The sequence below is a fragment of the Acinonyx jubatus genome, chromosome D1 (genome assembly GCF_027475565.1).
Source record: "Acinonyx jubatus isolate Ajub_Pintada_27869175 chromosome D1, VMU_Ajub_asm_v1.0, whole genome shotgun sequence".
NCBI classification, from domain to species: Eukaryota; Metazoa; Chordata; class Mammalia; order Carnivora; family Felidae; genus Acinonyx; species Acinonyx jubatus.
In genome coordinates, this window is record NC_069390.1 from 4,164,379 (window position 1) to 4,303,197 (window position 138,819).

Here is a 138,819-nt window from a genome sequence, read left to right on the forward strand (position 1 = left end):
CGCGTAAAAGCATCTACGCACACGACTTCCAGACAGAAGCTTCTTTTATTTTTCTAATTGTTTTTTTAACGTTTATTTATTTTTGAGAGACAGACGGCGTGAGCAGGGGAGGGGCAGAGAGAGAGGGAGACACAGAGTCTGAAGGAGGCTCCAGGCTCTGAGCCGTCAGCACAGAGCCCGAGCCGGGGCTCGAACTCACGAACCGTGAGATCATGACCTGAGCCGAAGCCGGACGCTCAGCCGACTGAGCCCCCCCCCCAGGTGCCCCCAGATGTTTTCTTGCAAACAAGAGATCATTTCTCCTTGAACAGGCAGGATCCGGAGAGGGGACCTCCCCTCCCAGCGACCCAGCTCTGCAAACCCACCCTCCCCGCCCCCCACCTACTCAGCCCTGCTCCCCTTGGAAGGCACCCCTCCCACCCCACCGCCCACCACAAACGCCCTCTGCAACCTTCAAGGCTGAGCTCAGATGTCACCAGGCCAGAATTCCCCACCCCTCCCGTGTCCCTCCAGGACTCCAGCACTGTGCTGTGGCATCTTCCCACTCTGCCTCACGGCGCCCAGAGGACAGCAGGCCTGGGGGGGAGGGGCTCAGCGCCCCTGCGACCGCCTGTGACCACCACCCAGATGCCCCCCCTTGCTAGCTGGGATGATAACAAGTGCCCGCCCATAGAAGGTTTGTGAAGAGTAGAGTTAAGGATGCGTGGAAAGTTCTTAGAAAGGTGACCAATCCGTACGGGTCATTGAATAAGGCTTGGCTCTGCTGTAAAGGCCGTGCCCGCATCCGGATCTCACGATGCCTCGTGAGCCCCCGAGGGCAGTGCCCACAGCCTCCTGACCAGTGAGTGGCCGGGAGCCTGGCACTTGACATACTGCACGTAGGACAGACCTGAGAGCTTGACCAGCCACCAGGGAGCCGTGACGAGGCCATGTGTGCTGATGGAAACCGCACGGCCAGCTGGATTAGAGGCAGGATGTCCTGCGACCTCGGGACTGTCCCCGCCATCAGCCCAGCCTTGCCGAGAGCCCAGCCAGAAACTCAGGCCCGGGGGACGGCGGAAGGAAGCAGGGACCCGTAGCCAGAGAAGACTCAGGAGAAGGGTCAGCCCCCCCAGAAATGGGGGTGAAGCACCCACTAACCGCCAGGTGCCGTTCTCAAGTGAACAGGGTAAGGAACTCCCTGCCCTCCTGGACTTGACGTCCAGACAAGCCAACACATAAAAACTAGAACCAACCCAGCCAATAATTAAGCACACAAAGCAACATCAGCGGGTCCTGAGTTCTAGCATGAAAACTGAAGGCCCGTACGCGGGGATGAGGTGCTGAGCCGGGCCGGGCGGGTGGGGGCGAGGGGCCGTTTCGGTGTCCGGGCACGTTTTCCTCAGCACGTGACTTCACGGCGGACGCACGAGTGGGGCGAGCAAGCCACCCTGTGGGTGTCTGATGCTTTATTCTCAGGTCCACTGCCGACCTCGGATCACGTACGACGTACCCCAGCACACATTCCACATGCCTTTGGTTGTGTCTGGGGGGCCTACCCGGTCAGTCGGGGACTGCGCTTGCTGTGAAGACGGGACACGGCACCAACCATCTCTGCGATGGTTCATTTTAGGAGTCGACGTGGCTGGGCCACCGGGTGCCCAAGTAGTTGGTCACACATTACCCTGGATGTTCCTACGAGGGTGTGTTTAGGTGGGGTTAACATTGGAATGGGTAGACTGAGTAAAGCAGACTGCTCTCCCGCTGTGGTGGGCCTCGTCCAATCCGTTGAAGGCCTGGGTAGAACAAACAAACAAACAAACAAACGAAAAACAACTCCCCCGCAGGCTGCCCCCGGACTTCTCTGCGACATTAGCTCTCCCTCGTTCTACAGCAGACCGCTTTCCAACTTGAACTGGAAAATCGACTCCCTTGGGTCTCAGCCTGCCAGCCCAGCCCAGCCCAGAAATTTGGGACCCCCCAACCTCCGTGACTGTGCGAGCCAATTCCTGTAATAAACCTCTTTCTATATAAACACACATCATCATATCGGTTGTGTTTTTCTGGAGACCGCTGGCTGATACGATACTATATCGCCCAATAATTTGGAGGCGAAGCCCCTGGGAGCAATTTATTTTACAAGTTAAGGGCTAAGGACTCATTTACGGTCCCTGGGGAGCAGTGTGTTTTCCCCAAGGACCATATGAACTCGAAACCTTTCCTTCTTTCCCTGCTCCCTTTGGCCGCCAGGAATTCGCGGTGCCATCCCAACAACCCTGGAGGACGTCGTGGGCAGCAGAGGTTTTTCTAGTCCCACCTTGTCCACAGTTTCTCCTTCCCTATTTAATGTGTGCTTTCCCTTGACCCTGACTTCTTATTTTCGGGTATCTGTTACTTCTGCAGAGTGCTGGGAGCCGAGGATGGACGGCCGGGCCAGGGTTTTGTCTGGAGGGTTTTCTTCCCCTTCCCACTGGCCCCCGGACGATCCGCTGGGAAGGAGCGGGCTGACAATACGCACTCGGGGGCTGGCCAGACCACAATCGGACGGCCGTCCACACCGCCGTGGTGAGAACTCACCAGATAGTTTGGGAGGCCTGAAGGCCAGCCTGGAAGGACGGCTTCCGCAGGCATCGTGAGCAACCTGCCGTTGGCTTTGGTTAAGGTCATCTGCCTAAGCTGCCCATCGCCAGGACCACCCGAGCCGCGGAAGGCCACGCACTCAGGCCCGAGACCTGGGGGAACCAAGGAAACGTGTCGACCGTCCCAGCCCACCCCGGCGGTGAGCGCTCCTGCGAGCAAAAGGCTCTTACCGAAGGCAGATCCCAGAACACTCCACCACCCGACAGGATGCCCCCCACACACGTCAAGTAGCAGCCATTCCTGCACGCGTCCCCGCTGAGCCCACCCCTACCCGTCCTGCTATTGCTGGTGATGAGAGAGTGGATGGGACAGGGCGGTCATTTCTCACTGATTCTCCTGCTGCTTGATTTCCCTCTGAGGACACGACGAGGCCAGCTGAAGGCCAGAGGGTTTGTTCTCTTGACAGGCAGCAAATGCTCCGTCAGAGGCACGGGGTGAGGCCACGGTCTGGCCTCAGAGGGCTTACGGGGAGGCGGGGAGGGGGGCAGGCATTTAGGGAAAGGGGCAGCCCGGAGGCACACCGAGGGCGTCTGCGCGTTCTGGCACTTCCCGGCTCTGCGCTGTAGGCGGGGCGGTCGGGGTCTCTTTCACAAATGAGAAGGTTGAATGTGACGGGTCCGTTGAAAGGGTGCACCGGGTAGGATACGGACAAAGCTGTGTAACAAAGAGCCCCCAGACACGACGGCGGGCGCAAGATGAATGGTCACCTCTCCCTTTCGCGACAGCCTGCAGTTTGAGGGCGGTGCGGGGTGGGCCAGGGGCTCCCGACCGCAGGACTGCCCAAGGAGCCGGACTCTTCCCACCACGTTGCTCCCCCGTGCCCAAGGGCACCAGTGTCCTCTCCATCGTCTCCGCCAGCTTGCGGTCTAGCCCGACAGGGAGAAGCAGAGAGGGCCTCCTTCCCCAGGGCGCGGCTGCCCGCTGCGCGCCTCCCTTCCTCCCACATCCCGGGGCCCGCAACTCAATCCCACGGCCACACCTGCCACAGGAGCGCTGAGGAAATGGCCTCTGGCTGGGTGGCCCTGCGCTCAGCTAAGCAGTTCGGGGTTCCGGCACTAGGGGGCCCGAGGGGGCAATGACTTGACCCTGTGGGAAGATCGGGAGCCTCTGCCAAGGTTACCCATACCCGAGGGGGCCGGCAGGTGGCCTCACGGCCCTGTTCTTCATTCCAGCCCCCAGCCCCCTGAGCTCACAGGGGAGAAGCAGGCACCAATCACCACGCCCATGCACGACCACCAGGTCCAGGGAATCACAGCCAGGCTCCCAAGTCCTCTCCCGCCCACCGCGTTCTGGGCCCACAGACGCCCCGCGGACCCCTCCGGACCCCGGGCTGGCCAGAGGAGAATCATCTGCACTGCCGTGGCTGTCCCCTACGTGGGGACCCTCAGGCGCCCCTCCCCTTTCCCAGTCCCACTCAGGCTGGAGGTGGATGATGGCGAGACAGGAGGGGACCCTTCTGCTCGTCCAGCCCGACAGGACCGGGAGGGTCACACCCCTTCACGACACACAGCCCCATCCCCTCTCCTCCTCAGTTTTGTGGCTTCGGCCACACTCTTGGGAGGACCAGAAAAGTCCCATCCGACACGCTGATTCACGTGCCCCCCCCCCCCCCAGGGAAGCTTCAGGGCCTTCCTGCAACCCGGCTCTCTGTGCACGGGTTCTGCTCTTCGGGGCTTCGTGCGACGGCCATGCGGCCCCCGTCTTGCAGATGGGCGCCTGGGCCCCAGGGAGGTGGAAACGTGTGCCCGGGTCAGCGGGGAGGAGGAGAGGCTGTGGCAAACCCGGCCGGACGGCTGGCCCAGAACGCACACCCGGAACGGCCCCCTCAGCGGGGCGGGGTTCCCTCCCGCTCCCCCCAGGCACCTCCCGCACCCCGGCTGCTTCCTCCAGGATTTCCTCAAATGCCCCTCGGTCCGCCCAGCCTCAGTCTTTGCGCACGACCACTGGGGATCTCCAGAAACACTCCGCCCATGGCTTCTGCAGCCCCACACCTGCCCTCCTCCTCTCTTCTTCCCCTTCCTCCTCTTCCTTCTCCCTCCTCCCCGTCTCCCTCCTCCCCATCCTCCTTCTTTTCCTTCTCCCTCCTCCCCATCCCCTTCCTCCTCCTTCTCCTTCCTCCCTCCGCGGATCCTAAACTTGCCATGAGCTTTCCAGCCGTGGGACCCTTGCTGTTCCTCCTGCCTGGAATGCCACTCCTCCCCTGTCTGCCGCTCAGAGCCCCCCCTAGTCCTACCTCTGGCGACACCTCCTCCGGGAAGCCTTCCCCAGACCCCGAGAGACGATTAATGCGCCTTCCCCTATGTGTATCCCTGGGGCGCTCTGCCCCCCTTAGAGCCCTGAGGACCATCTGCCCGGTCGGGTATTATTTACACACGGCTCGTCTTCCCCACTCAACCGGGAGCTGCCGGAGGCAGGGACCACGTCCTCGTCCATCTTGCCCTGTGCGGAGCCTGTGCAGGTGCAAATATCAGTGCGGGGGTGGAGGGGTGCGAATGGGGGGCAGGGGGTGGGGAACGGAGCCCCCAGCGACCCGTGCGGCGGAGGCTCCAGACCTCGTTGAGGCTCCTGGCCCTCCCCACAGCGCCAAACTGCTGGGGGTCCCTCGGCGGCCACATCTGGCTTAAAAAGGAAATACGCTGCTTCGGGACTTAACTCTTTTTATTTTTAGACCCGGTGACTCATCTCCATCACGGGGGCCCTGCAGGCCGCTCTCGAGGGAGATGGCGGAGGCTGGGCGCCTGTTCCCCGGCCAAGCGGGGTTGGGGGGAGAGGGGCAGGGGCCCGGCTGTCCTGCCGCACCGGGGGGCCGATGTCCAGCTGAGAGGTGAGCGGTCACTCGCCTTCCACCTGCTCCTCCAAAACATCTAGTCTCAGGAGGCCGGGGACACCGGAGGGGGCGGCTGGGCAGAGGTAACGTGTGTCACGTCCCATCCGGGGAATGAAGTCAGGGCCGGTGAGCTGTCTGGGGGGGGTCTCCCCTCTGTATCCTGTTCTCACACGGACTGGCCACGGAGGCTCCCCGGGGGTCAGGGCACCCGCCCGGCCGTGACCTCCTCAGTGACCCTCCTCCAGGGGAAAGAGCTGGGCACCAATCCCCGGGGCGCGAAGAGTGAGCCAATTCCCACGCTGCAAGGCCTGGTGGGACGGGAGGCGGGACGGCAGAGCATCTCTGGTGACGGGATTAGCACACAGACCGCCTCCCCTGCGCTCCAGGCGACCCTTCCTTCCCTACTCACCCCTGCCCCTACACACACAAAGACGGACCGTCCCCAAGTCTCTCCCCGGCCCCTCCCCTCACGGATTCTCACTCGATGCCCTTTTCCAACTTGTATAACCTAATTGTTTCTTTAGTTCTTTCTTAAAAAAAAAAAAAAATACGTGCACCTCAGGGCACCTGGGGGGCTCCGTCGGTTAAGCATCCGGCTTTGGCTCAGGTCAGGATCTCACAGTTTGTGGGTTCGAGCCCCGCGTCGGGCTCTGTGCTGACAGCTCAGAGCCTGGGGCCTGCTTCGGATTCTGTGTCTCCCTCTCTCTCTGCCCCTCCCCCACTCATTCTCTCTCTCTCTCTCTCTCTCTTAAAAATAAATAAAATATTAAAAAAATTTTTTAAATACACGCACTTTACAGAAAAAATAGAAAACCCACAAAAGCTGATGTGGAGCTAGAGAACAAGACAAGGAACGTGGGAGGGGAGATGGGAGAAGGTGTTTGTGTTTTCTCGCAAGTACGCGGACGGGCTCCAGAGAAGACACAAGAAAGCAGCACCACGGCCGCACTTGCTGGCGGGGGGGGGGGGGGGGAGGGGGGTACGTGGCTGGGGGAGGTGGGGAGCAGGCTGGCTTTGAGGGGGATGCCCTTCTGTGGTTGTCGGGGGGAAGGCGGCAGGCAGGGAAGGAAGGGGCAGGCATCAGGAACATCCCCAAGGCCACCCTCACTGCTGACCCCAACTGCACGTTCAGGGGTCCCCAGGCCACCCCGAGGCGCATCACTCCTTAGAAGGACTCCTTACCCCCCGGGGGATCCATGCTCAGTGTGGTGGTTTATTACAGCCAAAGGGCACAGCTCAAAATCAGCCAAGGACAGAGGTGCGTGGGGCAGAGCCCGGGGAAGCTCTGTGCAGAGAGCTCCTGTGTCCTCTCCTGGTGGGACCATGGACAGTGCCAGCCCCACCCGCAAGGATGTGTGACACACACAGCCAACCAGGAAGCTCCCCCCTAAAGCGAGCTTGGTGTGCAGTTTTTGTCAGACTCGACCCCCTAGATACGGCTGACCCCCCCCACCCGTCCAGCCTTCAGTCTCCCCGCCCCCTTCTGGAGATGGGGAGGAAACTGCGTGGCCAAAGCCCCTGTAAGAGGTCACCTTGTTAGACTGACTGTCCCACGTGGCCCAAGGTCCCAGGCTGACAAGGACACTCAGAGCATTGCCAGGGCCTAAAGATCCCCTCCCTGGGAAGAGACCAGAACTCCCTGTGGGTACTTTATTCATTACTACCCAGCAAGTCACGTAAAGGAGATGACTAACCATGCCCACGACGCTCCTGATCGTGACACAGCCAACCCCGTGGCACAGGGAACCCCTGATCCCAAGTAGATCCTGTCCCCCGTGACGATTAGCCACTCGACATGTGAGCAGCCTCCGTGCTCCCCACAAAGGCGGTGGCTGCGTTCTGTGCGTCTGGGCTAAGCTGTGGTGACATCTGCCAGAGCGCGTGGCCCAGAAGCTTGCTCCGGAGGGGGCCTCGGTGTCAGCCGTCTGAAGGTCCGAGCAGAGCGCCAGGACCTCCCACAGGGCGTGGGGCATCGCAGCGGGAAGCAGGAGGGACAGACGTGGTCAGGTCTGCCCTCGGGGGTCCGGGTTGACCCTCATCTGCCCCTGCCACGTTCCCTCCCCACGGCCGGCCTTGCGTGGGCGTCCCCACCGGCCCCTTCCCTCCCTCCCAGGGTCTCCCGTCCCCAGTCAGTCTCACCTGCGGCATCCAAAGTGCGCCCCGAAACCGACAGAAGGGAGCAGAAGGGAAGGGAAGCTTCCGAGCGGCTGACACAGGTGTTCTGTTCGCTGCTCTTATAAATGGGGTTTTTCATGCCAACATGTGCCCGTGCGGTCGGTGGCTTAGAAACAAAGCCATCCATCCCACTGCCAGTGCCCCGAGCATGTCCTTCTCCTCCCCAGGGCTCCTACCCCTCTTGTACCTGCCACCTCTCTCCCAGTCCCTCAGGCGACGCCCCACCCCGGAACCACGTCCAGCCCCCGAGAACGTCTCCCCCCCGACTCCAGGGCTGGGTGATGACGCTGCTGGTACTTCCCTACCCATCAGGATAGAGAACAGCTCCCTGTTAAGAGAGAACTTCCTTTTCGGGTTAAAAACGTATCAATCTATTATCTACTTCTGTTTTTGATGAGTTTTGAGGTTGGATGCGCCTTTTACCCCAAGACCTTTGGAAATACCCCGAAGGAAACTATCAGGTTATGTCTCTCTTCGGAGCTATTACTGTGGTAAGTTGTATTAACTGACTTTCTGGTATTCAACCCTCCCTGCGTTTCTGGAACCCACCCTACTCGGTCATGATGTTTTATCCCTCTGATGTGATACTTAATTCAGCGATTCGTACTTTTGCACCAATATTTCTAAGTGACATCGACAGGCATTTCCTCTTTCCGTGTGTCTTCGGGAGACTTGGGTCCCAGTGAGATGCTTACTCCACGGAACTGAGAGCACTCCTTCTTTTGTGAGCTAGAGCACTTTAGCGTTGAGTATGGGTAGTGGTAGGGGTCCTCCGTTGAAACATCCTGGGCCTTCATGCCTTGTTTTAAAGGAGATGTTGCGCGTGGTCTCAGCCTGCCAGTAACCAAGGCTGTGGTTAGACCCGCCCCCGGCTTCCTATTGGGATTGTAAGATGCTCTTCAGCAGCAACGTCAGGAGACTTTGAAGAAATGAAGGCTTGGAGCCACAAATTACATGGCACACCTGGGGCCACACAGCAAGGTCGCAGCGGGAGAGACAGAGAGCGTATGACCTTTCGTTCAGGTCAACGGTGGGAGGCTAGGGTTTCAAGAGTTCACTCTTTAGTGATGAATTTAAAACATAGGAATGGGATCGATTGTTAGGGGTTTTTTTCCCCTCTAAAATGCCACTGAAATACACACCTAAAAATGATTAAGATGGGGACACCCGGGTGGCTCAGTCGTTTAAGCCTCCAACTCTTGATTTCGGCTCAGGTCATGATCTCGAGGTTCGTGGAATCGAGCCCGGCATCGGGCTCTGCGCTGACAATGCAGAGCCTGCTTGGGATTCTCTCTCTCTCCCTCTCCGCCCCTTCCCCTCTCTCTCTCAAAATAAATAAATAAACATTTTTTTAAGGGTTAAAATGGTAAATTTTACCTTGTGTGTATTTCAACACAATATTTAAAGAGAAAAAGGAGAAGGAAATACATAAGAAATGTTATTTTTAAAAAATCCAGGACTTGGGGACATTTGTTAATTCTATCACTTTGTTATTACGCTAATTTCCTCTCTTCATTTCTGTCTTCCGTTTCTCTTTGCTTTGTTCTATTGTTCTTTTTTCAATTTATTGAGTCATATACTTAATTCATTGATTTTCATTCTCTCTCATTTGTATAGTATTTATGGCAATGACTTTTCCTGTAAGAACAGCTTTGGCTGCATCTCATAAGCTCTGCTGTGTAGTACTGATGTTATAACCTCAAACCATCCTTCAGAAAGCTCCCTTTCCGATGACACATGCGTTCCTATAACACACAGCACACCTGCCCACCAGGGCTCATTCTCTCTATTATGAAGTTCTGGCACAATGCTGTGCAATATAAAAATAATGTGGGCTGCACATGCGCTTTAAGATTTTCTAGTAGCAACATTAAAACGCATTAAAAGAAACAGGTGAAATGAATTTTAGTATTTTATTGAACCCAGTCGTGTCCAAAATATTATTATCATTTCGGTAATGTATCATTTCAATATCTCTTCATTGGCACTGACCACCCTTCCAGTACTTAATAGCCACGTATGCCTAGCGCAGATCCAGCATCCGTGACCAGGGTCCTGGTCTCTCTGCCCACTTCTCAGCTCCCAGCCTGCAAGCCGCTGTGTTTTCTACGTTGCATCCACGGTGCTTTCACATTGTGAGGGCTGAACAATGCTTGCCGGGTTGAGCACAACATCTCCCCCTCCATTTATCCGTCTGCTGGCCCTCGTTATCATTCATTTACCCATCAGCATTTCGTGTCCCAAATGAGGACAATTGCAACGAAGGGCAAAGGGTCAGTGGCAGAGACGGCCAGTTGCCCGTCTAATATCCACGTAGTCTTCCTTTATTTAATTTTTTTAATGTTTTATTTATTTTTGAGACAGAGAGAGACAGAGCATGAGCAGGGGAGGGACAGAGAGAGAGGGAGACACAGAATCTGAAGCAGGCTCCGGGCTCTGGGCTGACAGCTCAGAGCCCGACGCGGGGCTCAAAGTCACGAACCGTGAGATCATGACCTGAGCCGAAATCGGAGGCTTAACCGACTGAGCCACCCAGAAGCCCCTATGTAGCCTTCCTTTATAATAGAATCCTCACATGATCTAGGGTGGCAATGAGCCCCGCTAACAAACTCCACTTCTCAGCCGCCCCTGCATGTAGGGGTGTCATGTGACATGACTCTGGTTTATGAGATATAAACCTAAGGGTTTTAGGTGTCAGAGAATTGCCTCTCCCTCTCTATCACCCTTTTTTCTCTTCCTGCCTGGAATGTCACTCAGGATGCCTGGAGTAGCAGCAGCCTTTTTGTGACCATGAAGACCGAAGCTGCACGTGAGAGCAGAAATATGGAAGGATCTGAGCCGGTGATAATATCATGGGGCTGCCATACCCCGGTCCGGGAATCCCAAGTGCCAGACCTCTTGCTACACGAGAAAATAAACATGAAAGGGGAACAAAAGGCTTCTCTTGTTTAAGTCACTGTTTACTCGTCTGTCACTTGCAGCTAGGTGTGGTTGCTGCCTGATATCAGGCCAGGGCACATCCTGTCATTCACTCAGACGCCGCGCGGCTCGAGTGCCTGTTCTGAGCCGGGCAGGCGTCATAAGGCTGTAGATGGCCGGCCTGGTGCATCGCTGCAGAGACCCGCGCCCAGGAGAACGTATCCGTTGTGAATCAAGACACAACGCAAACTGGCTTCGGCGGCGGGGGGAAGAAAGGTACCGACCAGTGTAACTCCAAAGGGGCTCAAACAGCCCTGGCAGAATCTGGTTTTCTTGCACGGTCCCACGTTGGCAGGAGCCTCCGGCTTCTGTCCCCTCTGCCAGACCACCCCAACAGCAGGGGCGGCGGTGAGAGCCCCAGCATCCTGGCTCACTGGACCAAACGGCGCACCTCGAGTATGGGCCGAAGCGCCATCACACGCACCCGTGTGCACACGCAGGCTGCACGCAGATTACACGCAAGTCTGCAACTGGTCCCATTAACACGCTGTGTGCAGGGACTTTTCCTCCCTCGGGTGGGGGCGGGGCCTGCTATGCGCGAGGTAGAGGGGTCTCCCGGGACGGGGAACGTCCCGTTTTAAACCTGGGTCCGTCCCAGGCGAACCGGAATGAATGGCCACCCGCCCTCCTTTGATACCCGATCCTGAGAACACACGTGGTTCTTCTTAAAGAGACCGCTAAGATCACGCGTGATTTTAAAAGGGCATTGAACGCCATTTTCTTTCAGGGCAACGAGAACACCTCCTCCCCTGACCCCTACCATCAGGTTCTGGACGCGGTGGGGGCGTGAGTTCTGTTGCTCCCACAACCCCCCAGGACAGCCGCCCTCCAGCCCCTGATGAATCAACGCACACCAAGCCCCTCCCACCACCACCACCACCACGACCGCGCAGACTCTCTGGACCGTCATCCAGAAGAAAAGAGGCTCATCGGCCATCCGCCCCCAGACACCCCCCCATCAAAATCTCTCGAGTGGGTCAGCCCCGCCCCCAGAAGGTCCCCGCTTCCGCCAACTGGCTCCCCCGGCCCTGAGGTTGCCTGGAGCACGGCAGGTCCTTCGGGGGGCAAATCAAGATCTCCTCGGCGCCGGTGAGTTCGTCAGGTCCCGCCGCTCCCCCGGCTCGGGCCTGCGGTCCCTCTGCCGGGACGCCGCAAGGCAAGACGGGTGGCACCGGGCCGGGCCTTCCCGAGTCTGCTCGCCCAGGTCCGCAACACCAGCTCCCTAAGACTCTGCTCTGACAGGTGTCCCCGGTCCTGTGCAACCAGGCGCCAGCCTCCCAAGGACATCTTGTCCCTGCCCCTGCTTCTCCGTCTGGGGAGCCCGGCCATCGTGTTTGCTAAAATCCGCAGGGTGCTTAGAAGGAGCCACCAGGTCGAGAACCTCAGAGCCACCGGGTGCCGCTCCGAGGCGGGGTGTGACGGGCAGGCGCCGGCTCCTGGGGCCCGAGTCAACCCTCCCGCCTGCCCGCCTTCTGAGGCGCGTCTCAGCCACACGCTTCCAAGCACCGAGGAAGAGAGGCACTCACTGGGTCCCTGGTTTCTCTCCTGCACTGTCCTCCACGAGTCCAGCAGGGTGCAGGCTGGGGGGGCTGCCGCCCCGCCCCTCGTCCAACCCTCCTCGTACCCTTCTGAGGAGGGAGGGATTATTGCGCCCATTTTAGAGACAGAGATTTCCTTCCCCGCGGCCAACCAGAGCCGGACTCGCACTCAGGTGTCGAGCCTGTCCTGAGACCCTCTGGGGGGTCTGCTCTGGGGAAACCAAGGCAGCCGTCTGAACTTACTATTATCCCTCCGGGGAGCAGGAGGAAGCCGAGGGGCAAGGCAGCGTTGGGTGGCAGGGCTGGCTCGTGACGTGGCCACGTCTGTCCCCTCGGCGCCCACCCCAGCCCCTGTGGCTCATCCCCACCTCCTCCCGCAAACATACTTACAAAGACGTGGAGGCAGAGCGGACCGCGCCCCCCACGATTGCTCCCTCTAGCTGTGGACCCCAGACCCTGACGGAAGGACAGACAGGCCGTGGTGGCCCCTGTCCCGACATGGGATGGGCTGGTGACCAGGACAGCTCAGGGCCAGTGGGTGGGGCGCCACGGTCCATCTCTGCCCTGCGGGTAGGAGCCGGGGGTCGGTGGCCTGGCCCTCCCCGCACGCCCTCGGCTCAGGAGAGGACGCCTCTGGGGCAGCGCCCTCCTGGAGGGGCTGGCGGGGAGGGTGACGCTCAGAGTCCCCGGCCGGCAGAGGCCCTAGTCCTCCTTGGGCTTCTGGGGGTGCCGCCGGGCCAACTTATAGTCTATGTAGGTCCCAAGGCAGGACCAGAGAATGAAACGGGCTAACAGGACAATGACCAGCAGGACCAGGAGCGGGTCAGGGCCCGTGCTTCCCTCCCACCAGGAGGCCATGCCGAGGGTGGGGGCCCCCACTGGGGTGCGGGCTGTGCCGGGGGGGGGGGGGGGGGGGGGGGGGGGGAGGGGGAGAGGGGCCTGCTCCCCTGCTCCCCCCGATCGGAGCTCGGGCCTCCCCGGCGGCGAGTGACAGGCCAGAGCGCGAGGCTCGCGGCCTCCCCGGTCAAGAGGCCCGGCCGCATTCACGGGCCCACAATGGTCGCATTGTGGCGAGGCCGCGAGCGCCCCCCTCTCCGCCGGGCTCCCCGCTCGCCAGCGCTGACGTCACCCCCGGGCGGCTCCGGCGGCAGCTCGGCAGCTGCCGGGCGAGGCCGGCCACCTTCTCGGCGCTTCCAGCCGCCCACGCCCGCGCTTCCGGCGCGCAGACAATCGGGCCCTTTCTCTGCCCAATTAGCTATCGCTCGGCGGCAGGGGGGGGCGTGGCGCGGGGAAGGGGACGCGGGGAAGGGGAGGGGACGCGAGAGGACCCCCCCTTCCCCCCCTCCGCCCGCGAGGGGGTCCGTGGGGGTCGGCGCACCCGCGCGCTGCCACCTGCGTGCGGCGGGACAGACCTGCTCGCTCCCCGCTCCCCCTGCGGAGGCCCTGGCCGAGCTGCCCCTCCCCCTCCCACCTCCACCCCGCGGGTCCCTTCTCACCCTCACCGTGACCCTCGGCCTTGATCCAGCGGGCTCGCGGCTGACCTGGAGCCTCAGCCTGTCTGGGCACCGACCCCTGGAGGGAAAGTGAGGCAGGTGGCTGGGGCCTGACCCGAAGGGAGCGGTGAGTGCGGGTCAGGGGACCAGCACGCTGCTGGGTGCCCGGGCTCCAGATCCCCGACGGCCCTCCCGCCGCCAGAGAGGATGCCCCGAGAAATGTCCCCACACCATCACCGAAGGGACAGCCTCCACCTGCCGTTATCTGCCTGCCACACACACACACAAGCCCAGATGTGCACGCTCCCAGGCACCCACAGCCCCGCACCCCTGCACACCCTGCCCACCCCCCCCCTCGGACCTTCCCCAGCCAGGCTCTGCCTGGGGGAAGAGACAGTGTGGGCACCTCCTCAGACCCTGTGGTCTCATAAGGCAACGGGGCCCCACCTGGAGCTCAGAGGGCCGGGCGGCAGGAGCCGAGGTCGCTGAGAGCGCGTCCTGGGGGGCCCAGCACGTACTCACCCCGGAAAGCGTGCAGTCCCCCCGCAGGTTCCTGGTCAGGGAGAAGGCTCGGGGGCCTCCGGGACTGCCGGCCACCTGACGCCCCTTCCTGAATTTCTTCTTTATCTGCAAAATAAGAATGTGCTCCTTCCAGCCCTCCCAGAAGGTTCTAAGGAGTAAATGCAAAGGCTTTGACAAGGAGCGCAGCCTAAGATGGGCAGTGGGGTAGGGAGGCAGCCCTCACCTGTGGTTTTCCTCAATGAGAAGCCAAGCGAACGTGTGTCCCGTGCTCACCACGGGCCAGTCCCAGGATGAGCCCCACCGGCGCCCTCGCTCAGCGCTCACCCCCCACTGGCTCAGGTATCAGCCCCAGTGAAAGGGCACCGTGCCCTACTTTGCTCTCTGGGTGGCAAATGACTTTCTCTGCCTCTGTCCACAGAGCGAGCGGCCACCAGCGGACCTGGCCAGGTGACCCAGCACATTTGCTGACCCCGACTGTCGCAGAGGTACGGACGTGGCTTCAAACCTACGTGAGAACTTAGCAGGAGCCCAGCGTGGAGGCAGGAAGCACACAGGGCATTCTGGAAGACGTGGCCACCTGGCAAGGGCTTCCAGAATGTTGCAGAAAGTCCTCAGGGGTGTTCAGGAGCCACCTGCCTGGACACACCCGTCTGCATCTGGAGCGAGGTCCCAGGGGGAAGCAGCCATGAACGCGGGGAGGGAGAAGGGACCGGTTCCTGAGCAGGCATTTTGCTCACCTGAGCGGTCAGCGTCTCCAGGTGGGTGTTCTGGGCGAACCCAAGGCACCGAGCGCACGCCAGCTCCCGACCTGGCAGGTGGGGACAGGGTGGCCTTGGGTAAATCCCTCTGTTTGCCAAGCACACCATGGGACCCGCAGAGTCAACAGCGTCCCGGTCACGTGGCATCCACACACCCAGAAGCTCTGGGATCACGGAGGCCTCCCAGATCCTGCTCAGATGCCCCCGGGCCCCAGAGTCAGCGAGGCCAAGGTCAGCACGCCCTTCGGGAGAGGAAGTGAATGTCCCCAGCCCCCGGACAGTGTCACGGCTGTGCCCCCCGCTGACTTCTCCCGAGAAGGGTGTACGTGACACACAGCAGGTGCAGCAGACCCTAGATGGATAAGGTGGCCGTCGCCCAGAAGGAGAAAATAGTTCGGCGATGAGAAAGTGCATCAGACAGGCCAGCTCTGATGTCCCGCAGTTCCCACCGTGTCCTGTGGGGTGGGCACCGCGTGCTCCCCACTCTACTCATCTTACAACTAGCAGAGGTGATGGGCTTGGGACACGGTCAGGGCTGCACCCTGGTCTCTGGGACCTTTTACCCACCTCTGTGCCCCCGACCCCTAGCTTCAGTAGCTCTTTACTCCTCCAGGGAACATGCTGTGGGGGCCGCACAGCACTGCGACCCAGGACCAGCTGGGGGCAGGGGGGAACGAACGCCCAGCTCCCCTGCAGATCAGGACAAACCCGAAGGTCAAAACAGGCCCCAGAATTCTGCTCCAGATCACCGTGAACTTGGGACATCTTCCCGGCTTCCCCCTTCCCTCCTGCCCTCCCCCTGAACACAACCCGTGACAAAGATGACGAGTGTCCCCCTTAAAGGGAGTCAGAGTTTCCCACGACGCACAGAGCTGAGCAGGGGCGACCCCAGCCCGGGGGGGTCTGGGATGGAGGTGTGTCCCAGTCCGCCCCCCCCCCCCCACCCAGACCAGCTTGCACTGCAGGTGACAGCACTGGAATCAGCCCCGGGGGCCCCATTTCAGTTGGCGGCTCTCATCGGGGCGTCCTGCAATGCCCCGGGCCTCGGCTGCCTACTCCATAAAAGGGGGCAACAGCGCCTTCCCCGTGTCTGCGGGTAAGGCCAGGGGTAAGCCTGCTTTGCAGGGGAAGTACATCACTGCTCAAAGGCGGCAGGCGGCCAGCAGACTTCAGGGACTCCAGGGGAGGAGCTGGTCAGTGACGCTGGCCCCTCTCCCCCCGGGGTCCATCCGGCATATCACCCTGGTTTCGGTCGGTCGGTTGATTCTGTTTTCCGCTTTGACCACGGCGCTGACGTCCTCTGAAATCTCTGACGTGCGTCTAGCCCGCGAGCTCCCACCAGATCCCCCCCGTCCTGGCACCTAGTAGGCGCTCAGCAGGAAGGTGTCCCGTGTACCGGGGCCAAGAGCCCACAGGGAAGGAGGCCCCTGTGTCCATGAGACCGGCTTCCGCCCAAAGTATAAAACCAGCAGCCACAACTGTGCCGAGAGCGAGGCACTCGGAGGTGTTGGCGGCTGACCGATCAAGATCATCATTTTTCCTTTGTATCCAAGCAAGACACGCTTGCGCTCACCAAAAGGAAACGTGCGAACCCCACGGAAATACGTGAGTTAGGAGAGAATGAGCGTCCACCACTTCTGCACGACAGACACGAGGCGGGGGAGACGGCGAGGACCGGTGCGCAGCGGGCGCGAGCACCCTGGGACGGATTGAGGCCGGTTTACCTCTCCCCCCCCCCCCCGCCCCGCCCCCGGAAGACTGCGTCTCAAACCCCTCAAGCCAACAGAACACGCATTTCAAAACCGGGTTTCCCCTGAAACGCACCGTTCCGAACTCACAGACGGGCGGAAATTAATTTTCTTTCTTCCTGCACCACAAAAGCAGATTCAAATCCCAAACAGAGGGACGAGTGGGAGGAGGGGGCAAGTGGCCAAAGCCGCCTCCTCCCTGGAGGGGCGCGGGGGGGGGGGGGGGGGCGGGGGACCCCCGCGCCGGCCGCCTTGTCTCCCGAACCAGGGATGGCCCCGGCCGTTTGAAACATCCCGGCTGCAGGCAGGAAGCCGGGCCGGGGGAGAACGCACTTGAGCTGAGTTATACCCCACCGCCCTTCCAACATCTGAAAGCTGGCGTGTAACTTTGCTCGAGGTGATCAAACAGCTAGTCAAGGACGCTGTCAGGAACAGAATGAAATTCCAAATAAATTAGCCATGTCCGAGAAGCCAATACAACACCGGATTAAGGCTCACAAAGGAAACGCAATTTATTCAGCCTACCTTGTCAGAATCCTTAATAACCCTGCCCCCTCTTTCTCACCTCGGGCCGAGCTCTCGGACGGGAAGGGGCAAAGCGGACCCCGCTCGGGACGCGGGGGGCCACGCGTCTGGGTGTGCGTGCCGCCCAGGTGAGGGTTACGTGGTCACAAAATCGTGCTTTTACGAAGGGCTCGGCGGAGACCCCGCGTGCCGTGCGAGGGGGCGAGATGTCGCCGAGGCCGGCCAGGAAGCATATGCGGCTGGCTCACGTCTGAATGCGAGTTCATACATTAGAATACGGAACGCGGGGGCCCAAGGGAGGAATATTAACCATTTCTGCTTAACTCTTTGGGGTGTGGGAGGGAGAGGCATCCTGCCCGCCTCTTCGGCAAGGCCCATTCCGGCAGGGGGCCTCTGGTCCCCCCCCCCCCACATCACTCCATTTTTCGAAGCCTCGAGTAGGTCGCAGGGACCCAGAGCCCCTTGCAAATACTTGGTATCGTCTGATGGCATTTGTTAATACCGACGACAGCGCTAAAAACAATACCTTTTTTTTTAATCAACGAACCCAGACATCTTTCACAGGCCCCGGCCAACGCTCTTGGAAAGAGTTAACCGTTTGGCAGCTTTGGGGAGGCACCTTTGAAGGCTCTGTGGGGATGTATCTGCTTTGCCTAAAGACCTCAGTCAGCCCTTTCTTCTTCCCAGGGAGGCAGGGGAAGAGGCCGGGGAGGGGGGTGGGGGGTGCTTGGCCGCCCCGAGGCCTTTGCAATAGAAAAACAGTGGGAATTCTGACGGGAAACTGGAAGGAAGGGATCCTCCGTGCGTCTGAGGCAGGGAATATCAAGATGCTTGAGAAATACACAAAATAAAGATTTTCCCAGAAATGAAAAAAGAAAAAAAAAAAGAGAGAGAGATGACCCAAGTAATATTATTATTATTTTTTAAACATAAAGGAGGGGCGCCTGGGTGGCTCAGTCGGTGAAGCGGCCGACTTCGGCTCAGGTCACGATCTCGCGGTCCGTGAGTTCGAGCCCCGCGTCGGGCTCTGTGCTGACAGCTCAGAGCCTGGAGCCTGCTTCCGATTCTGTGTCTCCCTCTCTCTGACCCTCCCCCGTTCATGCTCTGTCTCTCTGTGTCTCAAAAATAAATAAACGTTAAAAAAAAATTTTTTTTCTTTAAATAAAATAAAATAAACATAAAGGAAGTGTAGTGAGTAGGGCGGGGAGAAAGATGGCAGCCGTTTCCCAAGCGCCCCTGGGCCTCGGTTCCCTTGCTCTTACCTATTTGCAAATTTAAAAGGGAAGCAGAGGATGGGGACCGGGGACGGGGAGACGCTTGGGAGGCCCTCGGCACGGGCCAGAGAGCCACAGGCGAGAGGACACCGTGGGCTCCCAGAGTTGGACTGAGCCACGGAAGGTGCCACCAAATGAGGGTCACGGGACAACCGCCCACAGCCACCCCACGGGCTCGTGTCCTCGTGCCTCCTGGAGTCTCCGTGCTCACCAGCGGGTGCCGGTGATCGGATCCCAGGGGCAGGATGGCTCAGGCTAGCCTGGGCCGGCCCCCGGCCCGCTCCGGAGACTCGTGCTGGCACCCGTGGGCAAACGCGGTTCAAGTTCTTCTAACCCCCAGCTTCCCCCTGCCCCCTGGCTTCCTCTGCTGCTCCGGGTCGGCCCCGTGACGCGCGACTCACGGCCACAGCGGTCCAGTCACGGGGACAGAATAGGGCAAAGGCCAGAATGTGAGGGGAGAGGGGCCCAGCGGTCTTGACAACTTATGAAACACATCGGTGCACAGACCCAGACATCCCGGAGTCCAAGGTCACACAAGTGGCCTAAAATGTACCTGGATTTTGCTTTAATCAGGTACATCCCGCCTTGAAAGAAGAACCTATTAGCAAGTTGCCTCGCAGGGCCACACGGAGAGGCCCCCGGGGCTGGGCAGCGCAGCAGGAGCGAGGGCGGGAGTGGCCGTCACCGCCGTGACCAGAGGTCACCTAGTGGGTTGTCCCCTACGCCGCGAAAGGCAAGACAGGCGCTGGGGTTTGCGGAGGTTTGTCGGGCGACGCCCCAAGTCCAGGACGACTGGGAGCGGCTTCGGCCGTTAGCGTGGCTCGTGCTTGCCAGGATCCAGATCTGCAATTACGGAACGTCAAGAAGGACTGTCACAGAAGAGAGGGTCTTAGAAGCAGCCGGAGAGGCGAGGCGGAGCTGAGGTCCGGGGCACAGGGGGACCCTCCACCGGCCTCTCAACAGCAACGGGGAAGCAGAAAGCACACATCCACATGTTCTGGGTGTTGGAGTAAATCAGCCACCTAAAAGTATACATTGAGGGGCGCCTGGGGGGCTCCCGTCGGTTGAGCGTCCGACTTCGGCTCGGGTCATGATCTCGCAGTTTGTGGGTTCGAGCCCCGCGTGGGGCTCTGTGCTGACGGCTGGGAGCCTGGGTCCCGCTTCGGATTCTGGGTCTCCCTCTCTCTCTGCCCCTCCCCGCCCCCACTCACACTCTGTCTCTCTCTCCAAAAATAAATAAACATTAACAAAAAAATTTTTTTAAACTACAGGCAAAATACATGGGGGAAACTGGGGGAAATATAAACAAGAACACTGTAGAAAACAAGGAAAATCAGGTCCAACTTGGGGAGGTTAAAATGAGAAGTCAAACGTATGACAGACGGCTTATCAGTCGGAGAAGAGGGGACACGTTCTAGGGCCTCACATCCTTGGAAGGAACGTAAAACACCGCTTGACTTAGGCATGTAAAAATTTACGACGCCCGGTCACAGCCTCTGGGGTCCCCACTCGAAGAACAGAGACTGAACCTCTGAGGTGCAAAGCGGTAGAGGAGAGAATCAAATGAGAAAAAAATAAACATGGTGAAAGACGCCGTGCTGACCTTTATACAGCGTTCCGGGGCTGTCTCCGCCTTGACTTTCAGGTTTCGGCTTTAATTCCGCCTTCTGAGAGAGGCCCCCCGAGGACCGCCCCATCCAGGGCTCCGTCTTCAAGGCTGAGGCACAGTCCACGCTCGTTATTCGTGGACCCCTTGTTTGCAAAGTCACCTGCTCCCTGAACTGTCCTCCTCCAAAATCAGTCCCTGTGGCACCTTAGTGATCTCTGGCAGACGCACAGCACCAAGGCGCTTTCCCGGCCCAGGGCAGACAAAGCTCGAGGCTCAGCAGATGGCCTTGCACTTACCCCCGGGGGCCGGGAGGTCTTTGTAACACACGAGAGCGCAGAGAAGTGAATCTGAACCCACGAGCGGGGTCTCCAAGCTCTGCCACTGGTTCCCGCTCCGCCAGCTTGTCCGAAGATGATGTTCACGTTGCCTCAAGTCTCCCCCCGAATCCGTCTCCACCAATGCCCCTTCTGCCCCTACGTGACCTTGACGGGGCCTGACCCAGCTTCCCAGCTCCTCCAGCACCACTGGCCCGAGAGCATCTATGCCAACTGAGCGGAGTCACCGCCCTGGGAGCAAACCCCTCTCTGCGTCCCCCAGCCCGTGGGCTTGGACACCAGCCAGTCACGGTCCTGGGTGCGGAGAAGACATCGCAGACCTCGAGGGCCGGCCCCTTTCCCAGAATGCACGTGGGAGCGTGGTGACGCCGCGGGAAGGCCGCGCTTAAGTGCGGGTGCGCACAAAACCCTTCGTGAGACGAAAGTCGCCACAGTGGATGGGAAATCCGGCCATCACTGCGGAGGACACCTGCCGAGAGGACTTTCGCTCTCCCCCGGCCCCGACCGAGCCCCCACCTCATTTCTGACATTCCTCACCCAGATCATCTGAAATGACACATGGGTTAGGCTAAGCCCGGATGATGGGTTTAACGTTTCAAGTGAATCGGTGCTTCTCTGTGGCCGCGGGTGGGGGACGATGGGGGCGCCCCGGCTAAGCCTCGATACCTAAGGCCCAAAGGACGGCCTCCCCTCCATCAGGAAAGGAACCCCTTCGGTCACATGGGAGAGGTTACGAGGCCAGCGATGCTTCCCGCTCCTAAAACCTCTTTGTTTTCTGTTTTTTAGTATTTATTCTGAGCTTTGTTTCAGGAGCAGAAGGGGCCCTAGGAAGAGAAGCAAAGGAAAGTGGGGATTAAGATAACCCTGGCAAGGGGAGCCGTCTCTCCCGTGACCCTTCCTGTTGAGCAAACATCTGGGGTCCCACACGGGCCTGGGCCGCTCTCCCCGAACGCGGGTCGGCCCCAGAGCCCCCGAAGTCCCCAGTCCGTCGGGGCACCGGAACCAGGGAAGGCATCGGAAGGCCACGGGGGCTGCGGGCGTCTGGGCACCGCTGCACCCCCAAAGGCAGCGGGAAGACGGGGGCATCAGCTACAGGCGGGCAGTGGGGAGGCCCAGCCACCTACTGGGAGGACATACTGGACAGGGGCCAGCAGAGGAGGCCGCGGGGCCGGAAGGAGCACTTCCCCATCCACTCGGCACCTGCCAGACCACAGCGAGACCGCTGGCTGGGCTGGGCCCCGGCCCCCAGGCCCTCGATGGGCCGGTCCAGAGGCGCCACACCCGGCCCAGAGCAGCCCGTACTGCCTCCGCTTTTGGAACAACCACCAAGTACATCCCGTCCTTCTTCCTTCACACAACCCTTGCAACCCTGACATTCTGCAGGAGAGAAAACTGAGGGTCAGAGACACGAAGCCACCCCCACCCCACCGAGACACCACAGCTAGCTGCCGGTGGTGCCGTGTCCACAGTCGGTGAGGCCTGAGGGGGGCGAGGTCTGCGGGCCACTCTGTCCCACGGGACAGAGCACAAACCCCTGCGCAGCCGTCCAGGTCCCCCCGCCGTCTGGCCGTTCTGTGCCTCACCCCTCCTAGGCAATGTCACCCGCACGAACCGGGCTGCTCTCCCCTCTCCCAGGCACACCCCCCCTCGCTCAGCCGCCCCCCCACCTGGGTGCCTCCCCCTGCTTGGTGCAGCCAGTTCCCCGGACAGCCCCCGACAGCCCTCGGCTCCTGTGCTCTCGGGCGCCCTGTGCGGCCCCCTCCCACTCTAAACAGGACCGCCCTGGAAACTCCCAGGGGACTGTGGAAACGCTGGCGTGGGATTTCCGAGCTGGGGTCGCTCACCGACAGGAGGCCGGCCACCCACGGCCACGGGGAGGGGTCAGTGCGGTGGGGAACTGAGTTCCTCTCACCGCCAGCCCTCCAAATGTGGGGAGCTGCTTGGGAGCACAGCCTCCGGCCGGCCCCAGCTGCAGCCTCCGGAGAGACCCCTGGCCACCAGCGAAGCCGCTCCCGATTCCTGGTCCACAGACACTGCCAGTGTTGGCTGCTGCTGTAAGCCCTCGATTCTTCTGGAAACTTGTGGTGCAACGAGAGACACCTGACCACTCCCCTCGTTCTTCTGGGCCCTTCCCTTCCCTGCAGGCCAGGGTCAAGCTCACCCTCCTGCCCCTTCCCGAGGGGCCTGCCCTCGCACTCTGGGTGTGGATTTCACGCTCCCCGGGGCCCGCTCGGGAAACCCTGAGGGGGTCGCCAGTCTCTCTTGGGCCTCCGTTCCCTCCTCCCTACAGTGGGGGTGATCTCGCCCATCGAGGGGCACCCGGTGACGTCTGCACACGTTCTTGGCTGTCACGTTGCGTCGGGGGTTGGTAACTGGCTTCCAGCAGGTAGAGGCGTCGGGTGCTGCTCACACCCTCGCAGACACGGGACCTGATCCACCCAAACCACCGGCGGTGCCACAGCCCAGGAACCTCGAACTCGAGGATTTAGCGAGACGCCCACGACAGAGAGCCCGACGCACGGACAGCCCGTGACAAGGGTGGGTCCCCTTCTCTTCTCCTTTGCGGGGCTCCTGTGCCACCAGGGGTCCCCCAAGCCCTCCAGGCCCCCAGCGGTTGGCCCGGCCGATGGCACAGCCTCCTGCCTGTCCCCCAGGTGCCAGGGAAGGGACACATGGCCGCTGGGCCCAAAGCAAGATCCCAGAGCAGGAATAAAGCAGCCTGAGCCTCTCTTACCTATCTGCTGGCCCGAAGTTCACGGGGAAACCAACAGGACCCCGGCCTCTCCTCCGCCAGGTCGGGGCGCCCTCCCCCACCACGGCCACCGGAGCCTTCCTGGCCTCCCAGCTAAGGAGCATGGTCTCTCCCCCCTCGGGAGCTGGGTGGCCGCACTTCCCCACCAGAACACCTCTGGCTTTAGCACCTGCCGGTCACGGAAAGCGTTCGGGTCGGAGAGGGAAGGGTCAAGAACGTGCACGAGGAATGTCCCAGCCCAAATCCAGAAGCCCCGACTCTGGTGCTTCGCGGGATCCTGACCCTGGAAAACAAAACAGGCCGATAAACTGGCTGTTTCTGCGAAGAGCTCGCTGGGAGCTCCAGACCCAAGGTCTCAGCAGGACCGCCTGCCGCTGAGGGACGCCAAGAGCCTCCCTTGTGCTCCTGCCCCACCCGCCCCTGTCCCCCAGACGGAAGAGTCTGCACACGGGCTGCCTGGCGTCCCCTTGTCGCCCCCGAGAGCCGGCAACAGAGTATCGGGCCACACCAGGCCCTGTACTAGGGCCGTCCTATCTTCATTCACAATGAAACCCTCTCAGTTACAGGCAGCATTGGCAAGGGCCCTGGGACAGCCAGCCCCCGCTCGTCCTGGACCCCAAATGACCCCTGGGTGATTTTCCCTGCAGCACGAGCTTGGTCGCCTGACCGGGCATTTTGTGAGCAGCCCCAACGGCCTCTCTTCATCTCCCCTCGAGATCCCGACCCAAGATCCTGGGGGACCCAAAAAATCACGTCATTCAACTCTCAAATGGCCCCACTCAGCCTCAACCCTGCTTTCCATGGTCCCCTGGGTTTTGTTATTTTTTTAATGTTTATTTTTATTTTTGAGAGAGAGAGACAGAGCATGAGCATGAGCATGAGCAGGGGAGGGGCAGAGAGAGAGGGAGACGCAGAATCCGAAGCAGGCTCCAGGCTCTGAGATGTTCAGCAAAGAGCCCAACGCGGGGCTCGAACCCACGAACCGTGAGATGGTGACCTGAGCCGAAGTCGGACGCTCAACCGACTGAGCCCCCCCGGGCACCCGCATCGGGTTTTGTTGTAATTGGTGACACCCACTAGGTGGATGCCTCTGAGGTCATTCATTCACACTGCAAACATTTATTGAGTGCCTATTGTGTGCCAAAGACCATACACGGGGTCGCTATGACTCCCAAATCCATCAGGGGCCTGGGGAGTCTACCCATCACCTTAAGGAGCATTGTGGGGAGTCGAGGCCGCGTTTAAAAGACTCGCGTACAGGCTCGTTCTCACGCGCAGCTGACACCGCGAAAGTCCGTGGGCGTGCACAACCACGCTATTGTGGGGAGAAAACACAAAACGAGAGAAATCCTTGACCAGGAGGAGCTTACACGCCAGAGGGCAGGCAGCGCCCTCACTCTGAAATAACCACGCACCAGCCATCATCCCAGGTCCCTGCGGGACTGCGATTTGAAACGGCCCGACGCGGAGAGAGCAGACCTGGGAAAGCAACACGGTGCCGGGGGAAATTGGGAAGGCTTGGTTCCGTGCTCAGCTCTGCCGCTCATTACGACACATAACTTATCCCTCTAGAGCTCGGGTTCCCCACCTGAGAAATGAAGCCATAGACGGAAACGTGAAACCTACAGTTATGGAATGTCAACAAGAAGGCAGAGGAGAGGGGCGCCTGGGTGGCTCAGGTAAGCATCTGACTTCGGCTCAGGTCATGATCTCACGGCTTGTGAGTTCAAGCCCCGCATCAGGCTCTGTGCTGGTAGCTCAGGGACTGGAGCCTGCTTCAGATTCTCTCTCTCTCTCTCTCTCTCTCTCTCTCTCTCTCTCTCTCTGTGTGTGTGTGTCTCTGCCCCTCCCCTGCTCACTCTCTGTCTCTCAAAAATAAATAAAAAATTTTAAAAAAAGAAAGACGGCAGAGGAGAAACTCTCTGTGACTTTGAATGGAACAAAGAGCTCCCAGAGGGGCCTAAGCTCCTAAAAGGGTCCTGAGACACGGACCTAAAAGAACACATCGCACATTCGACCTCATCAAAATGAAAGACTTCCACTCCCCAAACAACGCCATTAACAAAATGAGAAGACAAGCCAGCGGCTGGGAGAAATATTTGAAAAAAATACACATCAGATCAATATCTTAGGTCCAACATATACAAAGAGTTCTCACGACTCAATAAGACAAAACAACCCAGTTTTCTAAGGGAGTGTCACCGAAGAAGGAAACTGGGCGTCACATACGCAAGTGAGCGATGCGGGAAGCATCGTTCGATCGCAGGAGATACTTAGGAAGGTGGCTAAAGTTTGAAGTGGACGACATCAGGTGCTGACAAGATGTGGGGGGAGTGGGGCTCTCGGACGTTGCTGGCGGGAATGAAATGCGGTGGCCGCGTCAGCAGAGTTTGGCAGTGTCTTATCAAGTTGAACATTCACTCGGTGTGAACCCAGCAATCCCGCCTTCTAGCGCGTACCGGAGAGAAAGGCGCCCACGTCCGCTAAGACCTGGATCCCGATGTTCGTAGCTGCCTTATTCATATTAGCCACAACTGGAAACGACTCAAGTGTCCAAAAGCAAATTACCGTGTGTTCATACGACTCAGCATCCAGGCAACATTCAGGAATGTTCAGGAATGTTCAGGAACGTTCAGGAATGTTCAGGAACATTCAGCAGTAAGAGGAACTAAGCACAGACATGAGGACTCAGATGCATTATGCTAAGTGACAGGAGCCAGAAAGCAAAGGCTGTGAACTTACACCTGCATGAAATTCTGGAAAAGGCAAAAACACAGACACAGAAAACAGCCCTGTGCTCTTCAGGGGCTGGGTGGGGAGAGGCCTCGCCTGGACCTTTGGGGGCAAGGGTCCGGTCCGATCCCCTGATTGTAGTGGTGTATACCTTTATCGAAAGTCATCGGGGGCGCCTGGGGGGCTCAGTCGGTTGAGCGTCTGACGACGGCTCAGGTCGTGATCTCGCCCCGCGTGGCTTCGAGCCCCGCGTCGGGCTCTGGGCTGACGGCTCAGAGCCTGGAGCCTGCTTCTGATTCTGTATCTCCCTCTCTCTCCGCTCCTCCCCTGCTCTTGGTCTCTCTTTCTCTCTCTCAAAAATAAACATTTCAGGGGCGCCTGGGTGGCTCAGTCGGTTGAGCGTCTGACTTCAGCTCAGGTCACGATCTCACGGTCCGTGAGGTCGAGCCCCGCATTGGGCTCTGGGCTGATGGCTCAGAGCCTGGAGCCTGCTTCTGATTCTGTGTCTCCTTCTCTCTCTGCCCCTCCCCCATTCATGCTCTGTCTCTCTCTGTCTCAAAAATAAATAAAAATGTTAAAAAAAATAAAAAATAAAAAATAAAACGTCCGACTTCGACTCAGGTCACGATCTCGCAGTTCATGGGTTCGAGCCCCACGTCAGGCTCTGTGCTGACAGCTCAGAGCCTGGAGTCTGCTTCCGATTCTGTGTCTCCCTCTCTCTGCCCCTTCCCCGCTCATCCTCTGTCTCTCTCTGTCTCAAAAATAAATAAATGTTAAAAAAACAATTTTTTTTAAATAAACATTTCAATAAACTTTTAAAAAGACATCAAGCCATCAAAAGGGTGACTTTTCCCCTATGCGAAGTACATACAGCTGAGAACTCCCCCCCCCCGCCAAAATTCATCGCCCTCTTCACTGGAAGTCATAAAGTCGCTGTCAGCTTCGCCCACTTTCCAGACGCAGGGAGGAGGCCTCGGGGGAACTGGCTGCCCAGACTCACAGGGAGAGAGGGAGCCGGGTCTCAGCCGGGTCAGCAAACACTCTTCCCCCCACAACAACCTTGAGGATGGAAAAGACCCGAGACTTGGCAGGAGTGAGGCCTGGGGAGAGCCAGGCTCTGCCCTCAGGAAGCTCACGGCTCCCTCTGGCCCAAGGTCACATCCTAGACCAGGGCGTGTGGCTGCCCAGACCACTTCCACGGGGGCCCAGTGGAACGGAGGCCGGCGGGGAGAGAGGGGGGTTCGTGGCCACAGCTCAGGCCTGGGGGAGGGGGGGGGGGCGGGGGTTGGAAGAGGACAGGGGTGTTGCCTCCACCCTGCACCCCGCGGCGTGGCCGAGGGGTCTGCAGGAACAGGCTAACAGCCCCCAGCAGTTCTGGAAGCCCGGCCGCTCGGTGAATGCCCGGCTCGGGGTTCAAAGCTGCACGTGCAGAACGCCCCATCTAGAGGCAGGAATGCGCCGCGTCCCCGTGGCTTGGGGGGGGGGGGGGCGTCCCTGGGGGACAAGACCCTGTCCTCCCCAGTTGCCTCAGAACGGCCTCCTCGGGACTCGCGCCCCGGCTGCGCCCCCCACGGGCCAGCCAGCAGCCGCTCTGCGCCTCGGGTCCCTCCCCTGCAAGGTGCGAACTGAAATCCTGTCTGCACCCCCGTGTGTCCGAGCGGCGTCAGGGCGACCGAATGTGCACGGCGCGGTGACGGAGGCCGGGCGCACCTGTAGCCCCAGCTCCACCCCGTGAAGGCCGAACAGCGTGCCAGGAGGCCGAGGTGGCCCAGCCCGGAACCACTCCGAGCGGCCGCGGGCGGCCGGACGGCACTTTGCCCCCCTGCTGGCACGTTCCAGGCCGCACACGAGGCCATCTCGGTGGGAGACGCAAGGGACGGCCTCCTGGGTCTCCACACAGGGCCAGCGCAGCGCTGAGCTGACCGCGAGGAGGACCTACAGGGATGGGGACCCCAAGCCGGTCAGGAGGCGGGAGGACGTCCGTTCAGACCCGCACAGGTGGAAGGCGGGCGGCTGTCTCCCAACGGGGATGGAAAACGCCACCGGGCCTCCCGTTCCGGCCTCCGACTCCCCCCAGCCTCAACCCCGCCCGGATATCGGGGTCCATTCGCTCAGGAAGCCCCCGGCGTGGGCCCCCCCACGGCCCCCAGGCCGGGAGCTGAGTTCCTAGAAGAAGGACGGGGCCGGTCGCCTTGAATTAAGACTCGTGGGCCTTTGGGGCCTTTGCTCTCAAGGGTTCCTTCTCCCATCAAATGCTAACGCTGCTAATAATTTATATTTACAAGTGCATTGCCATGAAGACAAATTAATCCACTTTGCATTCCATTCCCAGGGGCTGACATAACACGACACAGAGACCAGAAATTCATTCCCTCCCGGCTCTGGAGACCAGAAGTTGGAAATCAAGACGTGGGCAGGGCCGCGCCCTTCAAGCTTCTGGGGCTCCAGGCGCTCCTGGGCGGTGGCCGTGCCCCTCGGTCTCTGCCTCCGAGTCTCTGCTGGGCCTTCTTAGAAGGACACCAGTCATTGGAGCAGGGCCCAACCCTCGTCCCCCATGACCTCATCGTAGCGAGTTACTCCTGCAAAAGGCCCTGTTTCCAAGTAACAGCACAGCCTGGGGGCCCCAGTGGACGTGAGTTTTAGGGGGACACTGTTCAACCCAGTACATCCATTAAAACGTTTGCCGCGACCCAAAAGTTAGCTTTCAAAATTCTGACTTGAAAAGAAATTAGGAAGTTTTCACGGGCCCTCTGGAGACGCCACCTGGGTACCTGGCCACCCCCAGCAGCTGGCACGGTCCCGGTGGGCGTGCGGTTAGACGGGCACTGGCCCCGGGCCCCGGGCCGCGTGGGCTCGGCCGCCGCTGAGGGAGGGGTCAGGCCCGGCCCGCGTTCTCCGTTCTCGGTTAGTCCCTTCGGCCTCCTCCCGGGTGCTGGGTGGATTGCTGTGGTCTGTTCCGTCCCCGGGCGCCTTCCACTGGCCGCCCTGCCCGAACGGCTTCGCTCGGGCAGCCACCGGCCCGGCTCCAGGATCCCGATGTGAACGCGGAGGTTAGAGTTTCCTGACACGGCTTTAATTTTTCAAATAGCAATCCGGTTACCAAGCACATTGGCACCTGGGCCCAGTTCCCCCACGACTTGGCAGGGCCCGCGGGAGCTGCTGGCAGTGATGGATGCCGGGGGGCCCCGTCACCCACCCGCCCGGCCACCCGCGCCAGCCCGGGGACCGCGCTCGGCCAGCCCCCGGCAGCTGCGAGGCCTGAGTGCCAAGAGGCAGAACGGCTTCTCCCGGCGTCGGGATCCGGCTGGGCAGGCTGCCTGGCCTGGCCTCCGGGAACCGTGTGCAGGGAGGGCCTCTCCCCGCCCCCCGCGTCTCACGCTCCCTCAGCCCCCGTCACCGAAGTAAAATCACTTCGAAACCAGAAAACAGGAAGGGATTCAGAGACCCAGAAGTGGAGGGAATGTCACCGTTAGAGGGTCCGATCGTCTCAAAGTACCGGGCGGGGGGGACACCGAGGCCAGGGCCGGGACGGGACCCGGGGTTCTGGCCGTCAGTGGAGACGAGTACTCAGCCGTCCCCAGGAGGGTGGGAGCCAGCCTGGCTGGGGTCAGAGTCCACCTCTGCAACTCTGGGCGATTCTGGGCCTCGATCTTCCCACCTGCGAAATGGGGGCGGTGCAGCACCAGCTTCCCAGGGGCACCATCAGGATGATAGTGTTCAACGCGAGCCCAGACAGAGGCAAGCCCCGGGGACTGGCCCGCGTCGCCCACAGGGGGGACGCGCAAGCCCGGGACGGGGGAGGTCCCAGAGGAAGGTCGGTCAGACCCCTGTGGCAGGAAAAAGTAAAGGCAGTGCCAGGCAAGCCCATCTGGTGAGACCATCACCTTGCCCTGCCCATGCACCAAGCTTCGATTAAGTGCCATCTGTATGTAAGCCCCCGTCTTGGTGCCACCAGCCTCCCAGAGGCGGTCCCTGGCTAAATCGAAGACTTCGACTTCCTGGAGAGACCCCAGGGGGGACGCAGCCAGCTCCGGGACACAGACCCCACTGGGGCCCGTGCCCTTCTCGTCACACTCCAGCAGGGCGACGGGGCTCCAAAGGGCGACATATCCTCCCCCCTGCCCGCCTCCCACGAAGCCTGGAGACCACCCCTCAGATGCCTCCAAACCTCCATCCTGCAACAGGTGGGGCCACCCAGGCCAGACAGGAGGGGACTGGACAGGCAAAAGGAGGAGGTCCAGATGCTTCTAGACCCGGGGCGTCCCCTGGCCGCACGCGGCCGTTACGCTGGCATGGGAGACCCCCGAGGTGTGGGGGCTTTTAATGGATTTCACGTTGGTCAGTGTAAATTTAAAAACCGAAGCCGCGTAAAACGGTTTTCTGTTGACCGTAACTTTATGGCTTTGGCGTTTATTGATTTAGCATCTGAATGGAGATGTGTCGTCAGTATAAAAATAACACCTCGGACTTGGGAGAACTAAGTCCGTGCACAAGAATGGAAAATATCTTGTTAATAATTTTGATATGGGGGCGCCTGGGTGGCTCAGTCGGTTGAGTGTCCAACTCTTTTGTTTTTTTTAACGTTTATTTATTTTTGAGACAGAGAGAGACAGAGCATGACCGGGGGAAGGGCAGAGAGAGAGGGAGACACAGAAACCGAAACAGGCTCCGGGCTCCGAGCTGTCGGCACAGAGCCCGACGCGGGGCTCGAACTCACGGACCGCGAGATCGTGACCTTGACCGAGGCCCAACCTTGACCTTGCGCTGCAGCGGGGTGCAGCGGGTCCGCGTGGGGAGTGAGCTCGACGACTGCCCGCTGGAGGTGATTCAGGGGCCCCGGCAGCACGGGACCTCGAGAGCAGACTCCGCTCTCCGCCAGCCCCCAGCCCCCCAATTCAACCAGAGCATCCAGCTCAGCCGTCTGGACTGGGACCGCACAGAAGAGGCCAGCAGCAGCGGGGCTCTGGCCACCAGGGAAGCGGCTTGATTCGCCCTGGTCGGTAGCCAGCAGGAGCAGGTGGGGGGCGGGATCCAGGGGCTCCGGGGCCTCCTGTGCCCCACCCCACCGTGGGTCTGGATGAGAATGGAGGAGAAATTCCAGGGGAGGCCCAGAGGCACAGCCATCAGCATTTCTGAGGGCCCAGAAACGGGCGCACGCCGTCACCACGGAGGGGCATGTGGAGGATGATGGGTGTTTCTTGGGGGCCCCAAACGCATCCTCCTCGGGGCACGGGGCCCCGCCCTGTCATCCGCCAGCGCAGAGAGCCCTGCTGCGGGGTGAGGGTTCGGAGGGTTTACAGGACGCATAGCAGAGCCGTGAGTCAGCTGAAGCAGAGAGAAGGCGGCCTCGGCCGGGCTGGAGGGTGGGGGGCGGACGTGAGGTCAAACCCTCCACGCAGAGCCGGGGTAAACAGCAGCCTGGAGCCGGTCCTCTGGCATCGTCGCCCACAGCCCGGCCAGGCACGGTCTGAGCGGTGCCCAGAGGAGGAAGCACACGCCAGGAGGGGAAGGCACTCCCCGCACAGTGCTCTCCCTCCGCCACCTAGCGCCGCCCGGGCATGGCCGTCTTTGCCTGTAAACTGAACTTTGTACATTAAACAGCATTTTAGCCGCCCGGGGGGGTGGCCGGGCCGGCTGCTCAGAGGGAGTGTCATGCCACGGAACGTGGGGTCAGATAAACCTGTTCCAGGACCTGCCCGGCCTCGCGCCGGCTGCGTGACCTGGGGCAGATGCCCGCCACGTTGGAGACGCGTTCCCCGCTGCGGGGCTCGCCGAAGGCCCCGGGATCACCTTTCCGCCTGTCCCCTAAACCCAGCTTTACTCCTACTTACTTCCCAAAGCCTCAAAGCCACCTCCTCCCGGGAGCCTTCCCTGATCTCCCACCACCAAAGCCCAGACAGAATCGCTTGACTCCAAATTCTCCTGCCACGAGGAATCATTCTTTTCCTTGACAGCCCAGGGGCTGGTCCGGCTGCCGTGTGAGCGGGGACGCGGTCGAGATGGACGGGCGGGGGCTCACTTCCCGCCAGCTGCTTCTTGGCTCCTGCCATGGCCATGCCTCTCTCAGCTGACCTTGCCCCCTGCTGGACAAAAGTCACCAACAGCAAAGGGCAGAGGGCAGACACGAGGAGCTAAGGACACAGAGGGAAGCTGTGGGAACAGAGGGCTTGGCAAGACCAGGGCGTGGGGGCCCGAGACAAGAGTGTCCCTAAACGTCCCCACGGGGACGGAGATGCGACTGCGAGGTCCAGGCCAATGGAGACGGCGGGGGCCAAGCGCAGGTTCGTAGAGCGGCGAGGGCGAGAGGACCAGGGAGAGTTTGCTGATGGAGGAGGAGGGGACAACAGGTGTCTAGGGCAGGGAGGGCTCCGGGGACCGAGGTCACGGCCCAGTGCCGCGTGGGGAGACAGGCCAGGGCCACACGACTCGCCCGAGGACCCTTTCTGCTTGTTCCCTTCAAGGAAGATGAGGCCGCTGTCAGGGAGGAAGGCCACCACGCCCCTGGGGAGAAGCCCCAGGGGTGACGGTTCCTCGGCAGACCCACGGGGCACAACCGCGAAGGGCAGGGCAGAGGGGAAGGTCCCCACAGCCTCGGACCGGCCAACTCCACCTGTTCAGACCTTGGTCTCCCCTCCAGCGAGGCTGCGGGAATGACGCGGCCCTCCTGCAGCTGGAGTGTCCTTTTTTCATGTTATTTAAAACTGTTTCGCATTTATTTATTTTTGAGAGTCAGAGCGCAAGCAGGGGAGGGGCGGAGAGAGGGGGAGACACAGAATCGGAAGCCGGCTCCAGGGTCCGAGCCGTCAGCGCAGAGCCCGACGCGGGGCTCGAACTCACGGACCGCGAGATCGTGACCTGAGCCCAAGTCGGACGCTCCACCGACCGAGCCACCCAGGCGCCCAAGAGTGTCCTTCTTTTAATGTTTATGTATTTATTTTTGAGAGAGAGAGAGGGAGGGAGAGAGAGAACCCCAAGCAGCACAGGTCCCAATGCGGGGCTCGAACCCACCACCCCGGGATCGTGACCTGGGTCGAAAACAGGGGTTGGATGCTCAACCAGCTGGGCCACCCACCCAGGCGCCCCCAGAGTGTCCTTTCTAAGATAATAAACGTAACCTAACTCTGAGAGGGGCCGACCCCCACGACTCCGGCTAGGGTCCACTCACTGTCAGCCACCTGAGGACGGGCCACGTTCTCCGCCCGTGTAGGTCACCTCATCCCCCCCCCACCCCAGGAGGCTCCACTGTGACTCACTTGACAAAGAAACTGAGGCAAAGGGAGGGAAGTACCTGTCATTGGCACAGAGCCCGCGAGCAGCCGGCCAGGACTGGAGCCCGGCGTCTTGGCTCCTACGACCCCACCTGCACCAGCAGGCAGGTCCCACTCCGTGCTGCGCTCTGACTTCCGGGGTCTCGGGGCTCGTCCGGCGCAGGCAGGGACTCGGAGACTATCTGGTGGGGCAGCGAGCGAGGGGGGACAGGCAGGTGGCGGAGTCCCTCTGCTTCCCCGAGCACGTCCCACGTCCCCAGAGACGGCTCAAGGTCGCGCCCAGTGCCTACGGTCCCCGCACAAGCAGGTAGGGACCTTCCGGACCGTGTTTTGATAGCAAACATGTCCCTTTCCGCAGCCTGACACCAGCCCTCCCGGGAACATGTCACCGGCTGAATTGTGTCTCCCCAAAAATTCCTGTGTTGAAGTCCTAACCCCTTAGTGCCTCAGTCTTTAAAAAGGAAATTCAGGTAAAGTGAGGTCATGGGGGGGGGGGGGGACCTGATCCCACGTGACTCAGGTTCTTATGACAAGAGATCAGGACACAGACACGCACGGAGGGACGACCCCGTGAGGACACAGGGGGAGGACGGCCGTCCACAAACAGGGAGAGAGGCCTCGGGAGACCCCGGCCCCGCCCACGCCTGGACCTCGGGCTCCGGCCTCCAGGACGAGGGGACGGGCCGTCCCGTTGTGTGAGCCCCGGGGCTTTGGGAGTTCGTCACACTGGCCGAGCTACCACAGGGCACATGAGGCCAGCGCCCCTTGGAGCTGCTAATGTAGCCACATGAGGAATCCTGGCCGCAGCCCCGTGCAGGGCCCGCAAGTCACGGCCGAGGAACGGGTCACCGTGGGGGAGCGGCCCCAGCACGGTGGGGCACCCGTGTCCCCACTCCACAGGTGAGACCCAGGCCCCAAGAGCACAGCACATTTGCTCCACGTTCGTTACCCAGCATACAGGTCGCTCACGCGCACGCTGCCCCCGGGGAGACCCCCGGGCCTTCCCAGCAAGGCTGCCCTCGCCCAGTCCTGCCTCGGGGCCAGAGCCACATCCCCAAGGGGCCGAGGGTGCTCGTGAGGGCCAGCCCGTCTGCTCTGCTCACACCATCTCACCCCCTCGGCCCCAAGGAGCCCGGCCCCCTTCGAGCCGCCCTCTTCCCTGGCTTCGACCTCGTCCCCGGGACACCCAGGCAGCACTGAGAGTCAGCTCAAACCCTCACGCTCTGGGAGACGGGAGCCTCTGCCAAATGCGTCAGTTACGATGAAACGGGACCACACGTAACTCTCGTATCCTGTGAGACAAGCCCACGGACAGGCAGTCCAAGGCTCCGAGGAGTCGGCCAGATGCCAGCCTCCATTCAACTCGCCGATTCGTCACCCCGAGGGTGTGGCTCTCGTCCTCAGCCTACGATGGCTGCAGGAGCTCCAGCCCTCACATCCACATTCCAAGCAGCAGGATGGAGGAAGGGAGGAAAGGGGGAGCCCTTTAAGGACACTTCCCAGAAGTCCCGCTCTGCTTAGACCTGCTTGACCGGAACTGAGGCGCGCGTTCAGCGGTAGAATGCGGCTGTATGCATAGCAACTTGACCTTGTCACCTGTCCCGGGAAGGGGTGAAGTCTATCTCTCCAGCCCTGAATCTGGGCTTAGCCCTGTGACCTGCGTCGTCCTACCTACCCCCAGACAGGAAGAGGGATACAAGCAGAGGTTTGAGACATTCTTGTGCGTTCAGGCTTGCTCCGGGTGCTGGGACCCCTCTGGCAGCACGTGAACAAGCCCAGGCTTGTCTTCTGGGAGGTGAGAGCCTGGGGGGGTGGGGGGGGGAGCATCAGCCATCTCCAGCGTTCCTGCCATCCTAGCCGATGACCCTAAAATAGGCCATCCTGGATCACCCTGCCCCAACCAGGCGAGCTCACATCAGAAAAGCCCCCCAGCCAGCTCACAGAACCACAGGAAGTAATAAATCCTTGTTGGGTTAAGCCACACAGTCTACACAGTCCGGGGTGCTTTGTTACACAGCAAACACTAGCCGATACACTTCTCCAGCTGCGGGAGGCTGCTAACTGGGCCACAAAGTCCCACAAAGCGTTTCCGTGTCTAACAGGAAGGACAGAGTGAACATCAGGACGGGCCGGGTAGCAGCCCCTGTGGCTGGCAGAGTGGCCCGCTCCCCAGGGCCCAGAAGACAGGCACGGCCCCACCCGCCCACCTCCACCGCCTTGCTGACGGATTCGGTCCCTGTGCCACCAGGACGTGAGGCCACGGTTAGGAAGGAGGCTCTGAGCTGGCCGGGCCGTGGCCGCGCCACCCGCCTCCCTCTGAGTGTTCGGTGGGGCGGCCGCTCGCCCACAGGTACCCTGTCTGTCCACAAGGCACCGTCCATTCGGGGCTCAGAGCCCGCCCAGGTCCTGCCCACAGCTGTCCCCGACGGCCCCGGCCACTGCCCGGCCGGCCCCGCACGCCCGGCAAGCACCTAGAGCCCCGACCTCCGGGGCAGCACGCGGCAAGCAGCTCCCGGGGCCGCCCGAGCCCACGGCTCAGGGACGGCCGCGGAAACCCTTCCCACCTTGCGTCTCAGGGTCACGCACGCGACAGGGGCGCGCAAACAGAGGAAACTAGCAAATGAGCTCTGGGGGCTTCGAAGGACGCGCGGGACGCAGCTGAGGAGGGAGACGGAGCGTCGCGGACGTGTCTTTCTCCGGTTTCCAAAACGTGTCCACATTCTCTCACTCGGCCTCAGATCAACACCGCTGGGGAATGAGCGGCTGCGGGACCCCAAAGACACGGGCCCACGCTCGATCACCCTGCGGCGTTACCAGCCCAACAGCAGTTCGCCTTGGGGACGGGGAGCAGGGATCCTACCCACGGAGCCTGCGGTGACAGCGTGGCCCCGAGTGACCTCGGAACGTCCTCCCTGACTGACCTCTGGTCTCCAGGACTGGGAAACTCTGATTTCTGCTGTCCTGAGCCACCCCATTCGCGGTCCTTTGTTACGGCGGCCCCAGGACACTGACACATCTCCCGGACACACACGTGCCCTGGCTCATTTCTTTTATTATTACTACGGGAACCAACGTGCCCACATCGGCGGCCCCCTCGCCCTGGGGGCCCTGTCGGCGGGGCCGGGACTCCAGACCACGGTGCCCAGGGAACCGTGTGACCTTGGGGGTAACTCAGTCCCCAGAGCCTCACGCCGCCCTTTCCCTAACGTGGAGCTAGACCGTGGCCACGGCTCCTCTGTGGGGCAGCCACAGGGCCACTGGAGGGGACCCGGCCGCGGAAACGGTGAAGCACATCTCCCGGTAAATGGCGAGAGTTACAAAAAGGCATCCGGGTCCCTGCGCCTTGAGTGCGGCGAAGCCCCTGTGCCCGCCCCTCCCGCCGCCCCGCCCCCTCGACCAGAAACGGCAGGTGTGGGCACAGAGGCCAGGCCCGGAAGGGTCAGCAGACGCGGGCACCCCGCCGGCTGCACCAGCCTGCCCGGGGCGCAGCGGCCGTCACATGTCCAAGGTGCCAAGCTGGTGAAAGGCCGCCGCCCGCCCCCCGGCACCGCCGCCCTCCGCAAACGCCCGGCCCGAGTTGGTGCCGAGCAGCTTGCGGGGTCACGTGCCCAGGCTGCTGGCGGCAGGCCGGTCAAGGGGCCCTGCCCTCCCTCTCCCCCTTGGCGCACCTCTGATTCAAAGGAATGTGTGTGTGTGTGCTTCTGACTCCTTCAAGGGGAAAAAGCTCGCTCTCGGCAGAATTCCTCCTGGGACCCCGGCCGCTGGCCGCCGGTGAGGGATCCTGGGGGGCTGGGGCCAAGGCGGGGACCACGGCCCCTCAGCCCTCCCGCCAGCGCTCCCTGAAACCACAGGCGCCTTCGGAGGCATCCCCTCGCTCGGGAAGGTGTGCAGGTCGGGGTCACGGGCACGCTGGAAAGTCGGCCCCCGCCGGCTTCAGATCCCACCCGTGGGATTTGAAATCCTAGGAGCCAGCTGTTGACCTGGGGCAAGTCCTCCTCCCCCCGAGCCTCAGACTGCTCATCCACAGAATGGGAACGTTCCCCAGGGCTCTGCCAGGGGCTGCACACGGGGAAACCACCTCCTTCTCTTTCACTCTCCAGGGGGACAGCTGACGGTGACACCAGATGGCGGGTGTCACCGCGGCTTTCAGGCAGGCCCGGGGGGAGTGGCAGCCTCCACTTAGATAAGGTGGCTCTCGGCTCGGGTCGCCTGGGACAAACCCTTGATAAACTGGCACCGGGAGCTCCCGTTTTCTCCAAAGCTCGGCCGTGCGCCCGGCCGCCCCGCAGCCCCGTCAGAAGGGAGCGGGTCACAGCCCCCCCCAGCATTGCGTGGAGGCGCGCCCTGCCCAGAGCCGGGGTCCCACGAAGGAAGGACAGCTTCCTTAATTCGGTGTGGAGCAATCCCGCTTTCGGGCGCCCGTGACACAGCCTTTTTTTTCTGGCACTTTCCCTACGACCCAAAGTTTGGTGTCATCGACTCCTGTTGGGGCCACGTTCCCAGGTGGGGGGGGTGTCTGTGATCAGGCCATCGTTCCGGGGGGCCTGGAGGTTTTGCTGCGGTCACACAGTGGCCGAGGGACTGCCTGACCCGAGACCCTGGAAGGCCCCACCGTGTCCCCGACAGCAGCTCCCAGGGAGCCCCAAGAGCACAGACGTGGCTCCCTCCTGGAAAAGTGAAGACAGAGGCCTGAGGGGCCAGGCTCCGGCCCCTAGTCACCCAGCAAGAGAGGGGCAGCGAACAGGAAACCAGTGCCTGACACAGGTCCCCCCCCATCCTGTGTGAGGGCTCAGGGGAAACAAGACAGCACCTTCCCACAACAGCGCCCCCCCGGGACTGGGTCTGTCTTTACTCCCAGCCTGGGCCCCATCCCCCACCAGGACCCCCGGCCACCACATTTCCCTGAGCGCTCGCCAGCTGGGCACAGGTCAGCGACTTGTCAGTCCCTCTGGACGTGCTACTGTTTCCGCAAGTAAAAAGCCGGGTTCGGAGAGGTTAGGTGACTTGCCCGAGGTCACACAGCCCAGGCCTGGCTGCTCCCCTGCCCGCCTCTGCCCGTGCACGTTTGGCCCCCGGCGCCGGCCGCCTCTGGGTCCATCTCCCCTGGGAAGCGGCACGTGTGTTCCCGGCACCGTAAGCCCGAGGAGCATCTGCACGCCGCCATGCCCGCAACCACCCGTCCGTCCTCAGCAAAGGTGCTCAGAGCCGACTCTGGCCCCCAAACACACAGAAGAGGAGGGACGCCTGGGGGCGCGCAGGCGGCGGGGACGACGGGTCCCGGGGAAGACGCGTCGCCAGAACCCGCTTCCCGAAGAGGGGGTGTCCCGGCCAGGTGTGAGCAGCAGGGGCGCAGGCGCGGAGCAGGGTGGCGATGCCCTGCCCAGGGATGTCCTTGGAGCCACCTCGTGACAGGGGCGGGGAGAGAAGGAACGGGCTGTGTAGGACCTTTTAGGATCGAACCAGAGGCTGGAGGTTGAGACTCTTCCCCTTGAGGAGCCATAGGAAGTTCCAAGCCCCTGGTGAGTGACGGACGTGCCATCTGGAAGTGTCCCCTGGAGACCAAGGTGCCCCAGAAGGAGAAGAGGTGGGGGGCAGGGAGGCCCGGCAGGGAGCTGAGCCACGGGTGCTTGTCTTGAGGACAGAGAATTGGTAGAACGAGCCGGGAGTGGTCTCGGGGGCACATTTTTTTAATGCCTGGCAATGGCCTTTGGCTTCTGCAAGAAAAGGACATTTCTGGAAGCTTGGCAGAGAATTCGGTGAATGCAAAAAATGAGCATCTAATTACAAGTGGGCCCCCCCCCCAACTCCCACCTGGACCGATGGCCCCCACTCTGGTATTCAAGAAGCCATCGGGGAGACTTTCAACCCCACCAACGGCTGCACCGTGTCAGGAACCTTCTGTAGGAGAGAACGTCCACACGCGGCTGCATCCCTGGCCAGGCCTGGCGGCCAAGCCGTGGAGGGGAGGGCGCCCAGGCCCCGGAGCGAGCATGGCCATCGCCTTAGGAGGACGGCGGGGCGGGGGGGCTCGAGGGGTGGCGGGACCCCAAAAGGGCAGGGGAGCATTGGTGCCAGGGCCCGAGCCCTGGCTTCGGGGAATGCGCCCCACCCGCCTCCAGCCATGGCCCAATGGGTAGGCGGAATCAGCACGCTGGACTGAGCTATCTTGGGCCAGAATTTGGAATGCCACACGTAGCAAACAGTTAATGATCAACTGTCCAAAAGGCCTAGAACTAATAGCGCTATAAAATGCGTCAAATATCTGCCCCTGACCAGACTAGACATGACAGCCAGGGAGGGAGCGCCTCTGGGTTTCCCCTCCCCATAACCTTGCTCTGCGAGGCGGGCCTGTGGGGAAAGTTCCCCTCGGCAAGCCATCTATCTGGAAATCACTCCCACGTGCTCGGTCACACCTCCCCGCCTCACGGCCGAGACCCCTCTCCCCTTGTGGCCTTCGCTGAGGGGACACATGTTCCTTCCCGAGTTGCATAGCTTGGGAGAAAGCCTGGAGTTTTTCTCAACAGAGCGTGTCTGTGCCCCCTTGAGGGAGAACAGGGGTGGGACGGCGGGTTTGTCCTCGTGGAGTCCCCCACCCCCACCCCCGCCATCGGGCCCTGATGCCCAGGGAAAGCACCTTCTCCAGAGCTGCTGACTTTTGACAATTTATATGCTAATTCCCAAAATGATTCTTCCTACATTAAATAAAAGCTGAGGAATGTTCCAAAGGTCTGAACAGATTGTACCATTAACAGACAGAGGAAGGCAACGCAAATCTGCCCACAGGAGTTGTGAGCGTGTGAACTCGCTCTCAGCACACACACACTTGCCTAATTTTAGGCCCACGTGCTCCTTCAGCTGACTCGGCCCAAGTAAAACTGCTTCGGCATCCAAAGCCTCCAAGTGCCCATCTTGACCTTGACGTCCCCTTCCCGAGCAACCTTTTGAGAAAGCAGAGAGAGTGCAGAAGAAGGCGGAGGTCCCACATTGAGCCCGCGCCCCCCAGAGCGATCGTCTGCATTGGATCGCGTCAGCGCCGTCCAGGACCGAGGCCCCCCGCCTCCTGGCCAGCCTCCTCGCGGCGTCCCACTGCCCCCCAAACACACTGGTTCCCTAGACGCCCCTCCCGCCTCACCAAGACCTTCTTGCTTCAGAGGCTTTTGCACATTCTGTTCCCCCTGCCAGGGTGGCTCTTCCCCACTCCCTCGAGCAGGTTACCCCAACTCATCTCAGCTTAGAGCAGCCCACCCTGATCATCATATGAAGCGAGGCCCCAGCTATACACACAGCGGGCACATTTCCGTCCCTGGTGCTCCTGACAATTCTAGTGGGATTAGCTGTATAATACTTTGTTCAGGGTCTGTGGCCATCATTCAATGGTGGCCATCATTCAGGTCTATCCTATATCCCCAGTCTAGAAGAAGGCTTGCCATAGAATACAGGGAATGGGGGGCAGAGATGGAGGGAGAGAAGGAGACGGACGTTTGGATGGATGGACAGAAGGAAGGATGGAAGGAAGGGTGAATGGATGGATGGATGGATGGATGGATGGATGGATGGATGGACGGACAATGGATGGATGGATGGATGGATGGACGGATGGACGATGGATGGATGGATGGATGGACGGACGATGGATGGATGGATGGATGGACGGACGATGGATGGATGGATGGATGGATGGACAGACGATGGATGGATGGATGGATGGATGGACAGACGATGGATGGATGGATGGATGAATGGATGGGCATGTGGATGGATGGATGGATGGATGGATGAATGGATGGATGGGCATGTGGATGGATGGATGGATGGATGGATGGATGGATGGACGGACAATGGATGGATGGATGGATGGACGGACGGACGATGGATGGATGGATGGATGGATGGATGGGCGGGTGGGTGGAAGGCTGTTGGGTGGATGAATGGATGAATAACACAAGTTACCCTCCAGAAAGACGATTGTCGTGGTGGGCAGTTTGCATTTTCTGCAGCAAGCAGACCCCAGGAGGCCACGTCTCCCTGTCCCGGCCCCGGAGGCAGACGTTCCGAGCAGGCCGCCCTCTTGGCCTCGTTTTTCCGTTGCTGGGCACTGTTCCCATAGCTCCCCCCTGAGAATGTCTGTACCCCCACATCAAACCCCACCTGCAGCTCAAGGCCTCCTGTCCAGGGACCCTGGGCAACACCCGGAGCAACACCCGGGCAACACCTCCCCCCCAACACCCGGAGGCTGGGGTGCCCCCAGCCTATCTTCCTTTCCTGCCAGGACCGGTGCACCGAGGGGGGCGGAGTTGGGCACAGAGACACATGGTAGCTGTGCCCTTGAACACACGCAGGCCCAGCGCCAGGCTCGGCCGCTTCCCAGAGTCGGAACTTTCCTCCCAAATGGTAAGGATTGAGCCTGATAAAGCGTGCGGTACCTGGTGTGCACTCAACAAGTACTCGACAGGCACGTTAACTGACCGATTACTTGGCGCCTCTAAAGGAGCGGCCGTTCTCGGGGGAAACCAAGCCAGATTCCTTTCCAGCGGCAGAGCCCTGTGAACAGAGCCCCCTCCGTCCGCATGACCACATCTCCGCTCTTGGCTGGTGGCTCGGCCTTATCCCGCCTCTGAGTGGATGAGAAGGACCACCCCTCCAGGCTTTGTTTTCCGCATTTTATGGTGCCTCATCAAAGGGGGGGTTGCTCTGGTGTCTCCCCGAAATCCCTGCAAACTCTGAAACATTCTGGAGCCCAAGGCCAGGAGCGGTTCCCGTGAATGCTCGTTTCCAGACCGTCCGGCTCAAAGGCGACGGGTGCCACAGCCATCGGGGCAAGGCTTAACCACGGGCATCTCCTCTCATCCCTCCTCTGCTCGAGCCTGCAGGGGCCCAACTCCCTCACACACGAGCAAAGTCCTTACGCCGGTCTACAAGGCCCCCAGCGCCTGGCCACATACCTCCCTCCCCTGAGCGCCCTGATGCGGCCTCCCGAGCAAGCCTGAGCACCCAGGGCAGGCTCCCCTCAGGACCTTTGCACATGCCGCTCACTCTGCCCGCAAGGCTTTTCCCCCAGATCCCCACATGGCTTCCCCATCCCTTCCTTCCTACAGGTCTCTGTAGAAATGGCCCTTCATCCAAGAGGCTTTCCGTGACCCACTGCAAACGGCAGCTTCCCTGCCCCAACCTGAACCCCCACTGCCAGCGCCACCGCCATTCGGCACAGCCGTGACGCCTCTCCCGCTCAAGCTCTGTTCTCTTGTTCTTGGTCCCCAGTGGGCGCCCAATTAGTGGCGATTGAGTGGATGGAGGGATGGGGAGGCATTCATTCCCCTATCAATAATAATAATCAACGGTAATCATCATCATCGATAAGTGACTGTGCATGAATCAATACGGGATCAGTGAGTGCAAGGTCGTGCGTTGTAGCGGGGTTCCTACAGGGGCAGGAGCAGGCGCTCCGATGGGCGTCGGGGACCTCCTCTCTCAGGAAGCAAAAAGAAGTTGCCACCTGAAAGATGTGTGAGGGTAGGCAGCACCTCAGGCAGAAACAAAGTGTGCAAGGGTCCTGCGGCAGCGGTAACAGATGAGCACACAGAAATGCGTCCTCTCCCCGTCTGGGGGCCCGAAGCCAGAAGTCAAGGTGCTGGCAGGGCCGCGCTCCCTCTGCAGGCGCTGGGGGAGGCTCCCTCCTGCTCTCCCAGCTCCTGGGGCTCCAGCGTCCCTGGGCTCCGTGGCCACGTGGCCTCTCTGTATGTTCTCTCTTCTCCTAAGGACACTTGCCCTTGGATTTAGGGCCCACGTGTGTAATCAAAGATGGTCACATCTCGTGATCTCTTAACTCGATTACACCTGCAAAGACCCTCTTTCCTAAATAAGGTCACACTCACGGATGCTGGGGGTTGGGACTCGGACAGATCTTTCCGGAGCCACGACAAACATCCTGATGGGGTGCTGTCTAGGTGTGACCAGATGGGGAAGCTGGGCGTGAGCAGGTGTGACTGCCCCACCGCGCCGAGAAGTGGGGGCCGCAGGTGCCCTCACAGCCATGGGCTGACCCAGAGGAGGCTGAGTGGCCTACGTCCCCAGGCCAGCGGAGCGCTGGGCAGACCCCCGGTGCTCAGCAAACACATCGGCGTGAATCCCCCGGGCCCCGAGGTACGCTCTGTGAGGGACCCGAGGTGCCCCCCAAACGAGCCCAGGGTGCTCCTTGCCTCGATGGCTTCCCCAAGACAAGAGGGTCCAGCGTGAAGGTCTCCACAGGCCCTTCCTGGGAAAAGCTCTCCAAACACAGCGAGGGGCCTACCCGTCTGGTCATCCGCTCACTGGGCAGCAGGTGCCTCAGCCCATTACCACCTCTGCACGTCACCACCCCAGCCACACACACACACACACACACACACACACACACACACACCAAGGCCCCCTTCTTCCTCTCCTCCTGGACACACCCTTTGCAACATCCACGCTCCGGAACCCTTTCTTCCGCCCAGAGGCTGTGATCCCTGAAACCCCCAGAGCTGCCATTCGCTGTCCCCGCCTGTCTACGGCCAGGTCCCTGTGTCACCAGACACTGCTCCTGCCCGCACCCTGCCAGCTCAGCAGAGGGCTGGCCCAAGAGAGAGGCGGCCTCCAAGTGGCCCCCAGCGGGAAGACAGGGAGGAGGAGGCCGGTCCCCACTGCAGGCTCAGAGAATCACCCAGAGGCGCCTTCCCACAAACGCCTCCCTAGGCGGATGGGCCCGGGAGGCAGGGCCAGCAGGCCTCGGGGGAGATGGACAGTTGGTTTTGCTCCGTGGATCTGGACAAACTGGAAATGCAAAGGCCCGCGCCGGGCGTCCCTAGCCGGGCAGACTGGAGGTGCTTCAAAGAGCCGGGCACGGCCAGTTCACACGGCCGCGGCCAAGCCCAGCTCAGTCGCCCATGCCGCTCACCCCCGGGCCCGGGCGCCCGCCCCGCCGCCAGCCACAGCTCCCCAGACCCTGCACGCAGAGCGAGGCATCTGACCGCCAGCACCAAGGCCTCCTTCTACGTCAGATATTAATCAAACGCATCCTGACAATGATCAACGGAGGCGGCTTGGCAGCGTGGGCCTGGCGGGCCTCCAGGCCCACCTCCAGCTACAGGAAAGACGAGGCTGACAGAAGCGGTCCTTGGCAAGGGACGGCACATTGTCCCACAGCTGTGGGAACGTGCTCTGTGCGCAAACATTTCCTTAAAACGAGCTTACGAGGAAATGTTCGCGACGGCCTTAGTAGAGACCATCAGCCTGGCTGAGCGGGGCGAGAGTAACGTCAAGCCCCAGCCACGTCCCAGACTCCAAGGGCCATGCGAGCGGCCGGCGGGGGGATGGCTACACCGCGGCGGCGGCCGGGGAGGGCCCTGCGGCACTCTGAGCGGCTTTGTGGCTGGCACACGCTTCCAAGTTGGCGGGGGGGGGGGGGGAGGGAACCCGGGCCCCTCCCGCCTCCAGTGCACTGGAAACTCATGAGGACTCGGGGCTGGCAGAGCTGGGGAGTGGGCTGGGGCGGTGGGGGGCCTCGGGGCCGCCCTGCAGGAATGTCGGGGCCTGGCTCACTTTCTGAACCTGCCATATGGCCCCGCATCCTGGGACCCAGGCTGGGAGCCAAGGAGGAGCCCTGTGGCTGGGTCCACGGCCCTCCTGGCTGCTGCATGAAGCCATTTGTCAAAGGTGTTTCCCAGAAGCCCCTCTGGAAGGCGCTGCCCTTCGCGAAGCTGGCTTGGGCTCCAGCCAGGCGGAGACGTCTGGGGGCTCTTGGCCAAAGTGCCAGCCGTCCCGAGATCAAAAGTCCCTCTCCTGGTTATGCTTGGCTCTCGGCGGCAGGCGAGCTCGCCGCGGGGTCACCGACGGCTGGGCGAGGCCGGGGCCGCCTCTCCCAGACGACGGCGTGGCCGCGGGGGGCTGACCGCAGGCGTGCCCTGCTGATCCCCACATCGCAAAAGGTCCACGGCGGGGAGCTCCCCCCCGGACACCCAGGTTTGTTCAGGGATCATTAGCTGTTTGACAGACAGGCCCAGAGCAGGGATACGAGACGCCAGAGGGAGGACAGGCCCTGCCAGCTGACACGAACAGGGTCCACGCGGGCCCACAGCCGAGAAGTCAGCGCCCCTCCACGGAGCCTGCTTTCTGGGAAAGGAGCGCCTTCTAAACAAACGCACACTTCTCGCTGGGCAGTGGAGGCAGACTGTCTGTCCGCTTACGGCGGGAGGAGCTGGTGGAGGCTCCGTGGGCGTGGACGTGGACGCCCCGCGGCCCCAGCATCTGAGACGAAGACGCGGGACGTTGCTTTTGCCGTGAAGCCCTGCGTGTCCCAGTCCTGACTCACCCGCCGCCGACCGCGACAGCCGTGGCAGGACATCTCCAGATGCGGCTGATGACCATACCCGTTAACGGTTGCCCTCGATGGCAACTGCCGTTATCAAAGCCAAGAAGATGCCAGTTGGGACCGAAGCCGGGGGTGGGGGATGGGGCGTGTACAAAATCCGCAAGACTTCCCTTGACCACCAGAGCCACACGCCCCGCGGGGCTGAGCTGCACTGACGGCCGGCCCCGCACTCGCCTTCCGGCCGGCCTCCCACCCGCCCTCACTGCAAGCCGGCCGGGTGGGGACCACCCTGTTCTGCGGATCAGGCAGCCAAGGTGGAAAGAGTTTGTGCGGCCGGCGGGCAGCATGGGGACCCTCGGCCGTTCCCAAAGACTCAGCTCCGGGTCTCCCTAAGATGGTCTCTTGCTGGCCCCTCCATCCGCGTCAGAGAATCGGCAACTGACACCGGTGGGGTGCCGGAGAACAACAGACCCATTTTACAGACGCACATGCCAAGGCCCACGTGACTTCGGTAACTCGCCTGAGGCCAAACAACCACCAACTGGCAAGACCAGGACTGGAACCCGAATGGGACACCTGAGTCCCCCCCTGCCGCGGTCACGTCCCCCTAATGTCTAGCGACGGGGGCCCCGGAGACACGGCTGTGTTCAGGCGCCCACCGGAGAAGCCAAGAGAAGAGCCACCGTTGGCCAGTGCTTGTAGGAGAGAAAACCCCTCTGCTGGGCTGGATTGTGTCCCCCAAAGTTCATGTCCCCCTGGAACCTCAGGGTGTGAGCTCGTGTGGAAACAGGGTCTTTGCACTGGAGTAGGGTGGGCCCTGAATCGAATGACTGGGGAGGAGCCCACGTGACCACGGAGATGGGGCCCATGGGGCCCCAAGACCAGGGACGACTGGGGGGGCGGCCCCGAAAGCCAGAAAAGCAGGAAGGACCCTCCTCTGGAGCCTCCAGAGGCCCTGCTGACCCCTTGATCTGGGTTGGACTTCTCTCCGTCCCTCAAACTGGGAGAGAACTAATTTCCGCCGTTTAAACTCACCTCGCTTGCGGCCTCTTGTTTCAGCCCCCCCAGGAAATTGTTTCAGCCCCCCCGGGGATGGGGCTGAATTTTGCTCTGGGAGCAAAAAGAGAACGGGTGCCAGAACTCTCCGGCAAGGGCACAGACCCCAGAGCCTTGGAGAACGGCTCGCAGCCGGCCGAGCGTGGCGTTCCCGCCAGGAGGGGCCCCCTCTCTCCTCCCCACCCCCCAGCCCCGTTTCCCTGCCAGTGTCCGGCCTGGCGTCCCCGTCCCCTGGCCACTGTCCACCACCGCGGGGCCGGAGCAGAGATCCTGTCCCCTGTACCTTCACCGCCGCGTGGTCAGAGTCACTGCCCTTCAGAAATGTAGCCAAACTATGTGGCCGGTGGAAAGCAAGACCTTTGGGTCCCGAGTGCCCCCAAACACATTCTTTGCATCTCTAAAAAAATGCCAACGGCATCAGATCAGAACGAGACTGTTTGCCAGGCCGTTGGCCGGGGCGTGCGAGGCCTTCCTCAAGCCCGAGAGCGGATGATTCTTCCCTGTGTCGGGCCTGTCTCCTGCCTGTGGCCAGCCCGCGTGGGGCCCGTCACCATGTGCCACCTTCAGACACCTCCGCTGGTGATCAGATGTCCCCGGCTCTGAGCTAAAAGCAGTCTCCCCATCCTCCATCAGGTGACTCTTAACCCCGGACTGTCCCTGAAAGAAATACAATCCCTTTTGTCCATCGGAGGGGCCAGCGCTTTGGTTTCTGGAAGCAGCGAGCACAGACGTGCATGAGGCCTAGAGGGTGGGGCAGGGGTGAATGCTGAGGGGTGGGGGTGTATTCCAGAATGTTCTGAACCTCAGTTGCCCCCCGTGAGACAGAAAAGAGAATGATGAATGTGCATGGCTCACTGCCACACAGAGAGGACAGGAGCAGGGGTCCCTCAAGTTCTGCTCTGATGGTGGCCCCGCGCCCAGAGGTTTATTTGGTCATTGTTTCCAAGGACGTGGTTTTAGGCCCTTCTAACCCCCTCCTCGTGGGTGCCCCTGCAGAACCTGGCCTCAGAGAGAGAAAAGGTGGGATCTGGCTGGCCTGCAGAGGACAAGGACAGCAGCCGAGCCAGCCAGACTACGGTCAGACCCCCCCCACCCAGGGTCTCCTGGACCACCTGTGGTCCGACACCTCGGGACCAGAGCAGCCGGACTCACATCTCAGGCCCCGTCCCTCTGCTAACCAGGCTTGATGGCGTTTGAGCCCCAGGTCCCCGGACAACAAGCCCCTTCTGCAAGAGACTTCGCAGACCCCACATCTGAGTGCAGGATGCACAGCCCTGGCGGATGACTAGCGGCCCTCCCTGGGTCAGGTGGCCACACACCCCACAGTAGGGGACCCGGGAAAGGGAGGTACGGGGGTGGGGGGACTCTGCCCTCTCACCCCCACCCACTGGCTGCCCAGAGGTAGAACGAGGCCCCGGGGGCTGGGCACAGGGTCGGGCATCCACTATTCGCCTGTTTACTTAACCAACAGGGATTTATGGAGCACCTACTATGTGCCAGGCAGTACTCTGAACCCCTGGAACTCAGCAGTGAATCCAATAAAGTCCTTGCCCTCCCGAAGTTTATATTCCAGTGAGGGAAACAGAGCGTATGCTGCACCAGACGATCAGACAGGTAACGGACAAGGAGAAAGTCAAGGCAGTGGGTGAGGGCGGGGCGGGGTCTGACCTACCTAGTGTGGGGGGCATGGCACGTGTAAAGGCCCCGGGGCACACGTTCGAGGAGCTGTGGGGAGGGGTCACGCTGAGGAGATGTGGGCTGGCGGGGGTAGCCCACTAAGAGTCAGACTTCCGGGGAAATAGGGCCATGTGAACACAGCATCCATAGAAGTGCAAGGTCTCCCGGGCCACACCAGCCACCCCAGCACCCAGGTCCTCGCTGTAGGCGTCAGATGTGGACACATCTTGTGCCCAAGGAGACGGAAATGTCCCCCCGTCCTGGGAAGAAGGGACCCCAAGCTGACTTCGTGGCGGCCAGCAGACGGGGCCGGGACGGAGACCACTCCAGACCCACCCGGAAGGGTCCCCCCAGCCAGACAGGGCCAAGCCACGGCTCTGCCCCGAGACGCTCTGCTGGCTGGCTCCATGGGGACTTGGCCCCCCGTGTTAGCGCTGCCACACCGCCTGCCCACCAGGCCAGGCTGTCCTCCGTCCCAGAACCTACAGGTCAGCAAAAGCCCGTGCGAACTCAGCAGCCCCAGGGCACTGCAGGCACACAGGTCTCACGTACCCTACCCTTTCGGCCGGTTACCACGGCGATGACGGAGCCCTGACGGAGGCGACCCGAGGAAGTTCCCTGCACAGGCCTTGGGGTCTGTGGGAGGAGGAGACACCTTTGCAGAGAAGCGAGGGACGGAAGTTCCACGGGGGTGACTGCCCACCCCCACCCCGCCCTCCGCCTGGCCTGGTGTAGGAGCTGGGAGGGAGGGTAGGTCCAGGCTGGGCCTAAGGGGACACCTGCTGCTGGAGCTCTGCTGCCCCCCGCTGGCTATCCCCGATACTGCATGTGCATGCAGGGCAGCCTCCCTCCAGGTGTGTGCGTCCCACCCGGCCCTGCCTCCCGGCACCCAGGCCTTCGGTCTTGGGTCCTCACCTGTATGCAAATCAGCTCTGGGGCCCCCAGCCCACTGCCAGCAGGGGCAGCGTGAAGAACCCGCATCCCCTGTCCCCGAGGCCGGCCGGCAGTTGTCCGGTGGACCGACAAGGTGGCCCCTCCGGGACCCCCGCCCCCGTGCACCCCTCCCCTAGGGGCGTGTGCGTGAATGCTGCTCGGAGCCAGCTTGGGGCGTCCTCAGAAGGCGCCACCTCAGCCTGGAAACAAGGAGAGCACCAGGCCCTGGCACCCAGTGGGGAGGGAGACCAGCCCGTTGGGAAGTGTGGGGAGCCGCGCAGGGGCACCCAGGAGCCTGTCGGTAGGGCTGGCTACTCCCCCTGCACCAGCACGTCGTGGGGAAATGCCAGGCACGGCACGAGCCACCTCCACTTGTCCCCAACCCCTCTAAGTCCTGCAACCCCTCAAGGCTGCTTCCGTCCTGTGTCACACACCGGGACACTGAGGCCAGAGGAGAGAAGGGGCCGCCCCCTGAGCGGGGTTCTGGAGAGCTGGGGCCAAGCCCATGTGACCTCCAAGCCCACTTGCCATCGCTCCGATCAATTAGCAAACCTGTTAGTCAGTCAGTCAGTGGCCTCCTGGGAGCCCGCCAGGCCACCTCAGCTCCCGGGGTCACACCAGGATGGCCGGTGGCCCCAAGGGGGCTGGACCACTCCCCACCTTGCAGCCACCTGCCTCCCCATGGACCCCCGCCCTCTGGGCCCAGAGCAGGCTGTTAGGATCGTGCCACGGCCCCAAGGAAAGTCACCGCCCGGATGGCATCCCCAGCACAAACCACCCCCTCCCCCCGGTTGGCATCCCCAGCAACAAGCCCAAGACGGATGCCCTCTCCGACAGCCCCGAACCCAGGCAGCAGGTGCCTGGGTGTGTTCCCGAAGCTGCTCGGGGTCACCTGATGGAGAAGAGCAGGAAACAGGAGCACGGCCCCGTCCACACTGCTTTCTCCCTTGGAGCACTGGTCCCACTGGACGGGCCTGGAGCTTGGCATCTGAGGCCCAGTTGGGCTCCGCAAAATCAAGAACCACCACTAATCACCACTTGTCAGGGGCTGTGTGAGTGCCCTGGGGCCGCTGTGACCAATGACCACAAACAGGCAGCTCTAAACAGCAAATGGGTTCCCTCCCACTTCCGCCCGAAGTCAAGGTGTGGGCGGGGCGCTCCCTGCAGGCTCTGGGGCAGGGCCCTTCCTGCCCCAGCATCTGGAGCCTCCAGCGTCCCTGGACTCGTGGCCACTCCCCTCCAACCACTGCCTCCGTGGTCACGTGGCCCCTCCCGCATCTGTGTCCTCTCCTCTTCTTACAGGGACACCTGTCATTCTATTTAGAGCCCACTCTAAGGACAGAACGATCTCGTCTCAAGATCCTTGACGTAATTGCAGCTGCCGAACCTATTTCCACGTACGCTCACGTTCAAGGTACGGGGGGTTAGGCCCCGGACTTTGGGGGCTCCCATCGATCCCCCACAGCGGCACGAGGGGAGGGGCACCCTCGGTGACTGTCACCTAGCCAGCCGTGTGAGCCTCACCTGAGGACGGGCTACAAATGCACATTCCCAGGCTGGCCCCCCGGGCCTGCTGTTTCTGAACCTCTAGCGGGGCCCAGCCACCTGGGTTCCCCAAGCCCTCGAGGGGCTCTGATGCAGGCTCACGCCTGAGAGCCACCGAAACGATACCAGAAAAATGTCCCTTCTTGACTCCCACATCCATATGTACTATGGGCTCAGTTTGCACTGGATGGGGCATCACATCCATGGGGATTGACTTCATTTATTGGGGTTGAGGCCTGAGACCCTCCGGGATGTTGGGCGCTCATAGGCCCACCCGCCTGTGACTCAGCGCTAAAGCAAATAGAGAAGGGGGGGATGGGGGCCAGCAGGGGCACCAGGGAAGCCTCCTTGGGGGTGAGCCGGCGCCCCCAGTCTTGGCAAAAACCGGAAGTGAGCCACTTTACCCTAACTCAGTGAAGGGAGGGGAGAGCCCACCAGGAAATCGGCAGGGGACCTCCACGCATGGGGGGCGGGGGGTGCTGCGGTGCTGGGGACTCGGGTGAGAAAACCAAAGCACGCACGAGCCAGGCCACAGACCAGGGCATCAGTGAGGCCTCTGGCCCTTCCCGGGCACGTAACTTCCTGTCAGGATGCTTCATCTCCAATGGTGCTTTGAACGTGGGGCAGGTGGTGAATCTCCTGTCCCACATTTATTTGTTAGTATTTTGTTGGTAGTTTTTCAATGTAATTATTCTACATTTCAGGTTATGGCTTAAGGACAGTTTTCTTTTAAAATACTTTTTTTTATGTTCATATTTATCTTTGAGACAGTGAGAGACAGAGCATGAGCGGGGGAGGGGCAGAGAGAGAGGGAGACACAGAATCCGAAGCAGGCTCCAGGCTCTGAGCCGTCAGCACAGAGCCGGACGCAGGGCTTGAACTCGTGGACCGTGAGATCATGACCTGAGCCGAAGTCGGACGCTCAACCGACTGAGCCACCCGGGCGCCCCTTAAAGACATTCTTCTAAGAAGGGTCCACGGATTCAGCAGACAGCCAAGGGCCACTGGCACCACAAGGGCCACAGTCGCCAACCCTCTGCCCAATCAAGAACCTTCCAGTGTATTTGAAAGCTGGTCACGCCTACTTTTTCCACGATCCACCTTCCGCCAGGGGGTGCCGTCCTTCCCCGAACCCTCTCCTCTTTCTCAGCGTAAAAGCTCCGGGCAGGATAGTCTGAAACATCCAACACCATCAGAGGGACGAGCCACCCACGTCCACGCCATCGAGCGGAAGGACCCACAGGTTCGAGGTTTCCAGGTTTGTTTCGGCGCAAACGGTCCGCGGCGGGAAGCTGTAAATGAGCTTCCGCCCAAACACAAGGGGTGTGACAACCCAAGGGGGAACCCTTTCAACACGAACGGAAGTGACGAAGGAAATGGGTGAAAACCAGCCCCCCCCCCCCCGCCCTGGAGCCCCCTCGCTCACCGGGGAAAGGAGCACCGAGAGGGGGAGGAGGCGGGACACTCACCGCTCTGCTGTGCCCCCCCAGCTGCCAACACTACGCGCCGTGCGGGGCTCAGGGTCACCTGGGGGGCTGACGGGTGTGCCCCCATGACCGAAGACGGTGGCCCGAGGATGCCAGGACAGCCGGGCAGCAACCCCAGCCTCCCCGGTCAGTGGGGCCGGATGCGGGTCACATGAGGGGCAAGAGGATGCCGGAAAGGAGACCTATCCGGAGGGGCCCCTGGGAGGACAAGCTGTCCAGCGCGTGTCACACCTGAGGACAGGCCTGGCACCTGTCACTGGAGGTGCCGGGCCCGGGGGAGGGAGCCAGCAGAGGAAAGGCCGAGAACCCCAGCATCGGCTCCAACCACACGTACCTTCATCCTCCGGGGAAACGGTGCCTGGGCCCCAAATCTCCTCTCCCCGGGGCCCTGCTGTGGGGCCGGCCTCAGGGGGTAAGACGGGGGGCAAGATTCAACCCCGAGTTGTGGCCAGGGCCCCACAGGTCATCGTACGGACAGCCCCAGCCGCGGCTCCTTTGCGGTGACCACCCCCCCCCCCGCACCCCACTCCGCTCTGCGCACGAGTGAGCCCTGGGCCATCCGCCACCTCCACCAGAAGGCCCCCGGGGTTGCCCCGCGCATACCCTCCGTCCTTTCCTGCACGTGGCTGGCGAGGACTTCCAGGCTGACAGAGCAGATCTTACCTTCATGGTTTGAAACGGGGCACCCGTGAGAGCGGGGGGGCCCAGAGCCCACACGCCTGTGCGCTGAGCAAGCTGCACGTGAACGCTTGTCATATAGAAACCAAGGGTGCCTCCAGGCCTGGCACTAAGACCCACAGGGCAGGCCGAGGGCACCGGCCTTCGTGACAGAGCTGGGCTCACCCTCCGCCATGCCACCCGTCAGCACGGGCTCCTAAAAGAGAAAAAGAAAAACAAACAAACAAACAAAAAAATCTTCTTGTGCCTCAGTTTCCCCACCTACAAGGAGCTCTGAGATTGAACCACAGGTCTGCAGTTCGACAAAGGGCTAGGGGTCAGCACATCAGCTTCCTCGGGTGTCATTACTTCACCCACCCACCCACCTCCCTTCCCAACCGAGGGAGACGGGGCTTAGGAGGTCTAACTGCACATCAAGGTCACGGGGTGCGGCAGGTGGGGCCCAGACGCAGGCTGTGGACTCCGTGTGCCCCGAGCCTCTTTGGATAGTGGCTAAGAGGGGAGAAAGTCGCAAGGAGCCCAGCCTGCCCCCCCCCCACCCCCGAAGCATGCCTCTTCAAGCCGGTCACCTCCCACTTCCCTTGGGGGCTGTCGGGACCCTCCTGTGTGCGGGTCACACGTGATGTCACAGCACTGTCTCTACAGACACCTACCCCAGGCCCGCGGCACTCACGTCCTCGTGCTGATGTGCTGCGGGGGGACGCAGGGAAGAGGCTGCACCGTTAGCAGTCAGGTGGCCTTGAACAGGCTTCCTGCCCCCTCTGCACCTCAGTTTCCCCACCTGTCAGCGGCACCCCAGCCCGTGACTCCACGGGATTCAACAAGCCAACACCCTGCTTCGGACAGTGCTCAGAAAAGCACCACTCAAATGGTGACTCCTAATTATCGCTGCCCCTTTGGACTCTTGAGAGACCATTTACGTGCCTGCTGCTTCAAGGACAAGACGGCGCTTTCGCATCCTTCACCTCGTGGGCCCTCACGAGACCCGGAAACGAGATGACAAAGCCAGGGCTGTGGGTCACACACAGCTCACACCCAGGGGGCGTGTCCCGGCCCCGCCCAGCACACCTCCACCCCCACCAGATCTCCCACCAACAAGCAGCCCGCTGCCTCCCCTGGCAGAAACCTGGTCCCTTTTTCCCTAGGGCTGCCAGGGAGCTCCCAGCTGGCCTGCAACCATAGTGGGTCCCCGGGTGTATGGGCAACCTCTTCCTCCTGCTCCCGGCCCCAGCCGTTTCTGTTTTTACCCCACTTTACATCGGTGCCTGGCAGCCTGCAGAGCACATTGACAGAGTGGATGTTAGCATCTGACGTGAGCCACCTGCTCCTCGGCATTCAATGGCAGGACTAGGTATGGAGCACTAGCCACACACAAGCACCACCAGGGCCTGGGGACGGAGGAAGGAATGGGAATACCCGGTGCCCCACAGGGCCAGGGAGCAGCGAGGGGAGAGTAGGATCACGTTGCTGGGGGAGGGTGGTGGGACCCCCGTGGGGGCAGCACCCCATCTCTGCCCCCTTTGTGTCCAGGGGCCCCGGTAGCTGTCCTTGCCCAACACGCCCATCGGGGCCCAGCCAGATTCCCTATATGTAGTTACGCAGTCTGCGCACAGACCTGGGGCCCAGGCGACAGGAAAGGGGTCGTGGCGGCCGGGAGGACCACGTCCTGCCTGGACTCCGCCAGCCCGGAGAGACCAGGGCGGTGGCTGCAGCGCGAGAAGCCAGCACCTTTTCCAGGGGGGACCAGTCAGAAAGAGGTCCTCTCCGTAACAGCCCCCCACCAAAGTATTATTTACAGCTCCCCGACGGCAACAATGGGTGCTCGGTAAGGACTTCCGGAAAGGAAGCCGCTGGGAAAGGGAGGGAGAGAAGCTAACTCTTTCCCGAGCCCGCTGTTCTCCGGCTCTGGTCTCTGGACGCGCAGCAGCACCCCCCCGGGAACGAAGTCGAAATGCAGGTTCCCGGGCCCCGCCCCAGCCAGCGTAAAGCAGACCGGCCAGGGTGGAACCCAGAGCTCTGTCTGAGCGAGCCTCCGCAGGGGATTCCGGGAGCTGCCGGCCCAGCGCCTACGGCCAAGGATGGCCTCCTCCGCCCGAGTCTGGCGTCAGCGGGCCCCCATCCACCTGCCCGTTAGCTGAGAGGAGAAAGCGAAAGCCAGGGAGGCGGGTAAGGCGGGTCCGGCTCACCTGGCGACAGGTGTTGCCGAGGCCCCCCACACGGATTAGCCGACTGCTGTATCAAACCCAGGGCCGCAGCCGGGCCGCCGGGGTCCCTGCAGGTGTGGGCCTGCCGTCACCAGAACGTCGGGGGCCCCGGGCGCGATCGGTGGGCCGGGGTGGGCCGCCCGCTCACTGCCCGCAGCGCCTGTTGGCCACTTTGACGTGAGGAGCATTGTGGAGCCCCACGGCTCCCTCTTACACGGTAAGAGCCGCGAGGTGTACCTGCCTTTCGCTTTTTTTAAGACAACCAATCGTTCGAACCTTTTCACAAGCACCGCCAATTATCTCTGAGGCAGAAAACCAAATCCTGGCTGTTTGGGTGAAAGACAAGATTCCTCCCTGCTGTGCTGAGGACGTAACCACATGAAAGGCCCCGAACCACTTGAACCCCCACTCCCAGGTCCCAGCGGCAGACTGCTCCCAGGTCCTGGACCCCCTCCAGCCGCTGGCTCTGCACCTGCCAGCCGGACAAAAACCCACAGATGCTGAGGCCACTCTGGCCCCTGGGGGTGCACAGAGCCTCCCATCGGCCCCAGCCCCTCACCGTCGCCATCCTGGGCTCTCCCTTCTACGTCATTCTTCCATCTGCCCCTGCGCTGGGATCATGCTGGTCGGTCTTAGTTACCGCATCTCCACGGTAAGTCAGGGACACTGGCGAGCAAGGTCTCCAACCATATGTTTCTACAGAACTGACCTAGCTATTTTTGCATGTAAGTTTCAGGTAAATTTTTCCGCTCATCACATTTTGTGGAAGAAATGAGCATTCTGTTTAGAATCTTGACAAATCTATGGATTAATTGGGGAAGGCAGACATGTTGACGATGTCGACTCCTTCTGGCTACGAACAGGAAGACTGTGGTAGGCGGAATTCTAGGACCCCCAGTGAGCCTCACCCTCGGACACCCTTGTGGACTTCAAGAAAGGGGGACTATCCTGGTGGGCCTGACCTAATCAGGCGAGCCTGTACGTAGTGAGGGCCGGGCACAAAGGGTAAGGGGATTCGATTCACAGCAGGTTCTCCATTGCCGACTCTGAGGACTGGGGGGTTGTGGAGCAGAGCGCGAAGGCAGCCTAAGAGCAGCCCTCTGCTGACGCCAATAAGGAAACCGGGGAACGGGAAGGACCATCACCTATGGCCTCGGAACAGAACTCGGCCGACAACCCGAACGACTGCAGACCTATCAGGCTCTTCCCGGAGAACGAGGTGGAGCACGGGCTGAGCCCCGCCGTGCAGAGGGCCCGGCAAAGCAGCGCCTGCCCGTCTGGCCTGCCGAGCTGCGAGCGGGTCAAGCGTGGAGCGTCTGAGGCCGCTGTGTGGTAACAGGTGCCCGGCAAGAGAACGCGACTGCATTCTCGCTCAAGGCCATTCATGGGGTTTGGTGCGGTTTTATGGTTTCCTGCGTATGGGGAATGTATTTTTAAGAACCTTGAGGATTTTCCTCTCATGTGAATAGTTATTTCTTCTGATATCCTTTAAAATAAACTTGGGGCAGCTTGTCGCTAGTGTTTAGAAAAGCAATTGATTTCAGGGTATTAATCTGATAGCAAGCCATGTTGCTGAATTATGAATGCCCTCAGCCCCTCGGTAGGGACCACCATGTTATTTGTGAATAAAAAGCTACGTTTCTTCTAATGTTTTTTTTTTGTTTTGTTGTTTGTTTTTTTTTGTTTTTTTGCTTAATTTGCTTTTAATAAGCTGGTCAGATTCTAATTCCGCTATTCCTAACGGTAAAGGGCCGGGCGGTACTCTCTCTCCATCTGGAAAGCTCTTTCCCGGAGGTCTCTGGCTGGAGGGCATCCGCAGGGGCGCCCCCGCGGGGTGAGGAGGGCATCTCTGTGGGGAGGATGAGGCAAGTTATTTACAAGAGAACGGATCGAGTCAGTGCCCAGGCTACGGAGAACGCAAACCACTCAGAAAAGGGCTGAGAGCCACGCAGAGAGAAAACCAGCTGTGCCCTGTGGTGTTGGTATCAGGGTGATCTCACAGTTGTCCGCTGGATGGATGGATGGATGGACGGACGGACGGACAGACAGATGCATGCATGTACTCCCCAGCTCTGTCTACAGAGAGAACCTGGGTAAGCAGCACCCCAACAGCAGGAAACGCACCTCACGCCCACATCTTGGTTCCCAGATGCTGTTCTTGCTTAAAGGAGCACAAGTCCTTGGGGAGACGGCTGTTTCCAGGGCTGGGGCACAGGAGGCGTGACATGAGGCCTTGAACGGCTCTTCACACCGGAAAGCAAAGAAGCACTCAGAGGACGGCAGGTGCCTAGCAAATGGACACAGAAATCGAGATGAAGCGGCTCCCACCGGCCAAATGAGAATCTGTGCGTGAAACGGAACGGACTAAACAGAACACACGGAACGGAGGAAACGATGATGCGCGCAGAGGAAGGCAGGGAGGAAGTGACTGAAGCCTGGAGAACTGGAGCCTCGCCGAGCTTCAAAGCACCTCCCACCCCTGAGTTACAAAGGGAAAAAGAGCCACCTTACGCTGGGTGACCCGGCACCACCAACGGCAGATGACGGGGTGGGCAGCGGCCGCGGGGCAAACAGAAACCGCCCACCAGCTGCCAGGGCGCGCAGCTCCCGTCTTCCTACGGACACGGCAGAAGCACGCTGATGAGGAAACCCTGCCTAAACCCAGCCTGGGAGCCTCCCATCACCATCACCGGCTGACCTTCCAGAGCGCCGAGGTCACCTGTCCGGGGAGATCACAGATGACCACGGAGCCCGAGGGTCCGGGATGGAGGCTCCGAATGGCCACGCATGGGGTGAGCACCAGCCAGCAGGAAGCCGTGGGGACCCCATCCCAGTGTCCCCATGTGTTGGAGACCCTCCCTCAAGTGCGGAAGGCAAAGGGATCGTAACTACAACTGAACTCCCCAGTGATCCCGGGAAAGCTGTACTTGTGACGTTTCTCTAAGTCTGCGTTCACTTCCACGTTATTATCAAACATGAGCAAGACTATACTTTCGGGGATCATTTCTATAGTTCGTTATTATTAAACACGAGCAAACTCACGGCCTCACCTTGCTCCTGCCCCTCCCTGCCCTCCCCCGGCCTCAGAAACAGCAGCTGTGTCCTTCCTGGTGCCCCCCAGTGGGGACAGGGGCCTGGGGCCCCCGTGGGGAACCCCCATGGGAGAGGAGACAGTCCCCGCCCACTCGCAGCCCTTCCTGGTCCCAGTGAAGGCAGGCAGGCGACCCCAGGTCCTGGAGGAAGTCACCTTCGGAGGCCCGGGCTAGCTGGTTGCCCCGATCTGGGCAGGTACGAAGCAAGTCCCCCGCGGCGTGAAGGACTCAGGCCTCCCAGGCAGGTGGGGGCTTTGGTGCCCACCCGGGTCCCTGCCTTGCCCGCACCCAACTCCAGGCCCATCGGCGTCTGGGACCAAAGGCCCCACTACTTGGTGCGTGTGGCTGCGAACCCACCACTCTGGCCCACCCCCTTCCCCTCGCCCCCCGGGAGACCCCTCCACTGGGCCAGCCGCCTCCATTCAGCTTCTTGCCGACACCCAGGCCAGGGCTCCCCAGGCCGCGGACACACGGGCCCCTCCTCGGAGCCTGACCCGTGCCACGGGGCTCCCCGGGGCCCAGTGACGTCCTGCCCCTGCCTCCACCCCCCTCCACTGGGGCAGCGACACCACTCCAGGTGTCCCAGACTCCTGCATGCGACTGGGGGACTCCGGAGTCCAGCAGGGCTGAGCCCCCTGTACCTCGCGCCCATCCAGAGTGCAGAGGGGTGACCAGGACCACGGTAGCCACAGACAACAACAGCGGTGCCCGCCAGAGCCGCAAGGGGCTGAGAGATGTGAGCACGTGTCCTCCTCAAACGGGTCCTCCCCAGTGCAGCCCCCAGACGGCACCGGGCAACCCCCACCAGCTCCCCTTAACCGAAAGCGGAGCCCCAGGTCCCCCGTGAACGCAGCCCTCGTTCTCGCGGGGACAAATGTTGGGAGGCCGATACCATTTGAAACTGAGGAAGGAACAGTCAGTGCCCCCAGAGCACCCAAGAGACACTAGCTTGTGGACAGAAGTCACCAGCTTGAGGGCACCACCTTCGGCTGGCCCATCCTGAAGGCGGGGCCAGCCTCTCCGAGCAGCACCGTGTCCCAGACTCTGGCGTGGGTCACCCGAATTCCGTGCCACATGACAGTAATGACCAGACAGGGCTTCTCTGCACACGGGCCGTGAAACACAAGGCAGGGGACCTTCCGAGTGGGAGCTGGAACCTGCACACGGGCAGGGCAGAAGGAAGGACATCCCACCTGGCAAGTGTCCACTACGAGGCTCACTCTGGGCGGACGAGCCTGCAGCCCAGGCCTTGGATCCCAGGAGGAAGCAGGCCTGTGGCCAGCCTGGGAAAAGCAATGAGCTATCCCCTGGGGGTCATGGGTTCCAGCGTGCATGAGAGGGAATCCAATCCCGCCACCAGATGGCGCTCAGACCTCGGATGGAGGGGGTGAAGGGGTGGCAAAACAGGAGGTGCAGAGGGCAACTGACCGGGTGGGCCTCAACCTTGTCCCCAGAGAGAGCGGGGCTCCGCCAAGGCAAGCCGGGTGCAGGCTTCTCACCCCACCGCTCCGTGCCCAGCCCAAAACCAGCCTTCCCAGAAGGCAGCCCGCAGAGAAGACCAGCCTGAGAGCATCTGAAGAGCCCCCAAACCTGAGGGGTGTGGCCCGCTGATGCCCAGGATGCCAGGTCGACTCCAGGATCAGAAATTGCAGTGTACAGGGTGGGTCCGTAAAACCGTGGCCAGCCCTACGCAACCCTAGGCACCGGGGTCTCTTGACGTTTTACGAGTTTCTTTTTTGTTTGAGTTACTTTCCCTTCATCCCACTTCTCAGACAAACGGGGAAGAAGGACATCACTTCCTGCAGTGGCGTCAGCACCTGTGCCCTCGCTTCCCCCTTCGGTGCCCACAGCAGACGGCACTAATCGGTCCCGGCATTAGTTTCCAGGATTCCAATCCTGGTTGACACAGACCTGCAGGGGCTCCCAGCAAGCACTCGAGTCGGCCCTTGAAATGAGAACACTCTCGACGGTTTTCCTGGATGTATGGTGGCCCAAGTGGCAATATGGCCTGTCACACATTACGCACTTCTGCCCCCTGGGCCACACGCCCTGCAGACACATAAAGTACAGCTACCATTGGGGCACCTGGGGGCCCAGTCAGTTGAGCGTCCGGCTCTTGGTTTCGGCCCAGGTCATGACCTCACGGTTCGTGGGATCGAGCCCTGCGTCGTGCTCCGTGCTGACGGTGTGGAGCCTGCCCGGGATCCTCTCTTCTCTCCCTCTGCCTCTCCCCCACTCACCCGTACATGCGTTCTCTCTCGCTCTCAAGATAAACTTAGAGGAAGAAAAGCAGAGCCACTGGCTTACACATGCCTTTATGCAAGTTAGAAAAAGGTACCCGTCACCCTGGGGAGACATTCCAGTGCCTGGACACACCCTCGCAGCCAGGTTTACAGTGCACAACCTAAACAACCTTACCTGGCCACCCTGCTCCAGAGAAGCAGGATTGGAGTTGTGTCCACGTAAGAATGACGACCTCACTCTTCGCAAGGATAAAAACTACGGGCATTCTGACCCGTAAAGAAACCCGTCCAATCAATACTCATGGGAGCCATAAAACAATAAAACCCTTAAAATTCTCTTCCTCTAAAACCACCCAAACTGAATGCCCTGGAAAGCTGCCGGTTGGCCCGTGCAGGCCCCAGGCGGGCCCGTGGTCCCTGAAGGCCACCGGCAGCGAAGGCACCACGGAAGTCGCAGGGCCCACGAGGAAGGCCACTGCCTCCTGCTTTCCAGACAGTCTCAAAGGTCCCGGGGAGTCACCCTCCACCCGGGTGTAGAAAAGTCAAAGTCTCACTGCAGCAGCCGACCAAAGAAAGCGGCCGGGCGCGGAGCCCAAGGCGCCGCGAGGAAAAGCCGCTGGTAGGTGGTGGTTCCGCCGGGCAGCGAACAGGGCCCTGCTCTCCGCTCCCGCCTCGCGTGGGTGGAGAATTCCGGCCACGCAAAGTCTCTCCTCCTGGGCTGCTGCCTCGACGGGCGTCCGTCTCGAGGCCACACGGCCACCTGCCGCCCGTGCCAGGACGGCGCACCTGGGGGTCACCTGCACAGCCGCAAGTGCGGGTGACAGCTCAGCCTCTCCAGCAGCTCCTCCTCCGTGGGTTCCTCCAGGACGTCCCTGTGGAGTCGGGGGGAGGGAAAGACGTGTGGGGAGCTCCGGAGAGTGACCCGGGTGCCTCCAGAAGAGCGTGAGCATGACTCGGAGAGGCCCTGCTGCCCGCTCAGGAATCCTCAGACCCGTGCACAGCTTGGGGAGGACCGCGGACACGAGGACGCGTTTCCACGTCTGGGATGTGAGCGCGGTGCTGAAAGCCCGGGAGGACGCCCCTCCAGGCCAGCCGGCGGCTACAGCACAGCACACGCTCACGGGGGCGGGGGGAAGGGTCGCCCCCGCTGGCCTGTGCCTGGTGGCTTCCACCGTGGGGAAGGGCGGGCCACCTGCCTCCACCCACCAGGAGAATTGCTTGGCGACTAAGGGAAGCTGAGCCTGTCGCCTTCCACGCCCACCGGACAACAGCACAGAGCTCACGGCCCGGCAGCAGGGGCAGAGGAAGCCCACGCCCTGGTCCCGGCTCGGAAGTCGGTGGGAGGGAGGCAAGGGACCGGGGGCTCGTGGGGAGACCGTCACAGAGGACGCCCGCCTGCCGGCCACCTCCCGGCCTCTCCCACTCCCCGCCCGGAAGCCAAGCAGACGCCCCCTTCCTCATCCACACACCTGAACAGGAGATCCACAGTCACCTGACAGCACGTATCTGGGTCCCCAGCGAGGGACTGCAGGTGAGCGCGGCGGTCCCACTTGTGGAGGAAATTCTGGGGAGCGGGCGGGGGGAGAGCGGGCCCAGTGGGCGTGCGTCCCACGCGAACCAGCCTTTTCCCCTCCAGCGTCGGCCAGGCGTCCACGGCAGGGAGCGGAGCTCACCCCGACGCTGGGATCCAGGGCCCAGCAAGGCCACCGGCTCCTGCAGGAGCCAGACGCCTGACGGCCGCCCCCAGCCCACCTGGCGGCCGAGAACCCCCACACATCAGGGGTCGAGGGCATTCCAAGGGGCTCCCGGCAGCCAGGGCGAGCAGCACCAGGCCCCAAGGGCAGGACGGAGCCTCGGCTGATACCTCCAGAATCAGAGCCAGAAACAGGTTGACCCAGATGACAGATGACACCAGCCACCACAACACGAAGTACATCTTCGACCACCTGTGGAGGAGGAAGGCCGCGGGGGCCACCGTGAGCCACCCAGGCCACATGCGCACGCGGGGGGCACCGCGCACCTGACGGCGCGTAAGCAGCGGCTCTCAGCGAGTCCTGCCGTTAACTCTGTGGCGCCACCAGTCCTGTTTTCCAGCCGCCCAACCAAGGCTCCCGGAAGCGGTCAACGAATCGCCAAGGCAGCACGGCCGGCAAGCGATTCGGCTGGGATTCGAACCCGGGACCCTCCGCGGGGGCCGTCTGAGCCCCCCAGGCTCCAGGCTCTCCTCCCCTCAGCCTGCCCCCAGGGCTCGCAGCAGCCTGAGGAGCCTCACCCCTCGGCGGTCCCCAGGATTGGCGAGCCCAGGGTCGCACGGCACAGTTACACGGCGGGGGCGGGGTCACTCACGGGCCCGAGAAGCGCCGATAGGCGTCCAGAAACACCTGCCAGTTGTTCACCACCATCACGTTCCACAGAGTGATCAGGGCGGCCTGCGGGGACGCACACACGGGCTCCAGGAGGGCAGAGGAAGGGGGTCGGGAGGGCAGGGGTCCCGCGGAGCAGGGCGTGCGGGGCTCACCGCGAAGTCATCAAAGTTGTTGGCCCAGTACTCCAGCTGCTCGAAGCTTCCGCAGGGAGCCGAGCTGTTGTCGGGGGCCAGGCTGCAGGGACACGACAAGCTGGGTCAGGGGTGGGGACGGGGACACGGACGCGGGGGGCCCCAGCACTGCCTCAGCCCCTGCACGCCTGGAACCGGTCTGGGCCCGAGAAGGTAGAGACAGAAATGCCCCCATCTCCGGAGGTGCTGCGAGGACGGCCAGGGGCCGAGAGCCGCAGATAAACAGGGGAGACCGAGCCTCCCAGACAGCCGGCTCTAGGTCTGGCCCCACGCTCCGCTCCACCAGGGCATGGCCTGGCCTGAAGTTCCCAAGTGGGGCACAGGGGTGGGGCCGCTGTGCTGAGCAGGCTTCAGACACGCTCTCAGTGCAGAGTCTGGGTGAGGGAGGGGAGGCGGAGAGGGGAGGGGAGGTGGGGAGGCAAAGGAACGAGGACCAGGAGGCCCGCCCCCGCACCACCATCCAGGCTCATGCTCCTCCACACCCCCAGACTCCGCACCCCGAGACGCACTCCCTTTGGCACCTTCAGGCCCCGCTCACCTGCCGTTTCCAGGCGCCACGACGACACCTCGGAACAGGTTGATGCCCAGGATGGCAAAGACGTAGTACACGACCTAGGGAGGCGGGGCCGGGCCCGGTCAATGCCACCGGCACACAGAGCCACAGGGCCGGGCTGAGCACGTGAAGGCCACCTGCCCCCAGCCCCCAGCCCCGGGTACGGCTGGCCTCCCCCAGGAGCACCAGGACTTCTCCTCCCGGGCACCCTCTCCTGGCCACCAACCTGCCCCCCAGTGAAGGAGCAAGGAGCCACCACCACCAGGGGAGCCACAAAGATGAACTGGGGGCCCAGGGGAAAGACCGAGGCGGCCAAGTCGAAGCAAGGCTGTGCGCCTCTTCTCTGGGACAGGTGTGTCAGGAAAGAGGTAAGAAGGACCCCTACCCCGGGCTCCACTGGAGGCAGACGCCAGTGCTAAGGGAAGGGGGCCCCAGGGGAGGGGTCCCCAAGGGAGGGGCAGGTAGAAGCCGGCCAGACTTCTCCAGGAGGTGATGAGGTCCAAGGAGCACCACCCAGCAGGCTCGTGCCACAGAGGGACGAGGCCACCAGCGGCCCGACCCATCCCCACCTGTCCCCAGTGAGCCCAACAGGAGAAGGAAGGGGCACACAGCCCAGCCTAACCCAGTCCCTTCTGGGCCTCCGTCCCCACTGCTGGGCTTCGTGCCGAGAGCAGCCTTCGGTGTCCCCCCTGCCCGCCAGGGCGGGACCACAGGGCAGAGCCAGCAGCACCTCGGCCGACATGGCTGGGGGCTCCCGAGATCCCCCTCAGCAAGGAGGGAGGACTAAACCCCATCTGGGGTCTCTGGGGGCTGCAGGGACCCCTAGTGACTCTCATACTTTTAAAATGAGCGTCTCGGGGGGCGCCTGCGTGGCTCAGTCGGTTAAGCACCTGACTCTCGATTTGGGCCAAGGTCACGATCTCGCGGTTCATGAGACCAAAGCCCCACGTGGGGCTCTGCGCTCACAGCACAACGGCTGCTTGGGATGTTCGGTCTCCCCAACCGCCTTCTCTCTCTCTCAAAATAAGCAAACTTTTAAAAAAAGAAAAAAAGAAAAGGACACCAGTGTCTCAATGCGGCCCGCGATCCGAGAAACGTGAGGGATTCCAAGCGGCCGACGGGATCTCTGGCACAGAGAGGGAGCGCGGTCGGGCAGCCCTCCCCACAGACCAGCCCTGAGGTCCACCCTCTGCACTGGCAGGAGGCGACGCGGCTTCCCGGCCCGGACACACAGCCACCTCACCCAGGGCCCCCCTTCCTCCGGAGGGGCCGGCCGGCCCCGCACTCACCCCGGCCTCCGGCCGAACTCAGGCTCACCCCCACCCCCACCCCCACAGCCACACTCACCACCAGGATCCCGCCGAAGGCCCGCATGTTTTTGATCAGGTCCAGGATGGTACTGGCCACCAAGGCCATCAGCTGAGGACGAGAGGAAGGCACGGCCCTGCTCTCTCTGGTCCCACTGAGGTGATGCCAACCCTGCCCGCCACCCAGACCCTGGCCCGGAGAGGCGGGACGCGACCAGTGGACCACCAACCTACCCATCTGCGCACACACACAACTGCATGCACACGCACACCCCTACATAGCGCACAGCTGGACAAACGTCCCACAGCCGCCCATAAACACCCTCACACGCAGATACATCCACGCCCGCCACACACACTCATACTCAGAGACGCACGCCCAGATACGCCCACGTGCCCCCCACCAATGCCTCCAGCCGCCCAGACGCAGCTGTGTCTCGATCCCAAGTCCTGTGGCGAAGCCACGGCACACAGGGGCTCAGATCACACTGCCCAGCGACCCACTGAGGCTGGGTTGGCTGCTCCTCTCTGGTCTGGAGGCTCCACACAAGCACAGGCCCATGGTGGCCAGGTCAGCCCCAGGGACCAGGTCTGACAAAGGTCAGCCCCAGGGACCAGGTCTGAGAAAGGCCAGCCCCAGGGTCCAGGTCTGAGAAAGGTCAGCCCCAGGGTCCAAGTCTGAGAAAGGTCAGCCCCAGGGTCCAGGTCTGACAAAGGGAGCTCCGGAGATGCACCAGGCACCCCACCCACAGAGGGCTGCTCCCCTCACATGCAAGCCTGAGCCCCAGGGAAGAGCTCTCCAAATAGTTCATTTTCCCCACGTGATGCGTTAGATCCTAACGCTGGATGCTACACGACAGAAAGCACCGTGTATGTGTGTGTGTGTGTGTGTGTGTGTGTGCGCGCGCAAGCGATTAAGCGTGGCTACCGTGCTACACGTGCACGACGCGTGCGGTTACACGTATGGGTGTGTTACCGCGTGTGGTCACCGTGTACTTGCACAGGCGTGTCAGCACAGGAATATGTAACGAGATGCGCGGTGTAGTTACGAGCACATGTGTGATCACGTGCTGCACGCAGGGGACCGCGTGTGCACACGCGTCCCCACACGCATGTGGGCGGCGGCCCCCAGCTGCACCCAGGGCCCCAGGTCCCCTTCGGGTGGGAAGCTCTGCTTGGAAACAGGTAGCCCCAGAAGGGACAGGTGCACGGCGAGGCAGAAAGAAGAGACGAGCTCAGGGGGAGGGACTCGTACACGTAGAAAGGGGGTGATGTCCTTGGATTCTTCTCTCCCAAAAAGTTCTTAGGAAAGCAGGAGGAGCAAACTCTACCTCCGTGCCGGGTGGGCGCTGGGCCTAGATCCCCTGCTCGCCCGGCTCCCCTCCCCTCAAGGCTGGCGTCCCTCCCTGTGGGCACGTTAAGAGAAAACGAGGCTCGTAGATGTCACGAGCCACCGGGTTCCCGCATCGGGGTCCCAGAGACTAGCACCCCAGCCAACCCCACGCCTGCACTGGGGGTCCTGGAGGGGAGTACCCTGGCCCGTCCCGCCTTCACCCCTCATTACTAAAAGCCACTGAGAGCCCACGCCCACGGCCTTCTAGAAACCTCAGGACGCCTGGGAACACGTGGGTTCCAAGAGCTCCAGACCCCGCCCCTCACCAACGCCAGGGGCCCCAGAGAGCCCAAAGCTACCGCCGCAGACGGCCGCGGTGCCCCCACACGGGTCCACCTGCGCTGGCCTCCCTCTCCTCATGCATAAAAGCAGGGCTGGAGCTGCCCCCAGCATCACCCGGCTGCAGTGCAGGGCTGGGGACACGCCCCAGGGAGACCAAGGGGACGGTCCTGCTCTCGGTCCCTCCCTGCCCAGGCTCACCCACTCCCCAGAGCAAGGCCACAGCGGGGGCAGTAAGGCAGGGTGGCGAGGTGAGGGCGTCAGGCACACACGTACCTTCATGCTGGGGATGATGCGCAGGAACCGGAACACGATGAACATGTTCACCAGCCGGGCCATGTCCCACAGCGACAGCAGGCCCAGCATCTCTGGCTTCCTGGAGAGACACACAGGAGACGGTCGGGAGGGCCTCGAGACGTCGGCGACAGGAAGACCGGGAGGTGTGTGTTCAGACACAGAGAAACAGAGACGCAGAGAGCCACGGGGCGGGGCGCGCAGGGGAGGGGGGCCCCGTCTTGGCGCGCGCTGAGCCCGGACTGCCCACACCTGTCGGCCCAGGACAGCACGGGTCAAGGCACAGCCCCTCACACTGGTGCCCAGCCATCGCACCCCGATCTCACACGACAGACACTCAGGTTCCAGAGGCCGGAACACTCCAACTCTGGTCCCAGCCCGAGTGGAAGAGACGTGGTCCCTGAGCCGGTCCCGTCCCTCTCCGCTGACCCCTAACCACCCTATTTCAGCCCCTCCCTCTGACCTCGTCCCCTGTCCCCATCACCCGACCCTGTCTCCTGACTCCACCCCCGTCCTGACTCTGCCCTCTCCTGTGATGCCACCCTGCAGCCTGACCCCCTAGGTGTCCCTCGGAGCTTACTGTGCTCTTGTCAACCCGAAACTCATGCTCACGCAAAATGTTCCCCTGTGACTCTCGGACAAAAGCAGGTTTTCACTGCACTTGAGAAACCAGGCGGCCTGAGCTCCTGCCAGGCCCCGGCTCACCACCACGGACAGCACCAGCCCCAGCCCAACCCATGTCCCCGACGAAAGCCCTTCCTGGCTGGCCCTGGGGCAGCTAAGCCGAGTCGCAGACACTTCCAGGCCACCCCACTGGCAGACAAGCAGCCCCCGAGACACTGAGAGGGCGGGGCCGGCACAGGCCCCGGCTGGGGCAGCTGTGTTCCGGGCAACGCAACCCGACGGCCACCGCAAGCCACACTTCGAGGCGCTCTGGGACCCCCTGGCCAGACAGCCACACTGCTATGCGGCCAGAACCAGGGTTGGTGGGGCTCCGACAGCCGTGGGGATTCAGCAGCCCCCGCTTCCGCCATGCCACAGGGTGGGAAACTGGCGCTCAGAGCAGGAGGTGACAAGCCAAGGTCACACGGCTCCCAGCCGCACGTGGGGCATCTCCGGGGGCCGCACGCCCCATCCTGGGGCCGGGGCTGAGACCACTGCCCGCTAGCGGCTTGTCACAGCTCTGGGAACCCTATCAATCTGACGGCGAGTCAGGACATGTCACGGGATCCCCAAGAGCAACGAGACCTGCTCCCACAGTCCTAGTGGGCCAAGTTCCGAGCCACCTGCTTCCCTAACACTCGGGCCATGGGCCCTGGAGCAGCCCGAGCAGACAGGCCAGGGCGCCTGGGCACGGGCCACCCACCCCTGGGGCCTACAGGGCGCTGGTTGCTGTAGCCTCCCTCGGTTCTCTCCAGTCACATACCAGCCTGGGTGTGGGAATCGGTACACAGCCAGAGTTGAGATCTCCAAAACCTTTAATCACAAAAGAAGAGAAGGCATCGCTACAGCAACCTAACCTAGGGGGCTTTCAAACGAGTTCTAAAGCTCGCGTCTAACATGCTCCCCCTCGAACGGGGCTTTGGGGGGAAGTCAGAGCTCCGTCCTTGTCCCCGTGGGTTGGTTCCAAACATGGGACTTCCTGCGGCCGAGAAACACACTCTAGTCTCAGGAGGCGGTGGCCTACACACAGGGAGGGCAGGACACCGGAAAGGCTGGAGGAGCCCGGGTCAAGGACAGACCGGAGGCCCGGCTCTCAGACCGTCTTTGTTCCTGCCCCAAGGAGCCCACACCTCCGATCAAAGACGAACAGATGTCGGACCAATATGGCTGCCACGACGCACACCTCACGCGTGACCCTCCACTCCCACAGGTTCTAGGGAAAGGGTGCCTGACCCCCGCGGCCCCTCCTGCCACCCACATCAAGGTCCCACTGTCCTTAGTGTCTGTGGCCGGGGCCGGCTTAGAGGGTGGGCACCGTGAGTTCCTCCGGGCCCCCCCGCAGGGGTCGGGCAGCCTGCCCGGTGACACTCAAGTGCAGCGGAAACCCCGCCCCCCGCAGGCCCCCGCGGGCCGCCCCCCCCCCCCCCCCAAGCAGCGCACCGGGGCGAAAGCCGGCCCTTTGCCCCTGCAGGCCGGAGCGCGGCTCCCTGTGGCCCTCAGCGCCCAAGGGACGGCCTGGGACGGGACACGGCACAGAGCCAGACGCAAAGAGCACACCGCCCGCCCGGAGAGGCCAGTGGCCCGGCCCGTCTCAGACTTTACCAGCAGGACGACGGTGAGGAGCCCGTCAAATACGTTGCTGGAGTAGGACAGGTACCCCCGCAGGCCCAGAGCGAACGCCTTGAGCAGCAGCTCCAGCACGTAGTACAGAATAAAGACGCAGTTGAGAATCTGCAAGGGACACACACAGCTGCCTCGCGTCCGGCCCGCGCCACCCGCCCTCCGCTCGCCTCCCCTCTGGCCTCTCGGGGCTGCCCTTCCCACGCGCCCGCCGCTCACACCCGGGGCGTCTCCAGCACCCCAACTTCCTGCCCCACACCCTCCCCTCAGGTGGCCTGGAACCCCACGCCGGCTTCCAGAACTCGCACGTCTGCGGCCCTACGTCTCCCGACCCCACATCCTCTCTGTGCCCGCAAGGCCGGGGTCACACTCCACCCCCCACCGCCCCCCGAGCCTGCGCCCCCGGCTGTCTCTGCCCTGGCCCCTCCGGTCCAACTTCCAGGGGACCTCTAACAACTCCCGTAGGCAGCGCCCTCCCAGCCTCCGGGGGTGTGTCTGAGACACTCTTCGCATTGAACGTGGCCTCAGGCTACTGGGTCCCGGTCGGTCGTGTTTGAAGCCAGGAAGTAAGACACGGGAGTCCCGAGGGTGGGGAGGCGAGGTGAGCGCCGCAGTCACCCCACCTAGGTGTCCAGTCTAAATGCCATATTCCTGGGGCACCTGGGTGGCTCAGTTGGTTGGGCGACTGACTTCGGCTCAGGTCATCATCTCACAGTTTGTGAGTTCGAGCCCCACACTGGGCTCTGTGCTGACGGCTCAGAGCCTAGAGCCTGCTTCGGATTCTGTGTCTCCCCTCTCTCTGCCCCTCCCCTGCTCATGCTCTGTGTCTCTCAATAATAAATAAACGTTAAAATTTTAAAAAAAGAAAAAATTCCATATTCCTAGTGCTGCCTCGCTCACCCGTGAAGAGATGCTGTCAGACCCCATCTGACCAGAAATCTCTCATAAGCTACCAGGCTGACTCTAGTGCTGAACAATTACCGTTACAAGAGAGAAAATATGGGGCACCTGGGTGGCTCAGTCGGTTAAGCGTCTGACTCTTGATCTCAGCTCAGATCACGATCCCAGGGCTCAGGTCGTGGGATCGAATCCTGCGTCAGGCTCCACACTGAGTGTGGAGCCTGCTTAAGACTCCCTCTCTCCCTCTCTCTCCCTCCCTCCCCCTCCACCCCACTCCCCTTCTCGAGCCAGTGTGCTCTCTCTTTTAAAAAAAGAAAAAAGAAAAAAAAGAGAAAACATAGATCAAGTGTATCCAATTTGACTTTTGTCAGGAATGAAAACCAGCCACCTCTGGAATGTGTCATTCACGAGGAGGAGACTGAACCTTTCTGGGGTCATCCAGAAAAAAATACAACAGAAAGAAGAAAGAAGAAAATCTGATTTTCCTGAAATGCAAAATGCAGGAATTTCAAGCGTCAGGTCAGAAAAGCCCTTGTTTCTATTTTGAAACTAGGGTAAGTTTTGCTCCACATCTAACACACAGGACACAATCTGTCCTAGCACATTAAACCAGATAAATCAAACAGCTTCCGACGTAATTAGAGAAGATGTAGTCGCTTGTGTCAATTTTAACATCGTTCACGACGCCATCTCCTGTGAAAACACCCGCTTTGTTAAGAGTTCTGGCGTTAGGTACCGTGGGGGCGTGGCCGCTACTTTGCTTAACATCCAACGTGGGAAAATTGGTTCTAAATTCCTAGAGAGCTTGACGAGACCACGTAACATTGAGAAAGGAGCTCACGGTTCCAAAAAGGGCTGAGAACCGGCCACAGAGAAGCTCAAATCCCAGGGCCAGACAAGGCGGCCAGATGGGGCGGCCCCACCCGCTGCCTTGCCCCCCACCCCCACCCCCGCCCCCCGCCTCGCCCGGGCCAGCACCCCTCCTCTGGGGGCGCCCCGCGACAGGAGGAGCCGCTCTGCGGCAGGAGGGCCTCGGGGCAGGGAGGCCGTGCACACTCACTCCCTCTGGCCGCTGTCACCCCGGCCGCACGGCCCCAGAGCTCACCCCGAGGACGAAGTCATCACGGTCCCCGGGCAGCACGTCGGCATCGAACACCAAGAACACCTGCGGAGCCAGAGCGGGAGGCGGCTCGCCGGCGGGGCCCGGCAGAGACCTCGGGCAGGGGGCCGGGAGGAGGGGCAGGGGCAGGGGCAAGGGGGGGAGGGGGGGGCGGGCGCGAGGCGCCTCCCGCGTCCACACGAGGGCAAGGGCACACGCACAGAAATGGACACGAGGTTCCCAAGGGCGATGAGGTTCCCCAGGTAGTCAAAATAGCGGTGGCTGAAGAGGAACTGAGCGCTCCGCAGGAAGGGAGACCGGTACTCGGGCCGCGGCGGGCGCTGGGGAGGGAACACACGTGTGCTCAAACACACGTGCCTACGGGGGGCACGTGGCCGCTGGGCACCCTCTGGTGTCCACACCCCCTTATTCTGGGATTCGACTTTTCCTCCCTTCTCTCTCATCCCAGTCTATCCAGCCTGAGGAAATAATCTCAAACACGAAAATAGGTGCACAAAGACGTTCATCCCAGCAGTCTTTGAACACCAAAAGAGAGGCAGAGAGAGCCTAAACGGTCACTAAGCGGCTTAAGTAAACCACGAGGGACTATCCGGGGGGGACCCTGAACACACGCCAGGTGTTACCACCAGACACAAAGTGTTCTGTGAACAAATGTACGTAAATTACACGCCAATAACTGACACGGGACAGTCATCTGGACACAGTGCTGAGCTGGATGCCAAGGCCCGTCTGGGGACTTTACAAATCAGGGTCAAGGACAAAGGACAAACGCTTTGGACAAACTCAGGAAGCTCCAGAGAAGGACACACAGGAAGTAGGTAAGAGTCTGTCACGCAGACAGGGAAACCCATCCAGAAGGTTCCCCTGAGTCAGGCTTGGCCCAGGCCAGTCCCTGTGGTCTGCGAATTGCATCAGGTTAACAAAACCTCCTCGGTTTCCAAGAGCCCAGCAACCTCTGTTCCCGTTCCCCATCCTCGGGGCCAGAATCCCTGGCACTGACGCCAAGGGTCACCCGGGTGATCAATGCCAACACGCACCGTAAACTTCCCCGTTCACCCTGGGTGGCCTGGCCCTAAGCAGGTGGCTCAGTTACCTCTTTAATCACCCTTTTGTCAAACTCGTTGAAGAGCTTCTGAAACTCCTCGGCCGACAGAAGGTCGCCACCGTAGGAACGCACCTTCTACAAAAGACAGAAACACAGGTCAGCAGGGGTCAGCTGGGCCCAGGGGAGGAAGGGCCCAGGACAGGAGGGTGCGCCGGGCCCGGCCCCCACCGGCCCCCGGGCCGATCTGAAATGACGCCCTGTGCGGAAGCGGGGTTGCTGGCCGACGTGACCTCCAGGGGGAGCCCAGATCACAGACCGAGGAGGGCAAGGGGAAGAGGGGACTCCGATACCTCCATGATGACCGGTTTCTGGTGGCTGTCCAGCTGGACTCTCTGGAGCACCTGCAGGAAGTCCTGGGGGTCCACCCCGACCCTGGGAAGAAAGACACCGCGCCCCAGTGAGCCCGGCCAGCGCAGCGCACCCGGCGCCCGCCCCTCTGGCCTGGGCTGTGCGCGTGCGACTGAGCCGCCCTGGGCGATGACACGGGCCTCCGTGAAAGAGCCGGCCGCAGGCCCTCCGACGTCCTGTCGTCTAAAATGCCCACAGACACTACTGTCGCGCCCCCGAGAGGAGCGCGCTGGCCCTCGGAAGCAGCAGGCAGGACGACGGCAGCGCCACGGCCAACGAGCCGTCCGAGCCGGAGCCTTCCACCCCGACACCACCTCCAGACCAGGTCCCGCCGGTGCGGGCGCCCGAGCGCAGGGGCGCGGGAAGGGCGCCGTCGGGGGAGAGGGCCAAAGCGCCTCGGCCCCCGCCGGCCCGGGGTCTCCGGGGCTCACGAGGACGACCCCGCGGCACCAGAGAGGCGGTGTCCTCAGGATGCCCAGGCCCCAGCCCGCAGGGAGCTGGGCAGAGCGGTGCCCGGGAAACGCCCCACAGAGCACGCCACCCCTAAGGCGTTCCCTCCCGGCAGCAGGCGCCCCCACTTCCTCGGGGAGAAGGGGCTCCCGGGAGCCCCGCCACTCACCCTCGAGGGTGGGCTTCTCCCCGTGTGCTCATGGAGGAGAGGACCTCGTAGGCGGCCCGGGCCCCCAGCCGCCTCCGGAACAGCGAGGTCTGGAAGGACTTCTGCAAGCCAGGACGATGGCTCTGAGTGGCAGGGTCGGGCCTCTCCCGGCCACACAGCCCCTCCTGTGCAGCGGCCTCTGGGGGCACCCACCCGCCCGCAGCTGGGAGCGGCCCTTGCCCCCTCGGGCCCCGGGGGCATGGCCAGACCCCTCCCGGCCTGCGGAATTCACGCAGACGTGCTTTTCCGCTCTGCGCGCCTGGGGCCCCCAGCTCTCACACACACGGTGGGGTCGGGGACGCCTGCCCTGGGAGGGGCGACCTCGAGGCCTCCCTCTAGAAGCGGCCTGGACGGCAAGGATGTGCCACGGCTCCCGCTTCCCCACGGGAGGCGGCGCCGAGACCAGCAGGGGCCGCCACCCCACCCCTGGCCGGCCACCCCTCACTGTGGGGACTGCCTGGCCGGTCAGCTCGGTCGCACCCCGCTTGGCCTCCAGGGGCAGCTGCTCAGGCGGGAACAGGGACAGCGACCCGGCTCACCATCAGGTAGCCCCGGAACTGGTTGTAGATGATGGCCGTCAGCAGGTTCATCAGAAACAAGCTTCCTTCGAGTGGGAAAAGCCGCGGTCATCGGGCAGAGTCTAGAGGGAGCACCCCGGGGGCCCAGGGCCAGGCCGGCATCCAGGGGCACAGAGGGGACATGGGCACAGCAATCCCCCAGGGGGGGGTGACAAGAAGGGCAGGGACGGTCACAGAGCAGGGCGTGCTCGTGGTTCCCGTCAGGTGCCCAGGGCACACCAGTCACCCCACACGTAGCCTTGTCCTCATCCGATGAACACGCAAGACACCGGGCCTGCCCAGCCACGGGCACAGGGGCCATCGGTAGTCACAGACCAAAGACCACGAGATGGTCACACTGAGAAGCCACGAGGTTGGAGGGCACATGAGGGGAGGTCATGGGGTCGGGAGGGCACACTGGGGTGAAGTCATGGGGTCAAGAGGGCGCATGGGGGGAGGTCATGGGGTCAAGAAGGCACACTGGGGTGAAGTCATGGAGTCAGGAGGGCACATGAGGGGAGGTCATGGGGTCAGGAGGGCACGTGGGGGAGGTCATGGGGTCGGGAGGGCACAGAGGGGGAGGTCATGGGGTCGGGAGGGCACACTCACACCTGAGCATTCGCAATCTTGCCACTGGGGGCAGAATCTTGTCCCGAGTGACCCCTGCAGACCCACCGGAACTTACCTATCAGGGTGAAGACTATGAAGAAAATGGCATAGGCCCGGTTCTTGGAGTACGCAGGAGTCATCACTGGGAGAAAGAAAGCGGAGAGACTGAACCCTGCTCCCACCTCAGCGTCCCGTCCGATCCCCTCACGGCCCCACGCCGTCTGCCTCCCAGAGGAGAGAAGGGCTCGGCTGGGAGACCCAGGAGGCCTTCTGGTCCAATGCCGACCCCCGGCTCTGCCTGCACACCCTCGGAATGGAGGGCTCACTACTTCTCAAGGCTGCTCCTCCCTTCCGCTGAGATCTGCTCCCTTGTCAACTCCCCGCAGACCGGAAGGTCAGCTCTCCCTCGGGTGACTCGCTAGGACTCACGGGACGCGAGGGCACAACGCTCGGGGTCCCGCTGCACAGCTCTCCCTGGGTGTGGAAGCCGGGGGCTGCCCTCCCGGGAAGGTCTCTGTGATGGGGGGATCCCCCCCGCGCCCAAGACGAAAGTCACCAGCCAGGGGACCAGGCCACGGCCAAGCCCCGGAGGCCTACGGCACCCCACCCTGGCCGTACCGCTCGCCCAGACAGAGAGGCCCCGGCAGCCACCCCAAACGTGAGCGGCCACAGCCACCTGAGACCCAGGGCCGGGCCCGGGGGGCAACAGGGAAAGCGGTCAGGCCTCAGAGAGGAGGCCACCGGGGGCCCCGCCAGACACACATCTCATGCGTTCTTAGCTTCCCGGTGAAGTCAGGAGCCGGGGGAAAGACAAGGCGAAGGGAACAGATGCAAAGGGAGGAAGCGAGCACAGGAGACGGGAAAAAACGGAAGAAAAAGGAAAAAGGCAGGAAGAAGGAGGGAAAAGACAAACAGGGAAAGAAAACCAAGGAGCGAGGGAGGGAGAGAAGCCAGTGTCATCCTCCCCCGGGCGATAAAAAGGCCTTCGGCACCCCCGCGGCCCGGAGCCCGGCTCTGCGGCCCAGCGACAACCAAAGCTGCCCCCCCCGCCCCCCCGGGGCCTCTCCCCACTCCTCACACACCGTCAGGGTTGTTGGCCGTGGTCAACAGCACCAGGAGGGAGGTCAGGGCCTCCGGCAGGTTGCGAAAGTACGTCAGCCTCTCCCGGTCCTGCCCGTCGTCCTGCTGAGAGCGAACGTGACAGCTCTGAGGCGCCGTCGGGCCTCTGCCCCAGCGGCCATTGTGAGGTCAGCATCCCCTGACCTGCCATGTCCCCATCACTTCCCAGCAGGCTCTGCACTCACAGACAGGACCTCAGTCACGGCCTCTGGGCCCAAGAGCCAGTGTTCAGGGAGGCCGCGCACCCATAGGGACACCGGCCACCAAAGAGGGTCTGCTGGGAACCACGGCGAAAAGCTCTCAGCCGCCCTGGCCGAGACACACGCAGACACAGCACACACGACCACACAACCACACGGACAGACACACACAGACACAGACACACACACGCGTGGCAGCTCCAGCTCTCCCGGAGTCAGAAAGGACAGCGTTCAGTCCCCCCTCATGGACAGCACAGCCTGAACCCCCAAATACCACAAGTTCAATGAAAACCGGCCTTGGCTGACCATCGGCCACATTCCCAGGACAGAGGCAGGACAGCTCCAGGCCTGAGGACAGCAGCCCTGGCCAGGACATGAGGAAGGACAACGCTGGACCACAGATGCACGGGGCGGGGGGACCGGGGCGACAGGTGGGAGACACCTCCACACAGCAACAAGCCACTGGGGGCCAAGGAGCAGTGAGGAGCTGGAGGAAGGGGACAGGGGCGGGGGGGGGGGGGGAGGGCAAAAGCCCACAGCTGGAGAAGAGGAAGTGGGGACAGGCAGGTGCCGTGAGAGGGACGGTGGTGCAGTCCATCCCGAGGGCCCCAAATGCCAGAATGAGGGGGCCTCCATCTAACAGGGGTGCAAAGAAAGCCAGGTGAGTGACGGGGCAGGGAGGGGAGACGGAAGGAGGGCCACCAGGCAGACCAGCCCTGAGCCCGCGAGGCAGGGGGCACCCGGGGGCCCCATCAGGGGTGCACGGAAGACCGGCCACGTGGAGAGACCCCGGAGCCTGGGTGGGCCGACACTGACCCTGGTCACCAGGCTAGGGCAGGCAGCCTAACTGGGCCCCAGAATGACCCGGAAGCTTCCCCTGGGCCGCCCTGTCCACCCAAACCCCAAGGCCCCGGGCCGGGTCAGAGCGGAGCACCATACCTTCTCGCCTGTGAAGAGAAGCATCCCGAGCATGGTGAAGACGCACAGGTGCAGTGCCAGCAGCAGCACAACACTGGGGAGGCGGGGGCGGGCGCTCAGCACGGACACACACCCCACGCACCCAAGCGGACAAGGGACTAGGGACAGCCGACCCGACCGCACGGGGAGCGCCCTGCCCCGACAGAGCCCGCCGTGTGCTCAGCTACTGGTCCCGCCCTAAGGGAGCCCTCTTTCCCTGGCAGGGACGATCGGTGACCCCAAAAGCATTTCCTGGGGGTCCAAGGATCCCGTCTCCCAGAGGGGAAGGCCACGTCCAGCCATCTGGGCTGGAACATGAGGGGTCACCCATGTGAGCCACTGGGGGAGGGGACGGAGAGAGAACTGGGGGAGGGACGGGAGGAGAGCGGGCGGGGAGGGGTCACGGCCACAGCGGGGCAGAAGGGAGCACCCGCAGGGCTCTGCAGCTATCAGGCAGGGGGCACAAGGCCACTAAGGGGCTGCCGGAAGGCCGCGAACACCCACCCACCGGCCTCCCCAGGCCGCAGTCCCGACGGCACAGCAGGGAGCAGGAGACCCCACCCGCCCGGCGAGCCCACCTGGCCATTTCCGGCAGCGACGACCTGATACACTTGAGCGTCTTCTTCATCATGGAGGAGTTTTGCATCAAGAAGAAGGGGCGAAAGAGCCTGCGAATCCGCAGGGGCTGAAAGACGGCAGGAAGGGGCCCCCGTTTCCACCCAGGCCGGGGGCAGAAGGCCGAAGAGCCCCGGGCCCCGCTCACACCCCTGCCCCCGCCCCTCCTGCCCCCGCACGCCCCAGCTTCCACCTCGGGCTCCACACCCTCCTCCTCACACCCCTCCCAAGGGGCCACCCCTGCGATCAGAGCACCCAGGGGCCGCTCCCCGTGCCCCACCCCCCTACTGTCCTCGGGACCCCCCGGCCTTCTCGAGGGCCCCCCTCAGGCGCCCCTTCTCCCTCACCTGCTAGCAAGACACCACATGTCCCGACACCTTCACTCGCAACACAACCCTCGCCCCCCCCACTCACCCCTCCACCCGCCCCGCGTGTCCCCGCTCCCGACCCAGCCGGTGCTCCTGTCCGGTGACCTCCAGGCCTGAGTCTGCCCAGTGCTTCGGGCCGTCTCCCGGGGCCTGACCCGAGTGCTGGCGCCCAGGGCCCCTCCTGCCCTCTGAGGCCTCGCACTCCGGCGAGCTCATCAGGCCTCTTGGTTTTCAGGCTCACGGTGATGATTGTCCCTCCCACGTCCACCCGCCCCTCCCAGCTCTCAGCTCCAGACTCCGGGCCCCCTGGGCTTCTCGTCTCAGAAGCACAGCTAGGTCAGCCCCAGGCCCTACGGACTGCCCGGAGGCCCACTCTGGCCCGCCCAGGGCCCGCCCCTCGCCGTCCCGCTGGCTGCGGCCTTGGCCCCCCGTCTCTGCTCAGCGGGAGGGTGGTGCCCATGCCTCCGGTCCCCATGCGAATGCCACCTGCTCCTGCACCACACCCGACCGCTCTGGAATCCTGCCGCGCACCCGCAGGTGTCTCTCGCGACCGAATGAGCTCCCTCCAGCACGCGGCAGACCCTCCAGATCATCTGCACCCCAGGTGATCCCAAGGCCTGACTCAACCTCCCTCGGCTACTCGCACCCTCGGAAGGGGCCCAGCTCCCGGCTCAGGACGCTCAGGGCCACGCCCCAGCCCTGTCCCGTGGGCTGAGGAACCAGCGGCCCCAGCTCGCCCATGATCCGCTCGCTGCCCCTGGAAGGAACCTTGTCTCAGGGCCCGTATCCCGAATCTTCCAGCCATCCCTCTAGGCCAGGTAGGGGCTGAAGGTCCTGCTGGCACCCGCACCCGGGGTCTTGGACCCTCACCAGTAATCAGACACGGGACAGGGTGCGGCTTCTCCCTGGGTGTAGTGACCCGACCTGCCAAGGGCCCTCCTGACACGGGGGCCGCGTCGGGTCATGGACACGGAGACATGTGGCCTTGATGAAGGATGGGAAGGTTCATCCACAAGACTCAACTCTGATTAGACGCCAGCCTAGGGCCAGGGTGGGGTGCCCCTGGGAGGCCCACACAGAATCACAGCTCACCACTGATCTGCAGACACCTAGTCCCCCGTGACAAAGAGGCACGGCAGAGTCGCGACCGTGGCCTATCCAGTCACCGGTAGACCACGAGGGATGTGACCCTCCTGGCCACAAAGTAGAAATGGACGTGAGAGACTAGACTGGAGTGGGTGGGATGCCCCTGGTTCTCCTGCCCGCCCTCCCCGCCCTGGTGCCTGTGTGAGTTGTGACTGGCCAGCTGGCCACAGGGAGAAACCTGGGGCCTGGTTTCTGGACAGTTCTGGGTGATGGGCTGACTCTACCCAGTGGACCACCTGTGGCATTCCAGCCTCAATCGGGAGAATCCGCCCCCCCCCGACACGGTACTGAAGGGAAAGCTTTGCGGCAAGCGGGGTCCGCCCCGTCTATACTGGGAAAGGTAACGATTCCTGGGATCAGGGCACGGAAAGAACAGGCCAGACCACAGGGGATGGGGTCCAGGAAGCGCATGTGTGGATGGGCAGAGTGAACACCCACAAGACACAGAAGGACGCGTCCTGTAATGTGCAAGCCTCTCCCCCCAGGGCACCACTGACACCCTGCCCTCCAGAAGCAGAGCCCGGTTCAATTCGGCTCACCCAGCCCGATGCGGCCCCCTGGCAGGGGGTGGGTGACTGCGATATGCCCCTTCCCCAGGCAGGGGCGCTATCCTCACCGGACAGACAGGCGTGCGGGCTGGGGCTCTGCCTGGGGCCACCCAGGGGCCACCCTCTGAGCCTCAGGGGCCCACGCTGCTTCACGGCAGCCCCACAGCCCCCACTGGCCTCACGATGGCCCTCACCCTGAAGTGCCTGGCCCGCGGGAGGGCCCAACGGCCCTAGGCAGGCTCAGTGACCCCAGCTGTGGGGCACAGCACTCTGTGGGACCAGAAGGCGCATCAGAGGCTCTGAGCACCAGGATGTGACAGGAACAGCAACTCCTCCCCCGACCCCACGATTCGGTGTCCTGCTGCTCTGGGGAGCGGGGCGGGGGGGGGGGGGGTGCTCCACCAGGGACACACGTGAGAATTCATGCAAAGCAGGGTGCCGTGCCAGCAGGGGTGTCCATCTGCCAAGGACAGCCCGGGAGTGGAGGCCCGGGTCCCCATTTGAGGGGAAGCGCCCCGAGTTGCTGGGGAGCTGGCGGAGGCAAGGGCCGCGGGACGCAGAGGGAGAGGAACTTGTGAGTGGCAGTGAGGGCCCCACCGATAACAAAGCGAGGCCTGAGCCGTGCTCGGTCTTCCTGGCCTGTTGCGCAGATGTGGGCTCGTAAGCTAACGAGGCTCTTTCCTGCTAGGAAGTGGGAGGCGGGCCCCGCGCCCTCCCTTGGCGCCCTCCCCTTGGCAGCCCTGCAGCTCTCTCCCGCGCTCTCTCTCTCTCTCTCTCTCGGCAGCGGCTCCCCGCTTACTTCTGCCAGCGAGGGCGTGGACAGAGGCTGGGACACCGGAGGGGCAGACGGACGGCTCCCTGCTGTCCCCTTGCTGTCCCTAGGGCAGGTGCCCACGCCCTGGGGCTGCCAGCCGGCCCTGCCTGCGGCACTCCCGGAACCAAGCAGTCTCCGCAGGGGCACTGGTGATCTGCACCCCTCCAGGCGCCAGGGGCGGGGCGCCAGCTCTGGGGGCCTGTCCCCTGAGCTTCCTGCAGTTCTGTGTCCCTCGGGGCCCCGTTCTGCTTTGTCGGTTACTCGACACCTGTTTAAGCCCCTATGTAAACTCTCTTGGCTAAAGCACCCGATGGGCTTGTGTCCCCGACTGGCCCTGAGGGACACGGATGTCCCCACACCCACTTTCCCTGCTTCTCCTCTATCCAATCACGGGGCAGAGCATCCAGGTGGGGGGGGGGGGGGGGATGGTGCAGCCAGAGAGGTTCGGGGACCGGTGGCCAATGTGGGCCTTCTTACCGCAGGCCCCAGAGCTCTGGGCGCGAGGCCCTGGACGGCGCTTTCCTGGGGGACCCAGGCGGGCGAGAAACTCAGCTGACAAGTGGGGAGGCAGGAATTAGCAGTCCCTGTGCCCTCCCCGGGCCTCAGGACGGGCCTTCTTCTACAGGACGGGACAAGGCCAGCAGCTGACTGAAATGCTAGGAAGGTGGGAAGAGACAGGCGGCAGACGGGCCACCCAGAGCCCCCCGCTCCCGCCTCGGAGCCACCGCACCACCTACCTCCTGGCAAAGCAGACTCAGCGACACGATCCAGTCCGCGAGAGACACGACCAGCACTGCGAGGTAGGCCAGCAGCCAGGGGTTCTTCCGGAACTGGGCCCATCCAACCAGATAGCTCTGCAAGAGAGGCGGTGGGTGAGCGGGCGAGCGGGCAGCCCCACAGACACCAGCCCTGCAGCCGGTCCGAGGCCGTGGACGCGCAGGGGTGAGGCCGGGGCGCCCGGAGCAGAGGTCCCCGCCCAGCCCGCTGGTGACCTCGGGCACTTTAACCCCTCTGGCCGCCGCCTCATCGGTCCTGCCCGTCCCGGCCGCCAGTCTGGCTTGCGCACAGAAACCACTCTGGGAAAGAGCCGCTCTGGAAAAGGGGCAACGGCACTCGTGGTCCGCTTCTGGTTAGGGCCGGCCCACACCCAGAACCGTCTAGACCAGGTCTTCCTCGGGGGCCCACTGGCCAGGCGCCAACAGCCCCACCGGCAGCAGGGGCATCCAGAGGTCACGCTGCGCAGACAGAAATGTACGCTCTCTATCTTTCGAGACTCCCCAACCGTCCCAGCCGTTCGGAAGACGCTAATGAGAACCGCTCCCCAGTTTCAGTTCCAGTCTGAAGACCCTCAAACCCATGAACACATCGTGGGCTAAAACAGAAACAACGTGAAGCGGTCCGGGCCCTCGGTCCCCCACGGCCCCCAGCGCCAGCAGCAGGGGCCCGAAGCCACCCCCACAGCAGGACAGCCCGGCAGGCACCAGACCAAGGCCCTGCGGGGCTCTGGGGACAGTCTGCCGCACTACCTGGGGCTCCGCGGCCAGCTGCGAGTGCTCGGCTGGGCCTGTGGCGCTGGGATCACCACCGCTGGACCAAAGTAACAGGACGTGTGGCCCACCGGAAGATCTCTCGGCCCCTCCGCGTCATGCTGGGAAGCCGCTATGGCTCTGAACCCCTGACGTGGCTCAGAAGTTCACATGAGGAAGGCCGGACCCACCTCCAGCTTCCCGAAGGACTCGGGTCAGGCCGCGCGGCAGCCGGTCCTTTCCCGGCCCACACCCACCTCCTCCCGTGTTCCTCCTCTCTTGGGGGCGGGAGGGCGGCCCACGGGCGAGACCACCGGTCCCCTCTTGTTCCATCGGGGTCTCTCCTCACAGAGGCACTGCCAGACCCTGGGCCACTCCCGGAGGCCCCGCGAGGCCGTGCACCCGACAGGCCCAAACCCAGAGAGAGAAGAGCTGACGGGGTCTCTTGTCCTCCAACCAACCCAGGCCTTTTGCTCACAGGGGGAAGGTGCAGTCAGAGAAAAAAGGCAGCCGGCTCCGGGAGCGTAAAGGTTAATCCGGAGGGCAGCACGCAGGCTGGGGGGGCACCGGCCCCCGCGCTCTGGCACCTGATGGCGCCCGGCTCACCTTCACAGACACGTCAGCCACAAAGACCAGCAGGCAGAGCGCCTCGACGCTCTCGGTGAGGCCACAGGGCGGGTCCCAGGGGGCCGAGCGGAAGCGGACGTCCGCGGTGCTAGTGAGCGAGGAAGGGGTCTCGATAAAAGCCAAAAGCAGGATCAAGAAGATGGTGAGGCTCAACGTCCTGAGAAAAGAACCAGAACTAATGGAAACGCACGAGCCAGCGAGGCTCTGGGCCGCAAAGCACATCGGCCGGCAGAGGGCCGGGCAGGACAGCAGGCCACACTCGGTGGCTTCCAGAAGCAGAGCCCCCGCCTCGCGGTCTGTGCCCATTCTGGAGCGGTCAGCTGACAGTGCCCAGGCCAAAACTCAGTGGCGTGGCTGGACCTCATCACCAGGAGGGCCCCGCTTTCCGTGGGCTGGGCCCCGTGGCAAGGAGAGAGGGGAGGGGGAGCCCGCCTGGACGCTGAGCCGGCCTCCCCCCACCCAGCCAGGCCGCAGGCACCCCGCGCGGCGTGCCCCCTCTCACCACTGGCAGGTGTTGGAGTAATACAGTCGGTAAAGCCACATCGACCTGGCGTCCATGCGGTGGTTAATGGAGCGGTACTGAAGGTCAAAGACGCACGGGAGAGCATGAGCAGGGGCCCCTTCGGAGCCACGCAGCACGGCCAGCCCCGTGCAGGGCCCCCGCTGACCCCTCGACGGGCCCTAGGCAGGGACACAGGCTGTGGACCGGAGTCCACTCGATCGCACACGTGGAGAAAGGGCTCTCTCGTGGCCCAGCAGGGGCACGTTAGCAGGCAGACTCAGGACACCCTGGGCATCCATTGCCCCGCGTGGATACCTGTTTCTAAGTGCACAGCTGTGCCCTCTGCCTGCCCGTGACGCTGTCCCCTCTGCTGTGCAAGGCCCTACAACGGTGCCGCTCTCCAGGATGCCCCCCACCTGGCACACTGCTCCCTTCCATATTCTATTTCCCGAATTGAGCCTCAATAGCATTTTCCAGCAGGGGATGGTCTGGCCATCTTGGAGCATCTTTCCCAAGACCCGGACAGGCCCTCAGTAGGTGGTAACTCAACGAAACGAGCGTTTCCAGGGTTCAAAAGAGCACCCAGTGCCCACCTGCTTTAGGGAGGACTCCAGGCGAGCCGTGCCCGAAGTGCCCGTCATCACGGTAATCACGGCCACACGGTCCAGCGACCGAGGCCCTGGCCCCAGGACAGCGAGGAGGGGCCCATCGGGGCAGCCGTCACCCAGTCCCCACAAAACCTAGAGGCGGGCCCAGGCCCAGCCACCGGGAACGGGTGCCACCCACCTGGATGGCATCTTCGATGAAGACGGCAGCCTGGTCAAAGCAGAGATCCTGCCTGGACGCAGCACCTGCAGGCAGAGACAACACATCAGGTGACGTGGGGGATCACGTGGCACTCACCTGCTACAGGGCCACTGAGCTCAAGGAGAGAACTTGGAGGCATTCTTTCCTAAGGCTCTGGAATGACCGGCCTTTCGCCCTGCCGCGAGTTTGCACACAAGAGAGCCCCAGACCTGGGCTGGCACAGGGAGGACCGTGCGGCCGTCACTGCCCTTCTGCCGCCTTCACCAACCAGCAACTTGGGGCCTCAGGGCCCAGGAGGATGGACGGAGCCTCCGTGGGCCCCAGGAAGGCTCCCGACTACAAGGGGCCTTGAAGTCAGGCGGCTTGAAGCCATCCCAGCACCCTTGTCCCCTGCCCATCAAGGAGCCATAAGCTGCAAACGAGATCAGTCCCTGCGGCCTTGGGTTCTGTCCACTGATCGTGGGGCAAGGGCCACCTCTGTGGCTTTGGTGCAGAAGCTGTTGCTGGACACAAAGGGAGAAGGCAGGCATGAGGAGCCGTGGTTCGCAGCAACGGAGGAACCTCACTGCCCGGCGCCCAGGAGAGAGGGTGTAGCCCAGGCAGCCCGGGCCCCGGGGGCGGGGAGAAGAGCCCGCACGCAGCCCCAGCAGCTCCCGGATCAGGGAAATGACATGGCAGCGGTTCCTGTTGAAGATTCTATTTTCACACGTGGCCCCTTTGGGCCAGCAGCTTCTGAAAACTGCCCTTAACCGGTACAGAGAACACACAGACGTGTGCACAGCTCTAGAGCAGAGGTACCAAAGCCAGAAGCGGAGCAGGCCATGGACCACTGCCCTACTCTGCCCACCATCCCCAGGGAAGCACATGCACCTGTCCTCAGGGCTCCTGCAGCAGGGTCCGGGGGCCAAGCAGGGATGCGGGGGACCCTGGACACAGGTAGGAGACTAGACTCCTTCCCCGCTCTGCCACGGCACGCCGTGTCACCCAAAGCGAGCCCCGCCCTCCATCTGGGCCTTGGTTTCCCCCCACGTATAACCTCCATGCCCTGAAAGTTCTCCCAGGGAGGCTCTGAGGGTGGTGACAGCCTGCTTCCCCGACAGCATCCTGAGAAGAACTGTGATCAGACAGCACTCTGCTCTATCCCCTGCCGTAGGGAGCCCCGGACAGTGCAGGGCTCGGCACGCGGCAGTCCTCAAAGCTTCTTTCTCGCGTGAATGAGTGAACAGCGAAAGAGGGGAGCCTGTGAGGGCAGGGTGGTCTGAGGGCCGGCAAGAGGCCCCATGTTACCAAATCCCCGGATAAGAGATGGGATCTCAGCCTGGAGAGATCTAAGGATACAAGCTTCCTGGACAAGAAGAGCCTCCGGGCTCACTCCACGCCCAGGCGTGGGGTGCAACAGAAGGGGCTCACGCCCAGACAAGCCATCACTGGCCAGGGGTGTCAGGCACCCGGAGACTGTCCAGCACTCATCACACCTCTCTCCCGGGCCTCAGGACACCAAACCTCAGAAGGGCCACGCCACCTGCTCTGCAGCCCCCGACACCAGCGGCCAGAGGTATCTCGTCACAGATCCTCAGTCATGAGCATGTCACAGCTTCCCACAAGTCCCCAGCGCTCCAGGAGGAAGTCCACACTGCCCTCAGCCTGGTGCGGCCGACGCCCCCCTTGCCCACCACCCGTCCCGCCGCTTCCTCCACCCTACGCCCTCCGAGCCACTCATCTTGAACTCGGCCCCACCAAGGCCAAGCTCTCCCAAGACTCCATGCCCTGGCCCGGGCCGCTGGCCCTACCCGGAGCACTGTCTCCCAACGTGGCAGTCTAGGGACCATCACCCCAGGTAGCAATCGCAGGGCACACCAGGTTGGAATGTCAGCGTAGAATGTCTGCCACAGAGAGCAGAGGACAGCAGGGGCTCCAACGCTGCTCCCACATCAGTCCTGGACCAGTCTCTCTGCCTCTGCCCCAAGCCCCCCGCCCCCCACCATCCCCAACATCCAGTCTAAGCCCCCTCTCCTGTTCCAGGCTCCACCCTGCACTGCCTGCCTGGGACCCCGACCAGCTCCCTGATGACCCTGGGCAAGCCCCCGCACCTCTATGCCTCAGTTTCCCCTCACAGGTCAGATGCGACGGCACGGCTGTGCAGACTGAATGGGCTGCTGTAGCTACTAGGTATTATTCTAAAAGCCCCTTCCATATCACAACAATCCCTCGGCCTCTGACTTTTCCGTAGCCAGAGAGAGGGGGGCGCCCCGACCAGGAACAAGAAAACAGCCACCCTCTCCCTGCAGCCCGTGAGGTGAGGCTGGGTCAGAAGGACCTGACCGCAGGGTCTGTGGGGCAGCACAGTCCCCGGACCCCGGTTGGCAGGAGAATCCGACTGCAGGACGAACCCCACCTAGGAGCCCCGCTAGGGAGCTGGGAGGTGACCAGCCGTTCTCGGTCCCCCCTGCCCCCGGGGCCAACAGCCTAGCCGGGAGACTCAGAACACAGAGCGTCCCCTCACGCTCTCGGGAAGCCTCATCGAGGCATGGCGTCGGGACAAAGAGCCCTCTCTCACGGTCCACGCCGCCTGGTCCTGGCTCCTGGCTTACAATGCAGGTCTCAGCGGCCTGCCGTCCACTCTGCCAAGACTAGGTAGGACCTGCACAATCAGGCCCAGAATGGCCATCAGCACCGACTGCCCCATCTCCGCCACCTGGCCGGGCCCCGTGCAGAGGGCATTCCCAGCAATCTCTCCGAATCGTCACAACGCCCCTCAGGTCAGCCCCTCCGACTCCCTCCCTTTTCCTGAAGCTTAGGCAACCTGCCAAGGTCACACAGCCAGAAGTGGCAGCAGGAGAAAGACACTCCGACCTCCAGACACAAAGTCTGCAACCCCCCCCCCGCCGCCCCGACACCCAAATGCCGCCGCGTCCTATGTCCCTTGTCCAGGGATCCGTGCTGGATGGAGACCTTTCCTGGGGGACAGCCTCTGAGATGGGCAGGCAGGTGGCTGCCTCGGCCTCCGGTTTTCTTGTCTGTGGTCAGGCACCCATCCCCCCAGTCCACGGATGGGCGCACACCACAGGCCCCTCCTGGACCCAGGAAGAAAGTTAAGTCCAGAAAAGGAAAGTGGCCCTGGAAGGAGCACCCAGCTCGGCACTAGCAACAGATCCCAGGGCTGACCTTGGACAGATCTGGGATACTCTCCAGGCCGGGCCTCGGTTTCCTTCTCTGCAAGATGAGACTGAGGCCCTTCCCAACCCCCCCGGGCGTCTGCCAGAGACCGCTGGACTCCACCCTCCCGCCCTCCTCGGGATTCAGCAATTTCTCTGCCGTAAACAGGAAGGACAGGAGGGAGCTGCAGAGGGCAAAGGGAGGAAGCTTCCTCCCTGGCCGGGGTGGGGGGTGGGGGGGCCGCCCCAACCCCAAACTGAAGGGGGACCAGCCCCTGGGGAGCCTCCGGGCACCCGGAATGAGAGGGCAGACTGAAAGGACTCCTAAGTCTACTCCCAGCGGGGTTCGAATCCCACCTCAGCCACCTCCCCGCTGGGTGACCCGGAGTATGGGCACGCCCCTCCCCGTGCCTCAGTTTCCCCCATAATAACCGGGAGGAAAACGGAAGTGCTGCTTCCTAGGGGTCACCAAGGCGATCCGCGAGGCGCGGGTCCACCCGAGACGCATCGAGGGGGCTGCACGGCGCTGGCTGCCCCGGGCTGGCCGAGGCCGGCTGGTCGGAGGCAGGGCGCGACCCTGCAGCGCTTGGCCGACTCCTCACCCGCGCCAGTGCCCGGGTCCGCAGGGCGGCTCCCCTGGCGCCCCGCGCCCGCTCGGACCCCGGCCCGGGGATGGGAGCGACGGCAACGGATGGCGCGGGGCCGGGGCAGGGGGGGGCCCCACGCGCCACCCCTGCGGCCCGCTCCCCTCGCCACGCCGCCGCTCACCAGGCCCAACGCGGACGCCGCGGGAGCCGGCCGAGCCCGCCGGGCGGCCACTGCCGCCCCGGGCCCGGCTCAGAAGGGGCTCCGACTCCTCCCGTGGCTCCTCCATGGGGTCGCCGCGCGCCGCCGGAGCTTCACCGGAGCGCAGAACTCCGCGCGCGAGCTCCACTGCGCAGGCGTGGCGTCCCCGCCCCCGGAGGTCGGGAGGAGGAGCGGACCGCGCTGTGACACAGGGGATGCCCCTTCGCCACCAGCCAATAAGAACGGAGGATTCGCGTGAGGAGGCGGGGCCTTCCTAGGCCCCGCCTGTCAGGGGCGGGGCTCAGCTTCCTTCCCCCGCAGGGAGGGGCTCTAAGGACCTCCCAGGGCTGGGCGGAATGCCTCCGGCGACCGCGGTCCCTGGGCCGGGTGCGTCAGCAGCACCTGGGCACTGGGAAAAAGGCCCACTCTCGGGCACTCCCGAATCAGAAACTCGGAGCAGGGCCCAGGACTCTGTGTTTTGCATGTTGAGTGTTGGGCACGCGGGGATCACCCCAAAGGATATCCCCCCAAAATGGAACTTGAATTTACCCTCTGGTAATGAAATTAGAAAGATTAAATATAGTTAGGGGTAAACTTTGAAAAGACCAGTAACAACACTCTTGAAAAATATTTACAACATGTATATGAAGTCTTTTTAACGTTAACGCATAAAGCTTGTTTCCCATTGCTGTGGTGACACATTTCTGCAAATTTACCTAAAACCACTCCCATTTATCACCTCTCGGTCCTGGAGGTCAGAAGTCCAGCGGCTGGACCGGGTTCTCTCACCAGGGCCTCACAAGGCCAAAGTCAAGGTGTTGGCTGGCCTGAGCCAGGCTCGTGCACACGGTTGGCAGATCCATTGCCGGGAGGCTACGACGGCAGTCCCTGTTTCTTGCTGGACGTCGACCAGGGATCATTCGCAGCTTCTAGAGACTACCACATTCCTCCCCTCATGGCCCCTTCCATCATCAAAGCCAGCAAAAGTGCACTGAATCTCTCTCATGCTTCAAAATGCAGCAGGATGCCTCCAGTCCCTCCAACTTCCTCCTTCTGCCCCATCTCTTTCTTTTAAGGACTCCTGTCATTACATTGGGCGCATCAGATAACCCAGGATCATTTTATTTTAAGATCAGCTGATTAGTAACTTAAATTACATCTGCAAATCCCTTTAGCCAGTTATCCTACCTTAACCACTAGTGTGATGCCAGGAGGTGAAGGTCAAGGGAGCCAAAATTCTGCCTCCCACAGAGCTCTTAAAAACCAGCAAGGAAAGGGGGCGCCTGGGTGGCTCAGTCAACTGAGTGTCTGACTCTTGATTTCGGCTCAGGTCATGATCTCATTGTTCCTGGGTTCGGCCCCGAGTCAGGCTCTGCACTGACAGCATGGAGCCTGCTTGGGATTCTCTCCCTCTCCACCCTCCCCTGTTCATTCGCTCAAAATCAATAAATAAACTTTTTTTAAAAAATCCATAAGGGGCGACTGGGTGGCTCAGTCGGTTAGGCATCCGACTTCGGCTCAGGTCATGATCTCACGCTTCTAAGTTCAAGCCCCACATCGGGCTCCATACTGACAGCTTCAGACTCTATGTCTCCCTCTCTCTCTGCACCTCCCCTGCTTGCACTCTGTCTCTCAAAAATAAACAAAAGTGTTTAAAAAATTATTTTAATTTAAAAAAAATCAGTAAGAAAAGCATTAAATTCTCCTTAGGTGGAAGGGGAGCAAAGGACTGGAACAGGAAGTTCACAACAGAGGAACTACAGATGTAGGATGCTTGAAACAAACTTCGCCTCAGTGGGATGCAAATCAAATCAAAATAACAATAAAATCATTGAGTGAATCAGTGGGCACATTTTTAAAAGTGCTGGAGGTTAACGGTGTGGTTATCTGAGGAGGTCAGAAAAATCATAGACTGGTTATTTTTTTTTAACAAGAAGCATGCATTTAAAATTTTTTTTTTTAATGTTTATTTTTGAGACAGAGAGAGACACAGCACGAATGGGGGAGGATCAGAGAGAGAGGGAGACACAGAATCTGAAACAGGCTCCAGGCTCTGAGCTGTCAGCACAGAGCCAGATGCGGGGCTCGAACTCACAGACCATGAGATCATGACCTGAGCCGAAGTCTCACGTAACCGTCTGAGCCACCCAGGTGCCCCAAAGCATGCATTTTAAAACCTGGAAAAAGTAAGATACTTTCATTCTGAAGAAAGAAAATAGATCCACGTAGAACTTTGTAAAAATGGCCCATCCCCCAAGGATTTGTCTTTAATTGCGATTAAGGAATTCCCTTTAGGTCTGAGTACAAACTCACGGAGGCCCAAGTGGAATGTAGGGCACTATAAGCATTTTGTGAAAATTAATTAAAGGAAACCTCATTTAAAATGGAGTTGGGAGGGGCCCCTGGCTGGCTCAGTCCGTGGGGTATGCAATTCTTATTCTCGGGGTTGTGAGTTCAAGCCCCACACTGAGTGGCTTTATTTTTAAAATAAAATCTTTGAAAGTAAAAGGAAATGAAATGGAGTGGGGAGGACAGAAGGAGGGGACTCTCACGCACTACCACTCCTGGCGGTCAATCGTAGACCCCAACAGGAAGAGCATGTACCCTACAGTCCCAGCTGGAACATACCTACCCCAGCGGGAGGAAGACTTTCTCCGCCCCCAGCGACAGCCCAGCCAATGAGAGATAGTCCCCGCTCAACCAATGAGAAGCCACGACACCGGGCACTTGGAGTAAAGTGCTCCAATGAACTTTCTCTTTACAGCGGTCCCGCCCAACTCCCTCCATCCTCTCTAAAGGAGGGGTCCTCTCTGCAGAGTTGCCTGTGGCCTTGCTGTGGCTCATCTCTCCCAGGTTGCAATTCTCTGCTGTTCCCGAGTAAACCCACGTTTGCTGGTAAAATAACGGGCAGCTTGTTTATAGGTTCACGGTTTACACGACTCTATGGCGTGGAGCCTGGCTTGGATGCACGGCTCGTAGAAGGCGCTCTCGGTAAAGGGAAGACCGGAATAAACTTCCTCAGATGCCAGGGTACCGTACTGTCCCTGGTACAGCCAGGCTGTCCCTGCGGTGCGGACGGGCAGCATCTGGGCTGAGTTTGTCACTAGTATTCGGTAAGCACTCAGGGGTGCCCACGGAGAGAGAAGTGGCCGGTAGGCCCTCTGGGTAGCCGGGTCCTCACGCCAGCCTTGTGGTCCCGTGGATGGGTCTCCTGGGCCTGGGGACACCGGCCGGGGGGGCACAGGGCGGAGGGAGCAGTGCTAGTCTGGCAGTGAAACCAGAACGATGCCGAGCAGGCGGCCTCCGGCGAGTCACAGCCCGTGTCTGTGCCCCGGTCGCCCCCTATGGGGTCGACCAGGCGCCGCCTCCCAGTCCAGCCCGGTCCAGCCAGTACTCACGAGCATCTCCTGATCGCCAGGGGCTAGTTAGGGGCTGGGGCCACAGCAGCGAAAAAAATACAGGCACTTTGGGACGCGTGCATCTCAGCCCCGCGACTTCTGCCCTCAGGGTGACCCAGCTGGGGGACCCTGGGCACGTCTCCCTCCTCTCTGAGCCCCTGTTTCCCCATCTGTAAAGTGGGGAGAAAATTACACCGATATGGATGTTGGGAGCGTTTAAGTGACACCTGTCAAGGGCGGGGCAGGGGGGAGGCGCTCTGTGAAACTGCCTGGGTGTTGGGGCCCCACCCCGCCCACCAGCCCACCCTCAGGGCTCCTTGTCCCTCCAGTCCAATGGAGGAGACAGAACTGGGGACGAGGGCTTGCTGACGGCATTTCCCAGGTCCAGCCGGAAGGGACGAACACAGCTGGCTCTGGCCACACAAAACCCCAAGGCCTTCTGCCCTGCATTTGGGGGTGAGGAAACTAAGGCCAGAGGTGAGAAGGGCTCGGCCGAGGTCTGTCTGCAGCTGAAGTCGCATGAGGTCACGAGTCCTCCTACCTGCTCGGTCCGTGGGTCTTGCTGGTGCCCCGGACCGGGAGGCAACTCTGCAGGAGAGCCATCGCGTGACTGTGACATCATCCGACACCCTCCACCCCATCCTCCCCTCTCCTTCCTCTCCTACCCCAACCCCTTCTGCCCACCTTCCTCAGCCCAGAGAACGGAGGTAAGTGCCACAGTCAGACGCTGCCCTAGAACCGGGGTGCCCACATCCCCACCGGACACCAGGCCGCAGTAAACAGGCCACAAAGCTGTCCCTCCCCCGATGGATACACTGCACACATTTAGGCTGTGGTGCCAGGAGGGACCAGGGCGGGGCGCCTGGGGCTCAGTCAGCTGAGCAGCCAACTCTTGGTTTTGGCTCAGGTGACGATCCCAGGATCTCGGGGTCAAGCCCCGCGTCACCTCTGAGCTGAGTGTGGAGGCTGCTTAAGATTCTCTGTCTCCCTCTGCCCCTCCCTGGCTCAACCCTCTCTCTCTCTCTCTCTCTCTCTCTCTCTCTCTCTCTCTCTCAAATTAAATCGAATTTAAAAAAGAGGAGCCAGGAAGCAGAGACGCCTGCCCCTGACATAACCCCTAATTATTTCTAATACTGAATATGCCCGCTGTGGCTTCAATACTGCGTCCCATCAACGTCTTCATCCTTAGGGAACTTCGATCACTGTCCCTGCCCCTCCCGACCTTTGCCATCTCGCGAGCTTTGCCGTCCGTACTTTTATTTTATAGTTCTCTTCCAGTTGATTTAAACGGACTCGTTTCCCTTTCGTTGCACCCAATAAACGTCTGCAAACCCAAACGACGTGCCGCTACTGTATCTTTTTTCCGAGACGCAGTAAGTACGTTTCTTGGTTATCTACTGCTGCATAACAAACCCAAAACTTCATGGTTTAGGCGCACATCAGTCATAAGGGGCGCCCGGGGGGCTCAGTCGGTTGAGCGTCTGACTTCAGCTCAGGTCGTGATCTCGCGGTTCGTGGGTTCGAGCCCCGCGTCGGGCCCTGTGCTGACGGCTTGGAGCCTGGATCCCGCTTCGGGTTCTGTGTCTCCCTCTCTCTCTGCCCCTCCCCGGCTCACACTCTCTATCTCTCCAAAATGAATAAAAAAACACACAAACAAAAAAAAACTTAACAGCACATCAATTGTCTCTCGGTTTTTCTTAGGCTGAAATCGGAAAGCAGCTTGGCCACGGGCCGCCCCGGCTCTGAGTTTCTCGAAGGCGGCAATCAAGGGGTCCAGCAAGGCCGCACCCATCTCGAGGTTCAAGTCTCCCTCTGTGGCTGCAGGGCTGAGGGCCTCCGTTCCCTGCCACGCAGGCCTCTTGCTAGAGTAGTTCACGTCCTGGCCGGTCGTCAGTGCTGTCTAGAGAGAAAAGCCAGAGAGAGAGGACTAACAAGGTAGCAGCCACAGTCCTTGTAACCCGGCCCCTTCACTCCTGCTGTGTCCTGTTGGTGAGGGTCCCCAGGTTCCCTCAAGGGGAGGGGGGTCACAGGAGGGAAGCAGGAACACCAGGTGGGAGGCTGCGGGGGCTCCTCTCTGAAGGACGCCAGCCACAAGAGGGGACAAGGCTTTGTTTTCGTGTTCATTCCTGTGCCCCTCAGGTCATCTCCCACACCACAGTTGCCTGTTTTCCCATCAGTCCTGTGGGCCACGACGGCTGTCCCTCTTCCCTGTCGGCAGAGGAAGAAACTGAGGCTGGAGGGTCTCAGTGACATTCCTCCCAAGGTTGCATCGCCCCAGGGGGCTAGAAGCACCACGTCCGAAAACAGCCCTCACCGGCCCTCAGCTCAGTCCACGAGCACAGGACCCACCCAGCACGGGATGAAGGGGGACAGTGACTCAGCCCCGGGCGGGGAAGGCCACAGCACATCAGGCCTGGGGAGGGGCCAGGCGGGGCCCTGGCACCGGCCTGGATTGCGAGATGAAGCCAGCCCAGAGGAGGCGCTGGGGCAAAGTCAGAGCCAGCAGTGCGCGGAGTAGATGAGACAGGGAGGCTTGGCACGAAATCCGGGGCCTGCCCTGCCCCCAGGCAAGAGAGCAAACCTGAGACTCACCGGGGGACAGCGCCCTCTCCACCGCCTCCCCCTGCACACACCCCCCACCACGCAGCTGCGTTGGTTGCCAGTGTCCCCAGGGACCTGCAGTGGAGAAGGGTGTCCTCTGGGTGGGGACACCGACGCGGGCTCAGCCTGAGGATCGCTTCACATCACACCGGGGCCACTGGCGGAGGCTTGCACCGTCGACAGGGAACTTTTTCTCCCAGGACACCCACCTGGAGGTTGCTTGAAACTTGGCTTGAAAATCAGAAATGGGCCCCTGGGAGCACCTGGGTGGCTCAGTGGGTTGCTCATCAGATTCTTGGTTCGGGCTCAGGTCATGATCTCACGGTTCGTGAGTTCGAGCCCCGTGTCAGGCTCGGAAAGGACAGTTTGGAGCCTGCCTGGGATTCTCTCTCCCTTTCTCTCTGCCCCTTGCCTGCTCATGTTTCTCTCTCTCTCTCTCTCTCTGCCTGTCCCCTACTTGTGCGAGTGCACACACTCTCTCTCTCTCTCTAAATAAACATTAAAGAAAAAAGAAATGCCCCCCTCGGTTCCCAAACACATGCCTGGAGACATGTTACTTGGGGCAAAGTGCCAACAACCTCACTGTTTGTTTCCCCATTTGTTTTCTAGGGGGAATTATGGAACCTTCCTGGTGAGGCTGCAGGGGTATATGGGAGATCACAACAGGAGCCCAATGTCCTTGCAGCCTGGAGACACAGGCGTCACAGGTCAGGCACCCTGCACCTGCTCTGGATGCTTCTTGGTCATATTCCCTTCTTTCCTGGGCACCTCAGGCCACTCGCCCCCACCCCCCTCCATGGGGCTGGGGTCCCTCCTTACCTGCACGAGCAGGGAGCATGTGCCCACGTAGGTGTTTCTAAAGGTGGCTTTATGGGGCTTTTTAAGTTTATTTAGGGGCACCTGGGTGGCTCAGTCGGTTAAGCATCTGACTCTTAGTTTCCGCTCAGGTCATGATCTCGCAGTTTGTGAGTTCAAGCCCCGCATCGGGCTCTGCGCTGACAGTGTGGAGCCTGCTTGGGATTGTCCCTCTCTGTCTCTCTCTCTCTCAAAATAAATAAACTATTTATTTATTTATTTATTTTTATTTTGAGAGAGAGAGAGAGAGAGAGAGAGAGAGAGAATGAGCGGGGGAGGGGCAGAGGATCCGACCACGAGATCACAAACTGCGAGATCATGACCTGAGCCAAAGTCTGACGCTTAACCGACTGAGCCACCCGGGTGCCCCTATTTGTGGGTTTTATTCATTCCTTCACTCATTCGTCCACCCACCCGCTGCCCACCTACCACGCCAGGACTGCCTCAGGTGCTGTGGAATAATACAGGAAGGGGCTCACGGGCTTTTAAGATAACAAAGAATTCCCAAATCCCTTGTCACTCTTCAGTCTCGAAACCGCTGCTGAGAACAGAGCAGAAATTTTTCCACTGTTGTGTCTGGGGAAACTGAGGCTCAGAGAGGCCACGTGCTCTGTCCGCAGTCACACAGCCGCCCGGCCAAGCCTGGCCGGACACTGGGAGAGCCTGGCTGCTGAGCCTGCGGCCGCCTGCAGGGGCGCTAGTGAGCAAGCCCCCTCATCAGGGCCCCGGGGACACCCCCCTGGCACAACGAAATGCGGCCCAGGCCACAGCCTTGCTATTCTCAGCGCTCTCACACATGACCCACGCAAAGATCTGGGGAGACCCACATCATTTGCGGTGCTGGGGACGGCGCGGCTCGGGGCGGCAGCCAAGGGAGGGGCTGTGGGTGACAGGGGGCGGGAGGGGGGGCGGGGCGTGCGGGGTTGGGGTGCCGCCCTGGGGAGAAGGCCCGAGGGTGGCGAGCCTGGAGTGAGGGTCTGGGGGAGTCCGGACCCAGTTGGGCCACGTGGAAGGCTGGCGAGCTGGGCGGAATCTGGGGCCCTGCCAGGTCAGACCCAAGCACAAGCACGTCTTCCTGGGCTGGGGGCCCGGGGTGCAGCCCCCAACACAGGGCTGGAGGCAAGCTGGAGAAGCCAGGGAAGGGAAGGAAGCCACAGAAGGCACATTACCAGCCGGCAGCAACGGGGCTCAGTCCCACCTGCCTGAGAGGCTGTCCTAGCCTGTCCCTTCCCTGTCCTATCAGCCTGGCCGGGATCCGTGAGCGCGCAATGCCACCATTGGACGCCAGGGGCAGCCGCTGCGACCGTTCCCGCCACGCCCCTGCTCGCTGAGCACCCCGTGTGCGGGGCTCCGGGGCGCAGCGAGGAGCGCCCAGCCAGGCCTTCTCTCTCAGAGGCGGCGAGCCGTTTAGGAAATCGGAAATGAGAAGGGACTCGGGGAAATGAAAAAGCATCCGTGGCATCTGTGCACGGAGGGACCGACGGATGGGCAGACAAAACAGGACATGTCCAGGCAATGGCATATTTTTCAGCCACAAAGCCGGGCGAAGAGCTGAGTCTTAAAAACAATTCTGCCGAGTGGAGGAAGGCAGGTTCACTTGTGTGAAACGTCCAGAGTAGGTAAGTCCACAGAGACAGAGGGAGGGTAGTGGGAGCTGGGCCTGGAGGAGGCAGGGTGGGGACCGACCGCCAGTGGGCTCGAGGTTTCTTTTGGAGTGATGAGAACGTTCTGGAATTAGACAGCTGTGGCGTCTGCACGACCGTGCGACTATACTAAAAACAGCTGAACTGTGCACTTTGGAAAGGTAAGTGTGGGAGGCACCTCGGGTGGCTCAGTTAAGCGTCGGGCTTCGGCTCGGCTCATGGTCCCACAGTTCGTGGGTTCGAGCCCCACACTGGGCTCCATGCTGAAAGTGCAGAGCCTGCTTGAAATTCTCTCTCTCTGCCCCTCCCCCCTCTCTCTCTGTCTCTGTCTCTCTGTCTCTCTCTCAAAAAGAAAATAAACTTTTTTCAAAAGGGTAGGTTTTATGGTAGGCGAATTACATCAAGCATGGTGGCGGGGCCACCTTTAGATGAGATGGTCAAGGAGGGCTTCTGGGAGGAGGTGACATTTTAGCTGAGGTCTGAAGGATGAGGACGAGATGGTCAGAGTGGGGCAGGAGGAGGCGTGGCGTGTGGAGGAAGCAACAGCGGGCTGAGGACAGTGACCTTGAGGGGAGGGCCCGAGGTGACGTGAGGGGACAGCAGCAGACCCCGCGCGGCCCGGCATCCGTGCTGAGGGTGCGAATCCAGGGCAGGGCTGCTGGAGGGTCAGGGTGGGGGACAGAGACCCGACGGGGTTTGTGCTCTCGAAGCGTGGTGGGCTGGGGTTGGGGTGGTGGATGAGAAGGAGCAGGAAGCAGACCCCCACCCCCATCCAGGAGACCGGACGCCTCCTGGGGATCACGGGACTAGTGCCAGGGGTTACGTGGCAGAAACACGTCCCCCCCCAACACCCCGTGCCTTGAGAGGGCCGTGGGTGGGACACGGTGAGTCCCAGGCAGGGAGAGAAAAGTTTGGGGTGCCACAGCACAGAAAGGAAGCTCTGTGGGGAGGCCCGCCTCGGGGCTGCAGGAAAGGCAGAGTGGCTAAGCCAGAGACACTGGGGCAGGCACGGAAGCAGACCCCAGAACCATCCAGAATGCGGCCTGGACTTTGAGCTCGCTGCCAGGCCAGCTGCCCAGGGCTCCTGGGCACGTCCCAGGCCCACGGGGCAGAGACCAGGACCGGGAATCCCAGGGCCTGGAGTCTGGAAGGGGGGGGGGGGGGGGCGCGACCAGGACTGGAGGCCAAGGAGGCACTGGTGATCAGCCAGGCTGGGAGGACTGGTCCTGCCTTGACCTGCAAGAGCCCAAGCCAGGCCAGGGGACCTGGAGGTTCAAAGGCAAGGTTTGCTCTGTGGGGGGAGCGGGGGTCCCCACCTGTCCCTCGGGGGGCTGATGGGCCGTGCGAGCCCCGCAGAGAGCCGGCAGCATCCTGACAGCTGGAACCGACCAGTCGCTCGGAGAGGGATGCCTTTGGAGCCGACCGTGGGTGCCTCACTGGAGACACTCACCCTGCATCAAGCGGGGTCCTCACGGGGCATGGGGGTCAGCACGGGGTCCGCCACGGTGTCATCCCCGGGAAGGGGCAGACGGGCACAGAGCACTTACGACCGGACTGCGTGCTCTCGGGGGGCCAGGAGCCGGGATTGTCTCACCCATCCCCAGGGGGCTCCCCTCGGAGGCTGAATCCGTAGTAGGTACTCGGCCAACGTTTGTTGAACGACTGACCAAAGCTACCCACGCTGAACGGAAGCAGTGGGGCAGTGGCCGTGTTCAGGAAAGAGTAACGAACTGAGTGTGGGTGAGGAGCGAGGCTTTACGGGAAGGCTTCCTGGAAGAGGTGACGTCTGAGCTGGAGCCTGAAGGACGCACGGGAGGTTTCCAAGGCACAGCAGGTAGAGAGAATCGCGTGAGCACAGGCCTGGAGGGGGCGTCCCTCTGCCAGGAACTCCCCGCCTGAGCTGAGCCGGGACGGTCCAGCGGCTCCCTAACTGGTTAGGCTCCTTTGATGCCCAGCTTCTGGCCTGGCTGAGGGTCTGCCTGCTTCTGATTCCTGAAGCTTCTTCCCCAGGGCGGCCACAGACACCACCGGTGAAGACAGAAGCGAGGAAAGTCCGCATTTCTGCCGGAAGGGACTTTGGAGCCAGGGGGACGTGCATTCACTTGGGTGCAGGGAGAGACCTTGGGCCCAGCCTACACTTTGCCGGCTGCCCTCCCCTCCCGCAGGGAATCCCACTGCAGAAAGAGGCCTCAAAGACGGGAAGTCGCAGCCTCCCCCAGAGTCAGGGAAGCCGTCGGGGTGTAGGGGTGCAGCCCCAGGACGGAACCCAGGGCTCAGCAAACAGCACGAGCCTCACCCACCCTGTCAGCCAGGCGCACTTGAGCAGTGCGCAACCCAGCCACAGTACATGGTGGGCCTGCTCGCGGCTCTCTTCGCAGGGCCTCTGCGGTCTGGTGCCGGGGGCCTGGAAAGACCAGGATGCCCACACACTTCGTGCTCAGCTCTCTGGCGCTGCTTGTTTCTACTGAAGAATGGTCGGCTGCGAGCTGTCACCAACCCTTTGGCTTTCAGAGCAGATGTTTCTGCTGCTGCTTAGCAAGCGGGGCTTGAAGGCAGGTGGGGGGAGAGGGAACAGTGATGCTATCGTTTTTTGATCTCCCCAGATTGCCCTGTAAAAACGGGCAGGGCACCTCGGGAGAGCAACACCCAAAACGCACGGCGGAACGAGGCGGCACATGCGAGGGGGCAGGGGCGAGTCGCCCACGGGCTGCGAGCCAGCGCAGGAGAGGACGGGAAGGGAAGTCAGCCAAGGACTGGCCGGCAAGCTTGGCGGCCCCTTCGGAGAGCAGGAGAGCGGGAACTGGAAGGGGACACACAGGCCATCAGCCCAAGCAGGTGGCGGCAAGGTCTCGGTGCCCGAGCCGTCTTGAGCTGACAAAGCAAAACCTCGGAGAGGAACCGGCTGGGGGTCGCCTCGGATGGGCAGGGGTCCTGAAAGAGGGACAGTTCGCGGCCCCCCGCCTCCTTCCCAGTAGTCACAAAACCTCACCTCGCCGGGAGAAACCCGAGCAGCAGAAAAGAACCACGGTCAAAACCCACACAGAGACACCGCGAAAGAGACGACGGGGAACAGCGACGGCCCTCCCCAGCCCGTGAAGACCAGCCGCGAGGACGCGCCCTCCAAACGGAGCACGTGTGACATTTCAAAATGAGCGGTCGTTTTACTTATTTTTAAGACGTTTGCATCCCCAGAGCTCGTCCGGTAACTGGACGTCCGTCCCTTTTGACCCCCTTCGCTCACGTCCCCCAGTCCCCTTCCCCCCACCTCTGGCAACCACCGATCTGTTCTGTGTCTGCAAGTTTGGGTTTTTTTATTACTTTTTTTAAAGAGGTATTTATTTGTGAGAGAGACAGAGGCGGAGTGCAAACAGGGGAGGGGCAGAGAGAGGGAGACACAGACTCCGAAGCGGGATCCAGGCTCCGAGCCGTCAGCACAGAGCCCGACGCGGGGCTCGAACCCACGGACCGTGTGATCGTGACCCGAGCCGAAGCTGGACGCCCCACCGACCGAGCCCCCCCCAGGCGCCCCGAGTTTGGATTTTTTTAGATTCTGCGTGCAGGTGAGATCACACAGCATTTGCGTCTCTGACGGATTTCACTCGGCACAAGGGCCTCCAAATCCACCCACGTTATTGTAACTGGCCGGAGTTCCTTCTTTTTTAGGGCTGAGTAATAACTACCATTTGAGATATTTAGAAATATCACGACCGAAGAGCCAGAATTAGAACAAGCACAGAAGTGAAGCGATCAGAGAAAAGGACAATTTCGAAAGAGGTGGCTGCAAAAAGAATGAAAACAGGAGAGGAAATTAAGAAATGAGAACAAAACCAGAAAGGAACGGGAGAGCCAATGAGTACTACAAACAAAAGCAGGAACCTTGAAAATGAAGGGGCGCCTGGCGGGGGCTCCGTCTGTTGGGCGGCCGACTTCGGCTCCGGTCACGATCTCGCGGCTCGTGGGTTCGAGCCCCGCGTCGGGCTCTGCTGACGGCTCGGAGCCTGGAGCCCGTTTCCGATTCTGTGTCTCCCTCTCTCTCTGCCCCTCCCCTGTTCATGCTCTGTCTCTGTCTCTCTCTCAACAATAAATAAACATTAAAATAATTTTTTTTAAAGGTTTGTAAGGTGTAAGTAAGGCAGAATTGTCTAGATGTTTGGCACCAGGTACAACAGCCTCACGGACGTCTCCAGGGGTTTCCACGTGGCCCTGGGGAGGAGCCATGTGGTGGCTCTGAACACCCCTCCCGGGCCACCCATGGTGGCCAAAGGTGGTGGCCTCCAGCCCCCTCCCTGACCTGCGCTTCCCCTCTGCTCTGGGGCTTTGGGTCAAGGTGCACAGGGACTGCTTCCCTTATCCTCTGGGATTTCCAGGCCTTTCCCCCAAACCTCCTCTTACATTCACACAAGACTCGATTTCCACATTAAGGTCCTTATTTCTGGAACACAAGGAGAGGCTCCGTTTTCTTTTCTTTTTTTTTTTTTAATCTGTATTTATTTTTGAAAGAGAGAGAGAGAGAGAGAGAGCATGAGCAGGGGAGGGGCAGAGAGAGGGGGAGACACAGAATCCAAATTAGGCTCCGGGCTCTGAGCTGTCAGCCCAGAGCCCGACGTGGGGCTCGAACCCACAGACCGCGAGATCATGACCTGAGCCGAAGTCGGACGCTCAACCCACGGAGCCCCCCCAGGCGCCCCTCTGTTTTCTTGATCAGACTCGGGCGGACGCCGTTTTCTGTAACAGAAGTGCGGCTTGGGGACGAGAGTCCGGAATGAGGTCTCTGCCCTGGTTACATTTAAAGGCACCTTGTTGCCAGGAGTGAATGGGACACTGGTATCCACACACGTGTCCCCCCAAATCAGTACCTAAACAGTCAACTGCAGTCACGTGGAGCCTGTGCAGCCACACCGGGAAGACTCTAAGCCACGGGTGGGTGACAACCCAGTGAGACCAAAGAACAGACCTGGAGACAGAAATCGAGACACAGGCTTATCGGGGGAACTTACGTACAGGGCGTCCAGGAACGGCCGACCGAACAGAGCATCTGCTGCGGGGATCTGGGGGCCGTGAGCTTTTATACCCGAGCAGCTCATCCCCTCCCTCCTTCGTGGCCAGCCCTCCAAGGACGTCAAGGCCCCCCGGACATTCCTCATTATGAGGGAGATGCTCCGGGCTGGCCACCCCCGGAGCCCCTGACCTTGAAGGCGGAACAGTAAGACCTTCTACATTTGCTGCTGGAGGGGAACACAGAGGCATGATGGGATCCGCACTTTGTCAAGACAGTGATTAGCGGGGGCGTCCGGGCTGTGCAGGCCCGAACCAGCCTTCCAGCAAGTACCGTAGAGTCAAGTGCCTCCAGGGGCGCCTGGGTGGCTCAGTCAGTCAGTTGAGCGACCGACTTCGGCTCAGGTCATGATCTCACGGTTGGTGAGTTCAAGCCCCGCATCGGGCTCTGTGCCAACAGCTCAGAGCCCGGAGCCTGCCTCGGATTCTGTGTCTCCCTCTCTCTCGGCCCCTCCCCCTCCCCTCAAAAGTAAACATTAGAGAAAATTCCGTTAAAGAATTTCCAACAGCGCCTGGGTTTCTCATTTTGCTCGGAAGGAGAGATGGTCAGAGATGTGGGTCGACACCGCCTCGTTGGCGGGGTCTAAGGCACCGGAGGGACTCGGAAGGAACGCTTTTGGTCACAGGAGGTCTGGGGAGGAGGCACGGGCAGGAAGGAGCGGTTTCAGTGGGCACAAAGTGTGAGGCCAGCTTCCCAGAAGAGGCCCCCGCAGTCAAGTGGACAAGGTGACACCCTCCGATGTGGGTCGGCCCGCGCCTTCCGCCGCCCTGCTCCGCGTGACTCCGCGCCTCCCTGCTGCGCCCCCCCCATCCAAGCTGATACAGCTCAGCCAGGGCCGAGAGCCGGGCGCCCGGATCGGACACCCTTCCCCAGAGGACGGCCAGCCACTTGGGTGACAGGTTGATTTCGGCGGACCCCTTCCCGTCACGGAAGGGACAGTTGTTTTTCCTGGAACCACCACCCGCCCTTAGCGTGACTACGCCTGCCCCGCTTGCAAGGAATCCCCGACACAATCACCGTCCGTGGACTTGAGGAAACGCCTTGGTCCCCACACAAGTCATACAACTGCTTCTGCTCGGGGAACTCACTCCTGCACGAATGCAGTGCATCGGTAGGCTTTTGCCCACCGGACTCCGTCCCGCCTCGTTTCCCATCATCCTAGGTATTGCTGAGTGAAGGGGTGGCCCTTTTGATGGCTGGGTGACAAAACTTTGCAGGACCCTAGGATGCAGTCCGGGCTCTGAACCAAGAAGGGGGTTACGATGCTGTCTGGGATGCCTGGTCCTGGGGCCTAGCAGGCAGTAGGGAGTGTGTGCCTGGACCCCAGGAGAGCCTCTGAGGCTCCCCTCAGAGCTCCCATGTCCCGGTACGTATGTGTGGGGAACCCCAGCAACCCCCAAGAGGCGGGCCCCCCGAGGGCGCAGGGGGCAAAGGGAACGGTCTGGGATGGGCAGAGGGAAAGGAGGCCTCACCTGCCCCACTGGAACCACGGGAACAAGGGCTGTTGTAGGTGTGGACGGGTTCTTTCCCCGTCTCCCCTCCTGCGCCAGCTAATAGAAAATGTGTTAGGGGCGCCTGGGTGGCTCAGTCGATTAAGCATCTGACTTCGGCTCGGGTCATGATCTCAGGGTTCGTGAGTTCGAGCCCCACGTCGGGCTCTGTGCCGACGGCTCGGAGCCTGGAGCCCGCTTCGGATTCTGTGTCTCCCTCTGTCTCTACCCCTCCCCTACTCACTCTCTCTCTCTCTCTCGCAAAAATAAATAAACATTAAAAATTTAAAAAAAAATGTGCTAACAGTGGCTGGTCTGGTATTCCAGTTATAGGATCCAGAAGGGAGTGCGGCTCAGCTGGAAGGAGCGAACACCACCACCCAGAGATGGGTTAAGGGGCCTTTAGGACCGGAGCGAGCCCTCGAACGCTTGAAACTGGAATCACCATGTGACCCCGCAATTCCGCGTCTGGCAAATCCCCACGGGAAGGGAAAGCAGCGTCTCCAAGAGACTTTGGCAAACAGGCCCTCACTGTGTTCACGGCAGGGCGATTCCCGGTAGCCAAAACGTGCGAGCCACGTGTCCACCCACGAACGACCAGATGAGCACCACGGGGTCGATCAGAACCCCGGAGCAGTCGTCAGCCTCCGACACCTGCCACGACCTGGACGGACCTCAAGGACGCTACGCTGAGCGGAACAAGCCAGTCGCGAAAGGACAGACGCTGTGTGATTCCGCTTCTGTGAGGTCCGCCAGAGTCACCAAATTCGAGGCAAGTGGGAAGGTGGCAGCAGGGGAGGGTGGGGGAGGGCTGGAGGGTGACTGTTTCACGGAGACAGAGCTTCCATTCTGCAAGACAAAAACCTCTGGAGATGGACGGTGGGGATGGTCCCACAGCAGTGGGAATGCGCTTAAATGCCACGGAACCGTGCCCTTAAAACGATTAAAATGGCAAAGTTGGATGGGGCGCCTGGGTGGCGCAGTCGGCTAAGCGTCCGACTTCAGCCGGGTCACGATCTCGCGGTCCGTGAGTTCGAGCCCCGCGTCGGGCTCTGGGCTGATGGCTCAGAGCCTGGAGCCTGTTTCCGATTCTGTGTCTCCCTCTCTCTCTGCCCCTCCCCCGTTCATGCTCTGTCTCTCTCTGTCCCAAAAATAAATAAACGTTGAAAAAAAAATTATAAAATGGCAAAGTTGGTGTTACGTGTATTTTCCCACAATCTTTTTAAGATCCTGGAATTTAAAACCTCTTGAAAAGAAAAAAAAAGGACTTCATGCGCGCACACACACACACACATACACACACCCCAGTGTGATCCATTCGGCTGGCAGACAGAACCAGGCTTCGGGGCAAATTCCAGATCAAACAGATAGATGTACCAGCAGCAGAACGATCTTGAGTTTTATCTGGAAAACAGCTACCTGTGCCAGAAAGTTAAGGAACCGTGGCCTCCCACACACAGAAGACACCAGATCGCTCAGACCCGAGCGCAGCTCTGCGATTTTGCACTAGACCTGGGAAAACCGTGTCTAGAGACTGCTGGTCTCGGCCTGTCTCTTCCCGCGCCCGCCGCCCTCCCGGGGCCCCCGCCCGGGTTTGCAGGCGTCAGCGGTCACGATGACCCAATGACGGAGGCTGAGGCCACGGGGAGCTGGAGACCAGTCCCCTCAGACAAGGTGGGATCTTCTCACAACGCCTTTCCTCCCTGGCTCACTTCCCCGCTTCCTTGGAGGGCTTCCTAGGATCATCACCCGAGTCGACTACTTGCACTGCCCCGGCACGTTAAGTACACTTGAAGCGGAGGGAAGGACACAGTGGAGGCCGGGCCCCTGGCAAGGAGTCTGGGCCAGAGGTGCCAAAAACCCGCCCCAGGGTAATGGCCCTGGGGAGGGAGAGAAGTGGACACAGTTGGGAAATTTCCAGGCACTAGGGAAGTGAGGGGTTGGAAACGGGGCAGAGAGTCTCAAACCGGAAAGATGGGATGCCGGCCAGATGCTGTGCCTGGAGGCATCCTGACCTTGGCTTGAGGAGGCAGCTCTTCACCTGGGCTGACAGGGGGCTGGTGGCTGCACCCACCTCCCCAGCCTCAGCACACACACCTCCCCACTCCTGCCCCCGTTCACCCTTTCTGTTCTTGCAACACACCAAATCCTTACTACCTCAGGGCCTTTGCACCTGCTGCCCTTGTCCCGGATGCTGCAGGTCTCGCTAAAGCAGAAAGAGATTTTATCCCCCTGGCCTTGATGGGTAGCCCTACCGGCCACCTGTATTACTTCCCGATGCTGCAGCAGCAAAGGACCACAAATTCAGGGGCTTAAAACAATGAACATTTATTCTCTTGTAGCTCCAGAGATCAGAAGTCTAAAACCAAGGGGGAGGCAGGGCTGGTCCCTTCTGAAGCACCTGGGGAGACGCCATTTCCTGGTCTTCTACAACTTCTAGAACCCACTTGAGTTCCTTGGCTCAAGGTCCCTTTTCATATCCCTCCAACCTCTTTGATCAGTCGTCACATCAACTGCCTCTCCCCACCGACCCCATTCACCACACATCACTCAGAGCCTTCTGCCTCTGTCTTTTAAGGGCCTTATAATTTGCAGGCTCGCCCAGATAACCCAAGATAATCGCCCGTCTCCAGATCCTTAGCTTTATCATATCTGCCAAGTCTCCTTTGGTTTGTAAGGTCACATATTCTCAACCCTGGGTATCCGGAGGTCAACATTTCAGGTGGCCGTTATTCACTTTATGTCACACCTCCCTCAGTCTCGATCACCATACTTGCTCCTCCTCCTCACTACATGGATCTCAGTGGGAATTTCTGTGTTCATTCGTTTCTTTTGCCGGCTCCTCTCCCCTCCGCCTGTTCTGGTTTATCCACTACTCTTTCCCAGCACCATTGCTGGTGTTCAGTAAATATGTGGTAAATGTAGGTAAGAAAGGATAGATGGTGTGTGGGTGATGGACGGATGGATGGTGGATGGATGGATGGAAGGACGGACAGATCACATGTAGATGGATGATGGATGGATGGACAGACGGACAGGTCACGTGTGGATGGATGATGGATGGATGGACGGACGGACAGATCACATGTGGATGGATGATGGATGGACAGATGGACGGACAGATCACATGTCGATGGATGGATGGATGGACGGATGGATGGACAGATCACATGTGGATGGATGATGGATGGATGGAAGGACAGACAGATCACATGTGGATGGACGATGGATGGATGGATGGACAGACGGACAGGTCACATGTGGATGGATGATGGATGGATGGATGGATGGACGGACAGACAGATCATATATGGATGGATGATGGATGGATGGATGGATGGATGGACGGACGGACGGACAGATCACATGTGGATGGATGATGGATGGATGGACGGACGGACAGATCACATGTGGATGGATGATGGATGGATGGACGGACGGACGGACAGATCACATGTGGATGGATGATGGATGGATGGACGGACGGACGGACAGATCACATGTGGATGGATGATGGATGGATGGAAGGACGGACAGATCACATGTGGATGGATGATGGATGGATGGATGGACAGACAGGTCACATGTGGATGGATGATGGATGGATGGACAGACGGACAGGTCACATGTGGATGGATGATGGATGGATGGAAGGACGGACAGATCACATGTGGATGGATGGTGGATGGACAGACGGACAGATCACATGTGGATGGATGATGGATGGATGGATGGATGGACAGACGGACAGATCACATGTGGATGGATGATGGATGGATGGATGGACGGACAGATCATATATGGATGGTTGATGGATGGACAGACGGACAGATCACATGTGGGTGGATGGTGGATGGATGGACGGACGGACAGATCACATGTGGGTGGATGATGGATGGATGGACGGATGGATGGACTGTTGGATGGACATGTTGATGAATGAATGAATGAATGAACAAATGAATAATCTCCCTCATGAAGGACAGAGGAAAATGTCGGCTTCTGCATTCATTCCCAAGATGCACTTTCCATCACAGGTGGTCCAGCCTAGCTGGAGAAAGGAGGAGGGTGGAGGAGGAGGGGTTCGCACTCACCCTTGCCCATCAGGAAAGCCAGCTAGGCCTTGCAGAGACCTTTGAGGCATCTGCAGAGCTGGAGCCAAAAGGGCAAAGGCATTAACCTGGGAGACCCAGACCACGTCCACATTTGCCTCGTCTCCTGGAGGATCTCAGCCAAGGGCAAGAGAACAGGGCGGACCACAGGGCCCGAAGGAACCAGCCTCTCACTGTAAGAAGGGGTGCAGTACCAGGCCATAGCACAGCACGGGTGAACCTGACGACTTTGCACCGAGTGGAAGGAACAAAGCACGAGAGACCGCTCGCAGGTACAGGGTTTCTTCTGGGGGTGACGACGCGTTCCCTACTGAGACGGTGGTGATGGCTGCACAAGTCTGTGAATACACTAAAACCACCATATACGTTAAAGAAGCGAGCTGTCTGCTGTGTGAACCAGGTCTCAGTAGCCCTGCTGAGAAGGGGGAAGACTGGCCTACCGGAGCTGGAGCAGAAGATGGGCACGGGGCATAGAGCAGAAGCATCACCAAGCCCCCCCCCCCCGCCCCTGCCATCCCTCTGTAGTACAACTTGGGAAACCGAGGCTCAGTTTCCCCTGGTTCATCAGAGGCAAAGCCAGGACGAGATCCCGGGGCTCTGGACCTCTCCCCGTATCCCAATGCCTCCGTGCCCAGTGCTGGGGATGCAGAGATGAAGCGGCCCCAGCCCCCAGCTCAAGTCCTGCAGTGCGGGTGGGGGGCTGGGGGAGGGGTGCAGGTGTCCAAGGGAAACACACAGTCACTCCTTGGGCCTCAGTTTCCTCACTTCCAGAATCTGGGCACCTTGTAGGCAGGGCTCACGACTGTTTCATTCATCGGTGGCTTCCCAGAGCCTAGAACAGCGCCTGGCACAGGGCAGGTGCTCAGTATACACGTGTTGCACGAAACCTGTGAGACGGGGGGTGTTGTAAGATTGAACGACGGAACTGATGGCGGACCCGACTCACAGGACACAGGATGGTGCAGCTGTGGTTGTCCTGGTCACCCCTGCACCTGTCCCCTGAGCGCATGGCACAAATGGCAGCAGAAGGGTGAGGACGGCACAAGGAGGGCCCGGAGGGGCCGTTCAGAGCGGCCCGGCTGGGGTCACAGCCACCCCAATTCACCTGTGCAGCACGCCTCCCTACCCCAGGGCCTTTGCTCGTGCCCACTTCCTCTGCTGGGGATGCCGTCCTGCTCCTTCTCCCCCGAGTCACTCCTGCCCAACTCTCCACGGGCTCCACCATCACCTCCTCAGAGAAGCCCTCCTGAGCTACCTGGCCTCCCGCTCCGGTGTGGTTTCACGCGTGTCTGGGCCGTCTGATTCTGGTCCGCCTTCGCTGGACTTCCACCGTCCTGTTCGGCAGCCTGGGGCACGGCGCCCGGCACTTAGCGGGCACTCAGTGAATGCCAGCAAGAGCAGGGAACTCCCTGGGGGCCGTGCGGTGCGGCTCAGAGGGGCCGCCGGAGGGCTGGTCCCCGCCCGGCCCATCATCCGGCAACAGCAGGGCAATCGTGGACCCCAGAAGGGCCACGAGGAGCCAGAACCTGCCTCCCGCCCCCAGGAAGCCCCAGCGGAGGAGGGTCCCGGCCTGCACCCTTGGCCCGTGGCCGGGGACAATTACAAATAAAGATCCTTTGTACTGGGAGGATGGCAGGGTGGTGGCGGCTCAGGGCACGAGGACAGGATGTGAGAGAGCAGGGAGGGACCGACCGTGGCCTTGGCGCCTCGGCACCGTCCTAAGCCCTGCGGAGGGAGCCCGGGCATGAATGAATGAATGAATGGCGACAAGCCCACACACAGAGCCTGAGGCAGCGGGAGGCCGAGCGCCAGCCCGGGGCGGGGGCTCCCTCACTGTCCCTGCGGGAGCCCAGCCCCCAGACCTGCCCCCCACGGCCCCGACTCCCTGCTCCAGGTGGGCACACCGGCTGGGGGACCCAGAAAAAACCCAGGTAAAGGACGACCTTCCCATTCGTCTTGAAAGAAATTTCCAGACCAAATAAGGCTTTAGAGCTCCTGTCCACTTCGCACAATTCCTTTTAAGTGTCCAAATGCAATTACACTTGGAACTTGTCTGCATCCAGCCTCCCCCGGCCTCCTCCCACCTCCCCCTGGCCCCCCCACGTAAACAAGCAGCCCAGCTGGGCCCCAGCTGGCCTGCCCTGGAGAGGAGGGGAGGGTCACCCCCGCTGCCTGCTCCCTGCCCAGCCTCTCCGTCCCTCCCTCTCTCTCTCTCTCTCTCTCTCTGGGGCGTAGCCATGAGCTTTAGCATCCTAGAGCCCTCCTTCTCACCCCCTCCCTAAAAACGAAGGCCCCCCCCAAAGACCCGCTGGGCCATGCAGGGCACGGTCCAAGGCTCCCCCCTCCGCTCTGGGGTTTGCGGGGACGTCGGGTCCCTCCACCCAGGGTCAGGAGGCCTGTGGCCCCAGGGCAGGTGCCAGGGCCGCGCTCTATTTCTGGGTCCTCTTCAGGGTGCCCACCCCGCCCCCCATCTGGGCACCATTTCCTCCCACAGAGAAAGCACTGATGGGAACTCCCTCGGGCTCCCCGAGGTCATGAGAAAGTTGGCCCAGGGCAGGGGTGTGTGCCTTTCCTAGTGCCTCCCCGGGGAAGCCACTCCTCACCACTCCCCGTCCTCACGGTCCCCCCTGGGGCCCCTGCGTCCCCCCCCCCTCCCCACGCCCGCCTCAGGCTTTGCCTCGCTGCCCCAGGACCCTGAGGAGGCTCGCAGGGTAGGGGGGGAAGCCTGACTCATCCTCCCGCGGGTCAGGCACGCACAGCCCGCCAGTCCCCCCACCCCCCAAGGCGAGCGCTGTGATTTTCCCCTTGTGCCATCTGATTGCTATTAGGGCTGGAGAAAGGGAATTCCCAGATCCGTAAGCCGGCAGGGCACCCCCCACCCCCCGCCCCAGGCAGACTCCAGGTGGGAAGGGGGATGGGGCCACACCTGGGTGGCATTGCCGTCTTGCCCCCGAGTCTACCTCTCAAAAGTGCTTGCGCCACCTTCTCCACGGAGCCCTCACCTGGCTACCTCCCGGCTCCTCCGTACCAGCCCTGAGTGCATTTAAACCACCGGGTGGGGACCTGCCCCTGGCGGGCCTGCGCGCCCCGAAATGCCCAGTGGGAGCCAATCCCAGGCAAGCGGACAGCCCGGTGCTGTTTCTCCAGAGCAGCCCAGCGGAGCTGCGAGGGCGCAAGGGAGATGAACAGCTGGACTCCCGAAGCAGTGCTCGGGCCAACGTGACGTCACCAGGCCGGGGGACGAGCGCCCAGCGAGGCCTGGGCGGGGGGGGGGGCTCCCGAGCGGGGCATTCCTTCCCGAAGCTTCATCCCAGCTGGGGCTCGGCCCCTCCTCCCCCCTCCTCCTCCCCTTCCCCCTCCCTCTGGGCCTGGAATTGGGTTTGGGGCGGGTTCTGCTCCCAAAGCCATCTCCTCCGGCAGGCGGGCAAGCAAGGGCCGTCCTCTGCTCTGAGCTCGCGTTTTCTGAGGCTCCAGCCAGTGCTCTGGGCTGGCCCGCTGCCCTGGCGGGTCGGCGGCCAGAGGCCGGTGTCGTGCTCCAGGAAGGAGAGACCTCCGAGGACCTGGGCAGCGGCAGGTGGGTCTGCGGGGGCCCCGGGCCCAGGGCAGGGCGTTCTGGGAACCAGGGCTGCTGGGAGGAGGCCAGGCGGGGAGGGAGAATGAGGTGGGCGCCGCCAGGGCGGGCAGCCCCCAGAAATCACGTGGCTCCAGGCAGGAACCCTGACACTCCAGAGCCGCCTCCCGCACACTCCCGAGGCCCTGACGGTCCCCCCTACGGGGGCGGCAGGAGCCGGCATCTTGGCAGGGCCTGACCCCCGTGCTGTCCTCCACTCCCGACCTCCCCCTCTGGCCCTGCCCCCACCCTCGCCAGCCGTCCAAGTCCGCTTTCTGGAAGGGCGGGAAGGGAACACCCAGCCGGCAGCGTCCCAAGTGCAGAGAGATGGCTCCCACTGCTCCCAGGGGCTTGCTGCACGGCCCGCGACCTCCCACCTTCTCCCGGACAGATGGCACCTGGAGTGCTGTGGGCTCTCCAGTCCCCAGAGTAGCCTCTTCAATTCAGTTGTGAGCTGGGGGGGGGGGGGCGGGGGGGGGCAGTGGGGTGGTGAGGAGAGGGGCTGGGAAGACAATCAGGGAAGCGGGGCTTGACCATGCCCCCTGGAGGACAGCCTCGCCCTGTCCCCGTCCCCGACAAACTGGGGGCTGGCTCGTGGCAGGGTGGGCCGAGAGGGGGCAGACAGGCGGCCGGAGCCCCAGTGGGCCTTGGGCCTTGAAGGGAGGGTCAGGGGTGCACCGAGCCGACAGCTTTTGTCGTCTTGCCGTAGCAGCAGCTGGTTCTGCCACAGTCCAGACCCCACCCCGAGAATGCGCGAGGCGCCCACCCCTCCGCCCCTGCTCGCACACGCCGCTCACGCACACGCCTTACGCGTGTCACACACACGTGTCTTCTCATCGTCCGTCTGGGGGGTCCGCTTGGCTTCCAGATCTCTGCCTGGGCGCCATAGCTTTCCAGACTGCCCGTGGCAGGCGGGAGGAGACATAGTAGGGAGGCCCCCACGTGGAAGCAACCGGCAGAGGTGAGCCCTTCCTACGAGCCGGGTCCAAGCTGGGCATCACGGGCTGGCCCCGGCCGGCTGCCCTTTCGGGGCATCTGTGTGCCGGGGGCCTAGCTCGGCTGGGGTGAGAGGGCAAGGTTTGCAGTCAGGACGTCCCCGAGGGCCCAGAGCCAGGATGGCGTGCGACCAGGACGGCCGAGCGGGAACGCCGGGGACGGGGGCGAAGGGGACCAGGAAGGATAGGGTCTGAGGGGCCGGTAGCTTTGGGGTTGCAGGCAGGAGAGGGAAGCCCCAGCGGGTGGGTAAGCATGAGACCCGGGGGAGGCAGTGGGGACAGTGCAGGGGCTGGAGCCCGGATGACGCCTGGGGGCGGTGGGGGGGGCTATAGATCACCCTTCGCAGCACCTGCTCTCTGCACGCACACGCACGCAGACTCACCCACTGATCGTCGAGCACCAGGGCCCCCACCCCGCGTACAGCCACCTGGGGCACTGGCGCCGGCAGGCCACGCCGAGACCCACCTGCCGGGCGCACAAGCGCTTGCCCACAACACACACGGCCGCTCTGCCCAAGGGCCTGGGGCAGAAGGGCGCTGTGGGGGGCGGGGGCCGGGAAGGGAGCAGGGCCGCCGGCGGGCCAGGGGTCTGATGCCCGTGCTGTTCTGTTCTCCGCGCATCCCCCCGCGCCGGTGCTCGGGGCTCGAGAGGACCAAACGTTAAAGAGGGTGCAGGCAGCGCGCAGACGGCCCCCCTTCCCGGCCTACGACCGGCGCGCCTGGCTCGGCCCGCCCCAGCCTTCCCCAGGCCTGCCGCGTCGGGGAAGGAATTCTGGGGGAGGCCGCCGAGCAGCAGCATTCCTCGCATGGGGAGAGGGGTGCCGGCGGCCTGCGGCTCAGCCTCAGTTTCCCCACCTGCACGGGGGGGAGGGACAGGTGCTTGCCTGCTGGAGCAGAGCTCAGGTTGGGGGACAGGAGACCGTTCGAAGGGGCACCTGGGGCAGATGGACCAATGCTCTGCCTGGCCAGCGCGGAGCAGCCTCTCCCAGGCGGGGATGTCCACCCCGCCACCCCCAGAGCCGTCCTGGCTGGCTCCCTCCAGCTGCTCCAGCCCCTCTAGTCTCAAGCGCGCACAAAATCTCCGAACTTACTCTTGTCACATGCACCCCGGGCAGGGGACCTCACCTCCCGGAGCCCTGGAGTGCCCCTCATGGGGGAGCAATGCTACCTGCTCCATAACGGGGAATGAAGACCAAAAGCGATGGTGGCCATTGGGTTGGCTGCCACCGACTGCCAGGGACCCCTGTGCCACCACCGTGGGCCGGCAGAAAGGAGGAGCCCAGGAATGTGTACGGGTATATAAATGTATGTCCCCAGAAGCCATCTGGTCCCAGAAATCTCACAGATCAAGCAAGAAGGGGGGAAGGAGAGGGGCTTCTCCCCCAGCAAGCAGCAGCAAGTATCTAGAGTATCGTGGGGGGGTGGGGGGGGGGGGGGACGAGGAGCCCAGGCAGGAGGGGACAGTGCATATGGATGTGACCTGTCCCGTACTCAGCAGGATGACCTCTGTGCCTCCCACACAGCCCTGCCCGGAGGGAGCCACGTGCTGGCTTGTCAGCCTTTTCCTCTAAGGTGAGAGCCCCTGGGGCCTGGGGACAGGGATCCGGAAGGTGGAGGGGCTTTCTGGGCGGGGGGGGGGGGGGGGGGGGGGCCACAGCTGCCCTGACGTGACCCTTTGTTCCTTTGCCAGGGGAGGTGTGCGGGGCCGCGAGCCATGAGCGGAGCCGTGAGGAGTCTGGACTCGCCGGGCCTGGAGATGGTGGGAAACTGTTCCTGGGAGGCCCATCCCGGGGACAGGAACAAGGCAAGTGCTGGCCGGCAGCAGAGGGGGTCCGGGCACCGTCGGGCCGGGTGTGGTGGGAGAGGCAGACGGAGCCCAGGACCTCCTCCCCCTGCACTCTGCCGCCCGGGCCCATCCTCTGTCAAAGGACGAACAGGTGGGCGGCAGGCCCTCTGGACCGTGTGGCCCCCCAGGTCTCCAGTGTCCTCATCAGTGAGACAAGCACGGGGAACCGAAGCCTCGAGTCCCCCCCCCCCCCCGTGCAGACCCTGTGCTCCGTTACCACCTTGACCGGCCTTGTTCCGCCTCTCCCCCGTGGAGACGGGGTGGTCAGCGTTTTCCCGTGGCCAGTCCCTGCCAGGAGGGCCTGAGACGCTGGCTGCAAGGTGGCGCTGATGTCGTGTGCCCCACGGAGCACCACCTGCTCCGGGCCACCCCGCGAGGCCAGGGTCTGGTGGTCCAGGCACCCGCCGGGGCCGAGACTCTGACGACGCACCAGGCCAACACCCCTTCTTCTCTTCCCAGCCCCCTACTTCTCTGAGGTCCTTGAGAATTCTGGAATTCCCTTCTCAACCCCAGGCGAAACAGTCTCCAAATTGGAGGGACCCCTCGAGTTTACCTAGTACGACCTCATCCACATTCGAGGAGACCCAGGCTTGCGATGGGCCAGTAACTAGACTGGGACGAGCCCCGAGGTCTGAGCAGAGGCCGGACTCCTGCCCGGGGCCCGTGTCCCTTAGCCTCCTCCCATAGTGACCACCGTGGAGCAGCAGCCACGGGACGCGGCGATGGGACTGGCTGGGGAGAAGTCTCCAGAAATCTCCAGAGAAAACCAGAGCCCCGGGAGGGGGGCCAGGCTCCGGGGCAGGCATTTTACAAGGCGGGATGTGGCTGGAGACGGCAGCCACATGCCCCGTGACTCACCCGGCCCTCCCGCTCTGACTCCGAGGAGGGGATTGCAGACTTTTTCCTGGAGAAGCTCTGAGTGATCCCTCTGCGTGGGCTTGTCTGGGCACCGGGTCTTACGGTGCCCCAGCTGGGGGCGGGGTGGGGGGTGGGGTGGGTGGCACTGCTCCACGGCCTGGAGCAAAGCCACCAACAGGAGAGGCTGAGCAAAGAGGAAGCCAAGGGGCCCGGTGGCTGACAGACAGACAGACAGAGATGCTGAGCCAATAAAGGTACCTAGAGGATGATGCGTGGTGAACAGGCCGCCCTTGAAGAGCTTGCCCTGACCTCACAGAGTCTCCCCAAGTTGGGCCAACGCCCTCCGGCCTCTGTTTGCAGATTCCCCTTGACCGGGGCCAGGACGGAAAGGCTGTTACGGGGGATCAGGCCCCAGCTTTCTGGCAGAGCTGGGGGCCATCTGGAAGGTGGCAGAACGCTCCAGCCTCCAGAACCTGTTTGTTTCCTTTGGGAGGGAGTCACGAGCAGTGGGAACGAAGGAATGCCCGGCGTTGCCCCGGGGTCAAGGGTCAGGTTCAGGCTCTGTGGGAAGGGTTAGTGATATCTTCCCGGGCTGAGAGAAGGCGGTGACAGCGCTCTGGGCAGCCTTGTCACTTGGAATGAGAGGTCAAAATGACAGCCCGAGAATGCATCCAGCCTGCAGATGTGTTGTGTTTGGCCCACAGGATGTTTTTTAAATGCAAACATGTAGAGATCAGGGAGGTTCACGTTACAACCCAGAGTTCTGGCTTCTCTGGGGAAAGGGCGATGGGGCCACTGGGCCCACGGTCCTGTCCCCCACCCCCCCAAAACCCACCCCCCCCAGCACCCACCAGCTGGAGCAAAGCCCACCTTGCTCAGATCTGCCGCCCCTCCCCCATCGTCGCAGGGGACCCACCTCGCCCAGACCCAGCAGGCAAGACAGAAACCCAGCCGGGTGCGCTCAGGCAGCCACAGCTTGTTCAAGTATCAAAGTGCTTCCCCAGAGCATAAACAGCTGTGGCCTCCAGTGTCTCCCCCTCCCCAGGGAATCCCTGGCCCGCACCGAGACCATGATCCAGAAACCCAGAGCCTCCCTGGCCCCCCAGGGGACCGCCTCTGATTCCCCAGGCCTCTCCGATCCCATTGTGGGACACAGTCCTGCTCCAGTTAGGGCCAGGGTCCACTTTTTAAAATCAATTACTTTATCTTTAACTTCATCATTTTTTTTAGAGAGAGAGAGAGAGAGAGAGCGAGCTCTGGAGGGCGCTCGTGCGAGCAGGGGAGGGGCAGAGACAGCACCCCAAGCAGGCTCCCGGCTGCCAGCGCAGAGCCTGACGCGGGGCTCGATCCCATGAACCCCGTGAGATCACGACCTAAGCCGAAACCAGGAGTCGGACGCTCAACCGACTGAACCACCCAGGCGCCCCCAATTTTTATTATTTTTTTTTAAGTATTTTCACGTTTGGGTGAGAAAATGACAAACGTACAGGAGACGGGCGAGAGCCGCTCATACGCAGATACGCCCTTCACCGGTTCAACGTCAGCCTCTCTCCCTGTGCACCTCACGATAGGCTCCTTCCCAGAATTGTTGGAAAGCAGCTTTGCAGACATCAAGCCCCCTGGTCCCCAAACAGCCCGTACCCCTTAACAAGGACATTCCAGGACGGGGCTGGTGCCATCCCAGGACACGCGGTCCATTCGCACATCCACCCCCCCCCCCCCCGGCACCTCGTGACATCCTCTCCGGCAACCCTTAGAGCCACCGTGAGGTCCGGGACGCCGCGTGGCCTCTCCGGTCGCGGCTTCATTGTCCTGCAATCTGGAAAGGTCCCCCAGGCTTTCCTCACCTCTCGTGACGAGGACACTCGTGGCCCAAAGTCTGTTCCGACAGGTGGGCGATCGGGTGCCTTTCCGGGGGACTGACGTCGCCCCTGTCGGCCCTCTCCAGGCTGCTAGCCGCAGGCTCTGCGACACCGCGGCGCAGAGTGGTGGCACTAGGGGGGAACGGGGGTGGCCTCTGCTCCAGAGCCAGCCGCTCCGCGAGCCTGTAAGCAGGACCCGGCATGCGGGCTGCAGGTGCGGGGGGTGGGGGCGGGGCCCAGCCAGCATCACAGGCGTCTGCCCTCTGCCCCCGCACAGATGTGTCCCGGCGTGAGCGAGGCCCCGGCGCTCTACGGCCGTGGCTTCCTGACCATCGAACAGATCACCACGCCGCCACCGCCGGCCGTCATGGACTACATCTTCCTGCTCCTGTGTCTGTGTGGCCTGGTGGGCAACGGGCTGGTCCTGTGGTTTTTCGGCTTCTCCATCAAGAGGAGCCCCTTCTCCGTCTACTTCCTGCACCTGGCCGGCGCGGACGCCGGCTACCTCTGCAGCAAGGCCGTGCTCTCCGTCCTGAACACGGGCGGCTTCCTGGGCACGTTCGCCGCCTACGTCCGCGCCGTGTGCAGGGTCGCAGGGCTCTGCATGTTTGTCGCCGGCGTGAGCCTCCTGCCGGCCATCAGCTCGGAGCGCTGCCTGTCGGTCGTCTTCCCCGCCTGGTTCTGGCGCCGTCGGCCCAAGCGCCTGTCGGCCGTGGCGTGCGCCCTGCTCTGGGCCCTGTCGCTCCTGGTCACCACCGTGCACAACTACTTCTGCGTGTTCCTGGGCCACCGAGCGTCCGGCGTGGGCTGCAGGCACATGGACGCCTTCCTGGGCATCCTGCTTTTCCTGGTCTTCTGCCCGCTCATGGTGCTGCCCTGCCTGGTGCTCATCCTGCACACGGAGTGTAGGGCCCGGAGGCGCCAGCGCTCCGCGAAGCTCAGCCACGTCGTCCTGGCCATGGTTTCGGTGTTCCTCGTGTCCTCCATCTACCTGGGGGTCGACTGGTTCCTCTTTTGGGTCTTCCAGATCCCGGCCCCCTTCCCCGAGTATGTCACCGACCTGTGCATCTGCATCAACAGCAGTGCCAAGCCGGTCGTGTACTTCCTGGCCGGGAGGGACAAGTCACAGCGGCTGTGGGAGCCTCTCAGGGTGGTCTTCCAGCGGGCCCTGCGAGACGGTGCCGAGCTGGGGGAGGCCGGGGGCGGCACGCCCAACACGGTCACCATGGAGATGCAGTGCCCCTCTGGGAACGCCTCCTGAGAGGCCAGCGCCCGGGGGGGAGGCAGGGACCGCGGCCTCCAGAGACCTTCTGCCGCAGGACGGGAGCTCGGCCACCGCCCCGGGGCCCAAGTGCAAGGAGAAAAGTCGCTTCCTGCCCTCGCGCCTCCTTCCCCGCGGGCTGGAGGCACTAGGGGCCACCGGGAGACTGAGAAGCCACCTGCAAACGGGCCCCGACAGACCCCCCCCCCCCCCCGCCCCAGACATTGTCCTCGGCGCCCAGAGGCCTACTGTATGGAAGTCACCCTGGGCTGGTCAAGGGGAGGCGGGGGGTCATCCAGGCCCGTCCGCCTCCTGCCCCTTTGAATCTGCCCTCCTTGAAAACGACACAGCCAGCACGGTCGCCCCCGGGGTCAGCAGCTGCGCCCCTGCTAGGGCACCTGTTCTCTCCATTCCATCCAGTCCAAGCAATGTCGGGGAGCCAACCTGAGCGCAATGGTGCTACCTGGGAGAAGGTTCTGGTTAACCTGCCTTGGAGTTCGGTCTTTCTGCACACAACGCCCCAGCCCCCCGTCCAGGAATCCTTTGGGGACTTTAATGGGGGCAGAGGGGGGGGTGGTTTCTGGTCATGGCAAGCAGCCTGCCGGGACGGAGCTTGGGCCAGTGTGGACAGATCACTCCCTTGTCAGACTCCATGCGGCCAGCCCCGGGACCCCCTCCGGAGCGCAGGCTGCCATGTGCCTGGTCCTCGGGGCTTGGCAGACTGGCCAGCAGCCTCTGGGCTCCGTCCCCCGCCTGGGAGCAGGCGCTGGCTCGACCCAGCCACCCCAGCCCACCTCCAAGCACAGTGGCCCTGTGCAGCCCATGCAAGTTTTATGGAAGCCAATAAATGTATATCAATAAACATTTTATATCGTGCACTGAGCAAGGCTCCCTGCCCTCGGTCCCGTCTGTGTTCTTCCGCGGTGAGGGCGCCCTTCAGCGCCTATGGGCCCAGATGGCCGCCTGGCCATGCTGTGCCCCACCCAACCTGCTCTGTACCCTAGCTCTTGTGTCCCCTCCCCTGGTTGGTCCGTCTACACCTCCGGGATGCCCCCTCCCCTGGCTGGTCTGTCTATACCTCCAGGGTGCTCCCTCTCCCGATAGGGTTTCCACCCCTCTGCCAGAAGGGGCCTTGGTCAGCCGCACTGTCCTCTTGGCTAAAGCCTGTGCCCTTTCTCACCCGTTCTGGGCCCCCCTGCTCCCCTTGGAAACACTCCTCATGGTCCCTAGTCACTGCCAGGCCTGGTGCTGGCTAATGCAGTCCCTGCCTGTAAGGCCCACAGTGTGTCCACACAGGGGCTCCCCGGGTTGGGCTGCTGATTCCATCCCTGTCCGGGATGCACCCCTCCAGGGTGGGGGCTGGGGGTGGCACCTCCCTACTGCCCAGCAATAGGCTGGAGCCCCTCCCAGGGGAGACTTCAACTAGAGCCAGGCCAGAGGCTCCCTGACTGCCCCCCCCCCGCCCCCACCCCTGTCCTCCAGCCAGCGTCCCAAGAGGCCCGTCTTAGGCTCTAGGTGTCCAGCCTGGGATCCCAGCCCCGTTTTGGGGAAGCTCTGGGGGGATTCTGCTCACTTCATGGGCCCAAGGAGAGCCCAGGCAGAGAGCAGGGCCCCTGTGCGCCGGCGGCCGGGAGGGGCTGGGAGGGGGCCGGTGGCTAAGGGAGCAGCAGTACCTCCGGGCCCGCCCGGCGGCCAGCGTTCCCCCCGCAGACCCTGGACTCGCTCCCAGAGCAGGGGCCACAGGAGCCCCCCCGGGTGGGCTGACCCCCAAGTGCATTTCTTGGTGACCGGCCCCCCAGCTGGCCGGATTCATCCCTCCCGGCCTCTCCAGGCCACTGCTCCCGTGCTCCCCTTTCCAACAGACCCGTGCTCCTATGGAGGCAGCTGCTCTGCAGGGAGAGACGCACCCGTGTCTGCATCTGTCTGCGTGCCCACGTGTCTGTGTCCGTGTGTCCGTGTGTCTGCGTGTCTGCATCCATGTCTGCGTGTCCGCGTGTCCGTGTGCCCAGAGGCAGAGGAGCCTCAGGGGGTGGGGGTCAGTATGCCTACCTCTTCCGCTCCCCACCCCCATCCCCCCACACCCTCCCCCACACACCCCATCCCCCCACACCCTCCCCCCACTCACCCTCCAACACCCATCCCCCCACCCCCCATCTCTCCCCACCACTCCACCCCCCAAACCCCCCCACACCCTCGACACACACACTCCCCGTCACCAGTCAAAGAGTCCCCGAGGAGCAGAGTTGGGGGCCTCACATCTGACACCCCTGGGGACTCAGAAGCAGGTGGGGTCCTGAGGACACCTGCGGGGGGGGGGGGTGAGAGCAGGACCCCCTCCCTGGAAAAGCTTCCAGCAGCCAGCCTCCAGGCGGGTGGAGATGCCTCCAGTCCTAAAGGGGGCCCAGGGGTTCCTCAGGAGCCCCCACCCAGCCCCGAGTCCGATGCCGGGAGCTACCCACCCCCAGGAGCTTGGAGCCGCCTCGCTGCCCGGGTCTGGCCACAGGAGCTCAGAACCCAGGCCCGGGCCGGCAGGTGGGCGGGCGGCCCTCACTCACTGCAGGGCCTGGGCGTCAGGGAAGGGCTGAGCCCCTATGGGGAGGCACATCCGCCTGAGCTGGGTGGGCGCCAGGCCTGGGAGGCTGGGGGTGAACTCTGGGGATCGGGCCTCCCCCAGCCTCTGGCCCCTTCTCGGGTGTGGATCGATAGTCTTTCCAGGGAGCGCGCCTTCTCCTCCCCCTCCAATCCCCGAGCCTGGACCACCTATCCTATCCAACCTGCACATCTAGCCACAGCTTGGACCACCTCGCTCTGTGCTAATGGCAGAGAGGCTCACGGCCGCTTTGCTCCTCCCTCCTGGGGTATTTAATTATTAAAAGGGCCGGGAGGGGAGCTCGCTGCGGGGTGGGCCAGATGCACCTTCACTACCTACCCCTCCCCAGGCAGCTCAGCTGGGCCCACCCCCAGCCTCCTTCTTCCTGGGTGTCTGGTGAAGGCAGGAGACGGAGGCCCTGAGCGTCACGGGAATCCACCCTGGAACTGTCTGGAGCAAGGAGTCTGGCCATCCTCCCCCAACAACCTCTGGTCGGCAGCGTTCAGCGAGCGGTGTCAGTGTCCCTGGGGAGGAGCTCGCAGGCAACGAGTAACACTTGTCTCCCTGCCCTGCCCCCCAGCGGTTACCAAGCCCGACTTTCTACCACCACGGGCTATGTGGGCTACACGGGGTGGGCGGGTGAAGGGGCCGGGGTTGGGCTGCGGGCCGAGCTTTCCGTGGCGATCAGTGCAGAAAGGTGCCAGCCGACGAGCGCACTCCTAGACGACGCAAAGGACGCAAAGGGGCCAAATTTGGAAAGTCAGGAGCAAGCCCCAGAGGGACAGGGGGCTGCCACCTATAAGCTGTGGGGCACGGGTTTTGTCACATACCGGGCACAGGGCTCAGGAGCTAAATCCCTGGTGACGCACGGGCAGCGGCAAGGTGGTCAGGAGGCAGCAGCGTGGCCCCGAAGGAGGGACATTCAGGGGAACGGCCTATCCCACGCACTGGGGACTATTACGGACGACGTAGTAGGCGCAGTGGGCCCCGGGCTAAGAGCTCCACCTGCAAAACCAGTGAATCTTCTCAGCAGGGCTCCAAAGGACTGCCCGTTCGTACCCACTGTGGAGCCACAGTCATCCTCCAAAGGCTCAGTGGCCCCGTAAGCCCCCGCCAGCAAAGCACTCAGAGTTGGGGGTCCAGGGGCGCCGCGTGGAACAGACAGGACAGGCCCGTCACAGCCCGAGTTCAACCCAGGCCGGCCCATTGCTCGAGACCAAAGCCGGCGGGGGGCAGCTCAGGCCGAGGCCCAGGCTGCTGGAGGCTGAGGCGAGCGGGACATGGGAAAGGGACGCGTGTCCAACAGACAGCACAGCGCCCGGCCGGACAGCTGACGCCTCTTCCTGCCTTCATCTCCCCTCTTAGTGAGAAGAAACGGAATGCCTCCCTGGCACCCGCCCAGCTCTCCCCGAGCCCCCGCCAGCTGTGGTTTCGAGATGATTGGGGTTGGGATCTTGGGCCAGAATTTTGAAGGGCGAGATCTTTTCCCACATGCGCATCTCGGTTCAGGATCCTCCGCCAAGGCGACGGGTCTTTCCCAGGAGGCACGGGGTTCATCTGGAAGGTGGGACCAAGGGATGGGTCCGTTTATGGTCCCACAGAAGGGGAGAAGCCCAGCCCGAGGAAACGAGCCCTTCGACGTGCCGGGAAGCTGCAAAAACACGCTGCACAGATCTTCCCGAACGGGGGCAACTCGGAATGCGGGCAGAATTCGTATGTTTGGGCCCAGCAGGCGCTGGACGGTAGCCAGTGGGGCCTAGAGAAAACAACAGGGCACAGTTCACAAAATGAAAACTCGTGGAAAGTTCTGCCCCAGTGAGTCAGGATGCCAGCGCGAAGTTTCCTGGCAATTCCAGGGAAGGCTTACCTACTCAGGAAGGTTTTGTGAAAAACAAAAATCTTTGTGACGGATTGAATCGCGGCCTAATTTCCACGCGATAAAATACACCCATGGAACAAATAGCACGACCTTTGACACGGGTACGAAGGCCCACGTCCTCACCAAATCAGTACGTGGAATGTTTCCATCCTCCCCCAAGAGAACATTGCCATCGCCCCCCACGAAAATGTCCCGGTGCCCCAGCGCACCCAGCCCCACCCCGCGACGGCCCCGCCCGCAGCCGGAGACGGCCGCTCGCCTCTGCTTTATGCCAAATAGATTCTAGATCAGAGATCCGCTTCATAGGCAGATGTATTCACTAACCGGCCACGCCTCTTGGTGACCAGTAAAGTAACAGAGGCCAAGTGTGATCCAGCTTGGGGTGGGGGTGGGGAAAGTGTGTGTGTGTGTGTTTAAGGAAGTCGACTGACTCACCCACCAGGGACGCTCCAGAAATGATTTCCACTTCAGATATAGCTGGATCTGGAGCCTCAAGTGGTGTTCTCAAGGGTACTTCTTCTCTCCCGCTTCGCGTTTATTCTCAATGAATAAACGAAACGGCCGGTAACCAGCAGCTCCTGTTTCCATCCCACAAATTCAGCAGCCCCCGCAGACGGTCCCTTTCCTCGTAACTGTAAGATGAGTCCCAACGACTGTGCTCACTGGCCCGCAGAGCCCCACACTGTCCCCCAGAGTGGGGCCTGGGGGTGGCGAGGGGGGCAACTCACCCAAACCCCACAGGCTGAAAGCAGGGAAGAGGTGTGAGCTCAAGGGAAAACCTGGGTGTGTCGGCAGCAGGAGACGCGGACAGGCAAGGTGGCGAGCGCGGGCCGTGGTCCTCCTGGACACCACCACACTCCCTTCCTCCCCACAGACGATTTTAAATGCTCCTACCCAAAATCTGTAGCTATACTGTGCGTTCTCCTCTCCCCCCAGAAGAGAAAGAGTCCAAAATCAATTCCAGGGACTGCCTCCCCAGCACTGAGCCCAGGATCGGTGGGCTGTTTGCGTCTCTCTCCTCCGGATCCAGAGATACATCCTATGACAAATGATCGCCACCCTCAAGACGCACAAGTCACGGCGGAATGACTGTGATCCTTTAAAAATCCCATTTGGGAAAGGAAAGAACAGCAACCACACGCAATGGGCCCATAGGGTATTCCATACTGGACGGGAAGCAGTAAGGATGTCGGGCAGCCAGCCAGCATGCTAGCCAGAATCCAAGATGGCACCCATCATCCACTTCCTGGTATTCCCAGCCTCATGTAACCCCATACTGTGAGCGCAGACTGGACCAGGAAACTTGCTTCTAACCAACAGAATGGAGCAACAATAGAGATTGTAACATCCATCTTGCCAGCAGACTCTCCCCACCCCCGCTGGCTTTAATGAAGCAAGCGGTCATATTGTGAACTGCCAAACTAGAGATCTCCCCATGGCAAGGAGCTGAGGGCAGCTTCTGGCCAACAGCCAGCAAGGAACTGAAGCCCTCAGTCCAACGGTCAGTGAGGAGCTTAATCCTGTCAACACCCACGTGAGCTTGGAAATTATCTTTCCCCAGCTGAGCCTCTTGGTGAGACCCCCAGAGCCTACATCCCGATGGTAGATGTTTGAAGGCTTTGGCTCTGGCCCTACAGGGTGAGCCATCTGGTGCCGAGTTGGGGGAATCTCTGACGACGCAGCCCTCCAAACTCTGGCTTTTTTTGTTTTTTAACTTTCTTTCCCTGTTATTTTGCTTCTGCTTTCCGTCAGCTCCCTGAGCTAGTAACCAAAACCAGATCCCGTGGGGCACCTGGGTGGCTCGGTCGGTTAGGCTTCTGATTCTGGATCTCGGCTCAGGTCATGATCTCTCGGTTTGTAGCATCGAGCCCTGCGTGGGGCTCTGTGCTGACAGCATGGAGTCTGCTTGGGATTCTCTCTCTCCCTCTCTCTCCCTGCCCCTTCCTGCCCGTGCTCGCTCGCTCTCTCTCTCTCTCAGAACAAGTAAATAAACTTTAAAAAACAACCCAGATCCCCTGTTGAGTCATGGTCCTTGAAGCCAAAGCCTAGTGCAGGGTGCGCCATCATTCCGTGTCAAAGACTCCGCTGTCCCCCTGGCCTCAGAGGACGACCTCCGTGAGACCGCAGAGCGTGAAAACAATCGCTTTGGGTGGAGAAGTGGAACCCGCCTGCCTCCTGATGCGCGCGGCCTGACATGACCAGCGGGGTTGAACAGTCCTCACCGTCACCCCCAGAGCCCGGCCACACTGCAAGAGAGGGCTTGTGACACGCCTCTTCCAGGCACGGGTGTCCCCACCGGTTGGGATTCTTGGCTGCAAGTGACGGAATCCCCACGGAACACAGAGTCACATGACCGGCTCGCATCACTGAGAGGTCCAGGTGTGGAAGGGGGTCCAAGAGCACCTGGTCTGGGCACCCGGATCCAGGGTTCACGGCGATCAACCCGTAACTAATCAAGAAACGTGAGCCATTTCTGTACCTGCCAGGCACTGTTCTGGGCACAGAAGGGTCACGAACGTGAGAATTTCTGCCTTCCGGAAGCTCGTGTGTTCTTGGGTGGCCTGAATGTGTCTCTGGGTCTGAGGCCCTGTGTTTCTGTCCTGGCCCGACCTCAGGCTATGCCTTGCCCCCTGGAGGTCAGAGTCCACCACGGCCCCAGCTCAGCAAGACCCGAATAAGGGCCTGGGCTGGTCCAACTCTTCCTCTGAGACCAGGAGGAGCACAGCAGAGGACCCTGTCCTAAGTCACCTGTTAGTGACATATGGGGTTGGGGACCGTTCCAGCATCTGACCTCCCCACCTTTCCTTTCTCCCCTCACATTTCTTTCCAAGCTGAGGCCCAAAGTCTCCCACACCTACCTCGCCTTCTCATCAGCATGACAGCTCCAGGCCTCAACCACCGGCCACCCACCGTGCGCGGTCCCCCCAGCAGCTGCCGGGTCCCGCGGGTCACCTGGCACACCAGGGGATACAGGGGCGAGGTCAGCCTCCACCCTGCCCTGCGGGGGACTCAGTTTTATGTGGGGAAAAGGTCACCAATCAGGGCCAAATTGATCCCCTCCCTCTTGCCTCGTGTGGCAGACGAGATGCTTCACCTCCGATTCCCGCCGGGAGGGGACACGAGCTGGAAGGGATTCCATGAATTCCAGGGAGGACTTGCACACTCGGAGGGGTCACCACACCACACAGCTCCCCAGCTAGTAAGTGGCAAAACCCGGACTTGAGATCGGGTCCTGGACTCGGGGGCCAGGGCTCCCTCCTTTGCACCGTCAGAGTCTCTCCCCGTGCGGACAGCTGTGCGGGCATAATGGCCTCTCTCCCGGCCTCTTCCCTGCACAGACCAACATTAATTCCAAGATGACGGGGCCTGCTGATGCTCTGAGGTCTCTGTGGCTGTCCCACATGGGACGGGGGGGAGGTTCTGCCAGGAGGGCACAGGAGAGGGGTGAACCTCCCACAGCTCCTTGCGGCCCCCAACCGCCTTCTCCTTTCCCTGGAGCCGGGGAGGCCACGCCCGACCGGGCCATCAGCCCCCAGCCTCCCGGTGGGTGGGGCAGGTACCTTCTGGCGTTTCTTTTTTAATTTTTTAAAAATATTTATTTATTTTTGAGAGAGAGATAGAGAGAGACAGAGACAGCGCGTGAGTGGGGGAGGGGCAGAGAGAGAGAGGGAGACGCAGAATCCGAAGCAGGCTCCGGGCTCCGAGCCGTCAGCACAGAGCCCGACGTGGGGCTCGAACCCACGAACTGTGAGATCACGACCTGAGCCGAAGTCGGACGCTCGACCGACGGAGCCACCCAGGCGCCCCCCTTCTGGCATTTCTACCTCAAGCTCCCCTTCCAGCACCTCAGAGGGAGCAGAGTGAAGGTTCTTGGGGCTTCGGGGGCAGAGGACTCCTCTGAGGCTGGGGTGGGGAGCACCCAGGGATAGCTCAGAGCAGCCCTGAGCGGGTTCCGGGCCAAGCGGAGATGCCCCCAGGCACCGGAGCCGAGAGGGGCAGGCCGCCCTTCCCGGAGAGCCCAGCGCCACGCCAGGAGCAGGTGAGAGCCTCACGTTTTTACTGTCTGGGTGGCGGTGACAGGCGATACCTTGCAACTTGCCCCCTCCCCCCACCCCCGGGCAAGAGTGCCCCCTCTGCCAGGTGCAGCTGGATGCCGGGGCGTGCCTCGACTTCTCTGGGCCTCCGAGCCGGCACCTTCCAAATAGGACGGGCTGATAAAGCCTAGGTGACAACCCTTCAGAGTGGTGACCGGGGGCGTGCCAAAATCATGTCTTCTTTACCATTCGGAGCTTTAAAATTTTTTTAATGGGTCTTTGTTTATTTTGAGAGAGCGAGAGAGAGCAAGAGCGAGCGGGGGAGGGGCCAAGAGAAGGGGAGAGAGAGAGAGAGAGAGAGAGAGAGAGAGAGAGAGAAGCCCGAGCAGGCTCCTCGCCGATGACGCACAGCCCGACGCGGGGCTGGATCCCACAAGCCTCCAGGACCACGACCCGAGCTGAAATCAAGAGTCGGAAGCTCAGCTGACCGAGCCACCCGGGCGCCCCTTCCATTGGGATCTTTTAAAATAAGACTGTTTTACCACCTCGTGTGTGTGACGTAGCATGTGAAGTACAAAGAGAGATGGGCAAAGTTAGCAGGGAATGACACGCTTCCCTAAGTCTTCCGTGGTGTAGACAAAAAGTGAAACAAGGCGGGAGAGGACAGGGGTACGGAAGCTAGCGCATCAGAGACTAGATTGCAAACCATCACCGTCAGCAGAGGTCACCCGTGGAGAGGCTCCAGTCGACGCAGGCCTGCCCGAGGGGCGCACGGGCCCCGGACGCACCAGTTGAACCCCGGGACAAGCCCATCAGGGAAAGGCGGCCAGGGGAGGAGAGCGTGCTCCCTGTCTGTTCTCAAAAGGACGCTAATCCTATCAGAGGGAGCCCCCGCCTCATGACGCCATTGACCCTGACTCACCCCTTAGGGGCCCAGCCCCGACGGCCGCACTGGGTGGGGCTTGGCGCTTCAACGGATCATTTGAGGGGGTCACAATTCAGTCAGGGAGTCCTACAGACACCCAGAGGTGTCTGGACTGGGGGGAGGCACGGGGCTGGGGGGCGGGGGGCCGGGGGCCGAAGGCCAGCAGTGTGCCTCCTGCCCTGTCCCCTGTCCCCTCGGCAGGTATACGCCTGCGTCCTCCCTCCCCGGGAGCGTGGCCCAAACACTCCTCACTTAGTGTGGGGTCGTGTGGACTCTCCTTCACCGAGCCCTGCGGTGGGCCACACCCAATCAGTAGCGGCTGCAGAGGGGGGCGTGTGTGAGGGTTCTGCTGGCCGCGGAGGGGCCGGCGGAGCAGGGTCCCAGCCCCTGAAGGAACCCCAGACCGTCCTTCACGGCAACCCCTCCACCTGGCCTCTCCCAGCTGCCCCCCCACCCAGCCTCAGTGCCTTCCCGCCCCGCCCCCCTGGGTCCCCTCCTTGTTAGGCACCCCGCCCAGAGGAGGGAGGAGGTAACCGTGTCTGTGGTGTGTTTCCTCTCCCGGACTGTAGTTCTGTGACGACAGGCCTTGTCTGTCGCTGTCATTGCTGTATGTGTGTGCGTGTGCTGTGTGTGTGCACATACGTGCTGTGTGTATATGCGCGTTTGTACTATACGCATATGTCTATGTCTACGTATTATTTCACGTGTGCATACACGTGGATTTGCGTGTGTTACGTACATACGTATGGAGCACCATGTATGTATCTGGCACACAGTGTAAGTTTGATAAATATTTTTTTAAGCTTATTTCTTCTTGAAAGAGGCAGAGACAGCACGAGCAGGGGAGGGGCAAAGAGAGAGGGAAAGAGAGAGAAGCCCAAGCAGGTTCTGCGCTGGCAGCACAGAGCCCAACCCGGGGCTCGAACTCACAGACCCTGAGATCACGACCTGAGCCGAAACCAAGTCAGACGCTTAGCCGACTGAGCCACCCAGGCGCCCCACGTCTGATAAGTACTATTTAAGCTCGTGTGGCATCGGAGGGAGGGCGTTCCGACCGCAATGACAGGGCTCCTCTGGGGGTTGGAAACTGTGTGTTGTGGTACCACTCTAGGAGGCCAGAGCCCAAGAAGTCCCCGCTGCTCAGAGAAGGGGGCTCTGCACAGAATGTCGCTAGGAGGGTCTCCCTGCCGGAGACTGGTGGGGGAGGGGGGGGAAGTGTGTGAGCAGAGCCGGGCACCGATCTCGGCAACTAAAGCCCCAGATCTGCCACATTCACAGGTACTGAGTTTACAGACACTCGCATGATGCCACATCTCCAAGCCAGCAGCGCCATCAAAAGCCTGGTCCTGGGCCAGAGAGATCCCGTGAGTCCCCCAACAGAAGCCAGTGCCAAATGTGCAGGAGCAAATCTAAGCGTTAAAAATGAAGGGGGCCACAACCTAACAAGTACGCTTGACCAGGATAACAGGATCATCTTGGATTGGTACCCACTTCCCAAAGTTTCAAAAAAGGTGAAGTAAAGAGAAAATGACAAAACTCATTGGTAGCAGGTCAAAATATTTGTAGTGTTGTGAAATGTGTTTCTAACTAATTCATGGAAATTTACATTTTAAATATTTTCAGTGGTTTTCCATTTGTAAATACTTAGGCAAGAACAACAATGACGTCACTGCTTACCAAAACTCATGAAACGTCTAAAGAGATACTCAGTAGTACATCTATAACCCTAAATATTCATTAGAAACAGAAGAACGCTTGAACATTGCCTAAGCATCCAATGCAAGACGCTGAAAAAAAACAATCATAAAGTAAATCCAAAGACAGTAGAAGAAATAAAAGCATCAGTTAAGGAATTGGAAGCAAAAAAACAACAGAGATGGTTTTTTTTTAAGTTCTCAAAGAAAGCAAACCTCTGGCAAATAGATTTTTTATTTTATTTTATTTTATCTTATCTTATTTTATTTTAATATTTATTTTTGAGAGACAGAGAGATAAAGCGAGAGCAGGGGAGGGGCAGAGAGAGAGGGAGACCCAGAATCCGAAGGAGGCTCCAGGCTCCGAGCCGTCCGCACAGAGCCCGACGCGGGGCTCGAACCCACGGACCGTGAGATCGTGACCTGAGCCGAAGTCGGCCGCTCAACCGACTGAGCCACCCAGGCACGCCTGGATTTTTTTAAAAGGAGTGAGCCCACACATTTAACATGGCAGATAGAATTGAGGTTTTAAAAATTAGCAGAGACGACCACGTGGAGTATTGAGAGGATTATACCAATAAATGTGAAAACAGAAAGCATGAATTATTTTCCAGAAAAATACTACTACCTACTCTAACTCAAGAAGAGATTGAAAGTCTGAATAAACCTAAAGCCTTAAATAAATTGGACTTGCAGTTTTCTTTTTACAAAGCCATACGTACCCACTAACATAAAAATCGCCAGACCAGATGGTTTTACCTTCTGCCAAATCTTCAAAGAAAGATAATCCTTACGGGATACAAAGTGTTCCAGAGGGTAGAGAAAAAGGCAATCTCTCCAAGTCATTTTATGGAAACCACTATAATTTTACAGCTTGGGAATAAAAAGACAAGGATAGCAGCAGAAGGGAAAATGATGTGCCAATTTCACTTAGGGACATGGGTTAAAATTTTCTAAATAAAATCAGGACGCGTGGGGGGGGGGGCGGCGGGGAACCAGAGCAAACTAGAAATGGTCTATCCTAAAAATATAAGGATGAATAAACAGCACGGAATATATCACTATATATTTGCCACATGGACAAACGGAAGAAAAAAAGAAAGCGAGTAAGTAGATGCAGAAAGAAAAACTGTGATAAATTCCATTATTTAAGATGAAAAACTCTCAGACAACAAGGAAGGGAACTTTCTCACCTTGATAAAAGACAGTACTACGAGCTCAGAGTCCCCATCACATCTGATATAGAAACTTTAAGATTAGGGAGAAGACGAGTGTGCCTAATTCCAACCATTGCTCAGCAGAGAACTAGATGTTCTGGGCGATGCTATAAGACACGAAAAAGAAATTAGACGGATGAGGACAGCTGCACAGAAAAGCAAAACAGTCAACAGAAAACCGATAGCATGGTACAATAAACCAGCTCGTTTGCCTGATTAACAAAAACGACACAAAGCAACGGTGTCCCTCCACACCAGCAATAATCAAGAGAAAAATATAAATAGAGGTATCCCTATCTCCAGCCACAAGGGAGTAATGGCACTGGACCAGCCTTCCCACTCTAAACAAGCAGAAAACTGGAGAAAACATAAGACACAACTGTTTTCAGATATTGGACAAGAGGCATCCTGGGCATATGAACTCTGAGAGAAGACAAATATAAGAGGTGAACCCTGCGATCACCCCGGCTTTCTGCCGGTGGGGGCGGGGTGCTCTCTGCACAGTGTCACGGGAAGTGGGAAAAGTCAGGTGGAACTCGGTGGCCTCCCTCCCTGAAGGATCAAACTTCATGGAAACGGCCAAGAACAAGTACAGAGTGGCTGTCAGCTACACAACGCTCAGAGCGCACATGAAGCTATATATATATATATATTTTTTTTTAAACACACACACACACACACACACTGTAAAGAAACAGAGAAACCAGAATGGAGAGTTTTAAAAGAGTCCCATGTGTAAACGGGAACTTGACAAGTCAACAGGGAAAAGACAGGCTGCCTGGGAGACAGTTTTGGGAAAACTGGCTCATAATTTGGAGGAAAAATTGGGCTGTATCCTGTCTTTATCCCACATAAAAATAGTTCCAGCTGGATTCAAGACCAAACTCTAAAAGGGAAAAAGTATAAAAGTAACTAAGGAAAATATAAGAGGATATCTTTTTCATCCAGGGACATGGAATGACTTAATGATCCAAAAGCCACAACATTTCAGGGTGAAAATGTATGGGAGTTGATTGTATCAAAGTTGAGCATATCTGGCCACTCACGTTCACCACAGATAAAGCCACCACACTGAGGCTAGCTCTCAGAGAATGACACCCGCGGTGTCTAACACCAGCAAGGATCCAGACTGCTGCAAATCAAGACGGAAAGGAAAGGGGAGGAAACCCAACTGAAAAATGGGCAATCACTGTGAACAGGCAGTTCGAGAAGGGGAGCCCCGGGGTGGCGGGTAAATGAACCAATACTCAAGTTCACTGTCGTCAGTGAAGTGCAAATTTAAATGTCGGCAAAATCTACCGTGCCACCATCGTGTTGGCAGTTAATGAGGAGAGTGTGTGATAGTGAGTCTTGGTGAAAGAATGACGAAACGGAATCCTTCCTGTGCCGCAGTGGAAATGAAACTGAAACAGCCATCCAGGAAGGGAAGCAAGAAATATTTAGTGAAGCCAGGCATGCACAGGTCCTGTGACCCAGAACCCCCACTCCTAGGACACCCCAGAAAAATCCTGAGCCAGGGTCAATGGGGCCAGGCATGAACCTGTTTAACACAGTGTTTCAACGATCCTGGAAATGAAGAAATGGACAAGATGGGGCCAATGTACATTATAAAACAACAAACTACTTTTCCACACGGCCACCTGCAAATATCCTAAAAACGTACCGTTGAGCGAAGAAAAACTGCATAAATTCTTTTTTTTTTTCAACTTTTTAAATTTATTTTTGGGACAGAGAGAGACAGAGCATGAACGGGGGAGGGGCAGAGAGAGAGGGAGACACAGAATCGGAAACAGGCTCCAGGCTCTGAGCCATCAGCCCAGAGCCTGACGCAGGGCTCGAGCTCACGGACCGCGAGATCGTGACCTGGCTGAAGTCGGACGCTTAACCGACTGCGCCACCCAGGCGCCCCCCAAAAAAACTGCATAAATTCTAAATCACAACAACACCCGTGTACATTTAAAACACTTAGAGGCGGGCGATCGAGGCTCAGGTCACGCGTGATCTCATGGTTCGCGGGATCGAGCCCCATCCATGCTGAGCAGGGAGCCTGCGTGGGATGCTCTCTCTCCCTCTCTCTGCCCTCTTTCACTCTCGCTCACATGCATCTGCATACTCTCTCTCAAAATGAATGAATGAATGAATGAATGAATGAATGAATGCAGCTTCTCATTAAAAAAAAAAAACAGGGGCGCCTGGGTGGCTCAGTCGGTTGAGCATCCGACTTCGGCTCAGGTCATGATCTCGCGGTCCGTGAGTTCGAGCCCCACGTCAGGCTCTGGGCTGATGGCTCAGAGCCTGGAGCCTGCTTCCGATTCTGTGTCTCCCTCTCTCTCTGCCCCTCCCCCGTTCATGCTCTGTCTCTCTGTGTCTCAAAAATAAATAAATGTTAAAAAAAAAAAAAAGGCTCATACAAGAGAGCCTCTTAACTTGACAAAGTGCACGTTGAACAACTTCGGGTGTGTGTTCCACGGTGGAGGGGGTAGGGTGTGGCAGAGCCAGCAGGGTGGGAGCCAGGGGAGTGGGGAAGGGGTCCAGCCTCCCGGCCATGGCTTCTTGCAAACAGAACCTGGGTGAGAGCCCCGAAGCAGGAAATTCAGAAGTCCCTCCGGGCCCGAGCGACACAGAACCTCACGCCGGTCCATCTTCCTGCCACAGGATGAACCAGACTCTGAACGGCAGCCAGATCCGAAAGGCCACCGCAAGCCGCCCCGGGGGCGGACCCGCTGGCCGTGGTTCCCGTGGTGCTGAGTGCCCTGGCCGTGTGCACCTGCTCGTGCGGCATAGCGGGCATAGCGGGCAACGGCACGGTGGTCTGGCTGCCGGGCTGCCGAGCGCAGAGGACCCCCTTCTGCACGTACATCCTCCACCTGGCCGTGGCCGACCTCCTCCTCCTGCTCTGCACGGCCTCCATGCCCACTCTAGACACCCCCCTGCTGGCCCGCGAGGTGCTGCAGAGAATGAAATACTTGGCCTACACCCTGGGCCTGAGCCCGCTGGCGGCCATCAACGCACTGCCTCTCTGTCCCCTTCCCCATCTGGTACAAGCGTCATCGGCCCCAGCACCTGCCGGCTGTCAAGTGAGCCCTGCTCTGGGCGCCGCCCCTCCTGATGAACGTGCTGGCCTCTTTCTTCTGCGGTAAGTTCTGGCACCTCTGGGAAGTGCAGTGTTTCGTGACGGACTCTGTCTTCCACGTCCTCGTCATCGGGTCCTTCACATGAGCGACGGTGATCCCGTCCAGCGCGACCCTCTTCGTGCGGGCGCGGGGGGAGCTCGTGGCGGCGGCGGCCCCCGCGACTGTCCGTGGTCATCCTGGCCTCCGTCCTGGTGTTCCTCGTCCGCGCCCCGCCCCTGGGCATCCGCTGGTTCCTCCTCTACTGGCTGGACCTGCCCCAGAGGACGAAGACTCCGTTCTCCCACTCGGCACGCCGGTCCTCGGCCGCGAGCAGCAGGGCCAACCCGGTCCTCTACTTCCCGGTGGGCAGCCGAGGCTGCCGGGGCCTGCGGGAGCCCCTGGGGGCCGCGCTCCACCGGGCGCTGAGGGAGGAGCCCGAGCTGGAGGGGAGGGAGACGCCGTCCACCGGCACCAACGAGGTGGGGGTCCGAGAGCCGCCACGCCCTACAGGTGTGCGTGCCCACCCTGCCCGGTGCCTGTCCGGCCTGCCGCCGATGTCCCCAAAGGCCCGCCTCTCGCCCCGTTGGGGCCCCTCTCCTCCATGCCAAAGCCCCCCCACAGCACTGCCTGTCCCGGGTCTCGCAATGGGACCCCGGGGGGAAGAAGGAATTCAATTTCGTTGTCTGCGGAGGACCTCCCGGTCAGAGGGCACGTGTCAGCTTTGAGGCCTGGCTGCTGACGGCCGAGTCTCTGCAGAGGCTCTGCAAACAGGCAGCGGGCACCCATCACCCATCTGAAGGCGAAAGCACGCGCTCGCGGCCCCCTCCGCTCCCTACAATGACGTCTTTGTATGGGAGCCAGGATGTGCTTCCCGTGACCTTGTGGCCGGACGCTGGGCCTTGGGCATGTGCCGGGGCCACCCTGTTCTGCCTTCCACCAGGTGTCCTGCCGACCCCCTCCATGACCACCGTCTGCAGCCGGTCCACTGTGTCCGTCGCTGATCAAACTCCCGCTGGCCGTGAGCCATGAGACTGCCGCATCCTTCACGTGGCCTTGGCCTTTGGGTCGCCTTGCACTACTGTCCCTGGCAACCATGGCCGGTCTGTTTGCTTTCTTCCGGGAGGAAGCTGGCTGGAACCAGGAGAGCCTCTGTCTGGCCTCACTGGAGATGCACAGTCGACCTTGGTGAGGCTGTGCCCTGGGAGCTGGGGGGCGGGGGGGGGGGGGTGGAGAGGGGGGAGAGGGTGACGTGCGTCCTGGAGGCAGCTTCGTCCCACAGACCCGCATGGCCAACAGAGCAAGAGTCCGTACCCCGATTGATTGCCCCTGCCACATTGTGGGAGACACTTCTCCCCTTGTTGGGCTTTGGCCCTAGAGAAAATTCGGGACACACGTCAGCATGCTTCCTCCCTCACCTCCCCCCTTTTCTTCCCTCCGTCTCCTGGTTCCAGAACAAAGAGTGGACACTTGTGTTACTTTTCCTACCGTGCAGTGTCCAGCCTTGTGGCTGGGGAGCCTGGGCGGAAAGGGCACGTGACAGGTGGTCCCTGCGGAGACTTCCGGAACGGTTCCCCATCCCGTCCCGAAAGACAGGCTGCAAGCCAGCCGGGACGGAGTTCCCGTCCTCAGAAAGGAAGAGAAAAGGCGTGCAGGAGGCAGGAGAGTCCTGGGAGTGAGGTGCATATGTGTCTGGGCCTGGGATCCACCGCCCCGGCTCCCCCTGGGCACTCACTGACCTGAGCCAGAAGGAGCGTGTGAGCTCGGAGCGCCCTCAGTTTCCTGGGTCACCTGCCTTCCCACCTCGAGCCAGCCCCCCAGGTCTGCGTGCCCCAGGGAGGCCTGTGGGGTGGGTGGCAGTCCTTTATCAGTCACCGCAGCCATCTAAGGGAGCACCCAGTACCAGTACTGGCCTTGCATGCCATTAGCACTCAATAAGTGCTCATGCGGCTAATAACCAACACCTGTCCAGTGCTTTATAGCAGGGGCGCTCAGAGAAGCCAAGTTTTGTCCAGCGTCACATGGCTAGTGCTCAACCCGCACGTCTCCACCACAAACCCCATTGCTCCGTGGTCCTTCTCCGAACGCGGCAGTGACAGTGGCCGGTGAGAAGCAGATGGTTGATGACGAGGACAACCTCGCCTCTCGGGGCAGCCGCACGTGGGAGGGGAGGAACCCTGGAGATCGCTCACGCGGTCACGTTTCGGTGCCACTGTCAATACGGTGCATCACCTGGGGCCGCGGTCACCTTCTACCCTGACTTCTCCTCCGTCTCTCTCCGCCTCAGGCCAGGCGGCACTGGTGGGGCCACAGGTATTGGGGGGTCCGGCTAAGGAGAGGTTGAGCCTGCAGCCTGGGCTTCGTGGGGGCACAGGGGTGCGGTTCGCGGTCGCCTCTGCGTGTCATTAGGCCATCGCGAGCCGAGCACCAACAGCCACGTGGCGGTAGTGGCTCGTGGAGAAGAAACAAGACTGGACACGCGCAGGATCAGAAGCTCGTCTGGGAAAGGCCTCCAATCATCGGATGCGGAAAACTGGATAGGTTCTCACCCGTTGGGACTCTGCCCGATCCCGCAGCACGTGTGATCAGAAAACACGCCGTACCCTCTCTTTTGACGGGAAATGTGCAAAACCCAATGTCTCCGATGTCCTGCCTTTGGAGGCCTGATCTGGGAGCCAGAGCGTGAACTACAAAGATGTCCACGCGTACGGGTGCGTGTTTCGTGCGCCCCGGCCGTCAGTGCTTTTCAATGAAAGTGATCGGTGAGTTATCGCTCTGTTTTCTCTACAGAGAACACTACCAAATCTGCAGGAATGAGAACTCTGGGGCCACAGGGTAGGGGCCGGGGTACGGGAGGCGAACCTCACCTCCGCCACATGCTGCCGTGTGGTCTCTCTCATTCTTTAGTCGTGCATCTCGGAAGCAGGAAAAATACACGTGCCCGTCTGGTGGGTTTGCCGAGGGGTCGATGAGGCGATCATGTTGGGTTCGGCTCTACCTGGCACACAGCAAGGACGCAGGGGTCGTCACTATTTTTGTGCATGGACCTTTGGGAGAATTGGAGGTGGGGGTTGCTACGCAGCCTCTGGTCCCATTCCTGAGGAGCCCGCAGCTCGCTGTTGGGGGACTGTCTGTTCCTCATTGCAGGAAGATGTGGCTCATCAGGAAGCCCACCCTTCCAGAGACCCCGGGTTTCTCTGCGTCTTTCTACTGGTCCCCACGGCCCCAGAACATGTAAGGGGCTGGCCTGGGACCTAGCGGGCCAGGCCGACTCTGTCCCAGGACTCTGAATTTTGGGCAGCAAAACAAGACAGGAGAAGCATCTGGAAACCACCCATCCCCACCAGTGGCAACCTGACATTGCCCTGAGATCTCGTTCCGACACCTACTCTGCTCTGATGCCAGGTTTTCCAGTCTGTGTGTTGATTACAGAGGCTCTTCCGCATCTTTCCAGCTATTTCTATCTACTACTTAACTTGGCCACAGTGGGGGCCTGCTGCCTGCAACCACGAACACAAGAACCATCAGAAAGAGCGTTGCGCGTGCGGACCCTCCGGTTAGTAAACGCGGGGAACTGAGAACAGAGACCCCGTCCCCACCCCACCCGGCCGAGATCATGAGGCTCGTAAAGCTTAAGCCACGGGGCTGTTCCAGCCTCCATCCTGGAAGGGGGTCCTGCAACGTGTTCAGGTGGCTGTCTGCAGCTATGACGGTGCCCCCGTGGCACCCAGGACACGAAGGAGGTAGGGGTGGAGGAGAAACATACAGGCCAGAAGCCAGTCTGTGGGGGATTCATCCAATCAGATGCGGACCATTGTAAGGGGAAGGACCCGTTCTCAGGGCTTTGAAAATTCGGCAAACAACCAGAAAAGCAGGACAGATGTCATCAGAGCGGTTGCCAAGCACTTGAGAGTTCTCAGTGGGTATGGGTTCTCTTCTCGAGTCCACCTTGTAAATGCAATGCTTTAGTGCACACGCCAACTGGGCTTTTCCTTTGAAAGAGCTGAGCACAGGGGCGCCTGGGTGGCTCAGTCGGTCAAGCATCCGACTTCGGCTCAGGTCGTGATCTCACGGCTTGTGAGTTCGAGCCCCGCGTCGGGCTCTATGTCTCCCTCTCTCTCTGCGTCTCCTCTGCTCGTGCTCTCTCTCTCTCTCTCTCTCTCTCAAAAATAAACATTACAAAAATAAAAAGTTAGATAAAATAAAGAGCTGAGCACAAGGCGGGGATGGGCTCTCCTCACAAAGCCGCTCAAGTCCTCTGCTGTGGGTACAATGACATTCTCAAGACTCCAAGCTACATTTTGGAGCTGAAAGGAAAGCATGGATTGCAAACAAAAAGAAAAGATTTTTCAAATTTGGAGGCATATTTTGGAATATTTCCCCCCAAAGAGTGAGAATTTAAAAGCTTCTGATTTAAATGGGTAAGAAGGGGACCTTCTTTGGTTATCTCTAATCTTGTTTATTTGTGAACAATTAAGAGAAAGTTCAGATTAAAATTAATGGACTAGGTGGGGGGCCCAGATGGCTCTGTTGGTCGAACGTCCAACTCTTGATTTCGGCTCAGGTCATGATCTCTTGGTCACGGGCTTGACCCCAATGACAGTCTCCATGCTGGGTGTGGAGGCTGCTTGAGATTCTCTCCCTCTCTCTTTCTCTCTTTCAAAAATTAATTTAAAAAAAATGAATGGCCTATGAGACAGAAGGGGTAAAGATAAATATTGAAGTCAACAGTCATAAGTTCGCAACTGAGAACTGAATTTAACCCAAAGTAATTCACCAAGAGGGAGAGATCCTTTTGGAAAAGAAGAAATCAAGAGCCTACTGGATTTCTGATAATCCGGTTAATGATAATCTCCTAACACACTGGGAAATATTTACGTTCTGTGCCGATTTAACATCAGCGACGGCAGCTGAAAGTCGTAAGTCACCACGACAGCAAGGAAAGTGAGAAGAAAACTATCAACAAGCATCATCCATTTCAGATTAACCGTCATACAAGAAAACTGGGCGTGCCCTGAAACTTTACTATCCGTGCATGAAAAACAGGACAGAAGATCTTCCCAGAGTTGATAACAGTCCTAAAAATGTGCAGAACCTTACCAAGAATGAGTTATGAAACTACAAAAAATCTCTTAACTATTAATAACACAAGACAATTTTGGGGGTCGCCTGAGTGGCTCAGGTGGTTAAGGGGTCCGACTTCGGCTCAGGTCATGATCTCATGGTCCATGAGTTCGAGCCCCGCGTCGTGCCCTGTGCTGACAGCTCAGAGCCTGGAGCCTGTTTCAGAATCTGTGTCTCCCTCTCTCTCTGCCCCTCGCCTACTCGTGGGCACATGTGGGCGAGCTTTCTCTCTCTCTCTCTCTCTCTCTCAAAAATAAATAAACATTAAAAAAAATTTAAAAAATAACACAAGACAATTTTTGATCGACCATGCTAAAAAAAAAAAAATGAGCTCTCTCTCAGTTCTCTTTCTGGAAATCTTTCAAAACTGCGGACATATGAAAAAGCTATCAAAGAGCGTGCAGCAAAAAATGGGTAGAAAAAAACAGTGCATCTGTTTTCCTGTGTTTCGCATTATTTGTGGTACTTGTCGCCTTTAAAAATCGACAGTTTGCTGCGATTTCCCTTCCCGCTTGAAAGACCTACTCATCGTTGGATCTAACTTTGAATTTACGATTTTGTGTTCTTTCTCAGAAGGGGCGTCCCCCTCTTGTTGATAAGCTTTGGTCCCCACAAAATCTGTCCCTGGATGGAGGACAGAGGAATTCCCAAACTCCAGGATGGTGAGCAGGGGGGTGGCCACAGAGCCACTGCCAGAGACCCTCCCCCCCCCAGAGTAGGCGGGAGCCCCGGGACCACAGGGCAGGGGGGCTGCTTCCGTCAGGACAGGATACCTCAGGACAATTCAAATCTCTGATTTCTTGATGTGAGATCCGGACTGAAATTTAGGGACCCTCTAGGTCAGTGCTGAAAGAAATCTTTTTCTTTTTTTTTTTGGTAGCCGGGAGGCCGAGACTGACTTGGGGGAACCACAGAAAAACAAAACTCACGATGCACTCTGGCAACTGGCTGAATCAGAACTTCCGTCGGATTCACACTTCACGGGTCTGTTATTCAGCCAAAGGGCAGGTGCTGACCCCGAAAAGCCAAACTCTGTGAAACCACCCACGGGCTTCTCCCGCCGAAAGGTTTCCCTCCTCCCCCGTCTGGGGAGGCCTCCAACCTCCCCAGGCCTCTGTTGCAGGAAAT

General features: G+C 61.0%; 4 protein-coding genes across 17 annotated transcripts; 2 read left to right on the plus strand and 2 right to left on the minus strand.

The window, feature by feature from the left end:
- Positions 1-9,520: 9,520 nt before the first annotated feature.
- Positions 9,521-13,048, minus strand: SMIM38 (small integral membrane protein 38). The gene has a single exon (XM_053202812.1). It carries the CDS (start codon positions 12,994-12,996, stop codon positions 12,841-12,843), a length of 156 nt encoding a protein of 51 aa, XP_053058787.1. The 5' UTR covers positions 12,997-13,048; the 3' UTR covers positions 9,521-12,840.
- TPCN2 (two pore segment channel 2) lies at positions 13,046-87,715 on the minus strand. 8 transcript variants are annotated; one of them, XR_008290227.1, is made up of 30 exons: positions 87,514-87,712; positions 83,570-83,634; positions 82,784-82,860; positions 82,261-82,438; positions 80,866-80,982; positions 77,216-77,322; positions 76,620-76,692; positions 75,444-75,546; positions 74,438-74,503; positions 73,735-73,799; positions 73,157-73,257; positions 72,480-72,561; positions 72,178-72,264; positions 71,285-71,404; positions 71,070-71,129; positions 69,047-69,175; positions 68,208-68,257; positions 66,764-66,863; positions 64,856-64,927; positions 63,494-63,567; positions 62,917-62,998; positions 62,745-62,827; positions 62,263-62,344; positions 61,868-61,962; positions 60,574-61,270; positions 60,067-60,204; positions 52,845-59,312; positions 14,663-14,961; positions 14,154-14,258; positions 13,046-13,710 (listed from the first exon to the last, which is right to left on the minus strand). XR_008290227.1 is itself a non-coding variant. In XM_027045740.2 (25 exons), exons 1-25 carry the CDS (start codon positions 87,617-87,619, stop codon positions 61,192-61,194), a joined length of 2,253 nt encoding a protein of 750 aa, XP_026901541.2. In that variant the 5' UTR covers positions 87,620-87,712; the 3' UTR covers positions 60,455-61,191. The 8 variants fall into 8 exon arrangements, 1 of the variants encoding a protein (XP_026901541.2); XR_008290229.1 differs by lacking the exon at positions 60,067-60,204 and having other exon boundaries at positions 52,845-57,350; XR_008290228.1 differs by lacking the exon at positions 60,067-60,204.
- A 22,403-nt stretch (positions 87,716-110,118) lies between these two features.
- Positions 110,119-118,000, plus strand: MRGPRF (MAS related GPR family member F). Of its 7 annotated transcripts, none has more exons than XM_027045639.2 (5): positions 110,119-110,260; positions 111,165-111,257; positions 112,787-112,863; positions 112,982-113,095; positions 116,135-118,000. In XM_027045639.2, exons 4-5 carry the CDS (start codon positions 113,006-113,008, stop codon positions 117,116-117,118), a joined length of 1,074 nt encoding a protein of 357 aa, XP_026901440.1. In that variant the 5' UTR covers positions 110,119-110,260; positions 111,165-111,257; positions 112,787-112,863; positions 112,982-113,005; the 3' UTR covers positions 117,119-118,000. The 7 variants fall into 7 exon arrangements, with proteins under 7 accessions (XP_026901440.1, XP_026901439.1, XP_026901438.1 ...); XM_027045638.2 differs by having other exon boundaries at positions 112,790-112,863; XM_027045637.2 differs by having other exon boundaries at positions 112,815-112,863.
- Positions 118,001-132,002: 14,002 nt separating this feature from the next.
- MRGPRD (MAS related GPR family member D) lies at positions 132,003-133,599 on the plus strand. The gene is given in 5 exon segments (XM_027045107.2): positions 132,003-132,027; positions 132,137-132,464; positions 132,466-132,732; positions 132,734-133,080; positions 133,511-133,599. Coding segments are annotated over 5 exon segments (1,056 nt in total).
- Positions 133,600-138,819: the final 5,220 nt, after the last annotated feature.

Bases quoted from the DNA above. Each gene is read 5' to 3' on its own strand.
- SMIM38 (XM_053202812.1), bottom strand. From the start codon at position 12,996: ATGGCCTCCTGGTGGGAGGGAAGCACGGGCCCTGACCCGCTCCTGGTC.
- TPCN2 (XM_027045740.2), bottom strand. From the start codon at position 87,619: ATGGAGGAGCCACGGGAGGAGTCGGAGCCCCTTCTGAGCCGGGCCCGG. The intron at 74,504-75,443 runs GTGTGTGAGGAG...TCTTTCTCCCAG, and splicing joins CACGGCCAACAACCCTGACG to TGATGACTCCTGCGTACTCC. The intron at 63,568-64,855 runs GTGAGTGTGGCT...CCGCCTCCCTAG, and splicing joins CCTTCGGCGGGATCCTGGTG to GTCGTGTACTACGTCTTTGC.
- MRGPRF (XM_027045636.2), top strand. From the start codon at position 110,624: ATGGCTCCCACTGCTCCCAGGGGCTTGCTGCACGGCCCGCGACCTCCC. The intron at 110,746-111,164 runs GTGAGCTGGGGG...CTTGGCTTCCAG, and splicing joins GTAGCCTCTTCAATTCAGTT to ATCTCTGCCTGGGCGCCATA. The intron at 113,096-116,134 runs GCAAGTGCTGGC...GCCCCCGCACAG, and splicing joins ATCCCGGGGACAGGAACAAG to ATGTGTCCCGGCGTGAGCGA.